The sequence below is a fragment of the Anser brachyrhynchus genome (assembly GCF_964034855.1).
Source record: "Anser brachyrhynchus genome assembly, chromosome: 3".
Classification (NCBI taxonomy): Eukaryota; Metazoa; Chordata; class Aves; order Anseriformes; family Anatidae; genus Anser; species Anser brachyrhynchus.
The window spans coordinates 47647080-47789492 of record NC_137696.1 but is presented as its reverse complement, the minus strand read 5'-3'; the positions used below and the strand labels follow the sequence as shown (position 1 = coordinate 47789492).

General features: G+C 47.8%; 2 protein-coding genes across 10 annotated transcripts; one reads left to right on the top strand and one right to left on the bottom strand.

Moving 5' to 3' along the window:
- Positions 1-45767: 45767 nt before the first annotated feature.
- EGLN1 (egl-9 family hypoxia inducible factor 1) lies at positions 45768-79968 on the bottom strand. Its single transcript, XM_080586431.1, has 5 exons — positions 78855-79968; positions 53853-53972; positions 52017-52153; positions 50472-50539; positions 45768-48484 (listed from the first exon to the last, which is right to left on the bottom strand). Exons 1-5 carry the CDS (start codon positions 79785-79787, stop codon positions 48420-48422), a joined length of 1323 nt encoding a protein of 440 aa, XP_080442557.1. The 5' UTR covers positions 79788-79968; the 3' UTR covers positions 45768-48419.
- Positions 79969-80326: 358 nt separating this feature from the next.
- TSNAX (translin associated factor X) lies at positions 80327-129909 on the top strand. Of its 9 annotated transcripts, none has more exons than XM_080586437.1 (8): positions 81584-81647; positions 100050-100115; positions 101000-101155; positions 109102-109209; positions 111814-111928; positions 113515-113645; positions 126803-126930; positions 128092-129909. In XM_080586437.1, the coding sequence occupies exons 3-8, from the start codon at positions 101029-101031 to the stop codon at positions 128464-128466; spliced, it is 984 nt and encodes a 327-aa protein (XP_080442563.1). In that variant the 5' UTR covers positions 81584-81647; positions 100050-100115; positions 101000-101028; the 3' UTR covers positions 128467-129909. The 9 variants fall into 9 exon arrangements, with proteins under 9 accessions (XP_080442561.1, XP_080442560.1, XP_080442563.1 ...); XM_080586433.1 differs by lacking the exon at positions 81584-81647 and adding an exon at positions 99426-99499; XM_080586434.1 differs by lacking the exon at positions 100050-100115 and having other exon boundaries at positions 80328-81647.
- Positions 129910-142413: the final 12504 nt, after the last annotated feature.

The window sequence follows — 142413 nt, the reverse complement described above, 5'->3', positions numbered from 1 at the left end:
GAGCGGCTGAGGGAACTGGGGTTGTTTAGTCTGGAGAAGAGGAGGCTCAGGGGAGACCTTATTGCTCTCTACGACTACCTGAAAGGAAGGTGTGAGGAGCTAGGGTTCAGCCTCTTCTCACAGATAACTAGTGATAGGACTAGAGGGAATGGCCTCAAGTTGCGCCAGGGGAGGTTCAGGTTGGAAATGAGGAGACATTTCTTCTCAGAAAGAGCAGTCAGGCATTGGAACGGGTTGCCTAGGGAGGTGGTGGCGTCACCGTCCCTCTGGGGGCTTTTAAGGAAAGGCTGGACATGGTGCTTAGGGACGTGATTTAGTGGGTGATATCGGTCATGTGGGGGTGGTTGGAGCAGATCATCGTGGAGGTGTTTTCCAACCTTCATGATTCCATGATTTTATCCAACCAGCAGCCATTTTGGGGCTTTCCTCTTGATGGGGGCTTCCACTTTGCCCCCAAGAGGGGTTTTGAGGAGAACCATGCCACGGCTGCCTAGCTTGGATGTGGCTCTGGCCACGGCTCCTTCTCACTGAGAAATCCAGGGCACAGTCCCAAACAAACATGGGGGGGGCTCAAGCCCACCTCAGTGCCAGGGAAGCTCATGGAGCAGATTGTCTTGAGTGTCATCACACGGCACTTGCAGGGCCACCAGGTGATCAGGCCCAGTCAGCATGGTTTTATGAAAGGCAGGTACTGCTTGACTAACCTGATCTCCTTCTATGACAGTGACACGCTTGGTGGACAAGGGACAGGCTGTGGATGTGGTCTACCTTGACTTCAGTAAGGCTTTTGACACAGTTTCCCACAGCATTCTCCTCAAGAAACTGGCTGCTCTTGGCTTGGACTGGCATACGCTTCGTTGGGTTAGAAACTGGCTGGATGGCCGGGCCCAAAGAGTTGTGGTGAATGGAGTTAAATCCAGTTGGAGGCCAGTCACTAGTGGAGTCCCCCAGGGCTCAGTACTGGGGCCAGTTCTCTTTAATATCTTTATTGACGACCTGGATGAGGGGATCGAGCGCACCCTCAGTAAGTTTGCAGACGACACCAAGTTAGGTGCGTGTGTCGGTCTGCTTGAGGGTAGGAAGGCTCTGCAGGATGATCTGGACAGGCTGGACCGATGGGCTGAGGCCAAATGGATGAGGTTCAACAAGGCCAAGTGCTGGGTCCTGCACCTGGGGCGCAACAACCCCAAGCAGAGCTACAGGCTGGGAGATGAGTGGTTAGAAAGCTGCCCGGCAGAGAAGGACCTGGGAGTATTGGTGGATAGTCGGCTGAATATGAGCCAGCGGTGTGCTCAGGTGGCCAAGAAGGCCAACAGCATCCTGGCTTGCATAAGAAACAGTGTGGCCAGCAGGTCTAGGAAAGTGATTGTCCCCCTGTACTTGGCTCTGGTGAGGCCGCACCTCGAGTACTGTGTTCAGTTTTGGGCCCCTCGCTACAAGGACATCGAGGTACTCGAGCGGGTCCAGAGAAGGGCAACGAAGCTGGTGAGGGGTCTGGAGAACAAGTCTTACGAGGAGCGGCTGAGGGAGCTGGGATTGTTCAGTCCGGAAAAGAGGAGGCTCAGGGGCGACCTTATCGCACTCTACAGGTACCTTTAAGGAGGCTGTAGCGTCGTGGGGGCTGGTCTATTCTCCCACGTGCCTGGTGACAGGACGAGGGGGAATGGGCTAAAGTTGCGCCAAGGGAGGTTTAGGTTGGATATTAGGAAGAACTTTACTGAGAGGGTTGTTAGGCATTGGAATAGGCTGCCCAGGGAAGTGGTGGAGTCACCATCCCTGAAGGTCTTTAAAAGACGTTTAGATGTAGAGCTTAGGGATATGGTTTAGTGGAGGACTTGTTAGTGTTAGGTCAGAGGTTGGACTCGGTGATCTTGGAGGTCTCTCCCAGCCTAGGTGATTCTGTGATTCTGTAATTCCAGACTAACTCCGCTCCTACTTCACAACACTTTGCATTTGAAGGCATTTGCATTTGAAGGCGAGCGGACCACAAGGACCTTGGCCACGAAGGCTTCCCAGGAAAGAACAAAACCCAGCAGGCATAAAGAAGCCTTAGCAGGCCCCGAGAGGCCCTCTGCCTCTTCCCCAGCCGCACGGCTGACAGCCGCTGGGAGCCCCAAGCATGGGCCAGGGCCTGCCGGTGCTGTTGTGAGGCCCCGTGACTGCCCGGAGCAGTGCTATGAGGCTGGACGCTCCAGAGGAAGCCGAGCCCAGCAGGACAATTCTCCACCCCGCGAGCCCTCAGCCATGCCCTTCACTGTGCTGCTTCTCTTTTTGCTTCCAGGGAACGGTCCGGTGGGCCTCAGCTTCCGTGGGGACAGACCACCGGGGAAAGGACGCTCTGGGTGATTGTGCCTCGCTCTGCCGGATGGAGGCCAATGCTGCTGTCGTGGTGGGGTGCCTGAAGCGCCTCTACCAGCTCCGCCTGCAAGAGCTTGGGCTCCCACTGCCCAGGAAGAAGGCACAAAACAAGCGCAAGAAAAGAACGGTCCCCTTGCATACCCTCCGCAAATTCATCTAGAGCGTGCATGCCGTGTACCGGTGACAGGAAAGGCAGTGCGGCGAGTGAGTGCTGCTGTCCATGGGTTTGGGGAGGCTGATGCTCCAGGAGAAGGGGGGAGAGGAGCTAGGAACCCATGGCTGTGGGTTGCCCCGCAGGAGCCCATGACCCAGGAGAAGGGGCCCATGTCCCTGTGAGGTGGCAGTGGCCAGGGAATGCCCATGACCTGTTGGGTTAGCCCTTGGACTTAGGAGCTCCAAGGCCCGTGCGAGGGTAGGCATCGCACCGGGAAAAGGGGCAGGTGGAAGGAAGTGCCTGGCTAATAATTCTGGCACAGCATTTTCACCCATCTGACAGTCAATTCTCTTCAGATTGACAGCGAGCCAGTGAGGCAGGACACACCTCAGCCCTCCGAAGGCTCCTGCGGTGAAGGCACCTCCCCTGACAACTGGATGCCAACATCGCCCTGAACACCGCCTCCCTGCACGGGCACCACCGACAATGCCAGCTGTCCCCTGGTGGGCTGCCCGTGCTCTGCCAGCACAACAGCCAGCGGGGACTCGGCATTCATCTCATGAGGACCTCCGAGGAGAAGTTCCCTTTTCCATCCTCCCAGAGGCACCGCTGGGACTGCTGGCATCCCAAAGGACATGGCTCTGCTTTGTTGCTCCAGAGAGGACAGCAGGAGCATGCGTGTGCAGCAGAGCTGGCTGGGGGACTCCTGAACATTTCTGTTGGTAGCAGACCACATCTCCCAGCTGAATAAAGATCATCCATACAGGAACTTGTGTCCTTTTGGTACCAAGGGGCTTGGGGCAGCAGCCACACGGGAGGCAGTGGGGCAGGTGAGGGCTGCTGCGTGTGGGTTTTAGAGAACACACCTGCAGAGGAGTGAGGGAGCTGGGCTGGGAGAGGAGAGCTGTGAGGTGCCGCCCAGGCGCCTATGCCCCAGGAGGAGAGACCACATCCTGGCAGGGTGCCCGTGTCCCACTGAGGTTTCCTTGGGGGTGCCCATGGCCCTGGGAGGTGGCAGTGGCTGGTGAGTGCCCAGGACCCTGTGAGTCATGTGCCTGGGGGACTAATTCCAGACTAACTCCGCTCCTACTTCACAACACTTTGCATTTGAAGGCTCTGCATAGGGACCTGCAAAGTTTGGATCAATGGCAGAGGCCAAGGGGATGAGGTTCAACATGGCCAAGGGCCGGGTCCTGCGCTTTGGCCACAACAACCCCATGCAGCGCTACAGGCTTGGGACAGAGCGACTCGAAAGCTGTGCAGAGGAAAAGGATCGGGGGGGTCGATGCTCACCTGAACGTGAGCTGGCAGTGTGCCTAGGTGGCCAGAAAGACCACCAGCGTGCCTGGCTTGTATCAGGAATAGCGTAGCCAGCAGGACCAGGGAGGTGGTCGTTCCTTGCATTCATCTGTGGTGAGGCCGCACCTCGAGTGCTGTGTTCAGCTGTGGGCCCCTCACTACAAGAAGGACATGGAGGCCCTGGAGCGTGTCCAGAGAAGGGCTAAGAAGCTGGTGAAGGGCCTGGGACACAAGTCCTGTGAGGAGCGGCTGAGGGAACTGGGGTTGTTTAGTCTGGAGAAGAGGAGGCTCAGGGGAGACCTTATTGCTCTCTACGACTACCTGAAAGGAAGGTGTGAGGAGCTAGGGTTCAGCCTCTTCTCACAGATAACTAGTGATAGGACTAGAGGGAATGGCCTCAAGTTGCGCCAGGGGAGGTTCAGGTTGGAAATGAGGAGACATTTCTTCTCAGAAAGAGCAGTCAGGCATTGGAACGGGTTGCCTAGGGAGGTGGTGGCGTCACCGTCCCTCTGGGGGCTTTTAAGGAAAGGCTGGACATGGTGCTTAGGGACGTGATTTAGTGGGTGATATCGGTCATGTGGGGGTGGTTGGAGCAGATCATCGTGGAGGTGTTTTCCAACCTTCATGATTCCATGATTTTATCCAACCAGCAGCCATTTTGGGGCTTTCCTCTTGATGGGGGCTTCCACTTTGCCCCCAAGAGGGGTTTTGAGGAGAACCATGCCACGGCTGCCTAGCTTGGATGTGGCTCTGGCCACGGCTCCTTCTCACTGAGAAATCCAGGGCACAGTCCCAAACAAACATGGGGGGGGGGCTCAAGCCCACCGCTCTGCTGGTCAGACAGTTCCCCCGTGTGGACTGCAGCGGCAGCAGCAGGCTTCGAAGACCGCCTGCCCGCGTCCTCCCCAGCCTCGCCGCGGCCTTTGTCGCCTGCCGATCTCCCGGCGACAGGCCCTGTGAGCTCACACAGGGCCGGGCATAAGAGCAGGCTGCGGCTGGGCACCGCTGCTAGTGCTGGTGGTCACTGCTGCGAGAGCTGTTGGTCACTGCCGCTAGTGCTGGTGGTCACTGCCGGAGCTCTGCTCAGCGTGACAGCCGTCTCCAGTGTTCTTTTGTGTTCATCAGGAGAGAGCAGGATGAAGTTTGACCTGGCTCTCCTCCTGGCCATGGCTCTGGCCGTGGCTGTGTTCCGCGCCTGTGGCCTCGGCCTCTGCGGCCACCGCCGCTAGGAAAGGGTCAGGGTCAGCAGGAGCCTTGGCATCAAGCACCAGGTCTCCAACTGGCCCTGCAGCCTCGGCCTTTCGAGCTGCCCCAGCCGGATCCGGCTCAGGCTGAACACCATGGTCCCTTCAGAGGGCCCAAAGCAACGTCCCGTCGGCACCGAGCGCCAGCCCTCCGAGCTGCCCTACCCCCTGGGCCACTACTGGGAATACCTTGCCCAGGGCAGGAGCGTCTGGCTGCTGTGCAATAACCGGGACGCCATCTGCCTCCTCGGCGTGGGGCTGCTTGCCTCAGCCTCTGGAGAAGTGCGAAGAGATACAGCAGACAGGTGAGTGGTGGAGACGCAGTGTGCAGGAAAGGGCCAGCCTGTGGCGAGCGGACCACAAGGACCTTGGCCACGAAGGCTTCCCAGGAAAGAACAAAACCCAGCAGGCATAAAGAAGCCTTAGCAGGCCCCGAGAGGCCCTCTGCCTCTTCCCCAGCCGCACGGCTGACAGCCGCTGGGAGCCCCAAGCATGGGCCAGGGCCTGCCGGTGCTGTTGTGAGGCCCCGTGACTGCCCGGAGCAGTGCTATGAGGCTGGACGCTCCAGAGGAAGCCGAGCCCAGCAGGACAATTCTCCACCCCGCGAGCCCTCAGCCATGCCCTTCACTGTGCTGCTTCTCTTTTTGCTTCCAGGGAACGGTCCGGTGGGCCTCAGCTTCCGTGGGGACAGACCACCGGGGAAAGGACGCTCTGGGTGATTGTGCCTTGCTCTGCCGGATGGAGGCCAATGCTGCTGTCGTGGTGAGGTGCCTGAAGCGCCTCTACCAGCTCCGCCTGCAAGAGCTTGGGCTCCCACTGCCCAGGAAGAAGGCACAAAACAAGCGCAAGAAAAGAACGGTCCCCTTGCATACCCTCCGCAAATTCATCTAGAGCGTGCATGCCGTGTACCGGTGACAGGAAAGGCAGTGCGGCGAGTGAGTGCTGCTGTCCATGGGTTTGGGGAGGCTGATGCTCCAGGAGAAGGCGGGAGAGGAGCTAGGAACCCATGGCTGTGGGTTGCCCCGCAGGAGCCCATGACCCAGGAGAAGGGGCCCATGTCCCTGTGAGGTGGCAGTGGCCAGGGAATGCCCATGACCTGTTGGGTTAGCCCTTGGACTTAGGAGCTCCAAGGCCCGTGCGAGGGTAGGCATCGCACCGGGAAAAGGGGCAGGTGGAAGGAAGTGCCTGGCTAATAATTCTGGCACAGCATTTTCACCCATCTGACAGTCAATTCTCTTCAGATTGACAGCGAGCCAGTGAGGCAGGACACACCTCAGCCCTCCGAAGGCTCCTGCGGTGAAGGCACCTCCCCTGACAACTGGATGCCAACATCGCCCTGAACACCGCCTCCCTGCACGGGCACCACCGACAATGCCAGCTGTCCCCTGGTGGGCTGCCCGTGCTCTGCCAGCACAACAGCCAGCGGGGACTCGGCATTCATCTCATGAGGACCTCCGAGGAGAAGTTCCCTTTTCCATCCTCCCAGAGGCACCGCTGGGACTGCTGGCATCCCAAAGGACATGGCTCTGCTTTGTTGCTCCACAGAGGACAGCAGGAGCATGCGTGTGCAGCAGAGCTGGCTGGGGGACTCCTGAACATTTCTGTTGGTAGCAGACCACATCTCCCAGCTGAATAAAGATCATCCATACAGGAACTTGTGTCCTTTTGGTACCAAGGGGCTTGGGGCAGCAGCCACACGGGAGGCAGTGGGGCAGGTGAGGGCTGCTGCGTGTGGGTTTTAGAGAACACACCTGCAGAGGAATGAGGGAGCTGGGCTGGGAGAGGAGAGCTGTGAGGTGCCGCCCAGGCGCCCATGCCCCAGGAGGAGAGACCACATCCTGGCAGGGTGCCCGTGTCCCACTGAGGTTTCCTTGGGGGTGCCCATGGCCCTGGGAGGTGGCAGTGGCTGGTGAGTGCCCAGGACCCTGTGAGTCATGTGCCTGGGGGACTAATTCCAGACTAACTCCGCTCCTACTTCACAACACTTTGCATTTGAAGGCTCTGCATAGGGACCTGCAAAGTTTGGATCAATGGCAGAGGCCAAGGGGATGAGGTTCAACATGGCCAAGGGCCGGGTCCTGCGCTTTGGCCACAACAACCCCATGCAGCGCTACAGGCTTGGGACAGAGCGACTCGAAAGCTGTGCAGAGGAAAAGGATCGGGGGGGTCGATGCTCACCTGAACGTGAGCTGGCAGTGTGCCTAGGTGGCCAGAAAGACCACCAGCGTGCCTGGCTTGTATCAGGAATAGCGTAGCCAGCAGGACCAGGGAGGTGGTCGTTCCTTGCATTCATCTGTGGTGAGGCCGCACCTCGAGTGCTGTGTTCAGCTGTGGGCCCCTCACTACAAGAAGGACATGGAGGCCCTGGAGCGTGTCCAGAGAAGGGCTAAGAAGCTGGTGAAGGGCCTGGGACACAAGTCCTGTGAGGAGCGGCTGAGGGAACTGGGGTTGTTTAGTCTGGAGAAGAGGAGGCTCAGGGGAGACCTTATTGCTCTCTACGACTACCTGAAAGGAAGGTGTGAGGAGCTAGGGTTCAGCCTCTTCTCACAGATAACTAGTGATAGGACTAGAGGGAATGGCCTCAAGTTGCGCCAGGGGAGGTTCAGGTTGGAAATGAGGAGACATTTCTTCTCAGAAAGAGCAGTCAGGCATTGGAACGGGTTGCCTAGGGAGGTGGTGGCGTCACCGTCCCTCTGGGGGCTTTTAAGGAAAGGCTGGACATGGTGCTTAGGGACGTGATTTAGTGGGTGATATCGGTCATGTGGGGGTGGTTGGAGCAGATCATCGTGGAGGTGTTTTCCAACCTTCATGATTCCATGATTTTATCCAACCAGCAGCCATTTTGGGGCTTTCCTCTTGATGGGGGCTTCCACTTTGCCCCCAAGAGGGGTTTTGAGGAGAACCATGCCACGGCTGCCTAGCTTGGATGTGGCTCTGGCCACGGCTCCTTCTCACTGAGAAATCCAGGGCACAGTCCCAAACAAACATGGGGGGGGCTCAAGCCCACCGCCCTGCTGGTCAGACAGTTCCCCCGTGTGGACTGCAGCGGCAGCAGCAGGCTTCGAAGACCGCCTGCCCGCGTCCTCCCCAGCCTCGCCGCGGCCTTTGTCGCCTGCCGATCTCCCGGCGACAGGCCCTGTGAGCTCACACAGGGCCGGGCATAAGAGCAGGCTGCGGCTGGGCACCGCTGCTAGTGCTGGTGGTCACTGCTGCGAGAGCTGTTGGTCACTGCCGCTAGTGCTAATGGTCACTGCCGGAGCTCTGCTCAGCGTGACAGCCGTCTCCAGTGTTCTTTTGTGTTCATCAGGAGAGAGCAGGATGAAGTTCGACCTGGCTCTCCTCCTGGCCATGGCTCTGGCCGTGGCTGTGTTCCGCGCCTGTGGCCTCGGCCTCTGCGGCCACCGCCGCTAGGAAAGGGTCAGGGTCAGCAGGAGCCTTGGCATCAAGCACCAGGTCTCCAACTGGCCCTGCAGCCTCGGCCTTTCGAGCTGCCCCAGCCGGATCCGGCTCAGGCTGAACACCATGGTCCCTTCAGAGGGCCCAAAGCAACGTCCCGTCGGCACCGAGCGCCAGCCCTCCGAGCTGCCCTACCCCCTGGGCCACTACTGGGAATACCTTGCCCAGGGCAGGAGCGTCTGGCTGCTGTGCAATAACCGGGACGCCATCTGCCTCCTCGGCATGGGGCTGCTTGCCTCAGCCTCTGGAGAAGTGCGAAGAGATACAGCAGACAGGTGAGTGGTGGAGACGCAGTGTGCAGGAAAGGGCCAGCCTGTGGCGAGCGGACCACAAGGACCTTGGCCACGAAGGCTTCCCAGGAAAGAACAAAACCCAGCAGGCATAAAGAAGCCTTAGCAGGCCCCGAGAGGCCCTCTGCCTCTTCCCCAGCCGCACGGCTGACAGCCGCTGGGAGCCCCAAGCATGGGCCAGGGCCTGCCGGTGCTGTTGTGAGGCCCCGTGACTGCCCGGAGCAGTGCTATGAGGCTGGACGCTCCAGAGGAAGCCGAGCCCAGCAGGACAATTCTCCACCCCACGAGCCCTCAGCCATGCCCTTCACTGTGCTGCTTCTCTTTTTGCTTCCAGGGAACGGTCCGGTGGGCCTCAGCTTCCGTGGGGACAGACCACCGGGGAAAGGACGCTCTGGGTGATTGTGCCTTGCTCTGCCGGATGGAGGCCAATGCTGCTGTCGTGGTGAGGTGCCTGAAGCGCCTCTACCAGCTCCGCCTGCAAGAGCTTGGGCTCCCACTGCCCAGGAAGAAGGCACAAAACAAGCGCAAGAAAAGAACGGTCCCCTTGCATACCCTCCGCAAATTCATCTAGAGCGTGCATGCCGTGTACCGGTGACAGGAAAGGCAGTGCGGCGAGTGAGTGCTGCTGTCCATGGGTTTGGGGAGGCTGATGCTCCAGGAGAAGGCGGGAGAGGAGCTAGGAACCCATGGCTGTGGGTTGCCCCGCAGGAGCCCATGACCCAGGAGAAGGGGCCCATGTCCCTGTGAGGTGGCAGTGGCCAGGGAATGCCCATGACCTGTTGGGTTAGCCCTTGGACTTAGGAGCTCCAAGGCCCGTGCGAGGGTAGGCATCGCACCGGGAAAAGGGGCAGGTGGAAGGAAGTGCCTGGCTAATAATTCTGGCACAGCATTTTCACCCATCTGACAGTCAATTCTCTTCAGATTGACAGCGAGCCAGTGAGGCAGGACACACCTCAGCCCTCCGAAGGCTCCTGCGGTGAAGGCACCTCCCCTGACAACTGGATGCCAACATCGCCCTGAACACCGCCTCCCTGCACGGGCACCACCGACAATGCCAGCTGTCCCCTGGTGGGCTGCCCGTGCTCTGCCAGCACAACAGCCAGCGGGGACTCGGCATTCATCTCATGAGGACCTCCGAGGAGAAGTTCCCTTTTCCATCCTCCCAGAGGCACCGCTGGGACTGCTGGCATCCCAAAGGACATGGCTCTGCTTTGTTGCTCCACAGAGGACAGCAGGAGCATGCGTGTGCAGCAGAGCTGGCTGGGGGACTCCTGAACATTTCTGTTGGTAGCAGACCACATCTCCCAGCTGAATAAAGATCATCCGTACAGGAACTTGAGTCCTTTTGGTACCAAGGGGCTTGGGGCAGCAGCCACACGGGAGGCAGTGGGGCAGGTGAGGGCTGCTGCGTGTGGGTTTTAGAGAACACACCTGCAGAGGAGTGAGGGAGCTGGGCTGGGAGAGGAGAGCTGTGAGGTGCCGCCCAGGCGCCTATGCCCCAGGAGGAGAGACCACATCCTGGCAGGGTGCCCGTGTCCCACTGAGGTTTCCTTGGGGGTGCCCATGGCCCTGGGAGGTGGCAGTGGCTGGTGAGTGCCCAGGACCCTGTGAGTCATGTGCCTGGGGGACTAATTCCAGACTAACTCCGCTCCTACTTCACAACACTTTGCATTTGAAGGCTCTGCATAGGGACCTGCAAAGTTTGGATCAATGGCAGAGGCCAAGGGGATGAGGTTCAACATGGCCAAGGGCCGGGTCCTGCGCTTTGGCCACAACAACCCCATGCAGCGCTACAGGCTTGGGACAGAGCGACTCGAAAGCTGTGCAGAGGAAAAGGATCGGGGGGGTCGATGCTCACCTGAACGTGAGCTGGCAGTGTGCCTAGGTGGCCAGAAAGACCACCAGCGTGCCTGGCTTGTATCAGGAATAGCGTAGCCAGCAGGACCAGGGAGGTGGTCGTTCCTTGCATTCATCTGTGGTGAGGCCGCACCTCGAGTGCTGTGTTCAGCTGTGGGCCCCTCACTACAAGAAGGACATGGAGGCCCTGGAGCGTGTCCAGAGAAGGGCTAAGAAGCTGGTGAAGGGCCTGGGACACAAGTCCTGTGAGGAGCGGCTGAGGGAACTGGGGTTGTTTAGTCTGGAGAAGAGGAGGCTCAGGGGAGACCTTATTGCTCTCTACGACTACCTGAAAGGAAGGTGTGAGGAGCTAGGGTTCAGCCTCTTCTCACAGATAACTAGTGATAGGACTAGAGGGAATGGCCTCAAGTTGCGCCAGGGGAGGTTCAGGTTGGAAATGAGGAGACATTTCTTCTCAGAAAGAGCAGTCAGGCATTGGAACGGGTTGCCTAGGGAGGTGGTGGCGTCACCGTCCCTCTGGGGGCTTTTAAGGAAAGGCTGGACATGGTGCTTAGGGACGTGATTTAGTGGGTGATATCGGTCATGTGGGGGTGGTTGGAGCAGATCATCGTGGAGGTGTTTTCCAACCTTCATGATTCCATGATTTTATCCAACCAGCAGCCATTTTGGGGCTTTCCTCTTGATGGGGGCTTCCACTTTGCCCCCAAGAGGGGTTTTGAGGAGAACCATGCCACGGCTGCCTAGCTTGGATGTGGCTCTGGCCACGGCTCCTTCTCACTGAGAAATCCAGGGCACAGTCCCAAACAAACATGGGGGGGGGCTCAAGCCCACCGCTCTGCTGGTCAGACAGTTCCCCCGTGTGGACTGCAGCGGCAGCAGCAGGCTTCGAAGACCGCCTGCCCGCGTCCTCCCCAGCCTCGCCGCGGCCTTTGTCGCCTGCCGATCTCCCGGCGACAGGCCCTGTGAGCTCACACAGGGCCGGGCATAAGAGCAGGCTGCGGCTGGGCACCGCTGCTAGTGCTGGTGGTCACTGCTGCGAGAGCTGTTGGTCACTGCCGCTAGTGCTGGTGGTCACTGCCGGAGCTCTGCTCAGCGTGACAGCCATCTCCAGTGTTCTTTTGTGTTCATCAGGAGAGAGCAGGATGAAGTTCGACCTGGCTCTCCTCCTGGCCATGGCTCTGGCCGTGGCTGTGTTCCGCGCCTGTGGCCTCGGCCTCTGCGGCCACCGCCGCTAGGAAAGGGTCAGGGTCAGCAGGAGCCTTGGCATCAAGCACCAGGTCTCCAACTGGCCCTGCAGCCTCGGCCTTTCGAGCTGCCCCAGCCGGATCCGGCTCAGGCTGAACACCATGGTCCCTTCAGAGGGCCCAAAGCAACGTCCCGTCGGCACCGAGCGCCAGCCCTCCGAGCTGCCCTACCCCCTGGGCCACTACTGGGAATACCTTGCCCAGGGCAGGAGCGTCTGGCTGCTGTGCAATAACCGGGACGCCATCTGCCTCCTCGGCGTGGGGCTGCTTGCCTCAGCCTCTGGAGAAGTGCGAAGAGATACAGCAGACAGGTGAGTGGTGGAGACGCAGTGTGCAGGAAAGGGCCAGCCTGTGGCGAGCGGACCACAAGGACCTTGGCCACGAAGGCTTCCCAGGAAAGAACAAAACCCAGCAGGCATAAAGAAGCCTTAGCAGGCCCCGAGAGGCCCTCTGCCTCTTCCCCAGCCGCACGGCTGACAGCCGCTGGGAGCCCCAAGCATGGGCCAGGGCCTGCCGGTGCTGTTGTGAGGCCCCGTGACTGCCCGGAGCAGTGCTATGAGGCTGGACGCTCCAGAGGAAGCCGAGCCCAGCAGGACAATTCTCCACCCCGCGAGCCCTCAGCCATGCCCTTCACTGTGCTGCTTCTCTTTTTGCTTCCAGGGAACGGTCCGGTGGGCCTCAGCTTCCGTGGGGACAGACCACCGGGGAAAGGACGCTCTGGGTGATTGTGCCTTGCTCTGCCGGATGGAGGCCAATGCTGCTGTCGTGGTGGGGTGCCTGAAGCGCCTCTACCAGCTCCGCCTGCAAGAGCTTGGGCTCCCACTGCCCAGGAAGAAGGCACAAAACAAGCGCAAGAAAAGAACGGTCCCCTTGCATACCCTCCGCAAATTCATCTAGAGCGTGCATGCCGTGTACCGGTGACAGGAAAGGCAGTGCGGCGAGTGAGTGCTGCTGTCCATGGGTTTGGGGAGGCTGATGCTCCAGGAGAAGGGGGGAGAGGAGCTAGGAACCCATGGCTGTGGGTTGCCCCGCAGGAGCCCATGACCCAGGAGAAGGGGCCCATGTCCCTGTGAGGTGGCAGTGGCCAGGGAATGCCCATGACCTGTTGGGTTAGCCCTTGGACTTAGGAGCTCCAAGGCCCGTGCGAGGGTAGGCATCGCACCGGGAAAAGGGGCAGGTGGAAGGAAGTGCCTGGCTAATAATTCTGGCACAGCATTTTCACCCATCTGACAGTCAATTCTCTTCAGATTGACAGCGAGCCGGTGAGGCAGGACACACCTCAGCCCTCCGAAGGCTCCTGCGGTGAAGGCACCTCCCCTGACAACTGGATGCCAACATCGCCCTGAACACCGCCTCCCTGCACGGGCACCACCGACAATGCCAGCTGTCCCCTGGTGGGCTGCCCGTGCTCTGCCAGCACAACAGCCAGCGGGGACTCGGCATTCATCTCATGAGGACCTCCGAGGAGAAGTTCCCTTTTCCATCCTCCCAGAGGCACCGCTGGGACTGCTGGCATCCCAAAGGACATGGCTCTGCTTTGTTGCTCCACAGAGGACAGCAGGAGCATGCGTGTGCAGCAGAGCTGGCTGGGGGACTCCTGAACATTTCTGTTGGTAGCAGACCACATCTCCCAGCTGAATAAAGATCATCCGTACAGGAACTTGAGTCCTTTTGGTACCAAGGGGCTTGGGGCAGCAGCCACACGGGAGGCAGTGGGGCAGGTGAGGGCTGCTGCGTGTGGGTTTTAGAGAACACACCTGCAGAGGAGTGAGGGAGCTGGGCTGGGAGAGGAGAGCTGTGAGGTGCCGCCCAGGCGCCTATGCCCCAGGAGGAGAGACCACATCCTGGCAGGGTGCCCGTGTCCCACTGAGGTTTCCTTGGGGGTGCCCATGGCCCTGGGAGGTGGCAGTGGCTGGTGAGTGCCCAGGACCCTGTGAGTCATGTGCCTGGGGGACTAATTCCAGACTAACTCCGCTCCTACTTCACAACACTTTGCATTTGAAGGCTCTGCATAGGGACCTGCAAAGTTTGGATCAATGGCAGAGGCCAAGGGGATGAGGTTCAACATGGCCAAGGGCCGGGTCCTGCGCTTTGGCCACAACAACCCCATGCAGCGCTACAGGCTTGGGACAGAGCGACTCGAAAGCTGTGCAGAGGAAAAGGATCGGGGGGGTCGATGCTCACCTGAACGTGAGCTGGCAGTGTGCCTAGGTGGCCAGAAAGACCACCAGCGTGCCTGGCTTGTATCAGGAATAGCGTAGCCAGCAGGACCAGGGAGGTGGTCGTTCCTTGCATTCATCTGTGGTGAGGCCGCACCTCGAGTGCTGTGTTCAGCTGTGGGCCCCTCACTACAAGAAGGACATGGAGGCCCTGGAGCGTGTCCAGAGAAGGGCTAAGAAGCTGGTGAAGGGCCTGGGACACAAGTCCTGTGAGGAGCGGCTGAGGGAACTGGGGTTGTTTAGTCTGGAGAAGAGGAGGCTCAGGGGAGACCTTATTGCTCTCTACGACTACCTGAAAGGAAGGTGTGAGGAGCTAGGGTTCAGCCTCTTCTCACAGATAACTAGTGATAGGACTAGAGGGAATGGCCTCAAGTTGCGCCAGGGGAGGTTCAGGTTGGAAATGAGGAGACATTTCTTCTCAGAAAGAGCAGTCAGGCATTGGAACGGGTTGCCTAGGGAGGTGGTGGCGTCACCGTCCCTCTGGGGGCTTTTAAGGAAAGGCTGGACATGGTGCTTAGGGACGTGATTTAGTGGGTGATATCGGTCATGTGGGGGTGGTTGGAGCAGATCATCGTGGAGGTGTTTTCCAACCTTCATGATTCCATGATTTTATCCAACCAGCAGCCATTTTGGGGCTTTCCTCTTGATGGGGGCTTCCACTTTGCCCCCAAGAGGGGTTTTGAGGAGAACCATGCCACGGCTGCCTAGCTTGGATGTGGCTCTGGCCACGGCTCCTTCTCACTGAGAAATCCAGGGCACAGTCCCAAACAAACATGGGGGGGGCTCAAGCCCACCTCAGTGCCAGGGAAGCTCATGGAGCAGATTGTCTTGAGTGTCATCACACGGCACTTGCAGGGCCACCAGGTGATCAGGCCCAGTCAGCATGGTTTTATGAAAGGCAGGTACTGCTTGACTAACCTGATCTCCTTCTATGACAGTGACACGCTTGGTGGACAAGGGACAGGCTGTGGATGTGGTCTACCTTGACTTCAGTAAGGCTTTTGACACAGTTTCCCACAGCATTCTCCTCAAGAAACTGGCTGCTCTTGGCTTGGACTGGCATACGCTTCGTTGGGTTAGAAACTGGCTGGATGGCCAGGCCCAAAGAGTTGTGGTGAATGGAGTTAAATCCAGTTGGAGGCCAGTCACTAGTGGAGTCCCCCAGGGCTCAGTACTGGGGCCAGTTCTCTTTAATATCTTTATTGACGACCTGGATGAGGGGATCGAGCGCACCCTCAGTAAGTTTGCAGACGACACCAAGTTAGGTGCGTGTGTCGGTCTGCTTGAGGGTAGGAAGGCTCTGCAGGATGATCTGGACAGGCTGGACCGATGGGCTGAGGCCAAATGGATGAGGTTCAACAAGGCCAAGTGCTGGGTCCTGCACCTGGGGCGCAACAACCCCAAGCAGAGCTACAGGCTGGGAGATGAGTGGTTAGAAAGCTGCCCGGCAGAGAAGGACCTGGGAGTATTGGTGGATAGTCGGCTGAATATGAGCCAGCGGTGTGCTCAGGTGGCCAAGAAGGCCAACAGCATCCTGGCTTGCATAAGAAACAGTGTGGCCAGCAGGTCTAGGAAAGTGATTGTCCCCCTGTACTTGGCTCTGGTGAGGCCGCACCTCGAGTACTGTGTTCAGTTTTGGGCCCCTCGCTACAAGGACATCGAGGTACTCGAGCGGGTCCAGAGAAGGGCAACGAAGCTGGTGAGGGGTCTGGAGAACAAGTCTTACGAGGAGCGGCTGAGGGAGCTGGGATTGTTCAGTCCGGAAAAGAGGAGGCTCAGGGGCGACCTTATCGCACTCTACAGGTACCTTAAAGGAGGCTGTAGTGTCGTGGGGGCTGGTCTATTCTCCCACGTGCCTGGTGACAGGACGAGGGGGAATGGGCTAAAGTTGCGCCAAGGGAGGTTTAGGTTGGATATTAGGAAGAACTTTACTGAGAGGGTTGTTAGGCATTGGAATAGGCTGCCCAGGGAAGTGGTGGAGTCACCATCCCTGAAGGTCTTTAAAAGACGTTTAGATGTAGAGCTTAGGGATATGGTTTAGTGGAGGACTTGTTAGTGTTAGGTCAGAGGTTGGACTCGGTGATCTTGGAGGTCTCTCCCAGCCTAGGTGATTCTGTGATTCTGTAATTCCAGACTAACTCCGCTCCTACTTCACAACACTTTGCATTTGAAGGCATTTGCATTTGAAGGCGAGCGGACCACAAGGACCTTGGCCACGAAGGCTTCCCAGGAAAGAACAAAACCCAGCAGGCATAAAGAAGCCTTAGCAGGCCCCGAGAGGCCCTCTGCCTCTTCCCCAGCTGCACGGCTGACAGCCGCTGGGAGCCCCAAGCATGGGCCAGGGCCTGCCGGTGCTGTTGTGAGGCCCCGTGACTGCCCGGAGCAGTGCTATGAGGCTGGACGCTCCAGAGGAAGCCGAGCCCAGCAGGACAATTCTCCACCCCGCGAGCCCTCAGCCATGCCCTTCACTGTGCTGCTTCTCTTTTTGCTTCCAGGGAACGGTCCGGTGGGCCTCAGCTTCCGTGGGGACAGACCACCGGGGAAAGGACGCTCTGGGTGATTGTGCCTTGCTCTGCCGGATGGAGGCCAATGCTGCTGTCGTGGTGAGGTGCCTGAAGCGCCTCTACCAGCTCCGCCTGCAAGAGCTTGGGCTCCCAGTGCCCAGGAAGAAGGCACAAAACAAGCGCAAGAAAAGAACGGTCCCCTTGCATACCCTCCGCAAATTCATCTAGAGCGTGCATGCCGTGTACCGGTGACAGGAAAGGCAGTGCGGCGAGTGAGTGCTGCTGTCCATGGGTTTGGGGAGGCTGATGCTCCAGGAGAAGGGGGGAGAGGAGCTAGGAACCCATGGCTGTGGGTTGCCCCGCAGGAGCCCATGACCCAGGAGAAGGGGCCCATGTCCCTGTGAGGTGGCAGTGGCCAGGGAATGCCCATGACCTGTTGGGTTAGCCCTTGGACTTAGGAGCTCCAAGGCCCGTGCGAGGGTAGGCATCGCACCGGGAAAAGGGGCAGGTGGAAGGAAGTGCCTGGCTAATAATTCTGGCACAGCATTTTCACCCATCTGACAGTCAATTCTCTTCAGATTGACAGCGAGCCGGTGAGGCAGGACACACCTCAGCCCTCCGAAGGCTCCTGCGGTGAAGGCACCTCCCCTGACAACTGGATGCCAACATCGCCCTGAACACCGCCTCCCTGCACGGGCACCACCGACAATGCCAGCTGTCCCCTGGTGGGCTGCCCGTGCTCTGCCAGCACAACAGCCAGCGGGGACTCGGCATTCATCTCATGAGGACCTCCGAGGAGAAGTTCCCTTTTCCATCCTCCCAGAGGCACCGCTGGGACTGCTGGCATCCCAAAGGACATGGCTCTGCTTTGTTGCTCCACAGAGGACAGCAGGAGCATGCGTGTGCAGCAGAGCTGGCTGGGGGACTCCTGAACATTTCTGTTGGTAGCAGACCACATCTCCCAGCTGAATAAAGATCATCCATACAGGAACTTGTGTCCTTTTGGTACCAAGGGGCTTGGGGCAGCAGCCACACGGGAGGCAGTGGGGCAGGTGAGGGCTGCTGCGTGTGGGTTTTAGAGAACACACCTGCAGAGGAGTGAGGGAGCTGGGCTGGGAGAGGAGAGCTGTGAGGTGCCGCCCAGGCGCCTATGCCCCAGGAGGAGAGACCACATCCTGGCAGGGTGCCCGTGTCCCACTGAGGTTTCCTTGGGGGTGCCCATGGCCCTGGGAGGTGGCAGTGGCTGGTGAGTGCCCAGGACCCTGTGAGTCATGTGCCTGGGGGACTAATTCCAGACTAACTCCGCTCCTACTTCACAACACTTTGCATTTGAAGGCTCTGCATAGGGACCTGCAAAGTTTGGATCAATGGCAGAGGCCAAGGGGATGAGGTTCAACATGGCCAAGGGCCGGGTCCTGCGCTTTGGCCACAACAACCCCATGCAGCGCTACAGGCTTGGGACAGAGCGACTCGAAAGCTGTGCAGAGGAAAAGGATCGGGGGGGTCGATGCTCACCTGAACGTGAGCTGGCAGTGTGCCTAGGTGGCCAGAAAGACCACCAGCGTGCCTGGCTTGTATCAGGAATAGCGTAGCCAGCAGGACCAGGGAGGTGGTCGTTCCTTGCATTCATCTGTGGTGAGGCCGCACCTCGAGTGCTGTGTTCAGCTGTGGGCCCCTCACTACAAGAAGGACATGGAGGCCCTGGAGCGTGTCCAGAGAAGGGCTAAGAAGCTGGTGAAGGGCCTGGGACACAAGTCCTGTGAGGAACGGCTGAAGGAACTGGGGTTGTTTAGTCTGGAGAAGAGGAGGCTCAGGGGAGACCTTATTGCTCTCTACGACTACCTGAAAGGAAGGTGTGAGGAGCTAGGGTTCAGCCTCTTCTCACACATAACTAGTGATAGGACTAGAGGGAATGGCCTCAAGTTGCGCCAGGGGAGGTTCAGGTTGGAAATGAGGAGACATTTCTTCTCAGAAAGAGCAGTCAGGCATTGGAACGGGTTGCCTAGGGAGGTGGTGGCGTCACCGTCCCTCTGGGGGCTTTTAAGGAAAGGCTGGACATGGTGCTTAGGGACGTGATTTAGTGGGTGATATCGGTCATGTGGGGGTGGTTGGAGCAGATCATCGTGGAGGTGTTTTCCAACCTTCATGATTCCATGATTTTATCCAACCAGCAGCCATTTTGGGGCTTTCCTCTTGATGGGGGCTTCCACTTTGCCCCCAAGAGGGGTTTTGAGGAGAACCATGCCACGGCTGCCTAGCTTGGATGTGGCTCTGGCCACGGCTCCTTCTCACTGAGAAATCCAGGGCACAGTCCCAAACAAACATGGGGGGGGCTCAAGCCCACCGCTCTGCTGGTCAGACAGTTCCCCCGTGTGGACTGCAGCGGCAGCAGCAGGCTTCGAAGACCGCCTGCCCGCGTCCTCCCCAGCCTCGCCGCGGCCTTTGTCGCCTGCCGATCTCCCGGCGACAGGCCCTGTGAGCTCACACAGGGCCGGGCATAAGAGCAGGCTGCGGCTGGGCACCGCTGCTAGTGCTGGTGGTCACTGCTGCGAGAGCTGTTGGTCACTGCCGCTAGTGCTGGTGGTCACTGCTGCGAGAGCTGTTGGTCACTGCCGCTAGTGCTGGTGGTCACTGCCGGAGCTCTGCTCAGCGTGACAGCCGTCTCCAGTGTTCTTTTGTGTTCATCAGGAGAGAGCAGGATGAAGTTCGACCTGGCTCTCCTCCTGGCCATGGCTCTGGCCGTGGCTGTGTTCCGCGCCTGTGGCCTCGGCCTCTGCGGCCACCGCCGCTAGGAAAGGGTCAGGGTCAGCAGGAGCCTTGGCATCAAGCACCAGGTCTCCAACTGGCCCTGCAGCCTCGGCCTTTCGAGCTGCCCCAGCCGGATCCAGCTCAGGCTGAACACCATGGTCCCTTCAGAGGGCCCAAAGCAACGTCCCGTCGGCACCGAGCGCCAGCCCTCCGAGCTGCCCTACCCCCTGGGCCACTACTGGGAATACCTTGCCCAGGGCAGGAGCGTCTGGCTGCTGTGCAATAACCGGGACGCCATCTGCCTCCTCGGCGTGGGGCTGCTTGCCTCAGCCTCTGGAGAAGTGCGAAGAGATACAGCAGACAGGTGAGTGGTGGAGACGCAGTGTGCAGGAAAGGGCCAGCCTGTGGCGAGCGGACCACAAGGACCTTGGCCACGAAGGCTTCCCAGGAAAGAACAAAACCCAGCAGGCATAAAGAAGCCTTAGCAGGCCCCGAGAGGCCCTCTGCCTCTTCCCCAGCCGCACGGCTGACAGCCGCTGGGAGCCCCAAGCATGGGCCAGGGCCTGCCGGTGCTGTTGTGAGGCCCCGTGACTGCCCGGAGCAGTGCTATGAGGCTGGACGCTCCAGAGGAAGCCGAGCCCAGCAGGACAATTCTCCACCCCGCGAGCCCTCAGCCATGCCCTTCACTGTGCTGCTTCTCTTTTTGCTTCCAGGGAACGGTCCGGTGGGCCTCAGCTTCCGTGGGGACAGACCACCGGGGAAAGGACGCTCTGGGTGATTGTGCCTTGCTCTGCCGGATGGAGGCCAATGCTGCTGTCGTGGTGAGGTGCCTGAAGCGCCTCTACCAGCTCCGCCTGCAAGAGCTTGGGCTCCCACTGCCCAGGAAGAAGGCACAAAACAAGCGCAAGAAAAGAACGGTCCCCTTGCATACCCTCCGCAAATTCATCTAGAGCGTGCATGCCGTGTACCGGTGACAGGAAAGGCAGTGCGGCGAGTGAGTGCTGCTGTCCATGGGTTTGGGGAGGCTGATGCTCCAGGAGAAGGGGGCAGAGGAGCTAGGAACCCATGGCTGTGGGTTGCCCCGCAGGAGCCCATGACCCAGGAGAAGGGGCCCATGTCCCTGTGAGGTGGCAGTGGCCAGGGAATGCCCATGACCTGTTGGGTTAGCCCTTGGACTTAGGAGCTCCAAGGCCCGTGCGAGGGTAGGCATCGCACCGGGAAAAGGGGCAGGTGGAAGGAAGTGCCTGGCTAATAATTCTGGCACAGCATTTTCACCCATCTGACAGTCAATTCTCTTCAGATTGACAGCGAGCCGGTGAGGCAGGACACACCTCAGCCCTCCGAAGGCTCCTGCGGTGAAGGCACCTCCCCTGACAACTGGATGCCAACATCGCCCTGAACACCGCCTCCCTGCACGGGCACCACCGACAATGCCAGCTGTCCCCTGGTGGGCTGCCCGTGCTCTGCCAGCACAACAGCCAGCGGGGACTCGGCATTCATCTCATGAGGACCTCCGAGGAGAAGTTCCCTTTTCCATCCTCCCAGAGGCACCGCTGGGACTGCTGGCATCCCAAAGGACATGGCTCTGCTTTGTTGCTCCACAGAGGACAGCAGGAGCATGCGTGTGCAGCAGAGCTGGCTGGGGGACTCCTGAACATTTCTGTTGGTAGCAGACCACATCTCCCAGCTGAATAAAGATCATCCATACAGGAACTTGTGTCCTTTTGGTACCAAGGGGCTTGGGGCAGCAGCCACACGGGAGGCAGTGGGGCAGGTGAGGGCTGCTGCGTGTGGGTTTTAGAGAACACACCTGCAGAGGAGTGAGGGAGCTGGGCTGGGAGAGGAGAGCTGTGAGGTGCCGCCCAGGCGCCTATGCCCCAGGAGGAGAGACCACATCCTGGCAGGGTGCCCGTGTCCCACTGAGGTTTCCTTGGGGGTGCCCATGGCCCTGGGAGGTGGCAGTGGCTGGTGAGTGCCCAGGACCCTGTGAGTCATGTGCCTGGGGGACTAATTCCAGACTAACTCCGCTCCTACTTCACAACACTTTGCATTTGAAGGCTCTGCATAGGGACCTGCAAAGTTTGGATCAATGGCAGAGGCCAAGGGGATGAGGTTCAACATGGCCAAGGGCCGGGTCCTGCGCTTTGGCCACAACAACCCCATGCAGCGCTACAGGCTTGGGACAGAGCGACTCGAAAGCTGTGCAGAGGAAAAGGATCGGGGGGGTCGATGCTCACCTGAACGTGAGCTGGCAGTGTGCCTAGGTGGCCAGAAAGACCACCAGCGTGCCTGGCTTGTATCAGGAATAGCGTAGCCAGCAGGACCAGGGAGGTGGTCGTTCCTTGCATTCATCTGTGGTGAGGCCGCACCTCGAGTGCTGTGTTCAGCTGTGGGCCCCTCACTACAAGAAGGACATGGAGGCCCTGGAGCGTGTCCAGAGAAGGGCTAAGAAGCTGGTGAAGGGCCTGGGACACAAGTCCTGTGAGGAGCGGCTGAAGGAACTGGGGTTGTTTAGTCTGGAGAAGAGGAGGCTCAGGGGAGACCTTATTGCTCTCTACGACTACCTGAAAGGAAGGTGTGAGGAGCTAGGGTTCAGCCTCTTCTCACAGATAACTAGTGATAGGACTAGAGGGAATGGCCTCAAGTTGCGCCAGGGGAGGTTCAGGTTGGAAATGAGGAGACATTTCTTCTCAGAAAGAGCAGTCAGGCATTGGAACGGGTTGCCTAGGGAGGTGGTGGCGTCACCGTCCCTCTGGGGGCTTTTAAGGAAAGGCTGGACATGGTGCTTAGGGACGTGATTTAGTGGGTGATATCGGTCATGTGGGGGTGGTTGGAGCAGATCATCGTGGAGGTGTTTTCCAACCTTCATGATTCCATGATTTTATCCAACCAGCAGCCATTTTGGGGCTTTCCTCTTGATGGGGGCTTCCACTTTGCCCCCAAGAGGGGTTTTGAGGAGAACCATGCCACGGCTGCCTAGCTTGGATGTGGCTCTGGCCACGGCTCCTTCTCACTGAGAAATCCAGGGCACAGTCCCAAACAAACATGGGGGGGGCTCAAGCCCACCTCAGTGCCAGGGAAGCTCATGGAGCAGATTGTCTTGAGTGTCATCACACGGCACTTGCAGGGCCACCAGGTGATCAGGCCCAGTCAGCATGGTTTTATGAAAGGCAGGTACTGCTTGACTAACCTGATCTCCTTCTATGACAGTGACACGCTTGGTGGACAAGGGACAGGCTGTGGATGTGGTCTACCTTGACTTCAGTAAGGCTTTTGACACAGTTTCCCACAGCATTCTCCTCAAGAAACTGGCTGCTCTTGGCTTGGACTGGCATACGCTTCGTTGGGTTAGAAACTGGCTGGATGGCCGGGCCCAAAGAGTTGTGGTGAATGGAGTTAAATCCAGTTGGAGGCCAGTCACTAGTGGAGTCCCCCAGGGCTCAGTACTGGGGCCAGTTCTCTTTAATATCTTTATTGACGACCTGGATGAGGGGATCGAGCGCACCCTCAGTAAGTTTGCAGACGACACCAAGTTAGGTGCGTGTGTCGGTCTGCTTGAGGGTAGGAAGGCTCTGCAGGATGATCTGGACAGGCTGGACCGATGGGCTGAGGCCAAATGGATGAGGTTCAACAAGGCCAAGTGCTGGGTCCTGCACCTGGGGCGCAACAACCCCAAGCAGAGCTACAGGCTGGGAGATGAGTGGTTAGAAAGCTGCCCGGCAGAGAAGGACCTGGGAGTATTGGTGGATAGTCGGCTGAATATGAGCCAGCGGTGTGCTCAGGTGGCCAAGAAGGCCAACAGCATCCTGGCTTGCATAAGAAACAGTGTGGCCAGCAGGTCTAGGAAAGTGATTGTCCCCCTGTACTTGGCTCTGGTGAGGCCGCACCTCGAGTACTGTGTTCAGTTTTGGGCCCCTCGCTACAAGGACATCGAGGTACTCGAGCGGGTCCAGAGAAGGGCAACGAAGCTGGTGAGGGGTCTGGAGAACAAGTCTTACGAGGAGCGGCTGAGGGAGCTGGGATTGTTCAGTCCGGAAAAGAGGAGGCTCAGGGGCGACCTTATCGCACTCTACAGGTACCTTTAAGGAGGCTGTAGCGTCGTGGGGGCTGGTCTATTCTCCCACGTGCCTGGTGACAGGACGAGGGGGAATGGGCTAAAGTTGCGCCAAGGGAGGTTTAGGTTGGATATTAGGAAGAACTTTACTGAGAGGGTTGTTAGGCATTGGAATAGGCTGCCCAGGGAAGTGGTGGAGTCACCATCCCTGAAGGTCTTTAAAAGACGTTTAGATGTAGAGCTTAGGGATATGGTTTAGTGGAGGACTTGTTAGTGTTAGGTCAGAGGTTGGACTCGGTGATCTTGGAGGTCTCTCCCAGCCTAGGTGATTCTGTGATTCTGTAATTCCAGACTAACTCCGCTCCTACTTCACAACACTTTGCATTTGAAGGCATTTGCATTTGAAGGCGAGCGGACCACAAGGACCTTGGCCACGAAGGCTTCCCAGGAAAGAACAAAACCCAGCAGGCATAAAGAAGCCTTAGCAGGCCCCGAGAGGCCCTCTGCCTCTTCCCCAGCCGCACGGCTGACAGCCGCTGGGAGCCCCAAGCATGGGCCAGGGCCTGCCGGTGCTGTTGTGAGGCCCCGTGACTGCCCGGAGCAGTGCTATGAGGCTGGACGCTCCAGAGGAAGCCGAGCCCAGCAGGACAATTCTCCACCCCGCGAGCCCTCAGCCATGCCCTTCACTGTGCTGCTTCTCTTTTTGCTTCCAGGGAACGGTCCGGTGGGCCTCAGCTTCCGTGGGGACAGACCACCGGGGAAAGGACGCTCTGGGTGATTGTGCCTCGCTCTGCCGGATGGAGGCCAATGCTGCTGTCGTGGTGGGGTGCCTGAAGCGCCTCTACCAGCTCCGCCTGCAAGAGCTTGGGCTCCCACTGCCCAGGAAGAAGGCACAAAACAAGCGCAAGAAAAGAACGGTCCCCTTGCATACCCTCCGCAAATTCATCTAGAGCGTGCATGCCGTGTACCGGTGACAGGAAAGGCAGTGCGGCGAGTGAGTGCTGCTGTCCATGGGTTTGGGGAGGCTGATGCTCCAGGAGAAGGGGGGAGAGGAGCTAGGAACCCATGGCTGTGGGTTGCCCCGCAGGAGCCCATGACCCAGGAGAAGGGGCCCATGTCCCTGTGAGGTGGCAGTGGCCAGGGAATGCCCATGACCTGTTGGGTTAGCCCTTGGACTTAGGAGCTCCAAGGCCCGTGCGAGGGTAGGCATCGCACCGGGAAAAGGGGCAGGTGGAAGGAAGTGCCTGGCTAATAATTCTGGCACAGCATTTTCACCCATCTGACAGTCAATTCTCTTCAGATTGACAGCGAGCCAGTGAGGCAGGACACACCTCAGCCCTCCGAAGGCTCCTGCGGTGAAGGCACCTCCCCTGACAACTGGATGCCAACATCGCCCTGAACACCGCCTCCCTGCACGGGCACCACCGACAATGCCAGCTGTCCCCTGGTGGGCTGCCCGTGCTCTGCCAGCACAACAGCCAGCGGGGACTCGGCATTCATCTCATGAGGACCTCCGAGGAGAAGTTCCCTTTTCCATCCTCCCAGAGGCACCGCTGGGACTGCTGGCATCCCAAAGGACATGGCTCTGCTTTGTTGCTCCAGAGAGGACAGCAGGAGCATGCGTGTGCAGCAGAGCTGGCTGGGGGACTCCTGAACATTTCTGTTGGTAGCAGACCACATCTCCCAGCTGAATAAAGATCATCCATACAGGAACTTGTGTCCTTTTGGTACCAAGGGGCTTGGGGCAGCAGCCACACGGGAGGCAGTGGGGCAGGTGAGGGCTGCTGCGTGTGGGTTTTAGAGAACACACCTGCAGAGGAGTGAGGGAGCTGGGCTGGGAGAGGAGAGCTGTGAGGTGCCGCCCAGGCGCCTATGCCCCAGGAGGAGAGACCACATCCTGGCAGGGTGCCCGTGTCCCACTGAGGTTTCCTTGGGGGTGCCCATGGCCCTGGGAGGTGGCAGTGGCTGGTGAGTGCCCAGGACCCTGTGAGTCATGTGCCTGGGGGACTAATTCCAGACTAACTCCGCTCCTACTTCACAACACTTTGCATTTGAAGGCTCTGCATAGGGACCTGCAAAGTTTGGATCAATGGCAGAGGCCAAGGGGATGAGGTTCAACATGGCCAAGGGCCGGGTCCTGCGCTTTGGCCACAACAACCCCATGCAGCGCTACAGGCTTGGGACAGAGCGACTCGAAAGCTGTGCAGAGGAAAAGGATCGGGGGGGTCGATGCTCACCTGAACGTGAGCTGGCAGTGTGCCTAGGTGGCCAGAAAGACCACCAGCGTGCCTGGCTTGTATCAGGAATAGCGTAGCCAGCAGGACCAGGGAGGTGGTCGTTCCTTGCATTCATCTGTGGTGAGGCCGCACCTCGAGTGCTGTGTTCAGCTGTGGGCCCCTCACTACAAGAAGGACATGGAGGCCCTGGAGCGTGTCCAGAGAAGGGCTAAGAAGCTGGTGAAGGGCCTGGGACACAAGTCCTGTGAGGAGCGGCTGAGGGAACTGGGGTTGTTTAGTCTGGAGAAGAGGAGGCTCAGGGGAGACCTTATTGCTCTCTACGACTACCTGAAAGGAAGGTGTGAGGAGCTAGGGTTCAGCCTCTTCTCACAGATAACTAGTGATAGGACTAGAGGGAATGGCCTCAAGTTGCGCCAGGGGAGGTTCAGGTTGGAAATGAGGAGACATTTCTTCTCAGAAAGAGCAGTCAGGCATTGGAACGGGTTGCCTAGGGAGGTGGTGGCGTCACCGTCCCTCTGGGGGCTTTTAAGGAAAGGCTGGACATGGTGCTTAGGGACGTGATTTAGTGGGTGATATCGGTCATGTGGGGGTGGTTGGAGCAGATCATCGTGGAGGTGTTTTCCAACCTTCATGATTCCATGATTTTATCCAACCAGCAGCCATTTTGGGGCTTTCCTCTTGATGGGGGCTTCCACTTTGCCCCCAAGAGGGGTTTTGAGGAGAACCATGCCACGGCTGCCTAGCTTGGATGTGGCTCTGGCCACGGCTCCTTCTCACTGAGAAATCCAGGGCACAGTCCCAAACAAACATGGGGGGGGGGCTCAAGCCCACCGCTCTGCTGGTCAGACAGTTCCCCCGTGTGGACTGCAGCGGCAGCAGCAGGCTTCGAAGACCGCCTGCCCGCGTCCTCCCCAGCCTCGCCGCGGCCTTTGTCGCCTGCCGATCTCCCGGCGACAGGCCCTGTGAGCTCACACAGGGCCGGGCATAAGAGCAGGCTGCGGCTGGGCACCGCTGCTAGTGCTGGTGGTCACTGCTGCGAGAGCTGTTGGTCACTGCCGCTAGTGCTGGTGGTCACTGCCGGAGCTCTGCTCAGCGTGACAGCCGTCTCCAGTGTTCTTTTGTGTTCATCAGGAGAGAGCAGGATGAAGTTTGACCTGGCTCTCCTCCTGGCCATGGCTCTGGCCGTGGCTGTGTTCCGCGCCTGTGGCCTCGGCCTCTGCGGCCACCGCCGCTAGGAAAGGGTCAGGGTCAGCAGGAGCCTTGGCATCAAGCACCAGGTCTCCAACTGGCCCTGCAGCCTCGGCCTTTCCAGCTGCCCCAGCCGGATCCGGCTCAGGCTGAACACCATGGTCCCTTCAGAGGGCCCAAAGCAACGTCCCGTCGGCACCGAGCGCCAGCCCTCCGAGCTGCCCTACCCCCTGGGCCACTACTGGGAATACCTTGCCCAGGGCAGGAGCGTCTGGCTGCTGTGCAATAACCGGGACGCCATCTGCCTCCTCGGCGTGGGGCTGCTTGCCTCAGCCTCTGGAGAAGTGCGAAGAGATACAGCAGACAGGTGAGTGGTGGAGACGCAGTGTGCAGGAAAGGGCCAGCCTGTGGCGAGCGGACCACAAGGACCTTGGCCACGAAGGCTTCCCAGGAAAGAACAAAACCCAGCAGGCATAAAGAAGCCTTAGCAGGCCCCGAGAGGCCCTCTGCCTCTTCCCCAGCCGCACGGCTGACAGCCGCTGGGAGCCCCAAGCATGGGCCAGGGCCTGCCGGTGCTGTTGTGAGGCCCCGTGACTGCCCGGAGCAGTGCTATGAGGCTGGACGCTCCAGAGGAAGCCGAGCCCAGCAGGACAATTCTCCACCCCGCGAGCCCTCAGCCATGCCCTTCACTGTGCTGCTTCTCTTTTTGCTTCCAGGGAACGGTCCGGTGGGCCTCAGCTTCCGTGGGGACAGACCACCGGGGAAAGGACGCTCTGGGTGATTGTGCCTTGCTCTGCCGGATGGAGGCCAATGCTGCTGTCGTGGTGAGGTGCCTGAAGCGCCTCTACCAGCTCCGCCTGCAAGAGCTTGGGCTCCCACTGCCCAGGAAGAAGGCACAAAACAAGCGCAAGAAAAGAACGGTCCCCTTGCATACCCTCCGCAAATTCATCTAGAGCGTGCATGCCGTGTACCGGTGACAGGAAAGGCAGTGCGGCGAGTGAGTGCTGCTGTCCATGGGTTTGGGGAGGCTGATGCTCCAGGAGAAGGCGGGAGAGGAGCTAGGAACCCATGGCTGTGGGTTGCCCCGCAGGAGCCCATGACCCAGGAGAAGGGGCCCATGTCCCTGTGAGGTGGCAGTGGCCAGGGAATGCCCATGACCTGTTGGGTTAGCCCTTGGACTTAGGAGCTCCAAGGCCCGTGCGAGGGTAGGCATCGCACCGGGAAAAGGGGCAGGTGGAAGGAAGTGCCTGGCTAATAATTCTGGCACAGCATTTTCACCCATCTGACAGTCAATTCTCTTCAGATTGACAGCGAGCCAGTGAGGCAGGACACACCTCAGCCCTCCGAAGGCTCCTGCGGTGAAGGCACCTCCCCTGACAACTGGATGCCAACATCGCCCTGAACACCGCCTCCCTGCACGGGCACCACCGACAATGCCAGCTGTCCCCTGGTGGGCTGCCCGTGCTCTGCCAGCACAACAGCCAGCGGGGACTCGGCATTCATCTCATGAGGACCTCCGAGGAGAAGTTCCCTTTTCCATCCTCCCAGAGGCACCGCTGGGACTGCTGGCATCCCAAAGGACATGGCTCTGCTTTGTTGCTCCACAGAGGACAGCAGGAGCATGCGTGTGCAGCAGAGCTGGCTGGGGGACTCCTGAACATTTCTGTTGGTAGCAGACCACATCTCCCAGCTGAATAAAGATCATCCATACAGGAACTTGTGTCCTTTTGGTACCAAGGGGCTTGGGGCAGCAGCCACACGGGAGGCAGTGGGGCAGGTGAGGGCTGCTGCGTGTGGGTTTTAGAGAACACACCTGCAGAGGAATGAGGGAGCTGGGCTGGGAGAGGAGAGCTGTGAGGTGCCGCCCAGGCGCCCATGCCCCAGGAGGAGAGACCACATCCTGGCAGGGTGCCCGTGTCCCACTGAGGTTTCCTTGGGGGTGCCCATGGCCCTGGGAGGTGGCAGTGGCTGGTGAGTGCCCAGGACCCTGTGAGTCATGTGCCTGGGGGACTAATTCCAGACTAACTCCGCTCCTACTTCACAACACTTTGCATTTGAAGGCTCTGCATAGGGACCTGCAAAGTTTGGATCAATGGCAGAGGCCAAGGGGATGAGGTTCAACATGGCCAAGGGCCGGGTCCTGCGCTTTGGCCACAACAACCCCATGCAGCGCTACAGGCTTGGGACAGAGCGACTCGAAAGCTGTGCAGAGGAAAAGGATCGGGGGGGTCGATGCTCACCTGAACGTGAGCTGGCAGTGTGCCTAGGTGGCCAGAAAGACCACCAGCGTGCCTGGCTTGTATCAGGAATAGCGTAGCCAGCAGGACCAGGGAGGTGGTCGTTCCTTGCATTCATCTGTGGTGAGGCCGCACCTCGAGTGCTGTGTTCAGCTGTGGGCCCCTCACTACAAGAAGGACATGGAGGCCCTGGAGCGTGTCCAGAGAAGGGCTAAGAAGCTGGTGAAGGGCCTGGGACACAAGTCCTGTGAGGAGCGGCTGAGGGAACTGGGGTTGTTTAGTCTGGAGAAGAGGAGGCTCAGGGGAGACCTTATTGCTCTCTACGACTACCTGAAAGGAAGGTGTGAGGAGCTAGGGTTCAGCCTCTTCTCACAGATAACTAGTGATAGGACTAGAGGGAATGGCCTCAAGTTGCGCCAGGGGAGGTTCAGGTTGGAAATGAGGAGACATTTCTTCTCAGAAAGAGCAGTCAGGCATTGGAACGGGTTGCCTAGGGAGGTGGTGGCGTCACCGTCCCTCTGGGGGCTTTTAAGGAAAGGCTGGACATGGTGCTTAGGGACGTGATTTAGTGGGTGATATCGGTCATGTGGGGGTGGTTGGAGCAGATCATCGTGGAGGTGTTTTCCAACCTTCATGATTCCATGATTTTATCCAACCAGCAGCCATTTTGGGGCTTTCCTCTTGATGGGGGCTTCCACTTTGCCCCCAAGAGGGGTTTTGAGGAGAACCATGCCACGGCTGCCTAGCTTGGATGTGGCTCTGGCCACGGCTCCTTCTCACTGAGAAATCCAGGGCACAGTCCCAAACAAACATGGGGGGGGCTCAAGCCCACCGCCCTGCTGGTCAGACAGTTCCCCCGTGTGGACTGCAGCGGCAGCAGCAGGCTTCGAAGACCGCCTGCCCGCGTCCTCCCCAGCCTCGCCGCGGCCTTTGTCGCCTGCCGATCTCCCGGCGACAGGCCCTGTGAGCTCACACAGGGCCGGGCATAAGAGCAGGCTGCGGCTGGGCACCGCTGCTAGTGCTGGTGGTCACTGCTGCGAGAGCTGTTGGTCACTGCCGCTAGTGCTAATGGTCACTGCCGGAGCTCTGCTCAGCGTGACAGCCGTCTCCAGTGTTCTTTTGTGTTCATCAGGAGAGAGCAGGATGAAGTTCGACCTGGCTCTCCTCCTGGCCATGGCTCTGGCCGTGGCTGTGTTCCGCGCCTGTGGCCTCGGCCTCTGCGGCCACCGCCGCTAGGAAAGGGTCAGGGTCAGCAGGAGCCTTGGCATCAAGCACCAGGTCTCCAACTGGCCCTGCAGCCTCGGCCTTTCGAGCTGCCCCAGCCGGATCCGGCTCAGGCTGAACACCATGGTCCCTTCAGAGGGCCCAAAGCAACGTCCCGTCGGCACCGAGCGCCAGCCCTCCGAGCTGCCCTACCCCCTGGGCCACTACTGGGAATACCTTGCCCAGGGCAGGAGCGTCTGGCTGCTGTGCAATAACCGGGACGCCATCTGCCTCCTCGGCATGGGGCTGCTTGCCTCAGCCTCTGGAGAAGTGCGAAGAGATACAGCAGACAGGTGAGTGGTGGAGACGCAGTGTGCAGGAAAGGGCCAGCCTGTGGCGAGCGGACCACAAGGACCTTGGCCACGAAGGCTTCCCAGGAAAGAACAAAACCCAGCAGGCATAAAGAAGCCTTAGCAGGCCCCGAGAGGCCCTCTGCCTCTTCCCCAGCCGCACGGCTGACAGCCGCTGGGAGCCCCAAGCATGGGCCAGGGCCTGCCGGTGCTGTTGTGAGGCCCCGTGACTGCCCGGAGCAGTGCTATGAGGCTGGACGCTCCAGAGGAAGCCGAGCCCAGCAGGACAATTCTCCACCCCACGAGCCCTCAGCCATGCCCTTCACTGTGCTGCTTCTCTTTTTGCTTCCAGGGAACGGTCCGGTGGGCCTCAGCTTCCGTGGGGACAGACCACCGGGGAAAGGACGCTCTGGGTGATTGTGCCTTGCTCTGCCGGATGGAGGCCAATGCTGCTGTCGTGGTGAGGTGCCTGAAGCGCCTCTACCAGCTCCGCCTGCAAGAGCTTGGGCTCCCACTGCCCAGGAAGAAGGCACAAAACAAGCGCAAGAAAAGAACGGTCCCCTTGCATACCCTCCGCAAATTCATCTAGAGCGTGCATGCCGTGTACCGGTGACAGGAAAGGCAGTGCGGCGAGTGAGTGCTGCTGTCCATGGGTTTGGGGAGGCTGATGCTCCAGGAGAAGGCGGGAGAGGAGCTAGGAACCCATGGCTGTGGGTTGCCCCGCAGGAGCCCATGACCCAGGAGAAGGGGCCCATGTCCCTGTGAGGTGGCAGTGGCCAGGGAATGCCCATGACCTGTTGGGTTAGCCCTTGGACTTAGGAGCTCCAAGGCCCGTGCGAGGGTAGGCATCGCACCGGGAAAAGGGGCAGGTGGAAGGAAGTGCCTGGCTAATAATTCTGGCACAGCATTTTCACCCATCTGACAGTCAATTCTCTTCAGATTGACAGCGAGCCAGTGAGGCAGGACACACCTCAGCCCTCCGAAGGCTCCTGCGGTGAAGGCACCTCCCCTGACAACTGGATGCCAACATCGCCCTGAACACCGCCTCCCTGCACGGGCACCACCGACAATGCCAGCTGTCCCCTGGTGGGCTGCCCGTGCTCTGCCAGCACAACAGCCAGCGGGGACTCGGCATTCATCTCATGAGGACCTCCGAGGAGAAGTTCCCTTTTCCATCCTCCCAGAGGCACCGCTGGGACTGCTGGCATCCCAAAGGACATGGCTCTGCTTTGTTGCTCCACAGAGGACAGCAGGAGCATGCGTGTGCAGCAGAGCTGGCTGGGGGACTCCTGAACATTTCTGTTGGTAGCAGACCACATCTCCCAGCTGAATAAAGATCATCCGTACAGGAACTTGAGTCCTTTTGGTACCAAGGGGCTTGGGGCAGCAGCCACACGGGAGGCAGTGGGGCAGGTGAGGGCTGCTGCGTGTGGGTTTTAGAGAACACACCTGCAGAGGAGTGAGGGAGCTGGGCTGGGAGAGGAGAGCTGTGAGGTGCCGCCCAGGCGCCTATGCCCCAGGAGGAGAGACCACATCCTGGCAGGGTGCCCGTGTCCCACTGAGGTTTCCTTGGGGGTGCCCATGGCCCTGGGAGGTGGCAGTGGCTGGTGAGTGCCCAGGACCCTGTGAGTCATGTGCCTGGGGGACTAATTCCAGACTAACTCCGCTCCTACTTCACAACACTTTGCATTTGAAGGCTCTGCATAGGGACCTGCAAAGTTTGGATCAATGGCAGAGGCCAAGGGGATGAGGTTCAACATGGCCAAGGGCCGGGTCCTGCGCTTTGGCCACAACAACCCCATGCAGCGCTACAGGCTTGGGACAGAGCGACTCGAAAGCTGTGCAGAGGAAAAGGATCGGGGGGGTCGATGCTCACCTGAACGTGAGCTGGCAGTGTGCCTAGGTGGCCAGAAAGACCACCAGCGTGCCTGGCTTGTATCAGGAATAGCGTAGCCAGCAGGACCAGGGAGGTGGTCGTTCCTTGCATTCATCTGTGGTGAGGCCGCACCTCGAGTGCTGTGTTCAGCTGTGGGCCCCTCACTACAAGAAGGACATGGAGGCCCTGGAGCGTGTCCAGAGAAGGGCTAAGAAGCTGGTGAAGGGCCTGGGACACAAGTCCTGTGAGGAGCGGCTGAGGGAACTGGGGTTGTTTAGTCTGGAGAAGAGGAGGCTCAGGGGAGACCTTATTGCTCTCTACGACTACCTGAAAGGAAGGTGTGAGGAGCTAGGGTTCAGCCTCTTCTCACAGATAACTAGTGATAGGACTAGAGGGAATGGCCTCAAGTTGCGCCAGGGGAGGTTCAGGTTGGAAATGAGGAGACATTTCTTCTCAGAAAGAGCAGTCAGGCATTGGAACGGGTTGCCTAGGGAGGTGGTGGCGTCACCGTCCCTCTGGGGGCTTTTAAGGAAAGGCTGGACATGGTGCTTAGGGACGTGATTTAGTGGGTGATATCGGTCATGTGGGGGTGGTTGGAGCAGATCATCGTGGAGGTGTTTTCCAACCTTCATGATTCCATGATTTTATCCAACCAGCAGCCATTTTGGGGCTTTCCTCTTGATGGGGGCTTCCACTTTGCCCCCAAGAGGGGTTTTGAGGAGAACCATGCCACGGCTGCCTAGCTTGGATGTGGCTCTGGCCACGGCTCCTTCTCACTGAGAAATCCAGGGCACAGTCCCAAACAAACATGGGGGGGGGCTCAAGCCCACCGCTCTGCTGGTCAGACAGTTCCCCCGTGTGGACTGCAGCGGCAGCAGCAGGCTTCGAAGACCGCCTGCCCGCGTCCTCCCCAGCCTCGCCGCGGCCTTTGTCGCCTGCCGATCTCCCGGCGACAGGCCCTGTGAGCTCACACAGGGCCGGGCATAAGAGCAGGCTGCGGCTGGGCACCGCTGCTAGTGCTGGTGGTCACTGCTGCGAGAGCTGTTGGTCACTGCCGCTAGTGCTGGTGGTCACTGCCGGAGCTCTGCTCAGCGTGACAGCCATCTCCAGTGTTCTTTTGTGTTCATCAGGAGAGAGCAGGATGAAGTTCGACCTGGCTCTCCTCCTGGCCATGGCTCTGGCCGTGGCTGTGTTCCGCGCCTGTGGCCTCGGCCTCTGCGGCCACCGCCGCTAGGAAAGGGTCAGGGTCAGCAGGAGCCTTGGCATCAAGCACCAGGTCTCCAACTGGCCCTGCAGCCTCGGCCTTTCGAGCTGCCCCAGCCGGATCCGGCTCAGGCTGAACACCATGGTCCCTTCAGAGGGCCCAAAGCAACGTCCCGTCGGCACCGAGCGCCAGCCCTCCGAGCTGCCCTACCCCCTGGGCCACTACTGGGAATACCTTGCCCAGGGCAGGAGCGTCTGGCTGCTGTGCAATAACCGGGACGCCATCTGCCTCCTCGGCGTGGGGCTGCTTGCCTCAGCCTCTGGAGAAGTGCGAAGAGATACAGCAGACAGGTGAGTGGTGGAGACGCAGTGTGCAGGAAAGGGCCAGCCTGTGGCGAGCGGACCACAAGGACCTTGGCCACGAAGGCTTCCCAGGAAAGAACAAAACCCAGCAGGCATAAAGAAGCCTTAGCAGGCCCCGAGAGGCCCTCTGCCTCTTCCCCAGCCGCACGGCTGACAGCCGCTGGGAGCCCCAAGCATGGGCCAGGGCCTGCCGGTGCTGTTGTGAGGCCCCGTGACTGCCCGGAGCAGTGCTATGAGGCTGGACGCTCCAGAGGAAGCCGAGCCCAGCAGGACAATTCTCCACCCCGCGAGCCCTCAGCCATGCCCTTCACTGTGCTGCTTCTCTTTTTGCTTCCAGGGAACGGTCCGGTGGGCCTCAGCTTCCGTGGGGACAGACCACCGGGGAAAGGACGCTCTGGGTGATTGTGCCTTGCTCTGCCGGATGGAGGCCAATGCTGCTGTCGTGGTGGGGTGCCTGAAGCGCCTCTACCAGCTCCGCCTGCAAGAGCTTGGGCTCCCACTGCCCAGGAAGAAGGCACAAAACAAGCGCAAGAAAAGAACGGTCCCCTTGCATACCCTCCGCAAATTCATCTAGAGCGTGCATGCCGTGTACCGGTGACAGGAAAGGCAGTGCGGCGAGTGAGTGCTGCTGTCCATGGGTTTGGGGAGGCTGATGCTCCAGGAGAAGGGGGGAGAGGAGCTAGGAACCCATGGCTGTGGGTTGCCCCGCAGGAGCCCATGACCCAGGAGAAGGGGCCCATGTCCCTGTGAGGTGGCAGTGGCCAGGGAATGCCCATGACCTGTTGGGTTAGCCCTTGGACTTAGGAGCTCCAAGGCCCGTGCGAGGGTAGGCATCGCACCGGGAAAAGGGGCAGGTGGAAGGAAGTGCCTGGCTAATAATTCTGGCACAGCATTTTCACCCATCTGACAGTCAATTCTCTTCAGATTGACAGCGAGCCGGTGAGGCAGGACACACCTCAGCCCTCCGAAGGCTCCTGCGGTGAAGGCACCTCCCCTGACAACTGGATGCCAACATCGCCCTGAACACCGCCTCCCTGCACGGGCACCACCGACAATGCCAGCTGTCCCCTGGTGGGCTGCCCGTGCTCTGCCAGCACAACAGCCAGCGGGGACTCGGCATTCATCTCATGAGGACCTCCGAGGAGAAGTTCCCTTTTCCATCCTCCCAGAGGCACCGCTGGGACTGCTGGCATCCCAAAGGACATGGCTCTGCTTTGTTGCTCCACAGAGGACAGCAGGAGCATGCGTGTGCAGCAGAGCTGGCTGGGGGACTCCTGAACATTTCTGTTGGTAGCAGACCACATCTCCCAGCTGAATAAAGATCATCCGTACAGGAACTTGAGTCCTTTTGGTACCAAGGGGCTTGGGGCAGCAGCCACACGGGAGGCAGTGGGGCAGGTGAGGGCTGCTGCGTGTGGGTTTTAGAGAACACACCTGCAGAGGAGTGAGGGAGCTGGGCTGGGAGAGGAGAGCTGTGAGGTGCCGCCCAGGCGCCTATGCCCCAGGAGGAGAGACCACATCCTGGCAGGGTGCCCGTGTCCCACTGAGGTTTCCTTGGGGGTGCCCATGGCCCTGGGAGGTGGCAGTGGCTGGTGAGTGCCCAGGACCCTGTGAGTCATGTGCCTGGGGGACTAATTCCAGACTAACTCCGCTCCTACTTCACAACACTTTGCATTTGAAGGCTCTGCATAGGGACCTGCAAAGTTTGGATCAATGGCAGAGGCCAAGGGGATGAGGTTCAACATGGCCAAGGGCCGGGTCCTGCGCTTTGGCCACAACAACCCCATGCAGCGCTACAGGCTTGGGACAGAGCGACTCGAAAGCTGTGCAGAGGAAAAGGATCGGGGGGGTCGATGCTCACCTGAACGTGAGCTGGCAGTGTGCCTAGGTGGCCAGAAAGACCACCAGCGTGCCTGGCTTGTATCAGGAATAGCGTAGCCAGCAGGACCAGGGAGGTGGTCGTTCCTTGCATTCATCTGTGGTGAGGCCGCACCTCGAGTGCTGTGTTCAGCTGTGGGCCCCTCACTACAAGAAGGACATGGAGGCCCTGGAGCGTGTCCAGAGAAGGGCTAAGAAGCTGGTGAAGGGCCTGGGACACAAGTCCTGTGAGGAGCGGCTGAGGGAACTGGGGTTGTTTAGTCTGGAGAAGAGGAGGCTCAGGGGAGACCTTATTGCTCTCTACGACTACCTGAAAGGAAGGTGTGAGGAGCTAGGGTTCAGCCTCTTCTCACAGATAACTAGTGATAGGACTAGAGGGAATGGCCTCAAGTTGCGCCAGGGGAGGTTCAGGTTGGAAATGAGGAGACATTTCTTCTCAGAAAGAGCAGTCAGGCATTGGAACGGGTTGCCTAGGGAGGTGGTGGCGTCACCGTCCCTCTGGGGGCTTTTAAGGAAAGGCTGGACATGGTGCTTAGGGACGTGATTTAGTGGGTGATATCGGTCATGTGGGGGTGGTTGGAGCAGATCATCGTGGAGGTGTTTTCCAACCTTCATGATTCCATGATTTTATCCAACCAGCAGCCATTTTGGGGCTTTCCTCTTGATGGGGGCTTCCACTTTGCCCCCAAGAGGGGTTTTGAGGAGAACCATGCCACGGCTGCCTAGCTTGGATGTGGCTCTGGCCACGGCTCCTTCTCACTGAGAAATCCAGGGCACAGTCCCAAACAAACATGGGGGGGGGCTCAAGCCCACCGCTCTGCTGGTCAGACAGTTCCCCCGTGTGGACTGCAGCGGCAGCAGCAGGCTTCGAAGACCGCCTGCCCGCGTCCTCCCCAGCCTCGCCGCGGCCTTTGTCGCCTGCCGATCTCCCGGCGACAGGCCCTGTGAGCTCACACAGGGCCGGGCATAAGAGCAGGCTGCGGCTGGGCACCGCTGCTAGTGCTGGTGGTCACTGCTGCGAGAGCTGTTGGTCACTGCCGCTAGTGCTGGTGGTCACTGCCGGAGCTCTGCTCAGCGTGACAGCCGTCTCCAGTGTTCTTTTGTGTTCATCAGGAGAGAGCAGGATGAAGTTCGACCTGGCTCTCCTCCTGGCCATGGCTCTGGCCGTGGCTGTGTTCCGCGCCTGTGGCCTCGGCCTCTGCGGCCACCGCCGCTAGGAAAGGGTCAGGGTCAGCAGGAGCCTTGGCATCAAGCACCAGGTCTCCAACTGGCCCTGCAGCCTCGGCCTTTCCAGCTGCCCCAGCCGGATCCGGCTCAGGCTGAACACCATGGTCCCTTCAGAGGGCCCAAAGCAACGTCCCGTCGGCACCGAGCGCCAGCCCTCCGAGCTGCCCTACCCCCTGGGCCACTACTGGGAATACCTTGCCCAGGGCAGGAGCGTCTGGCTGCTGTGCAATAACCGGGACGCCATCTGCCTCCTCGGCGTGGGGCTGCTTGCCTCAGCCTCTGGAGAAGTGCGAAGAGATACAGCAGACAGGTGAGTGGTGGAGACGCAGTGTGCAGGAAAGGGCCAGCCTGTGGCGAGCGGACCACAAGGACCTTGGCCACGAAGGCTTCCCAGGAAAGAACAAAACCCAGCAGGCATAAAGAAGCCTTAGCAGGCCCCGAGAGGCCCTCTGCCTCTTCCCCAGCCGCACGGCTGACAGCCGCTGGGAGCCCCAAGCATGGGCCAGGGCCTGCCGGTGCTGTTGTGAGGCCCCGTGACTGCCCGGAGCAGTGCTATGAGGCTGGACGCTCCAGAGGAAGCCGAGCCCAGCAGGACAATTCTCCACCCCGCGAGCCCTCAGCCATGCCCTTCACTGTGCTGCTTCTCTTTTTGCTTCCAGGGAACGGTCCGGTGGGCCTCAGCTTCCGTGGGGACAGACCACCGGGGAAAGGACGCTCTGGGTGATTGTGCCTCGCTCTGCCGGATGGAGGCCAATGCTGCTGTCGTGGTGGGGTGCCTGAAGCGCCTCTACCAGCTCCGCCTGCAAGAGCTTGGGCTCCCACTGCCCAGGAAGAAGGCACAAAACAAGCGCAAGAAAAGAACGGTCCCCTTGCATACCCTCCGCAAATTCATCTAGAGCGTGCATGCCGTGTACCGGTGACAGGAAAGGCAGTGCGGCGAGTGAGTGCTGCTGTCCATGGGTTTGGGGAGGCTGATGCTCCAGGAGAAGGGGGGAGAGGAGCTAGGAACCCATGGCTGTGGGTTGCCCCGCAGGAGCCCATGACCCAGGAGAAGGGGCCCATGTCCCTGTGAGGTGGCAGTGGCCAGGGAATGCCCATGACCTGTTGGGTTAGCCCTTGGACTTAGGAGCTCCAAGGCCCGTGCGAGGGTAGGCATCGCACCGGGAAAAGGGGCAGGTGGAAGGAAGTGCCTGGCTAATAATTCTGGCACAGCATTTTCACCCATCTGACAGTCAATTCTCTTCAGATTGACAGCGAGCCGGTGAGGCAGGACACACCTCAGCCCTCCGAAGGCTCCTGCGGTGAAGGCACCTCCCCTGACAACTGGATGCCAACATCGCCCTGAACACCGCCTCCCTGCACGGGCACCACCGACAATGCCAGCTGTCCCCTGGTGGGCTGCCCGTGCTCTGCCAGCACAACAGCCAGCGGGGACTCGGCATTCATCTCATGAGGACCTCCGAGGAGAAGTTCCCTTTTCCATCCTCCCAGAGGCACCGCTGGGACTGCTGGCATCCCAAAGGACATGGCTCTGCTTTGTTGCTCCACAGAGGACAGCAGGAGCATGCGTGTGCAGCAGAGCTGGCTGGGGGACTCCTGAACATTTCTGTTGGTAGCAGACCACATCTCCCAGCTGAATAAAGATCATCCATACAGGAACTTGTGTCCTTTTGGTACCAAGGGGCTTGGGGCAGCAGCCACATGGGAGGCAGTGGGGCAGGTGAGGGCTGCTGCGTGTGGGTTTTAGAGAACACACCTGCAGAGGAGTGAGGGAGCTGGGCTGGGAGGGGAGAGCTGTGAGGTGCCGCCCAGGCGCCTATGCCCCAGGAGGAGAGACCACATCCTGGCAGGGTGCCCGTGTCCCACTGAGGTTTCCTTGGGGGTGCCCATGGCCCTGGGAGGTGGCAGTGGCTGGTGAGTGCCCAGGACCCTGTGAGTCATGTGCCTGGGGGACTAATTCCAGACTAACTCCGCTCCTACTTCACAACACTTTGCATTTGAAGGCTCTGCATGGGGACCTGCAAAGTTTGGATCAATGGCAGAGGCCAAGGGGATGAGGTTCAACATGGCCAAGGGCCGGGTCCTGCGCTTTGGCCACAACAACCCCATGCAGCGCTACAGGCTTGGGACAGAGCGACTCGAAAGCTGTGCAGAGGAAAAGGATCGGGGGGGTCGATGCTCACCTGAACGTGAGCTGGCAGTGTGCCTAGGTGGCCAGAAAGACCACCAGCGTGCCTGGCTTGTATCAGGAATAGCGTAGCCAGCAGGACCAGGGAGGTGGTCGTTCCTTGCATTCATCTGTGGTGAGGCCGCACCTCGAGTGCTGTGTTCAGCTGTGGGCCCCTCACTACAAGAAGGACATGGAGGCCCTGGAGCGTGTCCAGAGAAGGGCTAAGAAGCTGGTGAAGGGCCTGGGACACAAGTCCTGTGAGGAGCGGCTGAGGGAACTGGGGTTATTTAGTCTGGAGAAGAGGAGGCTCGGGGAGACCTTATTGCTCTCTACGACTACCTGAAAGGAAGGTGTGAGGAGCTAGGGTTCAGCCTCTTCTCACAGATAACTAGTGATAGGACTAGAGGGAATGGCCTCAAGTTGCGCCAGGGGAGGTTCAGGTTGGAAATGAGGAGACATTTCTTCTCAGAAAGAGCAGTCAGGCATTGGAACGGGTTGCCTAGGGAGGTGGTGGCGTCACCGTCCCTCTGGGGGTTTTTAAGGAAAGGTTGGACATGGTGCTTAGGGACGTGATTTAGTGGGTGATATTGGTGGTAGGTAGGTGGTTGGGCCAGGTGATTTTGGAGGGCTTTTCCAACCTTAATGATTCTGATTCTGATTTTGCCCAGAGAGGTGTTGGAGTCTCCCTCTATTCAAACCCTGACTGAGCAGCTGGGTCAGGGTGACTGCTCAAGGGTAGGGACCTGCACCAGACCTTCTCCAGGAGCCACTTCCTACCTCCACAGCCCTGAAATTCTGCCTTACTACCCCACAAGCACTTCAGGATGGACCGAAATTACAGCTGAAGGCAGTTAAGATCCATCTTGCCCTCGCAGTGGAATAGCCTAGCAGTGCGCACACCATCTCCAGCCATCGGTCTGTTTCCAGCTGCTGCTTTTGTTTTGCTGCTTTTTGTTTTGTTCTCTCCCTGCAAGGTTGAGCACAGGCAGCTCTCCTCACTGCCCCCACCCAGGCCACAACCAGGAGGGACAAAGCCCCAGCCCGAGCATCAGAGACGCCAGGCGGAGCCGGGCACGTGGCATGAGAGGCAGGAAAAAAAGGTGAAAGGAAGCTCTGCCCTGCCAAGCCTGGCAGAGGAGTGGGCAGCTGTGTCACCACTCCTCACTGCCTGGCTGGAAAGGCGATTTTTTAATTGTTGCTTCTTCAATAAGCCGTGAAGGGGGAGCCAGGATTATCAGTGCTTCAGATGATGCGAATTAAAGCTTAGATGTAACCAACTTGGAATGTACCTGTAAGAGACTTAGGAGGCAGGAAAAGCATCTGATGGCAGGAAGTGGGAGGGATTTCAGGCACTGCAAAACCCCAAAAGACTATTCAAGCTATCTGGCAACATTTCCCTGGCAATTTCACAGAGTTAAGGGGACACCACCCAAGAGGTTTTACTGCTAACATTTGTGCAGGCACTTGCTTCTTGAAATGCAGTTTTGTCAAAGCAGACACATGTCCTTAGTGGTAAGTAATGGCTTTGGAGCTTTTTGCAAGGCATTTTGGATGCCAGCATTCTCCAGAAAAAACGAGGACACCTGAGGTTGGAGCAGGATGCATAAAATTGCCTTAATCCAGGCTTCCTCCCAATTCCTTTACATGCTCTAGAAATGTTGAATTCCCTCAGGACTCTCCTGTAGCTGAGCTCTCCCAGACTAAATGTAAGGCTTTGTACCGCTAGCAGTGCATGTGCTGAACCACTTGTAGGGTTGTGGACAGTCTGTGCCCACCCTGGAGCAGATACCTAGAGAAATGGGCCTTAACTTCTTCAGAAAGGGCAGGGGCAGCAGAAATCTCTGCTGTTGAGCAAGCATCCCCAGCACTGGGTTGTTGTATGATTTGTTGATCCCAGCCCATGCTGGGACATGTGCGCACAGGCACTTATTTTTGTGTTGAAGTGTTGTCATTTTCAGGAGATTTACAGCTAGATGCTCTGTTTGTGGATCCTGCACCAGTTTCCAGTCTCCTGGAGTCGGTCCCTACCCAAACTTCATGTGAAATGGCTCCTGGGTGTCCAACAGCAGGGACGTGGGGCTCGCAGCAGCAGCCGGGGGCAACACTCCTGGCTGGGACTTGGCACAGGCTCTTCTGTAGGCATTTTTTTTTTCTCTCCTCGTTCAAGGGCTTAGCTACCACTTGACCTCCTGGAATCGCCCAGCAACCCCAAATATTTCCCTCAGCCAAGTATTTTATGATTTAATCCACTGCCCACATGAAAGTAGAGTGGAAACTCCTGGAGATCAGCTGAAAGTGCTTGGGACAATGCTTCAGGACTCAGCGCCGCCTGGAAACCAGGGCTCTCGTTGGACAAAGGCGAGGATGCAAAAGCGTGCAGGGCCCCCCAGGCAGGTGCATTGGCAGGAATGGCACGGGGCACGCTGGGCAGAGCTGCTGTTCTCCATACACTCTTGCCCAAGGATGCTGGAACAAACTTTCAAGCTTCCTATTAGCACTGGAGGTGCCTCCTCTGCTCCCAGCTCCTTCATTCCCAGCCCCAGTGGATGTAAGGTTGCAGGTGACATCAAGGTGAAGCAGCCTCACAAGGACCTAAAGAAGAGTTTGCATCGACAAAAGCCTCCCAGCCCAAATGCCCCCCCTGTGGCTGCTGCAAGCTAAAGCAGCTCGGGCCCCCTCTTGCCGGTGGCAGCACTAGGGGGACCCAGCTGCTCGCTGTTGCTTCGCTCTGGCTCGCTCCGCTGTTCCCGACGTGTTTCTGCAGTCCTGCTACGTGCCCTACAGATAACAGCTAATGCGGGCAGGTTTGCTGAGTCATAAGTGAAAATGATCACGCAAAAAAAAAAAAAAAAAAAAAAAAGCAGAAAAAAAATGAACTCTATGTGCTCTCCTGGTTCTGTAGAAGCCTAATTTTTACTGTAAATACGTTCCCTTACAGATTATTTCATACAAAATTGTGGCTCTAGCTACGTAAAGTTGCTTTCTACTTGTGCTATTTTAAATTAAGCTTTAAAAAGAAAAAAAATATATATTCTCATAGTGCACACATTAGGAAAAAAAGCTAACCTAAGAAGTTTAGAAAGTGTTACTTACTTCCCTTTAGAGTTCTACATAGAACAAAACTTTAGGTCCAAAGAGAGTTAAGCTACTACTACAGTTCTTGCTTGTTCTTTAAAATATGACTGTGCAGAACATGCACCCATTATTAGGTTGCGGCTGGGGAAGGGGAAGTGAAGGGAAAATAAATATGCCCACTCCAGCAGCTGGAACTTTTTGCGTTTTTCTGTTGGCACACCATCTTTGCTGAAAGGAGCAGTGTCAGCTGGGTTCTCATCTCAGAAAACAAATCCAGTTATTACACGTGGCCTTGCGTCCCTTTACCAAATGTTAGTGGTTTCCAGAACCACATTTTCCTTGGAGAAATGGTTACTCCTTGATGTCCAAAGATGCTGCCAAGTGCTCAAATAAAAACAGTTCTGAAATATCTTTCAGCTCCAGGAACTCAAGGTACTGCAGTCACCAACAGTTGAGATCGTATTTGTCAGGTTTGGGGCTGGTCATGTTTAGTTTGTTCTAAAACTAGGTGGTTTTTTTTGCCCTTTTTTTTTTTTTTTTAATGCATTCATTCCCATTCTCACTGTATGAAAAACCTTCTCTGGATTGCAACAGCAATTAAGCAAAGCCCCAAATTCTAGTTTTCTTACATTTTTAGCCTTATGTTTCAACATGTCATCTACTACAATGTAATCCTTATTACTTTTAAAACTTTATTATTTTTAAAGCTTGCTTACATGTCCTAATGCAAGCAAGATATATTTATAACACACGATTTATGCTAGTTCTGATTTTTTTTCTTTTTTTTTTTCCTCCTTGGACCTTTGTTTGACCCTTGCTTTCTTTAGGCAGTGAAATACCAACTCACAACCCAATTCAATATGCAGGTATTAGGCTTTCCATTTGTGAGTAAGAATCAAATTTCTGCATTTCAGTTAATGCTAAGTTTCTTTTTAAAAGCAAAAAGAAAGCTGAACCACGTCATCTCTTGAAAAGAGCATAGGCAAGGAAGTGGTTCCATCCTAACAAACCACCCCAACACCCAGACAGCCCCCCCAATTCACACGGAATATTCTGAGATGAAATTTTGTTTCCCACGTCCAACCAAATTTGAAGACAAAAATGGGGTTCCAGTTTGGGCACTGCCCCAGAGCAGCCCACCTGTGTATTTTACAACCCTCAGCTCCCAGGTGTGAGCCGTGCCCTGCAAACCTTCAGCCACATGAAGATGCTGGTATTGGGGCTTATAAGCTAAACTACCTGGTCACTTTTTCCAGCATTTATTGCCATGTTGTACACAAGATAGTTATAATAATCTTTCCCAAAGAATGCATGAACTATAACCAGTACAAATATAACATTTGTGCTTGGTTATATTCCCTATTCCTCTCACCCACTCCACGTGCCTTTTATTTTGGGCTCAGGCATCATTCTCTTCCTGTCCTACTTTACTATTTCTATTAAACTCTTCCTTCCTCCCTGTCACGCTAAGGACTTCAGTTTATCCCCAGTGGGTTGGTGATTTACATCTCATGTGCTCCTTCCACTTTTTTACTTCCACTTCTATGCGGGGGGGGAGCTATGGGCTTTTTTTTTTCTTTCTTGTCTTTTTTTAGGAAATGGATAAATGTGCTTACACTCAGTCATCTTCAAAGCTATGGGGAAAAGCTCAATGGAACGGAGTAAGTGGTTGCAAAAGTCAACAGAGCAAGTTCTCTGGAACTGGTTTTGTCTGGTAGGGCAGAGGACCTCGAACCCACTTCTCTCAGCTGCTGTCCGCTCCCACCTGGCAGGGTCAGGCAACTCTGATGCAGCAGGCACCTCGCAGAGCTCCTTCAGCAGTGTAATAGCTCAAACAAGCTTCAGTGCATTTGCAGCAATCGTTCACATTTACTTCACATTCCCCCAAAAAAGGCTAAATTGTTATTTTATATGAAAGCCGATTGTCAGAGCCCCAAGGTTTCTGCAGATCCATACCCACCTCCCAAAAATGCAGATGAGATCCAAATCCAAGCAAGTCCCATGAATGTCTTCAAAGTCTTTGCTGCTGAGTACTCATAAATTCCCACTACGCATTTGCAAGTCCATGCAGCTATCTGCAAGCCTACAGGCAAAGTACATGCGCTAGACTTCCGGATTTTTCAGATTGAGTTTGCTTTTGTCATTTAGCAATCTCCCCTCTTCTTCAAAGGATTCAGCAGGCACAAAAGCGGTACTTTCCAGGCTGATTATACTTATCAGCATGACTTAGAGATGTGGTCTTTCCACTCCTGACCTTAGAGTGGCCAGCACAGCCAGATGTTTTACATAAGATACTTGCCTCCCGTGCTCGGGCTGTCAGCTAGCTTCCTGTCAGATTTGCAAGTGGTTTTCTTTAGAGCAACAGCCAAAAGACTTACTTCATCGTTCCCTGGTGCGGCGTTCGACTTTGCAATGCAAACTGATCCCCCTGCATACTGTGCGCAACGATGTGATAATTAAAAATCGCGTCTGCACAAGATGGTTGTGAGTGCTATTAGACTTGTAACTTGTTCAACAGAAAAGAAAGACGGGGAAGAGAGTATTTCAAGAGAACCTAAGCTATATGTCACTGAAGCATGGAAAAGCCTCAATCCACACTGGACCAGCTGAGTGCTGCTGCACTTAGGTGTGAGCCTAGCACGCTGACAAAAGCCACCACCTTAGAGCAGAGCTGAGCCCAGCAGGTATCGATAGGTGTGCCAGAAGGTGCACTACGGCTGGCAGACTCAGCCAGAGATCCAGGCAACTCTTCCTGGGCCTGCAAGGACAAACAAGGGCACGTAGGAGTGCTTCACAGGAGCTGGAGCAACGGCTCCACTCAGATGCTTCCTTGATTACTGGATAGCCCTTTAAGACTCAATTGAAAACTGTAGGAAAATGGTGTGGCATCTTGTATAGGCTGCCTTCTGTCGACCCTACTGCTCTCCGGCCATCTTCAGAGGGCTCACTATTCCCTAGGAGCCACGTAAAACTGAAGAGCTCCCATTAAACCTTACTAAAGCCTATCTGAAGGGGGCTTTCATTTCCTACCTCTTGCACATATCAGAAAGTGGTGAAAACCAAGAGCTGTCTCTGTGTAGGTCATTACTCCAACCGGTCAAAACCTGATGCTGTTTTTGATGGAGAAAGTCCAACACATGAAAACTGATCACCACACCCACGTAATTAGGACAGTTCAAAAAGAAACAGGCCCTCCTCTAGATTAAAACCAGCTCTGATTTAAAGCACAAAAATCCATATGCCCCTTTACCAGGGGCATTTATAAATTAGTTACTATGGAGTAGTTTTTAAAAGTCACATAGATCACAAATAACCACATTGTTTTCAAGAACCTTTATACATCATCTTTTTTTAATTAGATTAGCTTTACAAGCAACTTGAGAGCTCTTTCATAATGAACACTGCTTTTCAAATTACACAACTTTATAGGCAACCTGTAAATGAATCCTGAATTTCTTTGCCTGCTATAGATAAAGGTCTCATATTTTACAGCTGGCTAACATCATGAATAAAAATAGCATTATGAAGCTTTATCTTTAACCAGGACTAGACACATACAGATCATAAGACAGTTTAAAAAATATTTTTAAAACAAGGACCTGCTTGGTGATGCTCAAGACTGAATATTCAACCGACATGAAATGAACAGTTTCTAAAGGACATTGAAGAAATGGCTGACCTGATTTGTTGACCCTATTGCAATGACTTACATGGAGTGAAAAGTTAAGCACTTTTTAAACCTGTCTGGCAAGCACAAACCTACAGTGTGATTAGAATTTGATACGTTGTGTAACTGCAAAAGTTTGAATTACAGAGGGACTGAAAAGAGTTTAAAGGCTTATGCTGTACATTTCTAAATCAAAACCAACCAAACCTCCATTAAAGTAGTATTAAAGAAGATGAAGTAGAAGAGGTGGCTTTTTTGCTTGTCTCATTGATAGCCTAAATGCACGGCAGACAAGACAGTAATGAAGATTTGCACTCCTTGGCCAGGTTGGCAGAGGCACTTACAGTAAAGGAATCCTGTCTTTTTTTTTTCCTTTTTTCTTTTTTTTTTCTCTCTCTGGGAAGAAATGAGGAAAGAGGAAGAGTACTGTAAAGGGCAAGAACTTATTAAAGAAAAGGAAAAGCAAAATCAAAACAAAACTGGGATTTCTGTTGGTTCTCCTAAATGATATACCAATACTGAATTTTTCCCCTTTCTGTCAGTTTGTTATTAAACAATTAGCTTTTTCATGTTTTACATGAACAATAGTAATCTTTTTAATAAAAAATTACTGAGCTTTCCATAGAAAAGGTCTCTAATTGAATACAAACTATACAGATGCTAAAATTGTCACAAGTTGTAATATATACAGAAATATTTCTGTACACTCACATTGTTTTGGCTAAGTAAGGAAATAAGGGACAGATAGAAAACTGCAGTGGGTAAGTTGATGAACCCCCAAACTCCTGTAAATATGAATGCTGTCTTTTATAGGTTTGCTTTTGTTTTCTGAAGCTTTTAAAGCTCAGGAAAAAGAAGAAAAAAAACAGTGTCCAAAACATCTATTTCTTAAAATTAAGAGTATCAAAGTTTCTCACGTCATTTTTATTCTGTGATGTCCCCTTCTCCTTCAAAAAAATGAAAACAATGTAAAAGAAAGTAAAGGTTTTCTTACTAAATATATATCTCAGTATTGATCAAAGGCCAGCGCCTTTTTGGGGAAATCCTTCAGCACAGTGAAAATCTAAAGGTGTATTGCACAAGGAGCCTACAGTGATGCACTTCAGCTTCAGTGTGCCGACCATTTCCTTGATACTATATAATAGATCAAGGTGTCAACTTAAAGACTGCATGGGACACCAACATTTGGAAAGGAAATTTTGTAAAAAGTGAATTTTAGATATTCTATTAACTTATATACAAAGGAAAAGGGGATGGCAAGTATTCTTTAGAAAAGGGAGAAAGCTCAAAGTTTTCTGTCAAGTACATAAGGAGGTTCTGGGTACCTCTGATAGCCTAGGAAAGCCCTTGTATGTTCTTGTAACTTGATGGTATTTACCAGGTCCCCAAAGCCAATGACAGCAACCGATAGTGTCAAGTTCACTTAGTGCCAGTCACTTAAAAACAAAACAAAACCAAAAAACCCCAACCCAACAACAACAAAACAAAACCAAAAAAACAGAGACTGAAACTTCCCCTCCGTGGATTCAACATACAAAACCACAAACTGAATGTTACTAATAGCAAGATACTGATTTGCTTCTGTTAATAAGGTTCAAGAGAACATAGTCAAAAAACAATACAGCAGCAATTTTTAAAAGTTAAGATTAGTGTGAGATATGATATAAAACAATCAGGTTTTTAGCTGGTAATTAAAGTGCTCCTTTTCTGACTTAAGCTGTAAAGAAAATTAAAGTGATTATCAGTTACTGGCAACCCTTATATTAAATTAGGTCTTTCATGGCAGAGGAGAACAGTATGAACAGTTTTACAAAAATAGATTCATGTTATTTTGGAGAATACTGTAATTTTTTTTCCCCCATTTTTCTTTTTTTTCTTTTTTTTTTTTTTTTTTTTAAGACTCAATTTTGATAAACTGTACCTGGTCATACAAAAATTACCCAAAATTCAAACTTTTACCATATAAAAAAAGGGAGAGATGAATTGGATTCAGCTGGATGACAGGTCTGGCAAAATATAAGGATGAACAAATTCTATGTAGGGCACTTGTTTATGTCCAGATGCATATGCTGTTTCATACTGATTGCTTATCTTCTTCACATAAGCAGTCACAGGCCTGGAGTCACAATCACATAGTACAATGCTTCAGCAGTCAAAAAATCTTCTATTTGATGCAACATTGAAACACTGTTTGCTTCTTTATTAAAATGTTGGTTTGTTGTTGATTTTCCTTTATCTTGTTATTCACATTCAAAAGTTAATAGATAGCATCAAGATTTATCAGGGAAAATAGCAAGGGGAGTTGCTAAATCATAGGCTTATAAAACGTCTTTCCCAACCGAGTCAGAAGGTTTATTAAGTTCAACCCTCACACCTTTTTCACCTGCAGAAACATGAAAAGGAAATCAGTATTACTTTTCAGCATTTATCAAAGTATAGTTTACAGAATTGCTACACCACTTTCCAGATTAGTTCTACAAAATTATCTTCCAGGATTATCTAGCACACATGATCTATCATTTTTGCACATATGCTCTGTATGCTCAATGAGCTGTGGTTATTCATCACCTCTGAAAATAGGCAATTATTTGGCTGCCCAAATAGAAAATGGAATACTTCACATCATATGTGCAGCTTGAAATTCACCATCTCAACGAAGGTGAACTTTAAGAACAGCTGTGTGAGAATCTGAGGATTTGGTCTATTGTTCTTGATCACCATATCCATAGTTTCTGGGTATTTATCCTTTTAAAGAAACTCTGAGGGATTTTTAAATCGCAATGTTGCATTTGACTTGCTCCTAAAGAAAAAATACACCTCTTCTGTCCATTTTTTCCTAACAATTAACCTTAATAACTTTAGGTACACACAAAAAAGTTCAGCTATCAAAACATTAACAGACAATATTCCATATCCATGAAAATTCACATGTATTATGCATGGCTTTGGTAAGACTGACACTAAGCCAAAAAATTAATAGCTTTCAATTTTTTATTTTATAACTTTATACTTTCCTATCAGTACAAAATAAAAAGATTCTTGTACAATTCTTGCTATGGACACAGAATAAAGAATGCAATTTTAATTGCCAATGAAACCAAAATCACAACAATGTGATTAACAGGAATAAGTTATAGAGCAAACCAGTACCAAAACTTAAATTTCTTCCTTCCTTCCTGAAGTGCCTGCAGTGCAGGGGGACACTGGAGAGGGAGGGCAGCAGCAGATACAAGCTCACCTGAGCCATTTCTGTGCATTTCTCCAACAGTAGCAGCTGAAGCTACGTGGAGATGACCAGAACGGCTCCGGCTGTGCTCCAGCTGGCTCAGAAAGCTGCAGGGTCACACGCGGGTGACACGAAGCCTGACTTACAAACGCCAACACACTTCCCGCGGGGCCAGGCAGGCGTCACCTGGCATTCTCGATGGCCTGCAAAGTGCCACTGCCACCCCAAACGCACGCAGGCCTCGGGGCCAGAGACTCGCTAACAAAGCGCTTCAGGCACCAAAAAGACACGAACAGGAATCTGATTTGGAAGCGACTGGCCTAACGTGTTCAAAATCATCATTTTCAGAACATCTGATGAAACCGTCGAGAAACTGGCCGTGTGTGTATGTGCACCTGCAGTTCACCTGATTGTGGTTTATTTTTAAACTATCGCAGCAAATGCAAAATCATGATGCATTTACAAGTATGACAGAAGTCCGAGACCATTTCTACTTATAATGCTAATTTGAACAGGAAAATTAGATCAACTTCCTCTTGAGGGAGAAGCCAGAAAAGGAAAACAGATGCTAGATATGTGGAATTGGAAATAGAGGAAGTCACTCCATTCTTTGATTCCAGACTTTAATTTTAGGCTTTTGTTTTTCCAGTACAGAAATTCTAGTCAAGTTAAGTTGCATTCACCTGTCAGATCACTGTATCCTACCAAAAGTATTTACACGGCTCTCAGTTCTGCAGTGCCTCACAAACTCTGGTGTATTTGTTGTGTTCCACACCTACTAGAGAGACACGAGTAAGGAGAAGCTGTATCCCCCATATGAAAAGCCTGACCAGCCTCAGGTCCCACAGGAAGTGTGTGCAGAACAAGGGGTTGACCTGGATTTCCCAAGTCACAGGCTAGCAGCTTAACCACTGGATCACCTTCCCTGTAAAGCCTATATGAGTTAAGTCTTGCTTTTTCCTCCTGCTTTTTTTGCATAAGGGAGATGAGGTTGGAGTGTTATTATTCCAGGGAAAAAAAAAGGGAAAAAAAAAAAAGAAAAAAAAGAAAAAAAAGAAAAAAAAGGAAAAAAAAAAGAAAAAAAAGGAAAAAAAAAAGAAAAAAAGGGAAAAAAAAAGAAGAGGAGATATTAATGAGAGATTACCTGTTAGATATTTTACTTTAGCTCGTGCTCTTTCATCTGCATCAAAATACCACACTGTTATTGCGTACCTAGGGAGAGGGATGAAAAAAGAACTCCTGAACTGTGAAGGAAAACAGACATACTACAGTGAAGCACTTGACATACAATTCAGACTAAATGAGACAAGATTTCTGCAGTTCAACAGATACAACAGATGAAAGCTTTCATAAAGCAAGCAATTTCTAATTTTTTTCCTGCTAGTAGGCATTGTCTGACCAGTCATTGAAAGAGTGACACTGATGCTTTAAGTGTACACCTTTTTTTTTCCCCCAAGTGAGTTGTTATTATGGTTCTTGCCCAGGAACTGTAATAGTCTCTGCCTTGTGACCTCATCTTTGACTTTACGCAACTATTGCTTTACCTCAGCTTTTATTTTACTTTGTCAAGTCCATCTCTGAGTCACACAAATCTTTTTTGGACGTTTGCCATAAGGGAAAGTTAACTACCCCCTTCTTACACAGTTCCTTTGGTTTTCCACGGCCCACAGAGGATTTAAATATGAAATGCCAGCTATTGAGAAAAGACTTTAAGGAGCTTTAGTAAATGGCATTTCACCCTCTGCCTCTGCCCAGAGCGTGGAAGGGGGAAGGGAGAGTGGGGCAGCCTTGGGAAAGGCTCTGAGTGCTGACTGCAGTTTCAAATTACTTCTTGCAAAGGTACTTGTGTTATCTCACAGCCCCAGTTAATGTTCAGTGCTCTGACCATCAAAACGTGTTGCAACATGTGCAACAGGAAGTTTGGATTAACGACTCCAATGATTTACCTATTAACACCATCTGGTAGCATTACTTAAAATGTCAGGCAGTGAATGAATTCACATTTAGCATCATCCTCTCCCCAAAAAAGGGACAAAAGAGGTTTCAAGTTCCATCCGTGACTCAGACTGGAACGAACTCTTGCAATACTCCAAAGAAAAAGAAGAGTTTTGTGTATCAATGGTTATTACCGCCCCACAGCCCTCTCCCAGTTCCCAAACTAAGTCACCTGTCGAGTAAAGAAAAGGGAGAGTGAACGTACCTATTTGCTAACAACTACCTCCTTCCCAATGAAAGCAAGCATAAAACTGAAGCTCCTGGTCAATCTTTAAAAAACACAGAACTGTGCTAATGACAGTGGGAAGGGACCACAGTATAAAGCCATTACACAGAAACAATGCAGACGATCAATACCTCTTGGCTGTGCACGGTGTCATCCAGCTCTGTGAATTACACGCTCAGAAATTTCTGAGGATTCAAGTACCTCCCCCTATCCACCTTGGCTAAGAGAATGTTCTCTCCAAAATGAGAGATCAGACATCGGTACCAACTCAGCAGCACAGCAGAAGTCTATCCAACCATTAGGAAAACAAAACCAAACCAAACCCTTTGCCATAGCGTAACTGGAATTTGGGATGGAAAAAACTAGGATCGGGTTCATAATTCACAGTTTAATACATTTCTTGTTAGGAATCCCTCACCTTTTGATAAAAGAAGCATCGTGCAATGTATCTGAGTCCATGAGCCCTACCTTGTAGCAAATGCTGGCTGTACTTCATGAGGGTTGCGGCGATCAGACCAGAAGAATAGCAGTCTATCAAATTTGGGTTCAATATCTGCGAATTGGGCTTTACCTTCTGGAAATATCCGGAGGATGCCTCCACTTACCTACAAATTAAGTATTTAAAAGCAGTGCATTAAATATAATGAAATATTATTTTCAAAGTACTGAGTATCATATTTAAAAATATTTCAGATGTATTGAGCTGAAATAAAAGTCTTTATCTTTATACATGCTACAGAAATAATGATCCTATGGCTTTCCTGTAAATGCACTCCATGTAGCAAGTTTTACATATTTTTCACCAAGTAATTCCAAAATACTTGCAAATATTAAACCTCCATTCATGTTTCAATAAAAGGCATGGTTTTAGATTGGTTGGATTTTAGTTGTATCACCTACTTGCAAAAAATAAATGAACAAAACTGAATGATATGATGCAGGTGGCTAAAAATATGCCCATACAGTACAGAAACATTGTATTTCACATCTGAGTATCACCCCTTCCCATTAACGGGATCAATTCATTTAACAGCAGCAGAAGCAATAGTTTGATGTCGTATTTCTATAATTAAGATGAGGAAAGACTAGGGAACTACAATTTAAAGCTAAAACCTGTATTACTCCAATTTAGATCCCTTACAGGCTTTGAAAAACAGTTGGAGCTACCTATACACACCTAGAAAGTATCACCAGATCAGACTGTTTTTAAGTCACGTTAACTTCTTCCTACTGACAGTATTGATGTTGTTAAATGCAAAAGAGGTTTTGCAGGAAATCACATACCTTTGTTCATAAACTAAATAACCAGCTAGTAAATTTTTAAAGTTATTGGGAAAATGCAATCTGTTTTAATTCTAGAGTTTGAAATGCATCCAATTGTTCCAGGAGAGAAACTGTAATCCATGCACGTTAAGATGTTCTGTCCAGCCAGTACACTTGTGAAGTGTACAGGGGAAGTACACGTCAAGATGCTGTCATAGCAAAGAAGGTTAACAACTTATTTCCTAATTGAAGGATGAAATTTGACATTTCCAAGAGCAGTCAAAAAGATTCAAGTGCACCCATTTCTCACTCAGCTTTCTGATCTGCAAGTTTTATGTGAGCATGTTCTTGGTCTCATTTTCTCATCCAGCTCTTGTAAGAAATGGATTGCACCCATAAGGAAAAAAAGAAAACCTCCTAGCTGCAACTTGTTATCTATATTTGGTGCCTCCGATTCACACAGAAACTGAATGCTCAAGTACTCTTCCACTTTTTATTTCCTAGGTATTATGACAGAAATATCACTTGTTTTATTTTTTTTCCCCATATACAATGAGAATGAACTTCTGTACAGCTGACTGCACAGCAGTCACAGAACAAACAAAGCTATCTTTGCATTACTCTCTCATGCTATCAACACACACAGTTAATTATATCCTTTCTCCAAACCTACCTAAACCACTGGATTGCAAGGATAATCCTTATTAAAAAGTTAGTCATCACATCTATGGAGAGTTTTAAACCGATGGCAGTAAATTCTTAGACCACTCTAACTGTTATAAATGCTCATCTATTCTACACCTTGCACCCACAGTAACATTAAGACTTAGGCTGATTTGAATTATACTGATACCTTGAAAATAAATGCCTCATCTATAAAGCACCTCACTAACTGCTCGATCAACAAGGCAAAGGACATCCACAAATAACAAAATGTAAGAACAGTACTAAGCACAGACGTTAGGAAGGACACGAACAAAAACCTACAGCAAAGATGCATTAGCAAGTACATGTAAAAAATTATAGAAAGAAGTTGCATACCTTGGCATCCCAGTCTTTATTAAGATAATATATACATGTAACACATCTTCCATCTCCGTTTGGGTTATCGACATGGCGCACATATCCTGTTCCATTGCCTGGATAACAAGCCACCATAGCCTAGAGTCAAGGAAGCAGAAGTGATAATTACTTTTTCTGTGTTGGGGGAAAAGTCTGTATTTTATCTGTATTGGCTCCTACATAATCCATACATAAGCAACACAAAATTTAGATAAAAATTCTTTTACCGCTATTTCTAATGAAGTTTTCTTTGTAGTTAAGAATAGCTTTTGAACACGAGCAGATGTCTACAACAAAGGCGTGAAACACATTGCGAGGAACACTGTTAAGGTATTGGAGGTGAGGTTGCTCCCATGTTGCTCAGACTTCCCTCCCTTGACTGAGATATAGGAGAGGAAAAACATCTTGTTTATAATTTAGTAGCACACACTTCTTCTTGTGATAGAGGTACTAGTTCTCCAGACTCAAGTTCACAGCTATCCTTTTCACGTTTTTTTCTTTTTCTTCTCTGTTTCCAATGTAAAGAGTTCCTCCCCAAAAAGTAGTGCCAAACTTTATCGTAGGAGACTTGTTAGACAACACAATTAGCCCATCTTAATCACTCCAAGTGCATTCTTTGGCTTGTCTTTTGTCCTGTACATAGGAGGTCTTTGAACCTTTGTTGGAACAAGTCTACATGTACAACAAAAACATATTTTTCAGTCAAGTGAGAAATTGAAAATAGACACTGAACAGTAATATCCAATAACCTTAGAACATCAAACTATTTTCAGTGCAGTAGTATATATAACTTCCTATGCCGCACTTATCCAAGGCGACTGAAAGACCCCTGGAAGGTGGTTTAGCTCGTTAGGACTTGGACGTGCGGATGTGCATGTGCAACAAACTGGCCGTCTTGCTCACTCACGGTCTGATTAGCTTGATTAGCTGCCACTTCATGAGCATGGCCGGTTGTGACCAGCACATCTGCACATCTTTATAAATTTCCTGGAAAAAGTAATCATTTCAGGCCTTTGTAGGAGATCAGAACAAAGTTTTCCAAGCCAAGTTATTTCATGTATTATTATTCATGTTATTTCACTGCCACAATACCCAAATGTCTACAGAGACAATGCAACTTCTGCAAAAAGTCATAACATGAATTTCAGAGAAACGCAAAAAAAAAGTGGCTTTCTACCAACAATCCAGTATATTACGAACCTCAACGAAGGTCTGCTGCCAAAAAAAAAAAAGTTTTAGCACAATCATTAGAGTACAAATTTAGCCTGGTTTCCTTAGAATTTGAAGTCAGACCCCCAGATGTTCAAAATTCAGCCACACTACTCTTATGTAAAATATCAAAAATAATTTTCCCATTAGAATGTTAACTGTGAAAATGTAACACACCAGATTAAAATAATTTTAAATAAACTGTTTCAGTGCATTTTTTGCTTCTTTATACTGATTTACTTTTTTTCCCTTTTTAAAAAATTGTAATAAAGTGAAGCTTTCCACAGTTTCCAATACTTGCAAGAAAATTCTTTGAGCAGGCTGAGAAATAAAGTACTTGTGTTTCAATCAGGAAAATATCTGTATATGATATGCAAGTAGAATGTATTTTGCTATAGCAGTAAACTTTTATAAACTTTATTTCCAGATACACTCTAGTAAGGGAAGAAACAATTTTTTACTAAATCTTTGTAGGATCTATGAGAACATGTTTTTTCTAAAGAACAGCGTAGTGGTTATAAATAACAGTTAAAAAAAAATAAGCCAAACTATTCACATGAAATGGAACTAACTACCCTGATTGGGCCTTGCACAAAAATTACTCAAAAGTATAAAATTGAAATGTACTTGTAATTTTGAGATTAGGCATTTCAGCTTCCAAGTCCCTTTACTGTAATCATAGCACAGTCATCATTACAGGTCTCCCATTATGTAAACATATTACATATATCAAATAATGTGACCTAATATTTGGCAAAGCTATTACTTATCAGTTTTGCAGGAAGATAAACCCACAAAAATCAAAACACTGAGTTAAAGATACCAAATAATGTAATAAGCGTTCTGTAATTTCCTTTCTTAGGGAGAAAAAGGGAAGAAAACAAAAGCGAAGCTGGCCTGGAAGAGGAAGATATTTGGTTTCCACTGTAAGCCAAACCTCTTGAAGAAAGGCCTATGTACCACAGAGCCCGTGCCGGGCTCCCATGGCACGTATGCAGTGCTGAACACAGATCCTGAGTTTTCCTGGATCCAAGCCTGTACCAGCATTCCTAATAACGTGAAAACTTAAATTTAAAAGTTCTGCTGTGAAGTATCATGAAAGTTAAACACTGTCATTCACTGCTCCTCAGCACCCATGTGAAACAGCTGCTAAATCTCCTTCAGAACGAGGAAAAGATTGAGGCCAAGCAGCCACAGCAACTTCAGCTTTCACTGAAATCATGAGCTGGACTCAGATATGAAAACGTCTCCAGGCATGTAAGCGACCTCAATATCTGTCCGCGCGTTAAAAGACCCTACAGTTACAAGTTTAGGAAGCACTGTTCCCAGCTCACCCTACTCGACACCATATTTTTTCCAAAGGGCACGATTGCCTGCCTTCTGTTTCTCAATAAAGTTAATTTTGCAGCTAGTTGAGCATAAATTTGCATCCTGTTTTTCTCATCTCCTTCCAAGGAAGGCACTGTTTTCTTCACTTAAGGGAAGTCCCCACCTGCATCCCCCAAAGCTGAGCTCTGCCCAGGAAAGCAAAAGAGGATCTTTTAACCTCAAACCTGCTGAAGGCAGAGGACTAGCAGCTCTTGTCAGAAAGTCTGGGGCAACATCAGCTGCTGCTATCAGCTTAACATCAAGATCAGCCACAGAGATCAGTGTTAAAAACGTTTCGTACCATTTGAGTCTAAAATACAGTCACTGGAAGGAAAAAAAAAAAAAAGCACTTGTTTTTGACTTTGGAGCCTGAAACTTCTGCTATCGTTAACTGCAAGAGAGGAGAAGCAGTGTTGCAGCGATAAGTTAACTATATGTGTTTGTTATAACAGTAACAATGACTCAGCCTTTAGCCAGAAATTGGAAAGCAAACAAATTTGCACATCAGCCAGCGCAGCACAATATACATGGCGTTGTTCTCCAGCTAGTGCGGCAACTGCCTTTCCCCAGCTGAACTGTGATAAGAGAAGCTACAAACTTAACAATTTGCAGGACGTGAGAAGCACATTGCTTTGTGAAACAATGCAAACTGAGCTCGTGTCAAACTGTCATGGACTGCAAGATTAGTCACGTTTCTGTTCTGTGGGAAAGGACAGAAAAGTTACCCATGTAAATAATGATATATTTTTTAAACCATTTTACAATACACATAAGCGTGCAAATATGTATGTCAGGCAGGGAGAAAATTTTGGTTTTGTGGCTTTTTTTTTTTAAACATTGTTAATGGCAGCCAAAAGAAACAGGCATCTGAGACCAGAATGTCCAAAATTCCTTAACATTTTAGACTATGAACAATACGGCTGTTAGCTCTCCGAAACAAAGCTACCTGTCTCATTCGTTCTCCCATAAAAATAATTAGCAAATTTAACTTAAGACATTACTTCCATTTTTATAATTGACAAGGTCTCCCCTTTTGTGCTTCTCAGGCATTACAGCTTTTAATCGTTCAGCAACCTTAACTTCTGCACAGAGTGTATTTAAGTCACACACAGGATTTGTCCACCCTCTGCAAAACACTTCCAGTGTTAACCTTCTTTAATCCAGCAGCAGCATTCCCTCTGCCCGAGCACTCATGCCTAGCACATGAGCGCTGTCCTAAGATACCCTCTGGAATTCATGAGTAATTGAAAAAGTATGAAAGCGCCCTAGCAGCTCTGCGATCAGCACAACTTGGGTCTGTCAAACGAAATTAATCACACACTTAAGCAGCTGCTGATCGCTCATTCACACACGTTCTGCTTCCAACTGTTCAGCTCTGGAAAATTAACTTTAGGCTTTTACCCCAAACAAGCAACACTAAGTTGTTACCAGAAGAATTAATTGAAACCACATTTTTTTTTTTTTGCAAAGCATCTTCATCCTTAGTGTGTCAACCCCTACTGTAATTAGGGATTAAATGAAGGTAACAGAGGGAATAACCCATAGTCCACAAAGTTTTTGTTCACTACATAAAGAGGCATCAGCTAAGACACCCAACCCTGGCAGGCACAGCACATCAATTCAGCAGAGTTGTGATGAAAAAAATGAAAGAAATGTGAAGTTGAGTTCAAGGGGAAGCAGTCTCAACCACCTTCACAGAGAAGAATGAGAGCCTAACCCATATATAAAGAAGGAAGAGTTGCAGGTAAACAGACTGAAGCTTTTTCTCTCTCCTCTCCCATTCCTCTCACAGCTGGATACTGACACGTTTAGATACTTGCTATTCCTTCCTTCTTTTAAGGAACAATATCAAATTCTTAGGAAAGGGAGGAAAATACCAGTTACGTGACAACATTAAATTCTTCCAGGAAAACAAACAAACAACAACAACAACAAAATAACCCACAATAAAATGGAGAGAGGATGTGTGTTATGTCACATTAATTTATTAATATAAAATAACTTTATTGTTTAGCTCAGATTAAAGAAAGCTGCATCAGTCAAGGAGATGTCACTTTTGCTGTTTGCTGGAGGAACTGCAAATCCCAGTGAGCAAAACAAGATGTCTAAATGCAAGACCGATGACTTCCTAGCAAAATTTATCAGACACTCTCACAAAGACTTCACTGGAAATCCTTGGCGTGGGTAATTTGACAGATTATTCGAAGAAAAAAAAATACACCACGGGAATGAAGAACCAAAGTAAAGAATAAAACATCTGACTTGTCTCTTTGTGGTCGATCTAATGCATCTCTAGTTCAAGCATTTATTTGTTCATCCTGGACAAACAGCAGTCCCAAAGAAAGACATTTCAGTTTGAGCACTTGTCAGTCTGAGATTTTTCACAAGGTGTACAAAATAACAACTGATTGAAAGAAAAAAGACTGCATTGGTACCACCTGGTGTGAGCACAGTCAAGATTACTGTTTCAGCATGCTAGTGTGGTACAAACTGGCTTGAATTCATAGCTCTTCTACTGCAGGTTCTTCAGAACCTGAGACGGAAGCTTTCAACAAAGACAATATCAACTGGAGAGAAACTCCTACCAGTTCTACCCAAAACAGAGGAAGTTGAAAGTGGCAAAATAAACTCTTTGGGTCACAGCTAATCCAGTATTTCAATACTGACTTTCATCCGAGTAAGACTTTATGCTGATATACTCCATGTATTGCAAGTACTCCTGGCAAGTAAGGCCAGGGCACCAGGTGTTTACAGAAGTCAGAACTGTGAAACCAGAAAAGCCGGAGAGAAATATCAACTTTGGCAAAGATTCCCTCAGTAAAGATCTACACCTTTTAATCACTGTCAACCGAAGAACCTAAAAGAAGAAAGCAATCTTACTTGTTACGGGTTTAAAAATTAAATAATGGCGGTTCACATATCCACAAGTGAGAATAGGAATCTCTAGATTTGAGTTAGAAACTAAGAAAAACACGAGATTCACCCACTGCAGCAGCTTTGAAGCCCTCACTGCCTAAACCACCAGCTATCTGGATCCTATTCTGGCAAGCACAGAGCAAGCTGCTCTTCTAGGAAAAACCAACTGAGGGTAAGGATGAGAAGCAGGGGTCACCCCAGGCCACAGGGACAGCTCTTGGGTGGCCGCAGAAGGTGGCGGCAGCAGCAGTTTTATCAGGAAAGCAGGCTTGGCAAAGCTGCCAGCCCTTCAGCTGGCACACTGTAGGCAAACTGAACGGAGAACAAAGTTGAAAAACAAACTCAGATAGGTGGGGAGAGAAGGAAAACAAGAGCTGAAATAGCTTCTTGCTCTATAAATAGAGTCAAGCACACAGCTATGTGGGAGGTTTATATTTTCCGTGAACTTCCAGGCAGTCCAGAAAGTAATGGCAGGCTGACCTGTCTCACCCTTCCCCAGGCCTCTTTCGGTGCAACGCCCATTGCAAGCTTTCTAGCTGCTCTGACAGAAGCATACTTGTAAGTAACTATGGCACAACAGCTAAATGATTTTACCACTTCACTTATTTCTCGCTTTCTAGTCATATTACAAAGACACATGAGGAATCATATGATTTCTCAGCTCAGAGAAAGCTTTGCCCAGTTAGCAGTATGTCTCTTTAGCAGCAGACTCCTCAGTTTCTCCTCAAGTTAACTCATTGCTTTACTCATTAAAATTGCCATCAGTTTTAAGTGACAATTATGGACTTAAAACATCCACTTCACCCATCCTAATAAACTGACACAAATCAGCAAGTAGAAATGTTCATGCTGCTTAACTGGCCATGTTCAACTCCCCCACACCTACTCTGAATTTACACCAAATGCCTTCAATGTAAGCAAGATGCTGCTTAGCAAATGAGCTCAGGCATCTTTTGGGGTACTTTCATGAAGGTCAGTGGTACCCCCTCTTCACCGTTCAATTCAAATCACATAAAGCTCATTTCCAAATATCATCCCTTTCATTCATGCATGTATATAGGCTCTAAGAAACTTTCATAGGCTCTTAAATTGATGAATAAATTTCCATATAAATTTGTATAGCTCAGCACTTTTTCCAAACGGCACTGGAAGAACTGACGTTGCTCAAGTCTGATATTCAGGAGTCGACTGTGAACACAGGATGAGCTCACACTTTAACGAATAAATCTAAAATAAATTTTTAAAAAAGCATACCTAGGAAAGAGAAGCTCCCTTAAAACAATCAAACAGGAGCCATTAACCTTGGGGAGATCTTGAAGGTTCTTGGAAGCTTTGACAGAGAGCACTTGGACGGAGCCCTGAGGAAACCAGGGCAATCAGAGAAACATATCTCCAAAGGCGAACCGATAAGCAACTGAAACCCACATTATAGACAGAAATAACAGGAAGACCTAAAATACGCTTCCTACCTCCCAGACAAGAATTGTAATGTTTTACAGCCGCCAACTAGTCTACTACTTAACTGAGATAACAGCACTGAAACATTAACAAGGTTCTCTCTGCCCTCGCACACCTGAGCTTGTAAAGTTACTAGTCTCAGATCTCCAAATGCAAAGAGAAGAGATCGCCAAGCCAGCTTACAAGCTTCAGGGGAAAAAATACAGATGGTATCTTCCTTAATAGTTAACGCACTGGCATTTTCCAGGCTGCTAGCCAAGTTAGGTAAGTCTTGCCTTTTCTCAAAATTATGCCAGTTTAACCAAAAGACATTGCTTTAAAACCAAGTCAGTGAAATGAGTGCAAATACCCTTGCAGTCCTTCAATCTGATTAAGATCTGGCTTCCATCAGCTTAATCTAACTCCGTATTAGAAAAATAAAACTGGTTTCAAATCTAATTAAGAAAGTCTACAAATAATTGTGCATTGACTTAAACAGGATTTAAAAAAAATAAAATAAAAATGTTTATCTAATGCAACTCTGAACATAAACAATGTCTTCAAGCTTCAAATGCCCGTGTCCCCTTAAAAAAAATTACATCTGAGTTGTTATTTACTGATGTGCTTCAAAACACTAGTAGTTTCCTTGATGTTCAACATACACATTCTGAGTTTTAATACTGGCCTACTACAAACTTAAAATTCAACAATCAACAGACACAGAAAAACTAATTGAAGCTTCCCAAAGAAGGTAGACGAAAATTGCTGTCACCAAGGGCAGAATGTTCTCTTTAAAATCCTAGGCTCAAACACAAAATTCTACTTTGCAGCTGAGAAAGGTGTTTAAAGCATACTCTGAATGGTAGTAGCCTAAATCTCTCTACAATATGGTTAAATAAATTGACCAACAGACTTCAGATTCAAACAGCTGGTGAAAAATGTAAAATGTGTTTCTTCAATTGGCTGGCCTCCATGGATAACTCCCCATTCACTCCAAGAGAAGCAGACTAGTGAGTCAGTGTTTTGGCGCTATGTAAAAATTTGACAGAGAAGTAAGTCAATCAACACAAATGTTAAGAGTCTGCTTTTAATTTAACATCATAATTGCTTTGAAAAGAATAATACCATCCAAAAAAAAAAAAAAAGACGAAACTTTTGAAACCACTTTTTTCCAAGAAGAGGCAGAGCGTTCTGCTCTTGCATGACTCCAGTCAACTTAATTCATCACTAACCATACAGAAGAAGTGCAGGAAAGCAGCATCTTTATGAACTGAAAATAATACAACACTAAAACCAATTATGATAGTGCACTAAAATAGTAAGAGGTTGTCTCATTCAACTACATCACTTAAAATATATTCTTGCAGTGTTTTGTGCAGACCAGATTTTCAGATCTAACCACATGACACCAGCAGACACACTGATGACTTCATGTCTTACTTGAAACTATCAATTTGTTTCCACTTTAAGGAGCAAAATAACCATGAAACAAAAACTCAGCTTGTATGAAAGATTTACTTATATATGTAGATGAATAATGATTTAAAAAATCTTTTTCAGCGACACTTGCAAGGGGCCATACGGTATTCAGCAACACCCACAGTATCCCAACTTCACAAAGTACACTAAAGCATTCACTTCTACGTTTAAGAGTTCAGACTTATAAACTATTTATTAAAAACAAACAAACAAAATAGCTATGCAGTGAAATGCTAATAGACAAAGTGCTGCTTTAATTCGTATTAACCTTCAGTAGAAGCCTTACTGAGGTTTACAGCCAAATAACAACAAACAGCCCGTAACATGCTCTCAAACCACCTACAACTGAAACCCAAGAAATGCTGACTCTGTCCATACTGGTTTTTATGGGCTTTCACACACAAACTGTCTTTACCCAAGCTCTTCTTTACAGTCCCAGCATCACAGCGTAACAGGGCCTCTCTCACAACTGGTATAAACGATACTTAGGGTTTTTTTGGTTTTAACCAGATGACCCAGTGTATGCAGCTCAAACATAGGCAGGCATCATACAGATCCATCTGTGCTCAACTCCCAGTAGTGCCGGTGGAGAGTCTTGAGAAATAGCTATGGCCACACAGAATTAAAGGCTGATCACAAATGCCACGAGCAGGACTTCTGATGTTAACGCACAAGTCATTATTTCAGCTTCAAGAAGCGCTCTGCGGTAGTGAATCCAGCCCTGACTACCTGAGAGATGATTTCCACATGAGAAATCAAAACAAAAGGTAGAAACACACCGGCCACAGACACCAAGACACGCAACTTGTTTTTCATTACCAGTTTCAGACATGGAGCCAAATGCCACAAGCCACACCTGAGCACGCAGCGCTAGGCCCACCAGGCCTCATATTCATTCACGGCGTTTGCTTGCTGCCCTACCACCAAGCCCACACAAGCGTGTGTTGTGACGGGAAAGTTAGGCAGGCACAATGCAACTCCCGGACAAGACTGTCTCAGGAATGTGATTTATTTGCTTGACGAGTACATGTCCGTGTGCACATGAGAAAGATCTGAATGTACCAAGCACTGACTCCAGGCAGCCAGAAAAACTTGAGAGAATTGCCTGCCCTGGCCTGGTTGATACAAAAGCCCCACCATTTCCTTACACTCCAATTCAGCTGACTCTACAGTAAATTTAAGTTCACAGCAACAATAACATCTCTACTTTAGGAACTGGTGCTGCTCGAACAGGATTTCCCAGTCCTCCTGAAAGTCACCTCCCCAGCCGCGGCAACCACTTCTGCCCCAAGAGAGCAAACAAGCAGCGCGGTGGAAAAACACATCACCCTCGTGCCTTGGGAGAAACAAAATGTGTTGTATTGCCCACTATCCGTTGATTAAATGGAACCCATCTGGCTTGTTCTTTGTCCATTTATAGATAGCATTATGAAACTGCTAGAAAAAAAAAACAATCCATGAAAAAAAAAAGACGACTTTCCTCCTTCCCACTATAATGATAATGAAAATAATATTTTATATCATTATCAAATTGAAGTATTTGCCCTTCCTAAAAGGCAAGCAGACTCCTCCACAGATCTGTCTTTCTCTGTAAACAACAACTAAAAAAACCCCTGCTGATTCTGTCAAGATTCCCATCAAGCACCATTGCTCTGACTGGATCTCCACAAGCACCGTGGGCAGAAGCAGGGTGCTATAACCTCAAACTCAAACTGCATTTTCCACTCTAATACTCAGAAGGTAGCCGAACTGAAACTCTGCATGAATGACAATGTAATAAGTAAAGCTATGGTGTACAAAACACAAACCCAAAACAAAAAACCTCCCTAAAACAAGTTATCACTGAGATTTTTTCCCCTTTCTCAAGGCATTCAGAAGAACCCAGAACCAGAACCCCTCTCCCTTTCTGCCCCGTATTACCATAGAAAAGCTAACACCTGGCTGAGTTAGCAAGTAGCCACTGCTTACTTTACACTTCTTAAAAGCACTGCATTTACTAAAAAAAGGGAAATACATTGTTCCAGGTTGCACCCAGAAACGATGGATTTCAAGACAGAACACACACCTCTATCCTTTCAAAATGTGTGCTTCTGCAGAAAGGTTTTTGTGTGTGTCCCAGAAATCCAACGAGTAATATCTTTTTTGGTAAACCAAGTGACAGTTACTGTTTTACAATATCCTGCACTTGCTGGGGAAAGATTGCAGGAACTAGCAGTAACAGCCAGAGGTATCACGTCAGCCCACCAGAACTGATCCGTACGATGTATTTATGCAACCTACATGCAAGATCTGCAAAGCACAAGGTTTATTTTTCAAAGCCTGTTCCCAACTTTAAGCTGTAACTAAGAAAAGAAATCAAAACTGTATTTAAGAATATAAATCTGGAAACATCCTGAAATAACTCACAAACTCCCCATCATCTTAAGAAACAGCAGTGGAAATTAGTGCTGTAAAGATGTACAGTGAAGCAAAAAGAGCTACCAGAAGTAACAGCAGCACTGCCACAAGCAGTTACCAGAAGGGTGAAAATAATGCTGAGCACCACAAGAGCCAAGGAACAAGTGAAACAACGACCAGTTCTTTAGAATGCTAGATTCCAGATTTCTATACAAGAAACAAATTTCCTGTCCAAGTCAGCAGGCAACCAACACAGAATTCAGGGTTGGCAGAAGTGAACCTTTCAGCCACAGACCATATTTTACAAGGAAATTTCTCCATCATTGCTGAAAACGAGCAACAGCTCTTTTAAAACGTGCACCTATTATTTTACACCACTGGTGATCAATAGTTTCTGAGTAGGAGAAAACATTTCAGGAAATTTCCTGCTGACAGCCAGGTGATTTACTAACTTTGGTAACATGTAGTGATGGACACCTATTTTCATAACAATGGTAATACAGCTCCCAAAACTTTGCATCCTCTCCAGGTCTTCCTTTGATCCAGGGTACACAACCAAAGAAGAGCAAAAGCAATTTCAAAACTAGAGCATGACTGAAGGGAAAGACAGGGAGAAGGAGGAGCGGGGCAAGAACTCGTGGAACGCGGTGGCGCTTGCCAAACATGCGCTGCGATAACGAAGGGGAGCAACTTCCAAAGCACGGGGTGTAATTGTGACTGCCCTGTTACTAACCCCATGAAATCGAGTCGCAAGCACTAACAACTGAGATACCCCAGAAAGCCTCAGCTGTAATTGCTTCTCTGCGTCCTCCAGCCCCTTAATCAACTGCACTACAACGCATCTTGGATATTGGAGGTTACTATTAGCACACAGAAATGCGATTGAAAAAAAGAAAAAAAAAAGCCACCACACGCCTAGCACACTACTGTCATGCTCATACCCACCCACTGTATGCAGAAGGCCGTCCACGTAATCTGTCTCCCAGATAAAATGTTCTGGCCTTGCAGAAAGCTAACTAGAAACAAAAAAAAAATCAATTCAAGTGGCAGGTGCTGTAACAGCAGATAAATGCAGTGTTCCTAACAAAACTCTTCCATTAGTTTTAGCTGAAGCTGACTTAGTTAGTGTTCTAAATAATTAATTAGCTTTTGCTGGAGGCTGGGTAATCACAGAACTGCTGTATGTAAAGACTGAACTAACACTGAATTACAAATTCTCCAGGGAAGCTGTTGCTTTTGTATGGCAAAATAAGCAAAATGGGATTCAGGCCTATGGGCAGTAACACATAGCAATGCTAACTAGTTACTAAAAAACATTTTAAAACTAAATTCTCCAATAGGAAAACAGAGCTCAGGATGCCGTGTGAAAATGACACAGCCCAGGATGCTGACCAGGAGCCAACAGCAGCCATGGCAGCGGGGAAGGACAGCATTGTATTTCGTTCCCAGAATCAGCGAGCAATGCTATGCAGTTACCAGAAAGACTGCTAAAAGTTGCTCCAGAAAACAAGAATTTTCGTCCTCTGTAAAGACAACCTCAATTTAGGGTTCCAAAGCCAAGATAACCCTTTCCTGGAAATCAAGGAGACTAGAGGGTGGGGAAGGAAGTATAAGATTTTTTCAAGGGGGAAAATCTCACAGGGACTGCATCTTCCTATCACCGGCCAATTCTGTTCCCCGCCGAGTCCCTGAAGAATTCCATCACTTCCTCTGGAAAGCTGTCCCCAAACGGAGAAAAAATGTGCTTCGGATTTTTCACTCCCTCAAAGGCTATTTTTTCTCTGGCGTTTCTACCATGCAGCTATTACTAACTGAGCTGTAGGAGCTGAAGCCTTAATGCTGAGGAAGGGCTATGTGTTACTAGCATTGTCTTTCCATGGGTGTATCTTCAAAGTAGCAGGATGTGTGTTTACAAAAAGACGCAGTAAAAAGTAAAACTCAGAAACAGCACATCTGCAACATTTCTCTTGAGATGGGATAAGATTAAACTGAAAATAAAGCTAGTAGATAGTATCTTCATCTACACTTGACCTGCAGAAGTGTATTTATTTCCCAGGTTTGCAAGGCTCCTTATAAAATTAAGGGTCTAGATGGGTAAAAAACCAAAACCATCTTAACTCATTAATACTAACATAACTTACAATACAATTTTGGCCTAGCCTTTGGCTCATGAGAAATTACCGCTCCTGTTTTCTATTTTCTCTGAGGAAAATGACAAAGTCAGGACTCCAGTCTAGGAACTCCTGTGTTGTTCTTGAGTCTGTGCCAAGTGTTAGGAGGCCTCAGGGAGTCACTACTTGTCATTTTCTCCAAGCTATAATGGAGATTTACTCAAGGCATTAGCTTTAATGCAAGAATTAGAAAATTTTAGGTATAAAGCACTTTAAATACGGCCCTTATTCCCAAGGCGTTCCAAAATACTGGAACAGGTAAACGCAAATAGCAATAAAACAGTAAATTGCAGTAGCAATTTCATCAGAGCAAACTAACCTCTGCTCAGTGAAAAAATGACAGCTGCCATCAGGATCCCTAAGGGGTCTGTACTTTTCGCATGACCTGGGAAGAGGGGGGCGAGTGGTGGGCTGACAGTGTTCACATGCAATACAGAAATACATTGCAGAATCCTTTCTAACACCGACTGCAGAAAGGTGCACAGAATAGAATGATACCAAGCACCAGGACGACAAAATGGCAGGTAAAATTCAGTAAAGAGTTAAGTGCAAAGGAATGCCCCCAGGAGGGGGGAAAAAAAAAAAAAAAAAAAAAAGGCCTTATACACAGTGCTATCTTGTAAGCTGGATACCATCACTTTAGAAAAAACTGTAGTAAATACAGGCAGAATATAACCTCAGCACAGCGGCAGAGGCAACTAGTGTCACAAAACAGAATACAACATTATGCCACTATGCAAATTCATGATTTATTTGTACATAAACAATGCAATCCTGGTTGCCTTACCTTAAAGAGGGGTTAGCAGAACCAGAAGAGCTGCATAAAAGGGCAATAGGAACATTCAAACTGCACGAAGCAGTACCCAACTGAAACAATACTAAAAAGACTATGATTCTTCAGTTTAGGAGGGAAAAAGTGTCAGCTGAAAAATGTATGAAAGCAAGTGTCAGACTTCTTAAAACCGTGAAAGATAAAACTACTGGGAAATGAGTTCTCACAATAAAGAATCTCTAGGACATTGAAATCATCAGGCTGTAGGCTTTAAACAAAAGGAAGTTCCTTCCCCATCTAATCAAACGGTGGGACTCATTGTTACAGGATGTCGCAGAGGCCAAAAGTACAAATGGCTCTTACAACAAGATTACATAAATTTAGAGCAAGTATGTCCATCCATCTGTGGGCACTGAGAGCAGTGGTCCAGATGCAACCTCTGGCTCAGAAAGTTCCTGAATTGCTGGAAACTGGACATACATAGGAGCATCGTTTTGTCAGTATTATGAAGCTTTATCTACACGCTGATTATTGATTAATTACAACAAATGCATAATGGCACAACGAGTTCACATACTTATGTGAAAAGGAGACATCTGATAAGGAAGAACACGAGAAGTTAAGTCACTAGAACTTGAAACGAGATCACTCAGCCCGCGAGATGGGGTAAGATCTGAGCAGAAGGGATTGCCAGCATTTGAACACTAACAACGGCTGTTTTTAACCTCTTCACAGGAAATTTTGTAGCTTCAGCCTACAGCTCAGGGATGGTCTAGCATCGACTGTATATAAACAGTTCCTTCAGATGAGCACAACTCCATCTGGCTTCAATTTACGGATAGAGATAGGACACGGATGGTCAAGTGGCACCTCACGAGAGGCACGCAGCTCTTATCTTCCCAACGCAGTCCTTGCGGAGGACAGCTGGCAGGGTGTCTGCAACTGCTGAACACCCAGCAGAGCCCAGGAACTGAGCACAGCCTCGTCCTCTGCACCCGGGCCGGGCAGCCCTGCTTGCGGCGCCTGCTCCTTCTCCACCCATTCACCAGGCAGGGGCTCCATCCTGGCTGCCCTGGGCCTCGAGGGGATCACGGGCAGCAGCAGCATGTGTGGGGAATATAGGAGGACAAAAAAATGGCTAGAAATTACAAGCGGGAAGGGTGGAGGACCGCAGCTTACAGCAACATGGCAAAACACATGAGCCTGACTCCTGTCAGTGCAGGGGCTCCCTACGCACGCTTCTGCAAAACTGCTTTTTATGTGAAGTGGGTGCCATTTTTCTTAGGATAACTAAAACAGAGTGAAAAAAACCTTTGTCTAGATGTTTGTTACAAGTTTACCGCACAAAATAAAGGTAAGTAAAAATATGGGAAATAGAGTTAGTAGAGTAGAGTTGATAGTGGCCATGAAGCAGTGTTAACACAGAAAATCACGAAGAAGCAGCAGTAGAGACTACAGCACAAGTGACCACCTCCATAACTAAAAGGATCCAAGTCAGGAACATTTCAGACTGTTACATTACTTAGACATCCAACAACATTTCTTTAAGAAGCAAATGACAGCAGGAAGACAGACTTGTGGACACTTCACTCCAGCAGAGATGCAGTAGGCAGGACTTCCAACTGGCTGTATCTTGCTGGAAGAAAACTACCCTGACAGACTAAAATTTGGCTTGCTGAGGCCGGCAGGCACCTCCGGAGATGTCCTGGTTCAGCCCCTGCTCGGAGCAGGGTCACTGGGGCAGGTCGTCCTGGGTTTTGAAGACCTCCAAGGAGGGAGACTCCTAAACCTCTCTGGCAGCCCATCTCTCCGTTGCATCACCCTTCCATCGAATAAGATTCTTATACATAACTTTAATTTCTTGCATGCCAATGTGCGCCCTTTTCCTCTTGCCCTGTCACTGGGTGCAACTGAGAAGAGCCTGGCACCATCTTCTGTACTGTCCGCCTCAGGTACCTACACACACTGATTTGGTCCCCCCGAGACTTCTCTTCACCCCAGCTCTCCCAGCCTCTCTCCGTGTGACCTGAAAAAGTGACTCCACTATTACAAAGAAAACTATTTTTGACTGGATGATGCCCTCTAAAGGAGTCAATAACAACATTAAGCCCAAAAGAGGCACAATTAGCCAACATCGATTTCATAGGGCATCATATCATATCATATGCCTGCTGAAGCTGAACCAGTTTGAGACGCCCTTATCAACTGGCCACAGTTTCCTTTCTCACAGTGGCAAGGCTGCGTGCCAGCTGCTCAAACAACAATGCAGCAACCAACAGCAACTAGGAGGGCCGGACGCCTTCAGCTGAGCGCCGACCGAGCGCTCCTCACACACGGCAGAAGCTGTTCACACAGGCTGGTGTCCACGGCAAAAGTTCGCTGAGCAGATGTCTGAACAGGACAGAAAGCAGCGACAGGAAAAGTACGTTATTAGTCAACTGAAAACTGTTCTGGAATTCTTTCGTGTGCTACATCACTTTGTCTTTCCCACAGTGCACAGCTGCAGAGAACTTTAATATATGAGGATTTCTGCCTCAAACTGAGTAGAGACCAAGTTTTTGATCTACAGCAATTTAAAGTCCACATTATCATATCAGTCAGGTTATTCTATTACAAGTTTTTAGTTCAATTTCACTAGTAACTTCAGGCCAGTTCTAGATACCTATCTGCTGCTTTCTGAACGATGGAAGCACACAGATAACAGACCCTGGCACACCAAAAGGTCAGCAAGTCACAGGAAGAGTATGCCCAACAGAGAAGCCTCCATCCTCTGACACTTCACCAAGAATTTTGGGCTACCAACAAAGTGATGTGAATTGACAATACAAGCTCTTCCTGTAAATAGATTTTAAATATATTTATATAAAAAGAAAAACAACCATCAAGAACAACAACAACAAAAAGTAAATATATTAAAAAAAAAAATCAAACCTTCAGCTGGTCCATTGCATCTTAAAACCTCATACAGTCATCTGACAATCATATCACCAGTTCCTCCACCCTATTACATCCAAAACAGAGAAAGGCTTCCTGAACTCCCTCAGTGCATTTACCTTTGTATTCTTTTCAACATGACGCCTGGTTTTGCTGCAACAAGGCAAGGCAGTTTCACACACAGTGCACTGGGGCCTCACAGCACCATCTCCTCAAAATACTAAGTAATCTGTAGAGTTCAGAAGGTCTTCATTCATGGTCAAACCATGTGCTCCAAGCTGGTCTAACACTAAATTAACGCGTAAAATTAATCCTTGGGTGGAAAATTGTCTTTTTTTTTGTAAGGCCTCATTAATTACCCTACAGGTATGGCGTTTGCGTATGCGTTAGGGCTCTGTGCATACAACACATATATCCCTGCCCTACATTCACACACAATGACCATATAGACAGGCAGGCACTCACATTCCTACCCAATTCCTATTTATAACATTATGCACGAACAAAAATACTCTTGAGTAATTTCAAGTTAAATACCAAAGAACAAGAAAGTCTTCAAGTGCAAGCAGCTGTTACGTGCATGAAAGCATTGCTCTATTTTTGACAGACGCTGTTCTGGAACAGCGAGTGAATTAGCTTTCAACCTGACGCTTATGACTGCAACTTACCAACCAGCTCTGGCACAAGCCTGCACTGAAAATGTGCTTGATCAGCTTTGGCTAACCAATAATCTCTGGAAACAGTTTACAAGGACTTAAAGAGCACCAAATGACTTTTGAAAAAGGCCACAAAGATCAGCACTTGTACTTCTTATACCCTTCAGAAGGAGGAAGCCGTGAGGGTGAAAGACAAAAAGGATATCATAAATAATGCTTACTGCATTTAGTAGTGGCTGGGAAGTCAAACAACCCCACTGCTCTGTTCACTAAAAATACTGCTTTCGTTCTTCGATTTCATTACTGCAGCATGAAAAAAACATGCCAATGACTAAAAAACTTAGATTGATATATTCAAAGTAAATTTATTCAAAAAAAAATTACTTGCAGAGTCCTTAGATTGTCCACAGTCATTCTCTTACTGTACAACAATAAAATACAATGGCACAACAGAAAGGGACCCACCAGCATCCCACTGAAGAACTAACTAACCAACCCAGTCAGACAATCCAAAAATCAGTTTTGAATCAAAAAATAAAATCTGACTTTGTAGTAGAGCTCTCCAAGTGGCCTAAGGAAAATTGATTTATCTAGTTTCTGGGTGAACAAGAAGCTGATTGCTCTATACAGCTTATCTATTTCCCCTTATTAAACAAGTTCCTTTCTAATGCAGCAGAAAAGCCTTCCTCTAAGCTGTAAGGTTAACTGTAGCTTAATTGGCAGACACAAGTACGAACATACATACATACTGACACTCAGCAGAGGGCAACAAGTAGCAAATTCCAATAGCAACTAGCCTGTTTAAACCAAAAGCTGTCAGAGATTAACTGCAAAACACCGCAATTTAATCACAAACCTCATGAATGCAGGTAACCACCACGAAAGAGAATAATATGCTGTTGATTTATTTGCAGGAAACAGCTGCCAAACTATTCAGAAATTAAGCGTGAGCTAGAAAATGGAAAAACATCTCCCAGACACGCAGTCAAGGTCACAGACGCAACTGACCAAGAAGTTTGAGGAGAGCTGCACTCGGACGGCCCCGCGACTTGGCAGGACACCGCTTTCAAAGAATTCCAGCCCCAGAGGCCGCTGGCAAGGGAAGGGAGCTCTTCCTCTCAAGCTGCAGAGCTGCGATGCAGAGCACTACATTTTGGGGTGGAACTGCTGCACTGAGCCCCTCGTGGCTAGGACGGGCAGCTTGGTACATGAAAGCAGCAACACCGTCAGAAAACCAGTGATGCCACTGAGAGGAACAAATGCCGTGCACAGAAAGCACTGATGTGCACAAACCTCAAGGCTACAGGTGCTCTGAAACAGCAACACCTCGAAATCTAACTGCAGCCGCACGGCCCCAGGCAGCTGCTGATGGGAGCAAAGTGCTCACAGCACAGGGGATGCCAGCCCAGCTCCGTCCCGAAACAGGGAAACCAGGACCTTCCTTGGTGCTAATAAAACTCCGGGATAAAGGAGAGGGGCAAACGCTGAGCACAAGGAACCTAACTAGCAGGCTGGCTGGCTTTGGAGCTTTGTGAGTGTGTTTGTGTGTGGCAGAGATGCGGGGGGATCACGTGGAGAAAATACTTTCCCTTGTGCAGGTTCCATGGGGTAGTCCAGCAAAGCTTCTGCATAAAACTGTCACAGGGAAGATGCCCGGAGGACAGAACAACACGTTTCTGCTGGCAAAAACAGCCTCACACTGACCATGGGAGAACAAAGAGAAGAAAGCTTAAGAAAGAAAAAAAATTACACAGCAAGCAAAGATTTCTTAACTGTTATTCAAATTTTCACAGGCGAATTTTGGGATAATCAGTCCCTAAGTGTTAAACTAAGGCTGTAGTTTGGCAAATCCTTTAAGCTGGCATAAATTTTGCATTGCTGCTGAAAGAAAGTCTCACCATCTGCCAGTCCCCTGTGCCAGCACAAACATCCGAACAGTGAACCAGGAGCACTTCTTTTGCCAGTTTACTTTTTCAGATGGATCGGTTCCCCAAACCAGTTCACGGGATGGCCATGTAAATACTTGTACTGGCAAAGAAGTGTGCCTACTTCTCCGGCAGCACCAGCCTGAAGTATTCACTGGGCTACAGCCTAAGTCACGTCGGTACTGAAACGCTGGTAGGAGTCACAGGCAGCGCTCCCCACCCTCAGACACATTATATTTGTGCCACACTTTACAGTTATAATCACCGAAGAGAAGGGTGGGAACTTCCCAGAACCTCAGAAATGCCCATCTTTTAGTTTTCACTGGCCATAAACAAGCATCTTTTCTGGATACTCTGCTTCTCAATCAGAAGGTCATTGGTATTTAGAAATAACAGGCTTCTTCTGATCGTTTGCTCATTTCGGGCCCCAAAACACTCGTACATGACTGGAAAATGAAACCGTACTCAGCTCAGAGCTCTACCCCAACAGGAATGTAAAATCTGTGGGCTGCCCTGAGTATCCATGAGTCACCGCACAATCCTTTGCTGAAGAGCACACACGTCTAGAAGAAAATGCCATTGCCAACAAAAACACCACCAGGAAAAATCCTTAAGCGTAACTATCTGTAATACTCTATCTGGTTCGAGCAATTCAAGCAAATACTGAGAGACTGAGAGAGATCTAGCCGCTCTTTCCTGCAACTCAGGGACAAATTCTAGCCCAGGCAAGCACGCACGATGAACTAGTTAGATCAGCAAGTTGTATTGCTCTTGCATTGAATTTATTTCTGGGTACAGAGCGATCTCTACAAATGGACATGCCACAGGCAAACGGAGGGGAAGCTCCTCTGCTTCACAGCTGCTCCTCAGGCTTAACCCCAGCTGCAGCTCTGGGCTTCCTCGGGGCTCATGCAGGCAGCATCCGAGCCCCGTGCCCATCTCTGTCCTCGCTCCACGCTGTCAGCACTTTTTGGTACCAGCATGGTTGCCGAGTCCTCAGTCTCCACTTCTTCGTCCATCGCCTTACTACTCCACAGACACCCACTGGGATATTCTGCAGAACAAGATCGAGTGGAAAGAACATCCAGAAGTCTTGCTCGGGTTTCCTGTACACTGTTCTAAACAGCACCTGCAAAACTCAGAGCTGTGTCTCCTTGTGCCTGCCCCTGTTCAGTGCTTCACCAGCTGCTGGCAGCTTCAGCCGTACCAGCTGATTACCTCTTCCCAGTTAAACTTCAACATCCTTGGCAACATTAAGCCAGCATGTCTGTAGGAAAGCTGCTACACAAGTGTCCAGAGCAGAGAACCTCTTCTCTACGGTTTCTAGAAGAGCTAACTGCTGGATGCGAGAAATCCGCTCACTGTTACAGGATTATTTTCTAAAGGAGCATTACTAACTCTGAAAGAAGCTAATTTAACAGGACACAGTCAGACTAGTCCAAATCCACACACTCTGGGTCTTCAGGAAACTCCAGGACATACTAGTATGCAGCATCACGTTGAGAATTGATCAGTACCCAGGAAATAACAAGCAGCAGTTGAAGTAGTTACAATTGGGTGAGTTTATTTTGAGATCAGAGGTAGGGAGAGAATAAGAGAGAAGCACTTGGGTAATTCAATAATTTCAAGTAAAAGCACGGGTGCAGGTCTGCACCACGTGCAGCCTATACAGCAACTTTTTAAGCCACCGGTGGTCGAGAAGCAGTGGCTGCCACTGGCCTACTGGTAGAGACAGGAGAACATTAAAATCAAGCCGTCTGAGTTGCAGGTCTGAGTTGCAGCTCTTCTGCTTGGTTACAAAGGGGTGGGAATGACACAAAGCCTCAAGGAATGTAACAGGGACTGTCAAACCATCTGTGTGCTCTCCTCTCAATAAAAGGCACAGGGTAGGGTTAGGAGACGTGGTGCTGGGGGGAGCTGAAGCACAGACAGTTGATGGATCAGATGCCTGTTTATGTGGTGATTATTGGGTCCCTGTCTGTGGCTACGATCTCCCAATATTACTGCAGCACCAGTAAAGGAAGCAAGCTTCTGATTTATAAAAGGCTTGAAGTTTTAGATAATCAGCAGAGTTCACATGAGAGGAGGCAAACACGTAACAAAAAAACATACAATCATGAAGCTTCGCCCCTCCGCAGCCTCTGCTTGGGACGGAGGAAAAACCTCACCTGGGAGGGATTCAGGAGTAGTTCACTCCCAGACTTTGGTGAGCAGGTTTATACCTCCAGTGGCTATCTAGGACAGGACAGGCAGGAAACAGAAATATGCGCACGTATGAGTGTGATAACTGATAAGAGAAAGGAAAGAGAGAGTTAACATTTTGGGAGAGGATGGAAGAAGTAAAACCAGTAATAACAGGAAGCGGGAGAAAGACAGTACAGCTCACGTATGCTGCTTCGTGCCATGTGCTGCTAGGAGAAAAAAAAAAAAGCCACACAATCTGGAAAGAAAGAGAATAGCAGAACAAAAGCAAGGAATGTAGTAAATCAGGCCTTCTGAGCTGAGTAAATAGTTAGCCATTGTGTTATACCTGCAACTGCACTGTATACTCATGCCAAAAGTAGTTTATACCTATTGCTATGCAGATACCTTTCAGCCTGGAGAGTAATCTGCTGATGGTCCGGTCTAGGCTGAACCACATCCATCGAAGCAGACCAATTTCAGGTAGCCTAGTTAAGTCTAGAGAAAATCCCTAACAAGATGTTTTTAAATGTAAAATCTCAGATTTCTCACACTTAATCTTTCTTGGTGTCCTTTACCTTAAAGAATACCACTGGAGAACGTGGATCAGTTTAAAATAAAATAAATTTCATTGAAACAAGTAGCTTTTCCCCACACAGATGGTTTTACAGGCTAAGAGTGGAGGGTGTGTACTAAGACCCACTTCTTTTCCCCTTTCATAAACAACATATCTAGAAACAGTATAAGCAATGGCAAGTTCAAGGCCCTAACGCTCACAGGTACCGAAGTCGAGCTATAGCTAAAGGTGAAATTATAACCTACGTATCATCTCTTCCATTTTATCCACAGATATTTTTCCACCACTGTCAAAAACAACCCATGATCAACAGCGTCATTAAGGCCTTTGGCCAGCAATCCATCCATTCCCGTGAAAGTACCCAGCTGCCAGTTGAGGCTCGGAGAACAGAACTCTTTACAGGTTTATTTCGTTAACAAAAATGCTTTTGGATGCTCAGTCCAGAAAGAGGTTGGGAATTTCAGCGCACTGTGGAGTGGATGTATTTATGATCCATTCCTTCTGATAGGATATGCTTGTTTACAGAGCTTGAACTAGACCTGGTAAAGGCTGAAGATTCACTCCTGTGACTCCTAGGACATAATGTCAACCCTTGCACAACATCCAAAAACAAAGCTAGTTTTCCAAGACACTGCAGTGAACACAACAAAAGTATTTCAAAAAGCAGGCTGCAAGTGGTCTTTTTTTTTTTGATTGTTTTTGCTTGTTTTACATACAAAGGCCTAATAAAATAATAACAAAAAAAATAATTTACACTTAACAAACAGCACACCCCCAATCGCATGAGGCACCCAACCGCAGAGGGCTTGCACAGTGCTGCCCCCAAGCCCCTTCTGCCCTAACCCCCCACCTTCGGAGACAGCGGGGGGGCCCCAGGGGCTGGATTTCTTCTGCTGGTTCGGGTGCTCGTGAATTACCAGTCTCACCAGTGACACTGCCAACTGGCTTATTTAGTGCCCTCAGTGAAACTGTACGCTAAGCTCTCCACGCACCAGCTAAGCGAACTACAGGGTTATTGCAACATATGCTTGCAGGAGTAGTAAATTATTTGGTAGAGCTTACTCAGTGCGTGCGACGTTTCTATCTGGTTTGGTCCTATCACTTGAAGTAACACCAGTAAGAATGAAGATTACACGTGGAGCATTCCTTTAAAAAAAATGTTGCTGTGAGTGGCAAAATCCGACATACCCATAAAGATTTAGAAAAGGGCTGTACTTGACTAAATGAACTGAGCGGCTCACCACGCAAAGTGCACCAACAGAAAAGGTCCAGAGTAACCTGTTGTGGCTATTACAGCATCTCCACTGCATACTCCTCTGTACTGCTAAGAATAACACCAACGTACGCTGCAACTCCTGGAGGAATGCGATCAAACCAAGATCCAGAAAAAGCAGGAGCAAGAAGCGAAGACAAAAAATGACTTCAGGTAACCCACAGGTGTCTCCACGTTCACTCCTCTTCCTCCAGCCCCCTACAGAGGGCCAGGAGCTCTGAAAGGACACGTGGAAGAAGTTTGGGCTGACAGACTGCTGCCCCCTGCCACAGCCCTTGGCCTAAACGTACAGTGACAGCAAGGGCAGAGGGAAGGTACAGCAAAAGGAGAGAAGGTGAAGGCTATCACATTGCTGTTGTCGCTGCAGACCTGATGAACCAACACTGACAAACCCAGTAGTATGCTACAAGCTCCGACTTTGCTGGGAGAAGATCAAGGGAACACGAGAAGACAAAGTGATGCATTTCTGTACCACTGAGCAAAGGACTGCACCTGTTCTGATCCCTGAAATACATGGGAATTTCAGCAGTGACCGAAAGCCAAGCAGCGCTAAACAACCTTTGTTACTTTACCGTTGCTCCAGAAAAACGTAGAGCTATCTGTACGAAGGGACTCATCCCCATCCACAGGCATTCTCTGACAATTAGCAAAAGTATCAGTCACCACTTAGAAAGGCAAGATGCAGCAGCTCAGGAATCACGCGCGTGATCCGGCATTACAATGCCAAAAGTCCTTTTCTAAAGCCCTGGCACGTATCACTTACAGAAGCATACCGCTGCAGATAGAAACACAAGCAGTATTCCTCTTTCCTGCATAAAACTGAAACCCAGTAAAGCCACAGGTATTTTTAGAGCCCAAGTTTCAAGCGCCGGGGCCTTAAAGAGATTTAGAGCTGTCTGTAAGATAAGTTGGCTTAAAAAAAAATCCAACCTAACGGGGATATGGGGGAAATCCAGACCACGTCCCTGCTGAGAGTTATAGCATGGTACCGGTTCAACCAGAGGTACACAAAGACCTCATTTCAAAAAAAAAAAACAAACAAAAAACACCAAGAAAAAGGAAATTCCCACCCACTTTTCCGTATCGGAGGAGCTGGGATTTAGCGCACCCAACACAAACCCAGGGCTGTTCCTTCTCTCCTCCCTGCCAGGCTCCCCAGCAGCTGAGGTCCTGCAGCTGCAGCAACAACAGCCTGTCTGTGGCCGGGCGGCCCCGGCGCTGCGATGGTGCCCAGCAGCTCACTGCCTCCCTTATACTGCACCGGGGGTAGCAGCGAACTGTGCAGGGCTACCCCCCCCCCCCCAGCCCTTCTTTAAAAGTGAAAAGCTACTGATGAATATTCATTGCTGGGCCTTTACCAAGGGGTGTGAATTTCATTTTCAGGGCTCGGGGAGAATTGCAAATTAGCCTGACACAATGGGCGAGCTTGACTGGCTTCTCCGGCCTCAAGACACGGCTACAGAGAGGAAAAAAAAAAATCAGATTTTGGCAGGAAAAAATAAAATGAAATGAAAAGCGTGCTAAGACCTTTCAGAAACCCAGCCCAGCTCCAGCACCGGCTGGGCCCCGTGCTCGGGACCCAATGCGTGCGCTGCTTTCGATTTTGTTTTCTTTTTCCCTTTTACACCCCCCTGTTTTAGGGGGAAGGCCCGGCGGGCCCCCCGGGCCCCCCCGCGCCCCACTCACTTTCGTCCTGCCGTTGATGCGGTAGTTGCCCAGCTTGCCGCTGCAGTGGCGGATCAGATCGTCCATGCTGTTCATCAGCAGGCGGATGGTCTGGCAGCCCGGCTCCTTGCCCTCCACCCAGGTGATCTTGTCGCCGCGGATGTCCTTGGACGAGTCGCTCTTCTGGCTGACGAGCTGCCCGTCGGTGAAGCGGCCGGTGTGGTGCAGGGCCCGCACCTCCTGGGCCACCAGCCCGCCCAGCTCCTTGCCCAGGAAGTCGTCCACCACGCAGATGCCGTGCTTGTTCATGCAGGGCACGATGTACTCCAGCGCCAGCCGCTGCGGCACCAGCGACTTGGTCTGCCCGTTGGGGCGCAGCGCGGCCCCGCCGGGCCCCGCCTGCACGCCGCCCGGGTACAGGTTCGACTTGTCCCGGTACAGCAGCACCGCCTCCCCGGACGGCACCGGCGACGGGGCCGCCGCCTCCGTCTCCCCGCCGCCGGCAGCGGCAGCAGCAGCGGCAGCGGCGACGCGGTTGTGGCTCAGCGGGGCGGCCTCGCCGGGGGCCTCCGGGGCCGCCGCCACCGCCCCCCCCGGGCGGCCGCCGCCCCCCGCCGCCGCCGCCCCGGCGCTGTGTGCTCGGTGCGGCGGGGGGAGCCCTGCGCGGGCCTCGGCAGCGCCCCCTGCTGCGGCCGCCGCCGCCGCCGCCGTGCCTCCGCCGCGGCAGATGAGCTTGTGCTTCTTCCAGTCCTGGCGCTGGTGCTCCTTGCTGCAGTAGAAGGAGCTGCGGCAGCGCCCGCAGCGCAGCAGGTTCTCCATCTTCCCGCACAGCTCGCAGTACTGCCGGTCCCGCTCGCTGCTGCTGCTGCTGCTGCTGCTGCTCCCGCTGCTCCCGCTGCTGCTGCTCCCACCGCCGCCGCCCTGCCCGGCCCCGCCGCCGCTGTCATTCGCCATGGCGCTGCTCGGCCGCCGAGGGGTTATGTAAGGAGGCGGGCCCCCGGCCGGCCGCGCTGGGAGGCAGCGCTCACTGCATCATGGCCGCCCGGCGCCGCCGCGGCCCCCGCCGGCCCGCGGCCTCCTCCGGGGCGGCCGAGGCGCGGGGCTGCCGCGGGGGCCCCCCGCCGCCCTGCCTCCTCCTCCTCCTCCTCCTCCTCCTCCTCCCTCCCGTGCGCCGCGATCGCCGCTAGCGCCGCCTCATCGCCGGCCGGGCGGGTGCCGCGCTGCGGTGCGGGGGGCGCCGCTCGCTGCCCGCCGCCCGCTCGCTGCCCGCTGCGGCCGCCGCCGCCGCCGCCTCCTCCTCCGCCCGCCGCGCCTCCGCCGCTGTGTCGGGGCGAGGAGGAGGCGCCACACTCGCGGCCCGCTCCGCACGTACGCCACTTCCAGCCCCACAGCGCCGCCGGCGCGTCAGGCGGGCGGGGCCGCAGCGACCGGGCGGGCGGAGCCGAGCCGAGCCGCGCCGGGCCGGGCAGGGCCGCGTAGGCCGCCCCGAGCCGCTCCGGGGGGCGCCCGGCTCGGCCGTGCCCCGGGCGGCCCCCCGAGGAGGGGCAGCGGGGCCGGGCTGACGGGGGACGGTGCGGGTTTTGTCGCTCCTCTGTGCCCCGGAATACCCCTGCCGGGTAAATAACGTGACTTCTGTTCGACCTGGCCAGGCCGGGGGCAGGCGGCTTAAATAAACGCCGAGAGCAGGAAGAAGGAGCTGGCGATGTGGCCGCTGAAACCTCAGGGAGTGGGGAGCTAGGGCCACGATGAACGCGACAAAGCCCCTGACGGGAAAAAGGAAATGGGTTTGGCAGAGCAGCCAGGAACCTCCAGAGGGTGAATGGGGAGAATGGCGAGTGCAGAAGCCACCAAATGAAAGGTCTTAATGCAGTCACATCAGTTATCAGAAGCCACGAAAGGACCTCTAAGATGACATAGAGGCTCTGATCGATCCAGCTGAACCATAGTTGGTAGTAGGCATCAAGTAAATGCAGCATATTCTGTAATTTCCTGCCCAGCCCGGGGTGACTGTTTCACCCAGCACCTCACAGTCTCCCACAACGATTCCTCCTGGGCAGCCGGGGTTCCCGTGGCCACCCCTCCGAGAGCCAGTTCGCGAGCAGGCCAGAATTGTTCCTTCCGTGGGTTTGCCTGGGCTGGGCTGGCTGGTGAGAGGCAGCAGCCCTCAGCTGGTACGCACCGCCTTTCTGGTCAGAAATCCATCCTAAAATCCAAAACGTGTCAAAGAAATGAGTCAATATCTAGATTTGGAGGGAGAAAGGTGAAATTAGTCCTCCGGTTGGTAACCCAAGATGAGTAGCTTGGGCTTTCTACCTCTATGTTGCCACAGGCTTTGATGTGATTTTGGACAATTCAGTTTTTCTTCACCTCTAGAACAGAAATACCAACACTTTCACTCCTCACAGGCTGTTGTGAGGCCTAAGACTGTAATATAGTCTAGTAAGATGGCTACACTAATGCTATCGAAATGGATCATTCTCCCCATCTGTCTATAGAGAACTAGATTTAAAATTAACTGACATATTAGTAGGACTTAGAGGAATGTTAGGCACTGCATGTGCTATGTGAAGGATGTCAAAGGAGAAACAAAGTGTGCCAAGGCTACAAATGCCTGTGGTACATACACAGAAAAAGGGAAGGAAAAACAGGGTGAATTATGAGGAAGGCAAAAGGAGGGACTGAGAGGACAAGGTCATGTCATGTCCATGAAATCTCCTGAATGTGATCAGCAAGTGCCAAGGCTGATTTTTTTTTTTTTTTTAAATGAAGAGCTGAAAGAACTGGAAAAGCTGGGAACTGAAAACAGAGTCACAGGTTAGTAATTTCTTTGTTCATGGCTCTTAAAGGAAGGAAAGTATAATGGTAGAGGCAGAAGGAAATGATTTAAAAAGATGTTTTAAGTCCAGAGCATAAAGGGGACAGATTTTTAATCTAGGCTTAATGGGAGTTGTTCTTTGACTATAGCAATATGAGGTACGTCAGAAATACTAGGCATTCCTCTAGCGTGCTTTAAGCTGAGATTAATACAGCTAAATTCTTTGGACTTAGAGCATTGTTAAACCAGGCTAAACGAGAAAAGAGTCGAGCCTGTTATTTTCAAAAACTTCAGAAATGCAAACAATGCCAGGGGGAAACCGAAGAGTTAAAGACCTTTTGCATTTGTTGTGTACTCCTTCGGCAAACATAATGGAGATGAAAGTCACAGGCTCAGAACTCAGTAGTCCAACCATGAAACAAATAAGGACCAAGGCACGAATATGGTGTCTGGCTAAAACCAAATGATAGTTATTAATTCGTGGGCTAATTTGGCTTCAAAACTCCTTTGTTCTTTCCCTCTTTCCCACATGTCTTTTGGGATGCAATTAAAGGTTTTGGTCTTAATTTTTACGGTTACTAACGTGCTGAACTACTTCGAGTTGTCTTGATGTACTACTGTGTTCCCAGCGTGGTCAACAGAAAAAAACAAGATCAACAAAATCCATCTTCAAATACACAAAACATTTGCCATATTTTATGCTTATAGCGCATCACCAGGGGCACAAAACAATTCCATAGAGGTTGTGTTCCAGTGACAAAACTGAAGAAAAGAGCGGTGGTAGGGAAATTCTGAAAACAATGACTATTTATACCACAATTGTGTCTACAACGTGCTAGAAATGTTTTCCAAGCATATAAAGACTCTATTCATTGCCAGAGAGCTTGTTCCTTAAAAGACAGCATAAGGGCAAAGCATGACAGAAAGGAACATACAGTATACAAAGCAAAATGACCAACACGAAGGTTGCCAAAACGGAGGGGGAGGGTACTGCCTCCTCTCTTGCCTGTGAGTTACTCTCCACTGGCTCCCTAGCTTGGCATTTCCAAGAGAGCTAATTTCTTCTGTGTGCCAGTGGAGGCTGGAAAAGAGCTTGAAGGGTGACTAGGCAGTGATGAGACATAATCGATTCGCAGAGAATGCAGATAAAAAGTTTCTAAAGTTGTACCAGTCATGAGGCGGAGGATGTGGGATAAACTTAATGCAAGGTCAGAGGGTTTTGTTTTTTTTTTATCACCACTTAGATACAGATCTGATGTGTTTATTAGAAATACCTAAAAAAAAAATAGGTTGGTCAATGAATAACTTTCCTGTTTTCGTTAAGTAGTAATAATAGCTGCATTTATCTATCCTTACATGTGCTTTATAGAGTTCAAGTGCAGCAGTTGTATGGTTGTACAAGCAACCAAAAAGAATCTTTGAAGCCCAGGGGAAGGGAAGAATGCAGGACAGCAAGACTACAGGTGTTGAATTCACAGAACAAAATCAGCTTAGAAATAAAGTTAAATACATCCCATTTCCAGCTAGTTTTGCCGTGACAGTGTCACAGTTTGTATTTAGGACTGGTGGGCCTGTAGCATTTGCTCTGTCCCCCCCAGACCACTCCACTGTGTTCTTCAGCCTGGCTGCCCTTGTTCCACGTAAGCCATTATTCATTGATCTCGACAGTGGCATTTTTCAAGCTAGCCTTTATACCAGCAAGTGAACTGTAGCAGGTTTGCAGCTTTTCCAAATAAAACCAGAGAACTGTTTGTCTCAGTTGGATTCTCTGTTAAGCTCACTTCCTTTCTAATCAGGACAAACTGTACAAAGTACATCCACGAGGCTATGCAGGTGCTCCTCTGCTGAATGCACACTCTTTTTCCGAGGCCCTCAAAGGGTTAGCGTGGTTTATTCACCTCTCAAATATTGCCCCCGCTTCTGCAGAGCCGGGAAGGGTTCATGCAGTCGTGTTGGTGCGGAGCACATAGGGTGCTGCCTGGCTCTGACCCCTGCAGAAGAGCACACCTGGTTTCCTTCTGTGACAGCTGGGACACTTCAAGGCGCTCTGTGGCCAGCCCACGCTCTGATACACCGAGGGCTCGATGCTATGCTCTTGCAGGTACCGTCCCCTACACGCAGAGTACCAGGTGCTCCTGCACTGTCCTGCACCAAACGCACGCTGCTCAGCACCGTGTAAGGTGGCACACGGCCCTTCGGGCAACGCAGGGTCGGGCTCGCAGCCCTGGGAATAATCCCCAGTCCTCTGGGCCACGTTGCACCCTGCCTTTTGCTTGTTGACACCATCGCAGAGTCTCCCTAAAAGTTTTTGCTGAAATTAACGAAATAATTTGGTTGTTTATCACTGAATATCATAATGTTGTAATGTTGAAAGGAAAAAAAACCTTTCATTATAATCTGAGATTATAAGGGTTGGGCTAAATTATAAGGAGAAGTATTCTCAATTACTTTGTGTAAACTTGAAGTGTTTAATACTGCGGGATTCCTCCAGGCTCTTCAACCGAAATTGTTTTTGCTGTCCCTGAATCTGTCTGAAATGATATGCATTTGCTTCTCAGGGAATGTAGCCTGTTTTATTACACCAAAAATACAGTTGGGGTTGATCAAGAGAGATTTATGCAGATTAAAATGTTAGACTGCTTTAATAATTGTATTCATATTTAAAGAAAAGCGAGTTACAGTAGTGAGTTACAGTATAAGACAATGTTCTTTTCTTTCTTTTTTTTTTCTTCCGAAGATGCTGCTACGAGACATCTATTTCTGTAAAGCTACGGCAATGCAGCAGGGCTTAGAAAAAGCTCAAGACTGACTTATTCCAGTCTTATCTTCATTTTAAAATTTGTACCATGAGAAGTTCAAAAGCTTTTTCCACATTGTTTGTGAGGTTTCTCCAGAGGGAGTATTTCTGGCTCTGGTTAGAAAAGAACTCCCTGTCTCCCTAAAGATTGACAATTATGTACATTTTTGGCCTCTAACTTAAGCAAGCCAGCAGGCCCTCGGGGTGCTTAAAGCCCTGTTATGGACAGAAAGTTACTTTTAAAGAACATTTTTTAAACGCTATTTGAAATCTAGGCTCTGATACAGCGATAAGCAGTTTTGAAAACAGAATTCTTGTAGGTCATGTTTATCTTAACTGCTCCACAAGTTGTTCTCAATTTTGACACAGGCACATCTAGCTTCGGAACAAGGGACTCGGAGGTAAAGAAAGTCTCTTTGGTGTTTCAGAGGGCCACAGCCATTACATGACCTTTTTACTGTGCATCTGATATGTGCTTCCTGGCCCTGTGTCATCACGGCTCAGCATCGTGACATGCTGAAAGATCATCACGGTGGAAACAATGCAGAGCAGCATTCGGATGGTGTGGCGGCCTGCCCTGGTTATTTTGTGTGTGTACCTGATTTATTGCACATCATATTTTCTCTTTCCTCCTCTTCCAGCTGCCAGGCACGTAGTTCTCTCTTCTGCCAGTGCCTTGCCTTGTACTTGGAAAAGGGAACAGGGACGCCCTGGGGCGTGGGCAAGAAGGGCAGTTCGCTTTGTGCACCTGGGGAGACCCAGAGAGCCTCAGCTCATGGGTTACAATATAACCTGCTATTACAGTCTCCATGTTTTTCTCCAGATTGCCTAGAAACTATTATCCAGAGCACAACAGAGGAGCTCAAGAACTGTCCCTGGAGCCACAAAGATGTGTTTTATTAAAGGACTGGACATTTTATCTCTGGGTGGAGATGCAGTTTCTTTTCCCTTTCTCCAGCCGGCCAGCACAATTTTTGATATCCTCCAAGTCTTTTTCTTGTGAAGGCAGTTGTACTAGCGAGAGAGATTCCAAGAAAAAGCTTAGGACACTTGCTGCTGTGAGAGGAGAAACCTGCCTCGGCAATTTAAGAGAGGAAGGAAAAGACAATAGTGAGGGAGTTTTTGAACTGATAACACCGACTATTGAGGTGTTATTCCTCAACAGACTTTGGGTTCTGATTTTTTTTTTTTGGATGAGGCAATTTCTTGAGAAGAATGGGGGTAAGCTTCATTTTTGTTTTCTAAGTGAACAATGGTGTCCTCCCTCCCCCTTTTCTTGAACAATGGGAATATGATATAACAGTTGATGTTTTGTTAGAACTATCAAGCTTGCACATCTGTCCTGAAGAGCTCACCTTTGCCAGGGCTGCCTACATACGTGTTCACGTGCATAAGCATTGTGAGCCTGAACCCGAAAGAGTCATCCCAATTTAGGTGAATTCAGCACAGCTCAGGACTTTGTTCTCCTGCACTCCCTGTTTCCCCTTGTCCCAGGACTGCCTGGGACCTCTCTGATGCATTGTCAGGATGTCCTATTGCTCTCCTACATTGCCCTCCTCGCTGTCCCCCCTATCCCAAGGGCTTTCTGATGCCTTTTCTTGCTTTCCACCCTTTCTAAAGACACAGGCTTTTATTCCTTGCCATTCTGTTTTCTGTCAGTGCTCCTCCTGTGCCCTCCTGCAACATTTTCTTTAGTCTGGGCAAGTTTAAGTTATGGTATTGAGTTGCTGCCCACCAAAAGAGGCTGCTTCCAGCAGCATCTTCCTTCACCCTGCCTTACTTTAGCACCACGCTCGTCTAGCCCTTTGGTGAGTCAGTTGAAAGAGAATAGTTTTCTGTTGGATTAACAAGTTGGATCGGCTTACCGTGTGGTTTGATGTGGTGCAAGAGAGGGTGTGGACCAGCAGGGCCAGGAGTCAGGGAGGGAAAAGCAGGACCACCCAAGTCAGAACAGTAAGCTGACTCAGTCGTGTCATGAAACTTCACCCTTATTTACTTCGTATTATATAACTTGACCCATTTCTACTCCGTCCGTAACAGAGGGAAGTCTTCCCAAGTGACCTGTTAAAATTGTATGGAGAGAATCAGCAGGTCCAAAGTGCGGGATATCGTGATATACCAGGACACGGTAATGGCTGCCATCAGCCAATTCGTCTGTCTGAGAATGTGGGGAGAGGTGCTTTGTGCTTTTGGCTCAGTGAACAGCATGCCAAGGACTTTTACAGGTTAATTTACAGGTTATTTTTCAGATTTTAGCAGTTGAAAGGTTCTGTCAATTAAAATAGTTCTTAAGATTTTAGAACTGAGCAAATGCGGTATTAAAAATTGTGATCCTGATAAATACTCAGTATGTTGGTGCTTCTACAACTCCTTGTCTCCTGTGCTAACAAGCACGACCCTCTGTGCAAATACTCCAAGTCCAATATCAAAGTAGGAAATTTCAACTTGTTTTAAAGTACTTCCTGAGCAACTTAACTTATACCAAGAACAGATATTTACTAAAATAGGAGTGCAATAGATGTGTAGTAATTTAAATTCATATATTACTATGAAAATTTGTTGCTTTCCCCCTGCACGATCTAAATTGACACTATTCATTTCATCTCTGTCAATGGCCATGGTGCTGTTAGTGACTAGTAAAACATAACGTTGATTTCGTGTGCATTTATACAAAGTGGTACCTAAATACCAGGTCCCGGAACATTAAACTTAACAGGAGTTCCTGCAAACACACAGCTGAATATGAATTATTAACATCTTTGGTTTTCTCTTGGAGCAGTAGTATGTGTTACAGAGCTGTAATTAGGGCTGGGTTGCGTCTGAGTCTTCCTATCAGGCTGCATTGTTTTGTCACTGCTAGAAGTATTACCCCTGAACCTGTTCCTTGCTCACCCAGCTAGCTAATTAGTGACCTGGAGATAAGGTGGCAGTTATTGGTAGTAGAAGAAATGGCCTTTCGTTTTTATGCAGAAGCAAAAAGCAGGTCAGCAAGCGATTTGCACATTCTTCATCCACCCACAGCGCAATGGAAGACGATAATGCTTATCTTTCCGGGGGGCAGGTTTCACTTTTTTCCTTACTGTTTTATTAGGCCTACGTTTTCTCCCCGGCATTATTCTTTCTTTTGGTTGTTGTTGGGTTGGTTGATGTTTTATATGTTTGTTTTGCTTTGTTTTTAATTTCAAGCTATGTCCAGTGCTAGGGCCTCGTTTAGAAGTTTTCGTTAAAACAGATTCCTGGGAGAGTTCCTCAGATTACAGTTTCCTCACTCTGGGATATAGATGGAGATTCGATTGGAGGGAATAGGCAGAGAATAGATAGCGACTGTCCTCACCTATTTACCAAATTGTAAGCATTGTCAAAATTTGGGTGGGAGGCAAAGCTCCTCCCTTGTGCAAACAGAGCCTCCAATAAAAGCCATGTGCTGTGGGCAGGAGTAGTTAAGGGCTTTCATTTTAGTTGTTTTTTTTTTTTTTCTAAACAAACAGCAACTTATCAATGTGGGAGGCCAAACGTGGCCAGCTCATATACACACAAAGGCTCATGTGTCTGCGGATATGCCTGCTCTGCACATCCAGCCTGCTCCTTACCTTATTTTAGTTAGGGTGACCATTTCTCCCCTATTTTAAGAAATATTCTTCATTTCATATGTCACGAGTAAAAGAAACGCTGAATCATATCTCTGTAGAGCAACATTTTGCACTGCATTTTCTTTTTAATTGAACATTATATTTGATTTAAAAATATTGGCCTCGAGAGACTGAATCTTTTTCAGAAAAAGCTACAGCATGAAGCTAAAAATTCTCGCTCTATATTATCTTAAGACAGCACTGAATCACAGACCTAGAATAAAAATTAATTGCGAATGTGGGCTCGTGTTAGAGGGTCTGATTTTGCATTTGTGATCCAGATATGGAAGAGGCACGTAAGGAAGAAAACGTCTTTGAAGGTTCATAAATGCCAATGCATAACGCTGAATGCTTGCCTCATGCACCGAATATTTCGCTGCAGAGGTCTAGTGAACGCTCCATGCAGGGCAAAGCTGTGAAGCAAGGTAGCAAACTAGTTTCCCTTGGTCAGCTGTCAGCACAGCCAGACGGGAGCCCTTCCAGAACGACCTCTGGAAACACTCATCTAGCCTCATCAGCGGTCTATAAATAGAGGACGTTTTCATCCCCAAGGAGGTTCTGCAACGCCGTGCCGCGGCTCAGCGCTGCGCTCCCATGGAGGCAGCAGAAGGGGTGTTACAGAGCCATGTGGTGGAACCGGCGCCGGGCCCTCTTCGTGTCAAAGATGAGGTCTGCTGGCAGGTGGGGAGGAGAATTGGGATAGAAGGCTCTTCCCAAAAGCCTCCCAAAAAGGGAGAAATTCACTTAGGTCCTACACAGAAACTGCTGCCTGCAGAGTGACAAATCCAGCCACCGTGACCTTCAGGGGAAGTGACAAAGACACCTGAGAAAGGGAACTAGAAGTAGCTTCCCTTTCTGAAATGTTTCATTTCTCGTGAAACAATACTTTATGTTAGAGCATTTAAGGCAGAAGGAGCAACTTGGAAAGATGAAAAGGTGGGAGCTGGAAATACATTTCCAGAGCAGCAACTTAAAATAGCTGCACCCCTATGTGAGCCTTCCTGGTACTGAAGGCAATTTTACACCATGGGCATAGGTAGGGCAAGACTGGCTTGCCCCATGCAGGGGGAGTTCAGAACCAGCAGTTCCTCTCCTCCCGTACGGATCCAGCGGTCAAGAAGCGCTCCTGAAGAGGAGAAGACATCTTTCCCTATCCAGAATGAACAGAGAAGTGCTTTCACTGGGATGAATGAAAATAGCAATAAATGCTGTAAGAATTATGTAGCATTCCCTACTGTGTTAATTACCACATAGATTTTTTTTAATTGCTCATGGACTGTCACGTGTGAGATAATACACCAACAGGGTAACCACAAATGTAACTCTAGAGTAAGTTCTAAGAGCAAAACACTTAGAGCTTTGTGTCTAAAACATATGTAAATATCAAAAGCTACCGGCTGACTGCTACAGAACCAAGGGGAAAAAAAAAAAAAAAGGTCCTACCCATTTTCATCAACATAGGTCTCTTTACTGAGACTGCAGATTAAAAAGTGTTGTCTTACAAAAGTTAGTTACACTATGTCTTACAAAATTTATCTACAGTTTCAATGGGGACAAAAATTTGTTGGGGTCAAGCTTCATGTAGTATTTGCAAAAGAAGTAACTTTAAAATTGTGATTGAAAAATAAAATTTGAGTCCGACTTCTGATACCTCAGCATCACCGAAATATCAGTATCTCCGTTATGCATCTGAAAGAGGAATACTCTATTATCTGTTAGATTATTTGGAGGGAAAATCTGAAAATATAGGACAAAATGCCATATTTTGGAACCAACATAGCTAATTTGGGAGACAATGTTCTGGCTACAGAAGAATGAAAAATGAAAAATCATTTGCCTGCTCACAGACTGCATATTGAGCAAAGTGGGCTGTAGGTAAGTTAGTATTTGAGCCCAAAAACCTTTGATCTACAATCTTTAAACCTTTTTTCTTCCTGCCAGCAGAGTTTCAGCATTAAAAGAGATCTTTATTTTGTTGTTATGAAATGGTAATGTAGGAGCACTGAGCCATTGCCCTGCAAGATTGTCATCCTTCTGCCTTCCTCAAAGTTTCATCCAGGTACAGTTTCTGTACAGGCACGGGAGATGTGCTGTCTGTGTCAGAACTGTACTTCTCTCAGTGTGCTAAGGTTTGATGGTAGAGTTTTGAGATCAGAACAATCTGATCTTACATGTGCTGGAGTGTATGATATGTACTAATTAAATGGTAAATTGCAAAGGAAAAAAAAAAAACAACTGATCACAGAAAACTTGGTCATGTTTGTGGCTTTTAAATACGCCATGACAAAACATAAAAAGCGGAAAGGGATTTCATGCAGCAGTGTGCATGAGCTCCAAACCCATTCCCTATGCTTTCTGATTCCAGCGAGCAAAATGACCCTATCCTGGTTACCTGAAACTAGGCTGATTTTTCTGGGAACACATGGCAGGCCTACACCTTAACAAAAGTCTGGATTATGCGTACTGAGGGATTTGGGAGAGCCCACGCTCTTGTGGGAGGAGGTGTCTAGGACACAGCCTTAGAGTCCTGGTTTTCTGCCTTTCTCAAGATGTGTGGTTCCTTGTCTGCTGTGATCTCAGATGCCAGAGTGGGAAGAGTTTATGTAAACAAACCTGCTTACATGCACAGAAGAGTAGTCACCCTGAAGCTGGTGTAATCCATCCGAGCAGCTTCACAGAAACCTTAAGGCTGTACTTTTTAAGTGGTGCACACGTAGCTGCGATGTGTACCGTGCGTGGTTTTCAGACTATTTTGTTACCCTTTTGCTGAGTGCTGCAACGCGCTGCTCAGAAGTTTGTCTGGCTGCACACTCTGTCGTCGGGAGAGTGCCTGAGAAGGAAGGGAGCGGCCAGGACTTGCTTCCAAGTGGTTTATTGACTATTAAACTCTTATAGCCAGATAAAAGCAACAGCAAATAACCTGATACGTGTGTTACAGCAGTGCACCGTCTCACCGTCTCCCTCCCTGCATCGTATTTCCTATCTAGGTCACCACGCAGCATGAGGCTGTTGGTTCACCAGATAATGTTTCCTCACGGCGACCCAGACGCAGCCACGACAGGCACATTTTCGGTCTGTTTATGCAAACCGCCAGTGTCCTGAGCCTGTTCCTGGCACGTATTTCACCTTCTTCCTTGCTGGTTCAGTGCCTGGTACAGCTTGCCCAGCCTTATGGATGGAGTTGGCTACACTGACATCTAAACAGCTCTGGAGATCAAGCCATCTTTGCCTGTCAAACAGAAATTCCATCACTGTCCTGCAACTGCCGTGTAATTAAATCTTCTCCTGCTAAGCATACTCTGGTTTAACGAGTTTAATGAGTCATGGTGGCAAAGGGAAAGGAGAGTCCCCAAAAACAAGAATGGGCACAAACACCCCCTTGATAATCATCTTATTTAGAGAGAATAAGGTTCTTGCCTTTCCAAAGAAGCGAACACCAGATTCCCTCAGATCCCTCATCAGAGTGCCTCACACTGCTGTGCACCAGGGTACCTGGAGAAAGTGATTCTGCACGTCTGAATTTCATAAGCTGTTGTAGCGTAGATGCTCGCAAGGAAGCGGTTTGGTTTGAGCGTGTGGCATACTGGTTTGCGAGTGCTTAAGAAGGAAGGAAGAGGTGAGAACTTGCCAATTCAGATGTTTGCTCTCATTAACTCAAACCCAAACCAGTCTGTACCACAGGACACTACTACGTGAGTGAGGAGAGGATTTCTCCTTTCCATTGCCAATGCCCAGCAGTCAACATCCCAGCATTTAAAGCAGCATCGAAACGACTCCTTCCTAGCTGCCAGAAACCAGGTGCATGAAAATGGCTGATGCGAGGATGTCGCTCAGGAGCACCACTCTCTCGCCCTTGCTGAGGCAGAAGAGTGCACACTGTGCATCGCTAGGACCACCTGCACCCTGCCCTGCCAAATTTTGTTCCAGCAGGGAGGGACCGTGCCCCTGGCAGTGTGCAGTGGGCGGTGTGGCATTGCCCCCAGCAATGGAGGCAATGAGCACGGGTGTGCTCTGGCATTCACCCCTCCAACTTCAGCTGGAAGAAGAGGGGTCTCCGGCCTGGCCATGGCCATGCGGCCAGGTGCAGGCTATGGCAGCCCAAGCAGGGCTTTCCGTAGGGCTGTTCCCCCTCTTCCTTTGCGATGCTGCCCCAGGAGGTGCTGCAGCTGCCCCAGCAGCCAGCCTGCTCCTCCTGCGGCTGCCCTGTGTCTCTGAGGCATCTCCAAGGGCCAAGCACTGCGTCCTCCTTGCTGAGCCAGCTGGTGTCCTGTGCTTGTATTGATGCTCAGCACCAATACAGGGCTCTGCCATCCCCCAGAAGGGACGAGGACCGGCCTCTGCTGCAGCTCCTCTGCTTACCTTGTCCTTTCACCTTAAGCTCTTCACCTCTCTGGGTCCCGTTGCAAATGACGAATTAAACCCTTAATACCCCTGAGCAGGGATGCAGGGTTAAATCAGATGAAAGATTGGAGCACCTGAGCAGGATTTATGCTGAATTATGGGTCCTGAGTCTACAGCGGGGGTCCCAAATGCCCCCCAGCAGGTAGCCACACCACTGGTGGTGCCAAGCCATACATGGCACCAAGTCAGCACAAACTGCTCACATCTCGTTCGAGAACCAGCCGTTCTCTCGCTGCACACCTCACTTGGTGGGCATCCAAACCCATCGCCAGGAGAAAGTGGCACATGAAGTGCTTTGCAGAGCCCTGCAAACCTGTGACCTGCAGAAAGCAGTGGGATTCATACACAGCCTGCTCCTCCGGACACAGCTGGCTGCTTGCTTCTCCCCTTTTCAGTCCTATGGGTGTTTTTTTGAGGTAGTCATGAAATCAGGTGCTCGAGGTGCTGGCTGAAAAGAGGGGCCTGTGCGAGCAGGAAGCACGGTTCGTACATGAGAAGGTCTGGTGTACAGCGCCTTCAGTTTGCACATCCCAGGAAAAATGAAAAAACAGTAAATAAAACTGTGCTTGTTTTGGCTCGGGTGCCTGGAGATTGTGATGAGCTAGTAGGATTTAGTGTAATTCACTTATTTCTCTTTTATGAGCTGTGAAGTTCAGGCTGATTTTCTCTAACTCATGACTTTCTCATTCTTCAGAGGCCTGATCCCTGATCCCTTTTTAAGCCTTGACATCCACGCTATTTTTAGTCTCGCAGACTATTTTCGGACAGCATCTACAAGACTTGGTCTTTTTTCTGGCTAGCTCCACAAGCCAAACTGTGTTAAGCTCTCCTCGTCTCATACCTTGGTTGCTGCAGCATCCTTCCTCTGGCTGTGAGAGGCACGCACGTGCCTCTTCCTTGACATTTTCTCACCGGGCTGCTCTTTCCCCCGACACCCTTATCTCAGGAGGAGAAGCTCTCAGCCCGCGTATGTTGTGATGAACGTATGCAAGCAGGTTGACTTTTAGCACGCCCAGAGCAGGCCGGGTGGTTTTGCTGCCCTGCAGGTCGCTGCAGGAAGGAGCACGGCCCTCGGGGCTCCGTGTGAAGGAGCCGTGGGCTATTGAATTGCTGACAGGGGGGGGCTGTTTGTCACCAGCACCACCTTTCCCTGTCCCGTGTCCCGTGGCTGTCCCGGGGAGGATGCGCACCACTCCCACGAGGGAGCAAGGAGCCCTGGGGAAAGGCGGCCGCAGGGTGCCAGAAGAGCCTGCCAGCCCTCATTAAACTCCTCCAGCCTGCAGCCTAATTGCTGTGAGCTCCAAGTCGCCTCAGGAAGCAGGTCGTCCGGGGGAGGCTCGGGGCCAAATGACCTGATTCTCACTGGTGTAATCCATGACTGGCTGCGCAGAAGCAATCTGCATGTTCAGGTAGCTCCGAGCCCTTCTTCCCTGACAGCGGCTGCCTGGAGCCTGCAGAGACCCCTTCTTCTCCGGCGCTCCTGTATCTGCTGTGATGCTGTGCGACTTACCTTGGGGCTTATTTTAAGCAACAGTACAGCACCGGTCTGTAGTTTTTATAAAGTACATCTTGTATGTATAGAAATACCATAAAGCTGCTCTCAGCAAGCACAGATTGAGTTTCCCCTAATCTCAAGCCATCAAACACAACTAACTGCTTGCCTTTGCTTCCCCAAACCTTCAGAGCCCATCTCCATTCTCTCACTGGCAAAACACAAGGTGAAGTCTCACCTTTGAGGAGACATTGACACGAATCCCTGTGCCACCTTTGATTTTATCCCTGCAACATCATGCTCTCTGGCACACTGACTTCTCAGGAGATGCTCACAGTGAGCATCCTCTTCCAAAACTTCTTTAGGCTGTCCGCAGCCAAATTGATGTTGGCATTGCCCCTTGGGCTGGCCAGGCAGTGACAACAGTGACAGTGCTATAACAATACGTACCACAGTGGTGATGTATTGCTAAATGGGTGTGATACCAAGCAGTATCACATACAGAATATCACTCAATTTCTCTGCATGCTGTTAACAGGATTAGCTCAGATCTTAGAAATTAAAATAGAAATACATGGGCTCTGGCTTCATGCAGCTGGCTATACACGGAGCTTATGAAACAGAGATTCCAAGCCTGGTAGAAATAGTGAAAAAATATATAAGACTTTTTGTGCCTAATGTTTTATTGACATCACACAGAATTTGCCTTGCAGACTAACCTAGGGTGTCAATCTACTATATTTTTTTTAAGATAGTAGTTTATTTCTTCCCCAGAACATGTTCTAATGTGTTGTCTAGTGTTGTACAAAATATAGCAATCGCTCAGATGTTTTATCTTGCTTGTGGTAGAAAATGGTACTGTTGTGACAATGCAGAAGTGGTCATCCCCACCTATTATGCAGACAGCATAAAGACATTTTATAATAGAACAGCAACTCCCAAATAAGAACTGAAAGAAATTTAACAGCGTAAGTCACCTCTATCATCCAAAGCAGGGCTTTTGCCAGTATAAACTAGTTTGGTTACAAAACATCACAGTTCTTACTGCAATTATTATACTAGGAAAACTAGTAGATCCAGACTGCCTACAAAAACATGACTGCAGCAGCCACCGATATCCTGAGGACTTGTTGTGCCAAAGCCAGTGCAGTTGTAACTCCTGATTTCATTGAAAGTTATTCCAAGAATGAGTTTGTCCCACAAGACTGGAATCCCTTTCAAAACGAGAGCGTAAAATGCGCTGCAAGTAAAATCGCACATTCTGGGAAATATGTAAAAAGTAGAACTTTTTTTTTTTCTTGTACAGTTGGGGGAGGGGTTGCAGGATGAAAATGAGTCATTTATGAACTGTAGGAATTCTGCCACTCTACCCAGTACCTAGCCTCCCACGAGCGTGCTACCCTCAGTATTATTTTGCAGCTCCAGGTGGCCTCTTTTTTCCTCCGAGATAGTGCAGCCGGGCCTTCCAGCCAATAAAACAGCTAAACAGAACTTTTTTTAGCTTGATAAATATATCTGCTGTGAAGGTATTGCGCAGTGTATGTGGATCCAAATGGGGCTGAGGTGTGGGCTAGGCACTGAGCAGCTCAGGACTTAGACAGTCACATGCTCGGCAGGAGGAACTCGCTCCCTCCGAGCACGTAAGCAGTGGAAACTTACAGCACGTAGGGCACAGCAGCTCTAATCCCTCTCAGCTACACAAGTTCCCAGCCCCGTGCTTTGGTTTCCACAAGTGCTCAGGTGGCCTCGCGAGGGGCGTGCAAGGTGACCTGCCAGTGGACAGGCTGGTGGCATGCTGGGCGCCCAGCCCTGTGCTCAGCCCCACCAGTGCCCTCTTTGTGGGTCTTAGCTATGGGTGGATCTGCTCTGCTGTGGGTCTGCTCTGCTGTGCTGTGGGTTTGCTAAGCCTAGTAGAAAAGTGAAAACGCTGTCTTCATTTCACAAGGAAGAATGGAGCTTCTTCTGGGCACTGAGATGCCAAGGCACAGGGATTGTTACCACGAGTCAAGTTTGGCTCTCACTGTCGGTGAAGGAAGCAGCTGAAAAACGATGATGGCTTTGCTGCAGATTGTAGCTACACCAGAGCTTGGGAAGCAGGCTGGGTAGCAATGCTGCAAGAGAGATGCTGGGATGGGAGGGTAGCAGCTACTGTCCCTGCTCCCACCCCTCCTCCGATCGGGGACAGCATCCCCGATGTGCCAAGGTCTTCTTCCAGCTCCCTGCTTCCCCTCAGCCATTTGTGTTTTCCCATGAGTGGCGTGAGCCAGCCCCAGCCCTGACCTTTTATCCTTGGAGTGCCAAAAGTCAGCCAGAGTAGGAAGTGAAGCGCAGAGCCCCCGCTGCGGCAGGACTCGACCTGTGTGCATGGGTTAAGCTCCTTTGCCTGCTTTTCTACAACACCGCAAGGGTTATGCGTTTCGGAATCTGCCCTATGCACACATTAGTCATTTGTCAAAAGCCTGCCAGATACTCATTTTCCTTCTTTATCTGTTGCACCAAACTGCTGTTTAGCTTAACTTGGCATTTGGAAAAATCTTGTCACCCAAATCACATTAGCAGAAGGTGAAAGTAAGCACAGAGGAAACAAGGACAACTGCATTTATTCCATGTGGGCAGATTACTTGTTCTTTTCCGGTGGAACAACTGTGAATGTTTTTCTTAGTAAAAACAAAAGAAAAGAAAACCCAAAACCCTCTGGCTAACTACCAGCTTCAGCTGTACCAGCTCTGCCCAGCTGTGTGCGTGCAGCTGAATGATGCCCCACAGAGAGGACGTTCCTATTACTTGGCTCTTTGGGATTAACTGTCCCTTTCATCAAGTTGGCTTGGACTAAAGTTGCTGCTGATCAGGTAATGCAAATCTTCCTGAGAAAGACTCTTAGGCTATTGATTACAAAAGATAGCCATTTCAACAGCCATTACACAACACAATTCAACCCCTAGATGTTGCAGGCAGTTGCTCTAATAGTTAGGAACTGTTTATTGATCACAGCCAGATATGAAAACGTGCATCCTTTACCCTAAGTGATGCTGAATATCTAGTGCAGCGAGATGAAAGTCGTTGTTTATGCCAGTTGGGGATGGAGCTCTGCCAGAACGTGGGAGGACGTACATTATCTAACATCCTACCTAGCACGTAACAGCCAAGAACGACAGGCAGGAGGAGAACATGCAGTGCTTCTGCTTGTGAAATGCAGTGCCCGAGAAGCAGAAGGGCATGGACTTGCTCCCATCTCATGTCGGGTGTCTAAATGAAGCACCAGCGTCAGGAGCACAGGCATCCTGGGTGCTCTCTGAGAGAGCGCTGCAGTTCAGACATGAGGAGGGATAAGTTGCTTTCTACAGGCACCCCCCTCCCTCTCTATCGCAGCAGAAGAGCAGCCTCCAGGGACAAGTCCAGCTGCAGAGAGGGAGGCAGAGGGAAGATACAGAGGGGACGAGGGACACCCTGAATGCTGAGCTCAGGATTCCTCTGGGGTAGAGCCGCAGCCAGCAGAAGTCAGCATGCAGAGGAGATCCTGTTGTCTCCAGCCCAGAGGTGCATTCGGGAGGAAGGTTGCGCTGGGACAGTCCCCGTGAGATAAGAACCTCCCGTGATGCCAACCCCGAAGCTATGTTGATTAACACTGGGACGAAAATAGCCCTCGGAGATTTTACGCTAGCGAAAGGTCAGCCAGACTAGGACATCAGGACTAACATCTAAAGGAGTGTGATAGATAGCACCTTTTCTCCCTGCGTGCTGGACTTCTGCTCTAAAAATAGACTTCTGAACTATTTATTGGCACAATTGTGTGTCCCCTCTGCCCAGAAACAGGTTTACCTCTGAGTGCCGTCACCATATATATGGGTATCAGAATGTTTTGAGGAGGCCCAGGCTCAGGCCAGGATTGTACTCTGCTGACAGAGAATTTAAAATACAGCCCTGCCCTACATCCCCTTGCTCTCGGTCTGTCCCTTGTGAATGCTCCCTGTGAAGACCCACCAGGTCTCAAAGCCCACTGAGGGCCCCAGGCCCAGGGCCTCCTCCACACCAACAAAGCTTACATCCAAGCAAGCCGCAGACAAACAAATTCAGCACAACTCCTTGAAGCAAAGGTGTGCTTTTACTTTCCCGGCAGTGGCTGCTCTCAGCGGGGCGGGGGAATGCCCTGCAGCTGCCCACTCCTTCCACTGACCGCAGAAAGCGGCAGCCAAGGAGCAGGGAGAGCGAAGGGGGTGGCTTCAGAGAGGCTTTGGAGATGCTCCAGCTGCTGCAAGGCCAGAACTGTGCTGAAGGAAAACAGCGGGCGGTTCAGTAACCTGGTGTGGCTGTCAGTGCCAAGGTGACAAGGGGCGTTTTGCTGTGGTTGTCCTCAAGCCTGAGGGGAGCCAGCTCCATGTTGAAGCGGTGGAGGTGGAAGAGCACACCTCTGCTAGCACAGGGACAAAGCCAGCCCTCAGGAGGTGACCGATGCCTTCGGAGGTCTGAGGTCCTCCGGCTGTGTGGGCACAATTGGCAGCGCTCACAGTCCTGTGACAGGAGCCATGCTCCCCCCTGCCCCTTCTTCCAAGCACAGGCTTTGGGGTTCGTAAATATGGAAGAGTGCTCTGTGATGTGTATTAGCACCTGGCTGCCCACCATGGCCAATGTATTATTTTTAAAGTATCCAGGTGTGGAAAAGACTGTACATTAAACTGATCAAAATACACGTTCCTTTCTCATGGTGGTGACTGGCCCACCACGAATGTGTAGCCACAGCACCTATAACCTGTAGTAGTTGTACTCCTCCCCCTCTTCCTCTCCCTGTGTGTCTGCCTGCATTTTCCTGGCAAAAGCACTAGGTGTGGTTCAGCCAGACCTGCTGCTTGCTGTGTCCCCAAAACCCTTGTGCCACTGCAGCTGGGGGCGAGGCGTGCTGCGGCCCGGTTGTTCCCTCCTGCTTGGCAGAGGACGCACCTGGGCTGGAGAAATGAGCCATTTAACTACCGCTGAAGATCAAAATGAAGAGCGGCTTTGGAAAACTGGCAAGTGTTAAGCAATGCCCGGGGCAGCAGGAGAAACAGAGGAGAGTTTTGTGTTTTGCACGGCATTGTGAGAAAAGGGAGCGACCTTCCTCGAGGGCTGGGAGACAGCGGTTCAAAGATTTGCCTCATCGTCTGTGCAACCAGTGAGGCACCTGCTTGTGTAAGATCAAAGTCCAGGAACGCCTCACCTCACTGGGACACCATCTGTGGCCGCTCTGAGGACAGGAGCAGGAGACAGAGGTGGGAGTGGAGCCCTCCAGCCTCTGAGCCCGGTGGCCCTCAGTCACTTCAGGCAACCATGAGGTACAGGTGCCTCAGGAACTAGCTGCGCCTCATACTGAGGATCGGTAACATTTTTGTGCTGCTGTCTTCCTGTGTGCGAAACCTGTTTCTTCATGCCTCGGATAACTAGGAACTTTCCTCACATTTCAGGACTCTGTCTGTTGATGGCCAGTTTGTACTCAGGTGTTTTGTGTCAGACCGTCCTTCAAGTTGAATAGTCTGTCATTTCCCTCCCTGCCTCCCCAAGGTATTTATGAAGAGAAATCATAAGCTCTCTCTTCCTTTGCTTTCCTGAAATTCTTCCAGCTTCTCACAAGTATCTCACTGGAAGTATCTCCAGTGCCTGTTTTTTTTTAAATGGCAGTCTTACTCTGCAAGCTCACAGTCATCATGCTATCATCAGGTTATCTTCTGGATTCGAATTCAGCTCTTCAGTCATTTCAAGTCCTGTTTGTTGCACAAATTCTTGTTCTTAGTTCTCTCACATATGAGTTTTACTACAGCATTTCATTCTATTTGCATAACTTCAGCACTCAGGGATCTCTCCCTGTGATAGCCATAACTTCTTGAGTACTGGCAACACCCTCCAACTTTCTGCTGTTGACAGATTTCATCACACATCAGTCAGGTTTCACAAGACTCCTAGTTGATTTAGTTATTTATTTTTATTTATTTATTTTTATTTTGTTGTATCTAAATCATGAGTAAAAATATTAAAATCCCTAAGACTGGTCTTAGTGGAACCCCCTGATTCCAGCACGGGACCTTTCCAACATTACTTATCTTTTTCCCTTCAGGCAGTTCCTCACCACTTCATGATTTGCCTACTAACCTCCAGCTTCTCCAGTTTGCCTTTTAATTAGGTAAGTAGTGGCACTGAATCAAATGCTTTACTGAATCCCAATAGGTGAGATCTACTATGCTTCCTTTGCCAAAGAGATTGGCTTATCACATCTAAGAAAGATTGCTTAGTTTGGCATCATCTGGTTTTGAAAGACCCATCTTGCATCTTATCCTGTTTCCCAGCTACTCGTAACATGCAATTTGTAATTACTCATTCCTCTGAATTTGTTGTAAAGGTCTCAATATGCAGTTGGCAGGTATCTTGTGAGGACGTGTTCCGTACGTTCATAAATCAGATACAGAATTTTTGTGTGACAGATCTAAATAATATGCTGTGCCTTCTTGTGCTTTCATTAGCTTTTAACATGGTCTATTTTTAATGCTTTATTTATCAGTTAGGTGAGTTCTTGCCCCTGAAGGTGTAAGTGGTTTCACTGACCTTATTCAGGACCTTCTGTACAGGCTTTATATGTCCTTTATGTGCGTATTTTATACTTTAGTTCCCAGGTTGTGCACTGTGTGAATGCCTTATGCCCTCAGGCTCTGGGAAGAACAGGTTGTAAAATTTGCAAAGAGTTTCTTGGCTGACTGTCGAGTATAAAAGTAGTGTTTGAAGGAGGGGAGCAAAATGGCCAGGGTAGAAACAATATTTTTCCTTCAAGTCACGCAGGTTCTTTGAGAGCTGCGGTGCTGCAGTGTCAGGGGAACATAAGAGTTAGTTTTCCTCAGAGGGATGCTCTCCCTGCGAAGCCAGCAGTAGCTGTTTGGGTGAAGCTTCAACAGGGAAGCACTTTTATAGTCCCTATGCTGGATGGGGAATCCCCCACCAGTGACTAAGACAGAATAGTGACCTTCATCTCCTGATTCATTTCCCTTCTCATTCTGCCATCTTTTTCTTTTTTAGGGAACTCTTCTTATTTCTGAACTACAGTGATGTTCTTCACAGAGATCTTCACAATCTTCCAAACATCTCTCCTTTATTCCCCAGCAAGCAACATGCTACATGGCAGTGAACCTGTATCCCTGAGGATTTGCACATTGCAAGGGCAGAATTTATCAGGTGAGAAGAACAATTATTGTGTAATGTTCAGTTTTCCAGCTTAGCAAAGATAAGGTTTTCTTCAGTCCTCACGCTGTCTCCCACTAGTATTTTTAGGATCGTCTCCACAGCCAGCTCCGCGTTACGGGAGGTTCTGCAGTAAGCTTATTTCTAGCTTTCATCCTGCATCAGGCCTCTGCGGTTCATGGGTCTAACATCCAGTGGTCTCTCTACCAGGCAGCTGATAAACAGTATTTCATCCAGCATGGGGGGAGAGATTCCCTGCGGTTAAGAATCTAACTTAACAGCCCTAGTGGGGCTCAACCCAAGATAAGAGAAGGGATGCGGATGAGGCCATCCTAGTGATTGTGTTTGCACTTTTGCAAGTGATCCTGGTGTTGGAGGGTGTGTGCCCCAGTCATGTGAGCAAACAGCAAAGGAAACATCTATTTGCAAGGGTGAAGGGGAGGTCAGAGACATGAGCATTGCAGTTATTTGCTAAACGGGGCCTCGCAGTGTTCTCTCCACACTAGGACAGAGGCACAAATCTGGAAAGCTGGGAAAGGACATCTGTGGCCCTGTGGATTTAGAAATAAACTAAAACAATCTCTGCCTGTTAAATGCTGTCTCAAACTTCCTGAAAACAGGCTAAATTTTCACTGCCGTGGCTATTTATGGGACTGTTAAAGCATAATAATTTGTGCTTTGAAGGATGCTTGTACCTAAGATATTGCAGTCATATACCCAGTCTAATCCACCTCTTGCACTGCCAGGTACACAAGGCAGATGTGTGTCATCACCAACCAGTTCTATCCCAGACCAGTCCTTCAAAGGTGTTCACGTTGCTGACTTGCAGTTTTGCTGCTTTAGTCATTACCGTGTTTCCTGGCCTTCCTCAGGGTCACTGTCTTTTCTTTCCTCTTCATGTTGCAACAGGGCTTGTTTAAGGACCTGGCTATCTGGCACTCTCAAAACATGGCCAAGGTCAATCTGTTTTCTCCACTGTACTGTTTGTACAGCTGTGGGTAATCATACAGGCTCTGAAATCTCTGCATTCCTTAAGCTCTCTGGCTGCTTTATGATCACTGTCCCCCGCAGGCATCCCCACGGCAAGCACTTTGGTTTCTGGGGTCTTCCAAGACTTCAACTCGTACAGGTGTATATGTAATGTATTTTTAATGACAGTGGCTCAAAAGTGCTTACAGGGAAGCTTTGCATTGGTGCTGATGACTTCCATATGGGCTTGTGACAGAAACCCTGCTCCTGATGCCTGGTAATATGGGAAGCATAACCAATGCTATTTTATAAAGCAAAAAGCAATTATCTACATATGGTCTGATCACATATCGCCTGCCTTCCTTCCCTCTTTTCAGCACCGTGAAAAGCACATTTGCCCACCAGTGCCATGAAAGCTCCTGGCGCAGAGTGACCAGGATGGTCTAACCCCCATCATGAAGTATGGAAGAGAAACAGCACATGAGATATTGCCCGTAAAATCAAAGTGTCTGCAAGTCCCAAGCAGGACTTGGATGAGAACTGCAGTTGGATGGCAAAGCCTGTGATCCCCCCGTGGTCAGAGGGACCTCTGCTGTTGCCTGCTTTCTTGGGGGACTGAGTGAGTGACCTGTGTGCTTTTATGTGCATTCTGAGTCTAGATCATAATTATTGCTTCACGTGCTGATTATTAAGAATTCAACCTGATCTGCAGAGGGTCCAGGTGATGAAAAAAAACTAGGTAAAAATAAAGCTACACTGAGTGCTAAAAATTCTAGGTAACAATAAGCTACGCTGATCGCTAAAAATTCCATGTGATACTAAAGCTCTAATTATAGCCATAACTCGGTGGTGTCCTCATTCTACCCAGGATCCCTAAAGAACCTGCCTGTCCCCATAGTGTCGGGTGACAGGGAAGTGTTATTTTTATGGAAACAGAGGAAAGATTCCACACGTTTCAATCTCATACCCTTAGAGCAGTGAACAGAGATATGTATGTCGTGTATACGTATCCTGAAAAGCCCCCTGCTCCAAGATCACTCAGTGTTGTGTATTACCCTTACACAGCTCACGGTGAAGTTAGAAACTATTAACGAAGGCATTTAGCATTAGAAAGATGTTAGGATTCTTGTTTCACTTATTGCAGTTTTCTAAAGAAATGCTGATTCTCCAGGATTTGTTGATATAAATAGATTTTCCTGGAGGACAGGAAAATGAAAACTTCATGCTGTCATTTTGGAGATGAGGCTGTAAATGCACATATCATACCTTTGTTAGTTTCCTGTTTGTGGCCTTTGCACTGTGACAGAACAACAAGGTGTTCAGTCTTGTAATGAACACAATTTCATTATAATTCCAGTTATCCGGTTGGAGCTGACCACATGGCACAGTGGCCAGGGAAAACAGGGAGAAATTTTGGAGATGTGGTCAAGAAACAGGCTGTGACCAGGTCACAGCATTGGCGTGTGTACGGTAGCTTCAGTAAGGAGGTTTTCTGCCTTACCATCCTCAGGATTTTCAGGGTCATCACCCATGACATGAAGTTACATTCTGAGACTAATACTTCTTGACCAAGTCCTCTCCAGCTCATTTTCAATTGAGTGCTACTGTACTTCATCTGTTTGCCTTTAATTTTTTGTCTCGATGCAGCTCTGTATGGAAAGAGAAGGCACTGAGGCCCAACATAAAGATTCTAGTTTCTGCACCTGGACCAACACATCCCTCAGAGTATGAGAAGGCTCATAAGCCCTCTATGGCACAGAGGCTGCAGATAAAGTCTGCTAGTGTGATACCAAGACATTGTTCCTAGAGCATCTGGGTACAAAAAGGCAGAGCTCTGTATTACCATTTGAACGATGAGGTGAAACCTGGCCAGCACTGGTCACCATGACCCTATGGAGCAGAAGAGACTTAGATGAAAGTAGTGGCTAGGTGCAGGAAGAAATAAGGTTGTATGGGAAGATAGATGGAAGACCACCAGCACACTGAGGAACAAAGGTGTGCACACAAGACTTCTTCAGTGCAAACTCCATTAGCATAAAAATTCTCTGGCCCCAGCTGCGAATAAATCATCCAGAAGAAGTCCAATACACATAGCTGGTGCAGATGTAGCTACTTTTTTGCTGCAAGGCAACCAGATTTACTTCAGTGTAAACATATCAAGTATCTCATCATCTAACCTAATAAAAAGCAACAGATGATTCTTCATCTCTGCCTTGGGGAACAGGTCTACTAAGTGGAGTGGTGAATCAGATATGGAGAAAAGAGCCTGACAATGTCCATGAAGGCCCCTGAGACCAGCAGTACCAGCAGAGTGCATGCTCAGGGGGTACTTGTTAATACCCAGTTTTCTCCCAAAATTGCCATAGCCACTACAAATGCACCAGCCACTAATGTGAGTGCTGCAGAAGCCGGAGGGTTTTGCACTGCATGTGTAGGAGGGATGGGTATTTCGTTTGTTTCTTTATCCCGCAGAACAAGGGAAGCTTCTTGTTGGGGTTTGGAGTCTGTCACTGGGAGTGGTTAATACAAGGCGTGCACAGTAACTTATGGGAAGAAGGTTCCCCTAACCTGTCATTTCTTGTGTGGGTGTGTTTTGCCCTGCAGCAACCTTAACTGCTTTTTAACAGAATATTTTGGTGGGAATTGTTAGGAAAGCATTTCTCTAACTACCTGAGCCTCGCTGTGCTTTTTAGCCCTACCTATACCGCAGCATAAAATAGAGCATAAAATATTCTGTACATTGGGAATTCTCAAGACCTGATAGTCATCTCAGTGGTACCCAATTTAGACGGAATTATTTCTGATTTACATTGGCGTGAAAGAGGGTTTTCCATATGTAATGTAATATTTTGCCTCTCTCAGATGTAGACACAAACACCATTCTCAGTCTCCTTCATATGGAGGGTTAACTGCAGATGGACTAGATTAGCTCTTTTGCTAAGAACCATTACCTCAAACCTCCAGCACTGGAGAGAACCAAGAGAATGAAGGAGAATATGCATTTGGCACTGCTTATCTGAGGGGTACTGAGGATATTGAAAAGCATCTGAAGCTCCTCAAGATGGGTAAGGCTCAGATCAGAGACTGTCGCATGATGCTGTGGGGACAGACAGGTTCTTTTAGGGTTGCTGGTTAGAATGGGGACTGGCCACAGGGCTATGGCTATAATTAGAGCTCTATTATCACAGAAAAAAATTAGCAAACAGCATAGCTTATTGTTATTGAGAACCTTTAGCAGGCAGGGTAATTTCTTATTACACAGAATTTTTAGTAAATTAGCATAGTTTCCTTATCTAGAATGGTTAGTCACCTAGGCTTTTCAATCACTGGGGCCCTCTGCAGTTTGGGTCAAATTCTTAATAATCAACACATGATACAATAATCATGATCTAGACTTGGCATACACCTAAAAGCACATCAGTCACTCAGTCCTCAGAGGAAGGCGATGACGGTGCAGGCATCCCCAGCCAGCAGGGGAAGACGGGTTTTGTCAGCCAGCAGCAGTTCTGGTCCAAGTCCCACACTGGACTTTCAGCTGCTTGATTTTTTGGGCAGTATCTGGTGTGCTGTTAGGCTTCCCTGTCCCTTAACGTCTGTATCACATCCTGCTGACCTAGCGCCTGGGCTTTCACAAGGCTGGTGGGCAACCTTCCTTGTCACAATGCTGACAGGAGGCTTTCCTGTTCTACAACGCGTGTCTCCACATCCTGGTGACAACACGGGTGGGCAAATGTTCTTGTCACAATTCCAAAAAGGCAGGGAAAGAAGGGGAGTGGTCTATGTGATCACCATGCTAACAGATAACAGCCAGTCACCTCATAAAATCCTGTTGGTTATGCTAGCCATATTACTGAGTGTGAGGAACATGGGGTACCTAGGTCATAGAGACCTATGTATATGCCAAATAGCATGCAGATTCTGCTGTGATGTGATTGGATTTGCTGTTTTTGATGAGGACTGTACCTTCAGACTTTCTTGCTTAGGTGACCTCCATTTTGTGACTCCCAGAGCTGAAGGCAACTGTTTTGTTTTTCTTTTGTTTGCACTCCTACTCCATCAGCATCTTCTCCTAGACTACAACAAACCTGTGCTTTAGCCCACACATTTTTTGTGTCCTGTCACTGTGGTAGAAAAGCCCAGAGTCTCAATGAGTTGTCAATTCCCCTGCCTAACTGAAGCAGCTAGAGATGTGAAGGATCGTATCGCTTCAGTTGTAATTTGCAGGGAGCTCATGCACAGAAAGGGGAACGGGAGAGATGGGGGAGAAAGGTTAGTCTCTGCGCTTCACTTTTACTGCATTAAGGGTGTTGGTGTTGATGTAGATGCAGGATAAAGATAGTCTCACCTCGAATTCCTCCAAAGCAATTCTTTCATGTGGCTGCCTCAGTAGAATGAAATCTTTATGAAATCGCCAGCACACCCACCCAGACATAAGCCAGGCACTAACTGTTCATGTTTAGAAACAAACTTTCCCCATAGGTACATTATTCATAGCCCGTCACTTGCCAGTTTTCCCTTGGAAGACATAAACTAAACATTAGGATGAAAGGCAATGCACAGTCGGGTCTCTCTCTCTGTTTACCAGCTGGATGGTGCAGCAGACCTGTAGGATCTCTCAGCCCTCTCTGTCACACACATCTACACGCCAGCTGCCTCTGCGGTGCATTCCCAAAATCTGCTGCTCCGCTCACAGGCTGCACGGTGCTCTATTAGCACTCGGCAGGGTCCTGCGGCTTCCAAGAGAATTCCCAAATCCAACCGAGTGAGAAGCATTTGCTGTTTTCAAACATTATTCCAGGAAAAGAGGAAATCATCCTCCCGATCCATCCTGCCAAAAGACTGTGGGCATCTCTGTTGCCTAAGAGACATAACAGGTTGTTGTTATAACAACTGCAGAGCAGCTGACCTCCCGCTTCCTTTCGTCAGCCAGCTGCAAACATCCTCGGTCATGTAACAGTCTCAGACCGAACATCTGACCCCAGTTTATGCAATTCCCCTGTGACAGTTTCGTAAGCTTTTTGTCACTTCACTCGATTGTTTGTCAAAAGCGCTCACGGTTGGATCGCCCAATGTGAATGTTTCAGTATGACAGAGAGCGTTATGGCTAAGCCCTCCATCTCCAAGGCAACCCCACAGCCTTGCTCTAAGGGTACACCATGTCACGAGCTAAAAACAAAAGGATATGTGGAGATAATTCCAGCTTGGACTGTCCGTAGTGTTACTGCTTTAGCAGTGACTTAAAGAGACATCCTCTGGCTGGTTATTTAATTGGGGGGGTGGGGGGGGCATCACGAGGACAGCATTTCTCTCTAAAGCTATGCAGACCCTCAGCTGGCTGTGTTTGCCCTGGACAGCGTCCAGCTGAGCTGGTATCAGGTTCGGGCTTTCCTAGAGGAGGAGAGATTCATTCTCCTTCAGTTTGGGCATCATTTCCAGGTGGCCCCTGCTGACAGTACTGCGGCAGAGCAAGCGCCTCACTGCAGGATATCGGGTGGCAGTGGTGGTAATGCAGCTCCCTGCCCAGAGCAGCACACCTCAGGGGTAAAGGGAATGAAGAAGTTCCTGTTTTTTATTTTTTTATTTTATTTTTTCCCATATGAAATCTGTTATTGACCTTGGATGGGAGCACAGCCATATGCAGCCCTTGTGCAACCTCTCAGCGTAACCCTAAGTGTCTGGGAAAACCTTGTTGGTTTGTCCTGAGGTATTTCACTGCTTTTTTTTTTTTCTTTTCTTCTTCTTTTTTTTTTTTTTTTTCTTCCCTACCCTAACTCCTCACTCCTTTCTATCCTCTTATCATTTACTCCCCCAGCACGTCGCTCCGGGGCAGGCCTCGCTCCGCCGTGAGGGCACCCCGGGCACTGCTGCCTCAGGAGTTCCCCCCCCCCGGCACTACAACTCCCATCATGCCCCGGGAGCTTTTCGATCAGGCACTGGCGGGGACGCCTCTCCGCGGGGCCTTCGGGGCGGCGCGGCGGGGTCCTCGCGGGGCGTTAGGGCGGGCGGCCGGGGGACGCGGCCTGCGCGGCGGTGGCGGCGGGGCCGGGATGAGCGGCAAGGAGGGTAACGGGTTACTTTGTGTAACTGTCGAGTAGCTTCCTCTTGGTTTCCTTTCAAGGAAACGAGGAGAACTCCACGTATTCAAAACGGTGTGGTGGCATGCAGGAGTTGGCCAGATTTTGGCCTCTGCTGGGAGCACAGGTTACAGCTGTCACGGTTACAGCGAGGGAGGGAGGGTTAAAATGTGAAGGAGTGACCAAAGGAGGAAACAGCACAAAGCTCCTGTCAGTATTAACGGGCAGTCCCCTAGAGGCGGGTTGTTAGTGAGGGGTTGAAAGGGGACACTGAGGCAGGAGCATGTAAGGCCAGTCAAAGAGAACAGCTATAGCTGGGCGGAAAGAGAAGAAACTTCTAAATGGGCAGAGCGTAAGGACCTAAAATGCTACACCACAGGAGATAAGAGCCTGGATATCTGGATAATGGTAGTCTACTTCATATATTCCTTCAGTACCTTGCTGCTTACTGAGGACCATTAACATAAATTACAGTCAGTTATTGTACAATAAATTACTGCTACCTATAGTGATTTTAATGATTTTTGTTAAGTTCAGTATCTAAAATACCTTTTTTTTAAAAAAAAACAAAGGTGTGTAATCCTGTAGGCCCTTGTTCACGCAAGAATTTTCACGCAGCTGTTCCCTTACAGAAAGGAAACATAAAAGGCCATGAACACTATATGAAGAAAGGAGTTGGGATCCTAGTGTGCTCATCCATTGAAATTGGTAGGAGTTTTCCTAGTTTTCACTAGGAATGTGCTGGAACAAGTAGCATGATAATGTGAAGATGACATCGACTGTCAATAGGGGTTACCTCATTCTGTCTGTGAAATATGGATAGAATCATCGATGATCTGAGGTTATTTATGTTCTGCCAAAACTATTTTAATTCTTTTCTTTTTCTTCTGTTAATAGGATCGGGTGGGTTCAGAAAACGAAAGCATGACAATTTCCAACATGGTCAAAGAAAGGAGGAAAAAGAGAATGTTAATCCATCTTCACCTTTGATGGCATCTTTTAAATGTAAGTAAGAATTTGGAAAGCCAGTTAATAAAAATGTGTGTTGTGGAGTTTGCTAAGAATTGCCTATTTAGTGTTGGAATAAGCCAACTTTCTTGGTGTGGGGGGTGGAGATTTGAAACTAGTTGGACTCCTGCTTCATTCATTTAGAGCTTGGTCTTTTGGTTTCTGTGCAATTAAGTCTCAAGAGCAGGATCTGGCATGGCTGCACCTGACTCATGACTTGCTCCCTTTTTCATCTTACCTCCTGTTCCCGCTGCGCACCCTGCTTGTGCAGAACCTGATGCTAAGTAAACTGCAGAAGTGTTCAGGCAGACAAAAGGTGCCCAGGCACTTTGGCAGAGAAATGTAAGACCTGCACAGGTGTGAAATCTCAGCCATAGTGACAAGAGGATGTGGCTGCCTGTGGGGAGGCCAAGAAGGCTCTTAACTGTTGCCTCTAGCTCTGGTGAAGAGGTGGCTAAGCTGTCAAATGTAAATCTGGATGCGTTGTTCTGTGAGTTGTGAGCTGTTTATACATGCACTTTTGAAGAATGTTAGTTCAACAAAATCAGGTAGATCTTTATGTAGACACTTATTTCACTTTGAGTGCCTTTTTAAAACTAGCTTATATTTCAGTTTCTTTAAATAAGCAAGTGTAAACTTCCCTCAAACCAAATTGTTTTCAGAGGATTTAAATCAGATTTAATTTTCTGTAAATTTAGTTTAACTTTCTCATTAAACAAGCCCTGGCAAGGGAAAGGTGGTCTTTAGAAATGAGAAGCCTCAACAGATGAAGGAAGGAGATGTAACACAGGGAACAGATTAAATCTCAGTGCAGAATTTTCCTTGTCTCCCCTATTTTCTTTTATGATGCTAGGGAGTGTGAAGAAGTAAGAGCTGGGTGACTGTTATAGATGGTCCCTTCAACACCATGTAATTTCCTTGCTGTCTCTAAACAGATGTTTCTTATTTTTTGTCCCTGTATAAGTCAGCGTGGTGGATGATAAACTTTGACTGAATTTTTATCTTGAATAACATACATACATTTGCACTCTAAATTGAGTACAGTGCTTTCAACTTTAATTTTTCACCCTCACATGTATCAGTTTTTCTTGAAGTTGCTATTAATTTGAATTCAAAACAACCCTGATTTTCCTCCTCTCCCATGAGATCCTGTCAGTGGTGATTGGTTTTATTTCACAATAGAGTAAGGGACGCAGTCTATCCTGACTTTTCAAAGATCTGCTTTTTTCTTCTAGTGCTTATAAGCCCTGTAGTGATGGAGTATTTCTTCTTGATGATAATTCAGTGGTGGACTTAACTCTCAGAATTTGGTGGAGACACACCAATCAGGCATGTGAAAGATTTAAAGATCGGTAGGAACATTTATGGCTTCTCCTAGTGTTCCAGAGGAAGATGGGGGAGAGAAACAACAACAAAAAAAGAGAATCCAGTTTTTTGTCAAGGCAATGAGAAGTACAGGTTTTCAGCTTCATCTAAACTTGCTTGTCTGTGAACTGCTACATTTTTCTAAAGGATAGTCACTTATTAGACCCTTAAAAAAAAAAAAGTAACCTCAGTGTATTTTCTACCATCTTCTTGCACAGACACTTTAACACCTCAGACAGTTATGCAGGATACGTTTAAATTCTTTTAAGTATCTATTAACAGTTTATTTAGTGGAATAATAGCCTATAAAATGTTAATGTTATATGTGAAACATAATCATTCATAGTTTTCACTAAGAAAAGTAGATATGCATACTCTCTTTCCTCTTTGTCTTCATTCTAGTTAGGCAGAGAGAATTTACAGCAGTAAGTTAGAAATCTTATTTTAGATAATCTTGCTTTGCTACTTCTAGTTCTTAAAGATGTTAAAATACTTGGCTTTTGGCCAAGTCTAATTTTGAAATAAAACATAACCTTTTCTTTTTACTATTCTGTGCATTTTTTACAGTGTATGTGCTTTTGTGTGCGTGTTCTTGGTTTTTAGAAAATGAGTCTTGTTTACTAATGATTTTTTTTCTGAATTTTCTTCCTATATTTGAGTGAATATCTAAGTCAGTTTTCTCAACAGCACTATTGCAGAGTAGATGTTACTAGTTAAAACAAGCATTTTAACTTATAATGCTTTGGGCTACTTAAAGCATCATCACAGTTGGTGTGTATTTAAACCTGACTTATTAAACAGATGTAGTATTACTGTTGAATTTTGCTATTCAAAACTGAAGTTTGATAGCCATGTATTTGTCAAAAGATACAGGTCCATCCCTCAAAGAGACTTTGAAGAGCCAGAAATCAGAGCTAGGTTCCTGCATGCTTGTGAGCGTTCTGTTCGGCACATTCCTGCATGATGGGACTTGCTGTGTTTTGTTCAGAAATGATTTTGTGCCTTTGCTGTGTGGTGAGCCGCGCGAGACGTGCAGGCAGCTGTCGCACAGCAGCTCCGGCAGGCAGGGGGCAATGGTGGTCTCCACAGCACCACCCACGCTGGGAAAAGGCACCCCAGGGAAAAGGCTGGTGGGGCTGAGGCCCGCAGCAGTTACTGGGGCACAGGATCTCTGCTTTTGCCCTACACTGCATGCTGTGCTAACTGTGCTTGTTTTTGTAATCATTGACTCTGCAGCATTTCAGCTGGAGCTTGACACCAGGCATGATAAATACGAACGGCTTGTGAAGCTCAGTCGTGATATAACTATCGAAAGCAAAAGAACGATATTTCTGCTCCACAGGTTTACCAGGTGAGTCACGCTGAGAGCGAAGGTGTTCACAGAAACCTTGAAGCTGCCTTGTAGTGTTCTCTGTATTTGTGACGAATAGCTGCAGCGTTTCCTTGAGAAAGACTTAATTAATTTCCCATAAACATCCTTTAGGGTGGATATGAGGTAACGAACACACACTTCAGCTAGAGAATTAATAGATGCTGCTTCAGGTTTTGTAGTTGGTTTTACTGAAGTGTTAAACAGGATCAAAGTAGCAGAGTGTAGCAGCAGATGAGAGCTTTCCAGCTTCCAGCAAGCTGGGAGAAAAGAGCGTGCACCCTCCCTTCAGGTTAGTTGCCTCTGCTGCTACTTCCCTGTTTTGGTTTTTGCAACCCCGGCCTAGGTCATCAATGCAAAGAGGAGGCAGCCTGGGTTGTTTACTTCACTGCATCTGCAACCTAAGAGGCTCGTGTGTGAGGTTTTGAGCTTCTGTATATTTTGTGTCCTCGTGAACCTTCAAGCAATTGTTGAAAGCCACTGAGAAAATAGAAAACAGGAAAATGTGAAGCTTTGCATAGCCTGTTGTATAGAATGTTTACTTGTCCTACGTGTAACTGCTATCACAGATCTCCCTGTTCCTTCTCCCGGATTTTTTTTTCTTTCTTACCAGCACACTTCTGCTGTAGTAGCAGCTATTTATAGGTACTGTAGTAGTAACAGTTATAAATAGGGATTAGGAAGTTGCTCCCTTTTTAACTTGGTCTTCTGCGAAGAGTTGTTATGATAATTCTAGTAACTGCTACAGCCTTGATTGTAAATAGCCCCACTGCAGGGGCCAGGTATGCTGGGAACTGGTACAAAAAGAACAACAAAATTCCCCTTTACTCTGAATTTTAGATACCTGTTTAAGATGTTTGTGTTTTGAGGAGAGTGGAAGCTTCCCATGCTGTTATTTTTATTTCCCACTCCTTCGCTTTTAGCCATTAATGTGGCTTTACTTTCAGAAATCTGTTTGCTTTTAAACGTTTCCTTGAAACCAGTCTATATGTAGTCCCCAAATAGACTGCAAGGCTAATAAACCACATAGATTATTTGGGGTTTGGGGAGAGGTGATTTAAAAGGAAATCAGATAAACTAAACTTACATGCCAAGTATATACTGTTTGTAAATCAGATATTTCAGTTGTTTCATAATAACGTAGGTCATAATTACTTTCTAAAACTTCATATGTATGTCAGGTGTGCTCTGTAATATATTACAAAATGGTGATGTTTTTTAGAGAGGTTAATGAACTTCTGCAAATGCTGCTCATTTTCTGGAATACTTTTTTGAAGCCTTTGCAAGTGTTTCTTATTGTTCTCTCTTCAGCAAGTGTTACAGTTATTATCTGGAATAAATATTATGCTACCGGAACTAGGTTTGGCTGGTCAATTATTTTCACAGTAATGATCTGCAAAATCTTTCTTCTGGAATCTACAATAGGTGTTAAACTGTTTCTTATTCCACTTCATTTTTTTTCTTGAAGTCATTGAATAAGTATTAGTAAATGAAAATCTGTAACTTCTTTTTAACTGTTTGGTCATATTCTGAAAGCTGCTCTTTCAGTTTGTGCTTTATGATTGCAGTGCTCCCAACGGGGAAGAAATACTAAATGAATCTGAAGTCAAGTTAGATGCTGTCAGACGAAAGATTAAGCAGGTTGCACAAGAACTGATTGGAGAAGACATGTATCAGTTCCACAGAGCTATATCTCCAGGTAAATCATTTTAAAATAGGGAAAGTATTGTATTTTGTACTGAACTTAGATTTTTACCTAACAGTGGTTGCTCTTCATGCAGCAGGTTTGAATTTAGCATGTATCTGTAGTTACAAATCAGGACTCAGATTCATCTTTGCAGTTAGCTCTGGTACTGGGGAGGCTATTGTCCTACAGTCCTGTTAGTATTGTGGTTAAACAAGAATTCGTTCCAACTGGAAAACTTTGGACCTTGACCTAAACTAAAGCTGGGAGCAGTTCTAACAAATGTACTGGCTGCTCCTTGGTGAGGAGTATGTGCAACATGCTCATTTACCTGAGCTGAAAAGGTTATAACTTGGAGGGGGTGGGGTGTGCGTGTGTGTGACTAACCTGCGAAATTACTCCACTGTGAATTGATAAAGTTAATAACTTAAAATCCCTAACTAGCGTTTTTTCTTCTGAAGACTTGGAATGCACTTCTGTCAAGGTGCTACAAGCATTAAATCAGTTTATGCTGTCTTTACTAACATCCTTGAGATATTAAGTATCAGTGCTTTCATCACTTTTGCTGACAAATGACGTTTCTTTGCTACTGAATCTGATTCTCACCTAAAATTCTTTTGCCTTGTTTGTGGCAACATATGAGTAAAATCTGTAACTGCTTCTTTGATGTCTTGGTCACACTATAAAGCTGTCTTGCATTTACCTATCTTATTTTAGACATACTGGAATCCTGTATATCTTTTCCTGTTCAGGCAAGGCTTCTTCAGTTGAGGAGAACTGAAGATTTTCCCAGATTTAATTGTTTAAAAATAATTTACTTCTATAATCCAGAGGAAATACATCTATGGAGGGAAGTATTTTACAAGACAAATACTGCACAAGTTAACTTTTACTTATCTATGTGAACTTAAATTTGTGTAAGAGTGAGTCAGCTCTTAAGTGAACATTCAGTTTGGCACTTCTGAAACTGAACGAGTTTGCCGTGCTAGTTTTCTATGACTCTAATTCAATTCCACAGCCACTTGTGGTACAGTGGGTTGTTCGGACTAAATATGAGTAGTTACTCTTAAAAGAGCCACTTAAAACCTGTGTGAATCTTGCTGCTACTTATTGCTTAGTACTTTAATGAGGCAATGAAAACGAAGAGATGATTGAAAGCTCTGACAGTACAAGTGACCTCAAAGGGTTAATAATGCTAGTGCAAGTGCTTGGATTTTCATTTTAAGTTCTGTTTATAAAAGCAGAGAATCCTTTCATTCGGTTTTATGAACACAATTTTTTGAAATCTTTAAGACCTGTAAACTTTGTCTGAAAAACAAGTAAAGATCGCAGCCCCGTGACTCACGTAGTATTCTTGGCTATCTGTATAATGGCAGCATTTGAGGTGCGCTGCCTCACAAATCTGTGTGAGACCTCACAGTACGAGCTATCAGCCTTGCCATGTGGGCAGAATTATTACAGGGTAACCAGTTACCATGCTCAGTTGCTTCACGAGAGTTTTATTTTCTTAGGATGGGGCTTCCCATGGGTAAATTCAGAGATATACCCACCTCTATTTTTACTGAGGGGAATCTTTCCTGGAATTAGCTGGAATTAATCTCAGTGTAGTAGGGATGCCTAAAGAGCAGACATGGAAACTTTTCCTTTGTTAACTTATACGTATACCCATGTCCTATAATGTAAGGGAACAAACCTTACTTGAGGTTTCTACTTCCAGATTTCTCCTCTGATTGAAAACAAAATTGGTTTTAGTTATTAAAAAATACGTCCTTGCCAACTTGAAAAGTTAGTTTTATATGAAAGGTATGTAAACTTAAGCCAGAAATAACAACTTGGGAAAAAAAAAAAAAGAAGAAATTACCAAGAAATTTCTGTTCCAGTTTGCTTTGTTTAGTAAATACTCATTTACAGTTAGCTACACTAATTTTCCTTCATAATTGATTTCTGACTTACATAAAGATATCTGTTAATATCAAAATAGAATGGAATAAGCTCTTCACAAAACAACTGAAAATATTCTATCAGGCACAAATCAGCATTTCTAAAACTTTTCACCAATGTTTTAAATATGAGCTCTTAATATGTCTCTTAAAATGATAAAGATATATCTGACCACTGTAGAATGGGCCAAATTATGATAGATCTCTAGTAGAGGAAGTTAGCAGCCTGCTGCATGTGTATAATGTCTCAGTGCCTCCATGGCTGCAAAGCTTTCATATGTTCAGTACAACCCCAACACTTGCATACGCCTTGCAGAGGAGTGAGATTGTCATTGGAATAAAGAATTTTCTTTTTACAGTCTTGAGACATCTACAGATAATGAATCTGACTGAGTTCTCTAGGTTTAAAAAAAAAGGGGGGGGGGGGGAAAGAGGTGTTGGTATACTAAATAACAAGGTGGAGTAGAAGTAGGCTTTGCTGTCCATCTCTTCTTTTGATTAGGTGTGCAATCAAATGCCTGAACTTCACAATTTTGTGGTCTGATATAAAAATCGTAAATATGCAGCCCTGCATTGCATTTCTCCAGCCACTGTAGGTTGTTACTGATTGGAGTGAGATTGCTTGGAGTTAGAAATGGCAATAGCTGTACTTTCACCTTTCTCCTCTGTTTAGGTAACGTGAGTTAGTGGCCAGTCTGTGGAATCTCCTCAGATGTGTAATACTGCCTGGCTCAGAGGTCTCCCAGTTGTTTCTGCAATTAGGTGGATCTTGCCTCATTAAGACTATATAAAATCTGACTGAAATATAGTGGCCTTCATTCAATTTCTGTAAGTCATCCACAGTGTCGCCTTAATTTCTAGCTCTCCTACATGATGATCCAGTGTGAGGTATGATATGTTGGCTGGTGTCCATCATGCATGCTTTATAAGGGAACATGTTAAAATGTGTGTGTGCCACTGAGAAGACAGGGAATGCTTTTAGGCATCGTATAAATGAGCTCATGTGTATGACAGGTATGCAATGCAATCTTTTAGCCTGAGCTTTGCTCTCACCTTGTTTGTTGAATCCTCCAGTCTTCACTTAGTCGTATGGAAGGAAGAAAAAAGGGACGTGCAGGCTTAAAGACTTGTAGATCTTGACAGAGCTGATGCTAGGATCAAGGAGGTGACAGAGATGTGAAGATGCTTGCTGTCAGGATTATGAAGCTGAGATAGAAAACCTAGAGACATGATGAATGAAGGGACAGTTAGATAAAGAAAAACAGTGAGAGGGAATGCTTAATCCCCGTGCCCCCTGCTGTTTGTGAAGAACTGTAACTGGGAAGGCAAACAATGATAAGAATTAAGAATGCTGCTTTTGGTTTTGTTTTTAAGTCTAATGTTTTAATTGTTGCTTTGCTTTTTTCACAGTGGAAACAGTTTGCATGCCTTTCTGAATACAAAGCTAGGAAAGGTGCTAGATCTTTTGTCTTCATGCATTTCCTAGAGCTGTAAATCTTGGCTTTCACCTAGTTTTCTATTCTGATTTTGTGTTTTAAAGAAATTCTGGAGAACTAGTTAAAAGTTAAACTGTTTTTTCTTCAAAAAAGAATAAAGAAACGCCTACGTCCCATATCTCAAAAGCAGCATGTCCAATTAACCTCAAACTTCCTAAAAATATTCTCCTTTGTCTTGAAACCAAACATGAAACATCCTCCTGTTCCCCACCCTACATCTCTCAGAAAGAGTAAAAGGGATCAAAACTCGCTTATAATGAAAACTGCTGTAGCAGCCTTAACTGGGGAGTCATAACTGTCTGCATAATAAAGCTGCCTAATACATATTTTATTCAGTATAATAACTGTTAGCCTATAAATAGAACAGTACTATGAGTATAATGCTTGGGAATATTGTTTGCCACTTGTAATTGTTGAATGCTTTTTTTGGGGTTACTCCAAGCAGTTGTTCTTTTGACTTGAAGATAAAACAATTCTGGCAGAGCACTAAAGGAGTTCCATGCTTTCCCTCATTAAGAATAGTGCTAATGGCACGCAGGACGTTTCCCCAAAGGACACTTGCATGAGCTCAAACACTGAGTATAGCACTAATTGAACAACAACAAAAACTGATGACTGTTTTCTACACGTTTCTTAACAGTACAGATTGTCCCAGGGGATGATTAAACAAGCAAACAAAGAGATACTGAAATAATGAAGTCTTTTTTTAATGCGGAGCTCTTCATTTGTTCTGGTAGAAATGTTCGGCTTTGTTGATATTTTTAAAGCTTTACTATTTGTAATATAGAATTCCTGCTCCTTTGCCCCACTTTGCAGTGTATACCTTATATATCCTGTGAGGAAGCGTGTACTGTTGCTTTAAAATTCTTGTGAGGTGCTGTGCAAGAGAAGGGCTGAGAATGTTTTTTATGAATTCATGAAGCGAAGGGAGGAAACTTTTCAGGATTATATATATAAACTCTAAAATATTCACGTAAAATATCAGTCGTAGACAGGAAAAAAAAGTATAAGCCTTGAAGACAAGAAAGAGTATGCCCTCTGACATTTTAGGGTTTATGCAACTATTCTAAGTACGATCGAAATTTGTTCTGTACAAATGCAAAGCTTGCCTAAAGCAGAGGGGAGCCAAGAGTTGGTGTGTGGGGTCGAGTGGGGCATCTTTCTAATGTGGTTTGTTAAACAAAGGCTCTAGCTGAAGCTTTACTCATTTATTTGTCCCATAACAATATAGGACAGTGTGTGTGAGAATAATAAGGCTGTTGAGGTGTTAAACTGTTTTCTGTATGGCAGTTTGACTGAGAAAGCTCTTAGGAGTGATAGTTTAAGCTGCACGTTGCTGTTTATACAATGAGATCATTAGATTCTGCTAGGAGCAAGCATAGGTGTGGTGTTATCTTCACAGCTGGAAGCGATGCATAAAACCTGGTTTGGAATGAGGAACCCGTATTTCTTTTGGGCCTTCCTCACTAAGGCAGCGTAGGGTGGTGATAACGTGTAAGGAGAACGTTGCCGGCCGACCTTGCTGTTTGCTGTGTGTCTGTGCTAGCAGGAATGGTGAATGGGGTGGTTTGCACAGAGCAGCTCATTAGCTCTTTATCATGTCTGCACTTGCTCCGAATAGGATTAGATGATGAGGCTGTAAAATGTCAGCACCTTGTCAAAGCTATTGCTCCGTGACTGCTTCTGCCCATGATGGTGCGGGAAATTCTGTGTAAAAGTTCAGCATTGACGCAGTCTAGCTCATAATTTATCTTGTGCAGGCACTATTGGTGTTCTGAGAGAATGGTACAGTGTCACTTATTTTTGTCTCCTGTCTTGTCCCATCTAGAGTCACTTCAGGAGTCTAATCATACAGCGACAAATCGCGTTGTTGGATTGGACAAAGTCGGTTTAGTCTGCATGGATGAAAAGGAAATACTTTAGTTGTGCTAGAGGACCATATTTTAATTTCATTATGCAGTACTGCCAGACATGATGCTGTAAGAAATAATATGGAGATGGGCGAGGTCTGTCCAAGTAGGCCAGATTTAGATGTCCTAATCACTTGTTTAAGTACTATTGTTCTTTTGGTATTGTAAAAAGGATTATGGTTAGAGCACAAACTAAACGAACTATCCACATAATGATTTTTGTATTAACTGATCTTTTGTTCTTAACTTTTTTCACTCACAGGATAGAAAGAACATCTTGTACTTGAGCTATGCTAGCTACCTTTTTCTATATATGTATTTCTAAAATAAAACCAAGGTTAAGAACAATTCTGCATATCAGAAACAGTAGAAGACTTTTTTGCTCTTAAACTTTAAAAACTGTGGTAAAATGGGTGACGTACAAAGGAAAAGCTTTTTACTGCATGAAGAAGGGTGTCGTGGATTGGAAACGTCTCACCCAGGAAAAAAAATTAGATACACCTAAAACATGAAAGGAAAGCTATCCATGAAGGAAGCAATCAGCTTTCTGCAAGATGGTGGGAAAACATAATAACACAGGAACAGGATGTAGCTGAAGAATTAAAGTTCATCTCTTTGCTGTTGTGGGTGAGAGGTAAAATGCCAGAAATGGAAACAAAGTTTCCTGATTATACTGAAAAATTAACGGAATTTGCAGTGAAGAAGCCAATATTTATCACATAATTTTGTTAATTCCTCTGTTTGCTTTCTTTCTTTATCCATTTCTTTGATGTTCTTGAGCTGCCAAGTGTGCCAACAAACTGTCAAACTGATTTTCTTCACCCTGCAAGTTGCTTATTTGAAATATCTTCAGATTGTTGCGTTTTACTGCCCTTTGTTTATTTCTGTCTCATGCCTTCTTTCTAGGTTCTTCCAAGGAAAGTAAACACTCAGCAATTGCAGAGCCTCTCACTTTTTATGTTCTGCTGCAGGATTTGTATGTCTGTTCACAAGAACTTAAACCTGGGAAAATGAATGTGGGTTGAGACATGACCGAACACAGCATGCTCTGTGTGAGCACTGGTCCCTGAAGGAGCTGTTGGGTTCAGCATGATCCTTAAATTCAGCAGTGGTCATTGAGGGCAGCATAAGAGCAGCTATATACAATCTCCTAAAGTTGTGTGCTGTGGATTGGGTCGGGTTGTCATTTCCTAGTTCTAACATAAGATCTAACTGTCCTGAAGTTCTGCAGCACTATTACAGGAAATACTGCTGTTGTTTACATGACAGTCTGAAACCAGTGACATTGTCCTTTAATTTAGTTTCATAGTTAGCAAATGGAGGAGTCCTTGCGCTCTGACTCAGGAGTTTTTTTAGACCCTCCAGCTGTTAACATCAGTCATTCACAGACCAGAGCTCTTCAGCCTCTACAGGAACTGAGTGCTGGTGGAGAATTAGAGAAGATTAGAGAAAAATGTATGCTCCTTTTTATGCTTACAACCACCCAGGAGAATGTGTCATAGAGAAGCTCCATGACAGGAAACGGCTAGTAGAGCACATCATGATTAGGTTTTTGTTTTACAGTCACGTGGTGAGAAGTAGGGGTTGGTGGGTCATGATGTGCCTTTTTTGTCATCTCTGCTGATCTGTATTTATGACAATATGTGGCTACCATTAGTAATTCTGATCAGGTTAGGTTAGTCGGGACTTTCACACAGAAAAAGCCTCATCTTGAGGAGGACTTTTCACTGGCTTTGAACTGAGAAAGCTGTGTTGTGTTAGGTGCTCTTTGATCGTCCAGCATACTGGCTGACTCAGAGCTTCCTTTCTTTGGTACCTGAACAGTTGCCCTCAAGGCTGTTACTAGTGTAAAATTTGCCATCTAACTGAATGACTTGAAAACTGGATATCAGTTCTCAGAGGAACCGGAGGTAGTCAAAGATCAGGAAGACTACTTGTCACAGGAATTTATATATATTTAAGTACTCATGTACGGCATTGGCTCATCTCCAGAATTTTTCACTTTTTCTTTTTTTTGAAAAAAAAGAAACCAACCAAAAAAACCGTCAAGAACAAAACATTCTGTTAAAAAGTAACCATGGTACATCCCTTGGTTCTTCAAGTAGAATCAAAATAAAAGGTTGTGAACTTTTCATCCACAATGAGTCATCTACAAGAAAACTAGCATTTATCATATGTACACATGTTTCTAATAGCAATAACAAAAAAGACTCAAATTGTTCTCTGCAATGTGAGAATAAAATATTCTCTGCAGGGTATTTGTGCCTGTTTGAGAAATGATTTAACTCTCAGAGGCATCCGTGCCTGTTTAACAGTGAGCCTGTATTTGTTTATTCAGTTACTGGGAAAAAAGACGAATCTTGGTTTTTCCTTTTCCCTAACTTTGGTGTGTATTCAACTTTAAGCAAAGTACAAACAGCCCTAACACTGAAGCATCTGAAATGCAGCACTTCAATGCATGCGGATAGAAGGGAACAGAGCCTCGGGGTAGTTATGGATGTGTCAAGTAGCAACTGACTAATCAATAAAACATTGGGGTTAGTGAGAGAAATTTGCATCAATTTAGTTATTGATTTAAAAGTAAACCAGTTTAGACAGATCACTGCCAGATTTAATATACATTCTTATTTTAGTTACGTTCTATCAGTAATCAATTTAAGGTAATACAGAATATATTTCTCTGTCAAACTTTCCCATCTCTGTTTGCACTGATTGCCAAGGTGATTTCAAAACTGAATTGTTACAATGGAGCAGTTTGTTTTTGCCAATATGGTTTTAACTGTGTTTTTCTCTTTCCCAGATCCTTTTAAAATTCAAGGACTCTGCATAGGTCTACCTGTCATAGTGACTCAGGTTTTGAAGTATTACTCAGTGAATAGAAATAGCAGAGTTGTTATTTAAGTTTGTAACCTTTTATGGACATTTGCTCTTGTGCTTTTATTTGTATTTGCTAGTTATTCCCATTGTATAAAATCCGTTCCTGAGTGGAATTAAAATTCTTCTAAGCCTTTTTCACAACAGGATGTCTATGTTGTGAGTCTCTCAGAGGATAGCTGGCTTCATACTCTTTCTGTATGCTGTTATAAAATTAACCTTTGACTTCACACTCACGATCAACTAAGCAGCTGTTGGATTGTTTCACAGCCGCAGTTTTAGTTTAATTACTTCAGTTTTTACCACTTGTGTGTGGAAAGAGAACTGTGAATCTGGGAATTGTTGCTAAAGCTGCAGACAAATTAAAATGACTGAGGTGTTAATTGTCAGCTTCATCTTAATAGGGTGCTAACTTTAAAGCATAATGATTTAATTCATATATTAATACTTTAAAATTTATTGCTTGTACTTATTTCAGTTGATATACTTGGTTAATTAATTACTTATTTTACCAGTTCTCCTATTCATTGATCAACAGGCTTGTAGCAGTGGGTTCTTTAAATCTACCATCTTCCCCATGGTCTGCAGAGTTGAGTAATAAAGGCTTTCAGTTTAACTTTTTTTTCTCAGTTTGGAATTTCCACAAGAATGTGACTCCTTTTTTCCCTTTTTTTTCTTTCATTTTTAAGAGAGGGTAACCTAGCATCTTAAATGTGATAAGGTAGAGTTGTGACTGTTTTGATTTTGGAATGAATTTGCAATTGGTAATTTCATGTGACTCTCCTCGTAAATAATGTACCTCACCCATCATATTGTGATTGTGATTTTGTGCCAGAAGAAAATAGTTGTAACTAACTATATATTTTCCTACCGTCTTTCTGGTGGCTGCTTTTGGCCTGTGATTCGTGATTTGTGCATGGTTTAGTGGAGGAGCAGGGGAAGGTAACACAGGCTGTCATGTACTTGTTTCCTATCCCTCAACAGAGACTGCAAGTTTGGGTAAAAATAAGTAGAGAAAGAGGAAAGCAAAGGGTTGAAGGGAGAGAAGGAGAATAGCTTAAGAAATACAGAGATGAAGGTCATTCAGGAAGCTAACAGTGTTGACATTGTTGACATTGTTGACTTCAAGAACTGAGAGGCATGAAATCCATTTTAACCCACTTTTAACTGTTGAACTGATGTTTAAATGAGAATCACAGGATGGTTGAGGTTGGAAGGGACCTCCAGAGATCATCTAGTCCAACCCCCCTGCTCAAGCAGGGTCACCTAGAGCACGTTACACAGGATGGCATCCTAGTGGGTTTTGAATATCTCCAAAGAAGGAGACTCTGCAACCTCTCTGGGCAGCCTGTTCCAGTGTTCTGTCACCTGAACTCAAAAGAAGTTCTTCCTCATGTGGCGATGAAACCTCCTGTGGTTCAATTTATGCCCATTACCACTTGTCCTATTTCTGGCCACCACTGAGAAGAGTTTGGCCCCATCCACTTCACATTGTCCCCTCAGGTATTTTGATTAGTCTTTCCTCATAGGACAGATGCTCCAATCCCTTAATCATCTCGAGGAAGAAACGAGTAAATCAAATGTTAGGAGGAAACTCTCACCTCTTGTTTGATCTGTCATTCAAAGTTAAAATTTCAGTGCATACAGGCATATCTCAGGTAGAATTAGATTCCCTTACCTGACTCCTCCAGTTAAGGAATTCTTTACCCATTTTTAAAGTAGAGCTATCTTTTCCTACCCCTTACACATTAATTTGACTCTTGCATTGAGTGCTCCAATGACTTAGGTTTTTGAAAGAATCCTGATTTCTTGCTAGTACAATACTGAGTTTCTTAGAGAAACTGCTTAACTAATATTTCCCAGAGTTTGTATATGCAGAGAAGAGTAAATATCTTTGATATCAAATGATTCAGATGGAAAAAAAATTGCACAAATTTTCAGGCACAAAACCTCCTCCATTATAAATAGGTGCTCAGAGGATACCTCAATGTAACGTCCTAATTCTTACGTAGAAAATACATTTTGAAAATATATGGAAGAGATACTGTGTGTCTGTAGCTTATTACTAGTACAAGCTGTTTGTGTAAATGTAGTAAAATAATAAAATATTTAAGTGCTACCTTACATTTGTAATATTAAGAAATGCTAGTGAAAATAATACAACACTTTTAATTGAGATTTTTTGTGTGCATGCTAGAAAAAAATGCATAAAAGTAGCCTTACAAATTATTCTATTACTGGCAACTCAATCTGTAAAGAAGCCAACTTTGGAATAAATCCAAAATGAGCACAAGGGGAAGGTATTGTTGGATGGTGTAGTGAAATGGGATGGGGTTTTTCACCTTGGGGATTATTTGCTGAAATTAGCGGATGTCCTTCCGTTAAGCTAAAACATACCATGTTTAAACATCCTTCTACCTGCACATGAAAACACCTTATTTCAAGGTCTGGGGTCATTAGGAAGTTATGTTGTAGCTATGTCTGGAAGAAGGGCTTAAAATATTAATATTTTTTTCAGGGAAGTTGTTACCAGTCTGTTTGTAATGGTAACAATGTCAAATAAAGTTTTGTAAGGCTTGCTTGTAAATCCTGGGAGGGAGGTAGAGCTGCTAATTGTGAAAGGTGAAAGCAAATGACAAACCATAATGCGTGCGTAACTTCTGTGTGGTGGCCTTAAACAGGAGTGAGGAGAATAGTGGGTCAAAGCAGATTGGATGGGAAGAGAGAAGGCAGAAAATGCAGGTATATGTATGTCTACATAAATATATAAGAAATGAACTGAAAAGAAGGAGGCAAACACCCTGGGAAAAGACTAAATATGTGTGGAGGAGTTAAAGTGGAATGAGTGAAAGATGGGAGTTAACATTGCTCGAGAGCATATATCGAAAAGTTTGATTTGATCTCTTTGAGAACTTGGGTAAATGCAAAGTTGGTTCTTCATAGCTGATAATCATCTCCACGGATGGCAGAGAGATTCTCACAGATGTTGTCATGTTAAGTGCTGCAGTGTCTGGTGGCTTATAGTTTATCCACAGGAAAAGCCAAAATGTCATAATGAATTACTGGTCGTGTTATATCAGCAGGGTAAGTCAGGAGAAGAATGGGTGATGAATCTACCTCTCTGCAACTTCTGAAGTTATTAATCTTAGAATAATTGATACTGAATAGTTTTTCTCCAGTATTCTTCTATGAATTGTGCCCGGAGTGCCTTACTTGAATTCAGCTGCATTTATTTGCCCTTACAGCTCCATGTGTACAACAAATGGTTGTAGTAGGATGTTCTCATTTGGGAACAGCAGTGTTGAGTGTGGCTCTGGTTGGTTGTTCTGCTTTTCCCACTGCTGCTGTATAGAAGCATAAGGGGCGTATACTGAATTGCATCCACTCACCTTGCAAATACATATTTAAAAAGAGAAAATGCAGGTCATTCAACATACCTTTGTGATTGTAATGTGAAAGGCCTACAATCACATTTTCCCTGGAGGTCTCCTCCAGTTTTCCTGGGCATTTCCACTTTCCTCTTTTATTCAAATTGCTGTTCCCTTCTTTTTGATTTAGACTTTTACTTTAATCCCATTGAAGAACAAATTATCTGCTTTTTATTGTTATTCTAATGGAACCAGGATTCTACTTCTGGTACCCTTGCGTACCTCCAAATTTTCTCACTATACATACTGGCAAAGCTACTGTCTAAGCCTAGCCTTCTTGCAGCATGATACAGCAGTGTCACCTCTCTGCTTCTCTCAAAGTGAAACTATCCCCTTAAAATTGTTCAGAATTGTTCTTCTGCTAAGATCTGTCACGTTACAGTCTGTTCCTTTAACTTCCTCTTTTGGCTCTCTCTCTGTCCCTAGGTCAGATACACATGTATTGTTTTTGTCTTCAAAACTTTTTAGCTTCATCCTGCCATGGCTGTTTGCTCCAGGTTCATTTCTGCTTTTTTTTCCACCAACAGTGCCAACATCAATTTTCTGCCCATGAACTTTTCCCGCATGCTTCCCCCAAGTCTGCCCTGTGCACAGAAGGAAAAATTGACAGAACCTGTGAAATCACTGTCTGAACATTCAAGCTCTTTTATAGATCTCACCTGTGCTATAATGCATACTGAAAATCACCATCTGTCAAGTAGGTAGTGAGAGGCAGTTGTGACAGGTGGCTGCAGATGGCATATAAAGCTGGTACAAGCTATATTTGTTATCCTATCTTTTATTTCCTTGCCAGTACACCTTTTGTTCCTCCTGCATGCCTTATTTTTAGAGTGTAAGTTCTTTTGGACAGAGCTGTTACTCATCTTGCTGAACATCACAGCCTTGTCTGGTGGTGTTTTTTTTTTCTTTTTTTCGGTCTGGAGTTATTTGTAACAACATATGCTTTGTCCTGAACGTGAATTTCACCTATCATGCACGTTTTAAGGAGCTTATTCACTAATTCCTACAAAACAACTGGGAAATTAATTTTAAAACAAGTATTTACTGTTACTAATAACATGAATTAAAGGAAAATTTTATTTGTGTTTTTTTTGTAAATCAGCTGCCGTGCCTTTGACTTACTTGCAGTCTCTCTGCACTGTGTCCTGTGTCTGTGACCTTGTGAAACAGTAATTTGCACTCTCCATCATAAAAATGCTGTATTTTACAGGCTTCGCTATGGGGAGCTGCTGTTCAGTATGTTTCTGAGAGTAACATGATGCTTTGTACTGATATTACAGAAGGATCTGAATGAAAAGTTTGCTTGGAGTAAAAACTTGAAGATGTTTATCTGCTCTGTTTTTGGTCTGATGTTTGTACTTCAAAAGTGTGCTATGTTAAATAATGATTCAGTGTTATTTCTGGAGTGTGTTCTCTTTCTGCTAGTAACCTTTAAATAGTGTTACTTAAGATTTCTGAAAAAAATGAAGGATGGATCATTGCTGTAAAGTTTGAATTGTTAGCTTAATTATGCTGTTTTTGCAGGACTTCAAGAGTATGTTGAGGCAGCTTCATTTCAGTATTTTATTAAAACACGATCTTTAATTAGTGTTGAAGAGATCAATAAACAACTAATATTTACAGCAGAAGACAGGGAAGAAACAACAAACACGGTAAAAGTTTTTCTTTTCTCACGTGACAAATATCTTTCAGAAATGGTTAATGTGATGACTAGGCTCAGCCACATTTTTGGCATCTGATTAAATAAGGCCAGTGACTGGTACGGTGTTAGATACACGTGAGGGCTTTGACTCACGTATTCAAACCTTATTTAGTTTAGTAGTAAACTAAATCAGTGGGATACAAGTTTATTCATTTCACATCCCCTTCATTTAGGGCAAATTGAACACCTGGTAGGGAGAACCATCCAGGATAGCAAAATACTAGGAAACTAGTACAGAAGAGGGATTTTTAATGGCCAAACACAGGGCTTTTCCTTCTTCATTCTCTTAGTAAGATATTTGCAAATAGGACAGGCTTTTAGCTTATGTTCTCTTGTTCTTACCAGTAGTGGTACAGTTATTTTCACAAACTGTGAAGTTGTTAACTTCCGCGCACACCCTGCAGACCAGATGGCTGAATTTGAGTGGATGTTAAACAGTGGGAGCAAAGGAATAGAAACAGAAATAGAAATCTCCCATCCACCACTATTTTGGAAATAAAAAGTATTGGAAACTTGGAAAGCAAACTTGTCACTTTGTGATGACTTTTCATGAAATATTTATTTAGATACTTTAATGAATTTGGTTGATATGAAATAGATCTGAGAGAACTATACCTATCAGCTTCTTCTAGAAAATGTTTTGAAATTCAAGATGCTATTACAAAATGATATGACTTGTTTTTGTAACAGACTCTCTTCTTGATTCTTGATTGCTTTGGTAGCTTTGGACAGACTATTCAATGAAAATTTAAATCTATTAGGCTGAGATCTGATCAAAAAAAAAAGCAAATGCAAATAAACATGGGTACAAAGATGCATTTACTCTGCAAATAAAGGTGGTAGAAGCATGGTGTGTTTATCATGCTTGTCAGAATGGAAATCACATCTCAGATGGAAGGAATGCTTTCATACCTTACAGCATACTGGAGGGAGATTAGTAAATGATACTTCTAAAATCAGACTGTCAAGTGCCACGCAATTTCAGTCCCCAGAATGTTTGTAATTACCATTGCTTTACAGTTGCATTAGATAAACTAGTGTATATTTGAACCATTTTATGCTGCTTTTTGCCTACTTGTCTTTACTGGACTTTGTTCTGATCTCTCCTCAGACTTCCAATTCCCAGGATAAGCAACCACACACTTGGAGCCTGAAGGTAACACCCGTAGATTACCTGCTGGGAGTGGCTGATCTAACTGGAGAGCTGATGCGGCTGTGCATCAGCAGTGTTGGAAATGGTGACATTGACACGCCTTTTGAACTGAGCCAGTTCTTACGTCAGATCTATGATGGTTTTACTTTTATTGGCAACACTGGACCTTATGAAGTATCGAAGAAGCTGTATACCTTGAAACAGAGTCTGGCAAAGGTAGAGAATGCCTGCTACACGTTAAAAGTACGGGGATCTGAAATCCCAAAGCACATGCTGGCTGATGTGTTCTCCTCCAAAGCAGAATTGATTGACCAAGAGGAAGGTCTTTCTTAAAATAAGGAGACTGTCACAGCCCAGAAGGGGAGAGGACTTGCATAGAGAAAGCTTATTAGTTATGGTTTGCGGGGTTTTGACTCCCAAAGCTTTCTAGTTAGAGACATTTTAATTTTATCTATGAGAAGATTGTTTGCAATAGTAATTTGTAACCAAAAATACTTTTTATGATGTGCAAGAGAACAAATGTTTGACTTTGTCCTCTCAGCATGGAATTTCCTGTATTGCTCCATTGTATCTCCTCTCAGAATGACCAAATGTTCCACAGTGGTCTGCACCAGTGGCTGTCAGTTGTGTGAGTCACCTCGAACTGGTGTGGTCACTACAATAAGTTTCCAGCAACCACAGCAGTGAAGAAAAAATGGTTAGGTACTGTTTTTTCAGCATTATCCATAGGTTTCTGCTGAGCACTGTTTTCTGAGTATTTGGTTTCTTTCCCCAAATAATATCTAAAACAACACACCTATGTATGTGTAAGTTCATCCCTTGACTTGAAGCTGAGGTGGTGTCACAGGTGCCATGTAACGTAAGTTTTCTCTGATTAATGCTTTTAAGCATGAAACTGAAGCTAAGTCAACTTTTCACTAGTTGGTAGTGAAGCTAATTACACCAGGTAAATATTACCTTGCACTCATTATTCTGGGGCTCTGTTTAAATTGGGCTCTCTTTAGGTTACGCAGGTTCTTTAGATGTTTTGATATGAACTAGAAAATCCATTAAAAATTGTGGAATTTATTTATTTACATTTTCTGTAACACCTTCTAATGCAGAATCTGCCATCTCTGTAGACAAAAGCAGAATACCTGCCAAGTATGCTTAACGTGCATAATCTGGTGTTAGGGCAAGCACTTCTTGGTCAAAACAAGTGTGGTGTTGGAAGTCTGTTCTCCGTTGTTTGTGCTGCCCTGAGGACCTCCAGTGGGGTTGAACTGGTATAAATGAACAAGGGCTAGCCAAGCTGTAAATATCTGTTAGCAGGAACTATATCATGTGCATGTTCCTATGGAAAGGAAATTGCAAACAGAAATAAGGCAGACATTCTGACTTCCACATTTATCTTTGAGGTGGGTATGTCACTATTGGCAAAAAATCAGGGCTTTCTGCCGGTGTCTGAAGTTATGGAAGTCTGATAATGTACGTTATGCTAAAGGAAAGCAGATAAAACAACATGATCTTTAGACTCCAGGAAATAGGCCTCCCAACTGCAATTGAAAATACTGCATGTTTTTTATTTCCACTTCCATATGCTGTGATACTGCCAATATTTTTCCCATGAGCGTGTCCTGAGTAGTTTGGATCATCTGATATATGGACAGAAATGGGTAAATACATTTCTGTCACATTTTTCCATTGTTTCCATATAAAGCAATATGTGGTGGGTTTAAAAAGGAGAGTGTTTTTCCTATTGTTTATTACTTTTTTTACAATAAATTCTGAAAAGCAGTCACTGCCTGTGTGTTGGTTCTTTTGCCTGTCGGTCCTAGTAGTAAATAAATGTGCGAGTTTCCCACTGATGCGCTTTCTAATCACAAATAACTTTTCTCTTTTTCACTAATTTTATTCAGTGAAGTCTAAAAAGTAGCTAGGTTTGAAACTTTGTGTAATCGTCTTGCATTTTATTTAATTTTTCTTTTTCTCTTTTAAATTCAAGGGATTCAAATGACAGAAATTTATCACTGGAATAAATCTGCAGTGGTACCCACGTTCTTCCCCTTGTTTTTCCTCTTTTTTTTTTCCTGATGGGACGAGGGGAAAGAAAGGAGATGGTTACCTATTGATAAGGAATGCTTTTTTTTTTTTTTTAATGCATTAGTATTTGAGTTGACGCAGGTAAGAGAGAGAATAGTGCTGTCTTTTAGTGCAGCTAGATTTGCTTGAAGTAATTGCATATTAGGATGATGTGTGTGAAGTGAAAGCCTATAGTTATTAGAGGTATTGTGTGGTATTAAACAGTCCTAGCAGCTATCAGGTAAAAATTGAACATTTTCATGGCACAGTTTGAAAAGGGATGATGGGATGAGCGACATACTAGAGCCTCTGTAGCCATGAAATGAGCCACTGCTTTAGTCAAATAACTATTGCTTTTGTACAGTCATTCATTATTTTAAAAAGACAGATATGTGAAAAGTATTTTTTTTTCTAGCAGACTTTTAAGTAGGGGTTCCTTCAGAAATTACATTTTGATTCTAAAGATTCTGAAATCTAAATTTTCTGTATGCCCAGAACAAATTTTTTAATGGCAGACATGATTTCTAAACTTATTCAGGCTGCCTGTTTGTAATCAAAAGCTGTGAATAATTTCTAATAGGGAGCAAAGTGTATGTGTGGTGTATTAGAACACCAGCACAGATGGGAAATAGGTAATGGCCTGCAAATCTCCTGCTCAAGGAAATATTTTCCCCCCAAAACAATTACACTGTAGCTATTTGAAAAATGACAGACATTTATCAGCAAAACAAGCTGCTAAACAAGCAATGGCAGTTTTCCCATTTCTTATCCCATTACTCTGTGGAGCTATTGATATGCTTGGTCTAGGGCCAGAACAAGGCTACGTCATAGCAGATGTTTCACGAGGGCAGCTCTGCGTGCTAAAAATCATCTGCTTTTTTAAAGCCTCCTTTCTCAGAAGTGATTTTTCTTTGTGGGTTGACTTTTGTCCTGGCTATTAATTTGCAGTGAGGAAAATCAGCCCAACCACATTTAGCTTTCCAGAACTGCCAGTGAAGTTATGTAAGAGAAACTTCCTGTTGACAGGACACGTGTGTCTATGTAGTCCTACTTGCTTGGGTTTTCAGTGAGTTTATCCAAAATCAAAAAAATTAGACTAGACCCTCTGTAATATATAACATGTTAGGTGCCTTATGGATTTCTCTGGACCAGATTCTGGCACTGCCCTCAAAGAGTTTCTAATTTAAGAGCAGACAAAGGAGTAGCCAAGACAAACAAAAGGCAGATGGTAGAGGGAGATGAAGAGAAATGGGGAGGATGGGATTTTTACCAGAAGACTGTGTGGGATAGCAGTTTGGTTTACCACTTCCCATTCTGGAAAGGGAACTTTTCAAAGCTTCGCAAAGTCTCAAGTGTGACAGTAAAGGGTTAGTTGTGAAGGGCGAAGGCAGTACAGCAGCAAAATGGAAGGAAGTGAGGTAGAGACAAAGGGGGGAAGAGTGGCAAGGAGTGGGAGAGCGTGGAGGAAGAGCAGGATGAGCTGTGGGACAGAGGGTACACATGCAAGTAGGGTGGGACTTGGGGAGGACATGGGACAGGAAGAGAGCCCTGCAAGAATTTAGAAACAACGCTTTGAAACTGAGTGACTCGACTATAAAAGAGACTTGGAGTAGGCTGTAGGAACTGAATTTTAAATGACCACAAGGTCCCCAAAGCATCTATCTTCTTGGGTAATAAATAAGGGGAACTTGGTTTTCAGAGCTGCTGAGAGCCAACAGGTCCTGCATTGAGCAGGGGTTGCAGGCTCTCAGCTGTGCTGCCACAAGTCAACCACAAGCTCTTTGTTCCCATACCACCCCATTTCCCACACATGTTACCTTCACTCCTGTATCAGTAGGCACAATCCTTGATGTGTGAACTGCCAGCATTTGCAACTGTTGGAATCAAGGTTAGGTATATCCTGTGACATAAAGGAATGTTTACGGTGACCACTGTATCCCCTTTGTATGCTGTTTGCATGTCCATTTTGCTGTCATTGCTTCATTCAACCCCATCTGTTTCTTTCCTATGTTTACTTATCCTTTCTTAGGCTGTACAGTTATGTTGAGCCATTGCTCACGTCCATCGCATGGTTTGGTCCTTTCCGCATCTAGCTGGCATCGTGAGGTAAACCATCTCAGTGCAGGAAGAGGAGTCTGTTGGTTTCTTAGGTAGGTTGGTCTACTTGCACCTCCAAATTTGAAAACGGCGCTCTGCCTGGGAGGGGAGAGAGGTCTGGTACTCCTGCAGTCTGAAGGCCCGGAGTGCATGTCCTACAGCAGCCATGGCACCGTGTGTCAGGATGGATGGGCGGGCAGATCTCATGGTGATCTTTGCAGGTGAGCAAACCTTAGTTATTTTGAGGTTTGTGATCGTCACAAGCCAAGGCAAATTGTCTACAAACATGAAAGAAGCTTCTTTTCCAGTTCTGAGGAAGGTTGTCTTTGAGGAATATAATTTCCTACCAATTCTACCTCCCTTTACCTGACTCATTATCCCTTGGAAAGGCCTGTTGGCAGGGTGTAGCAGAAGAGGCTTGCCTATGACTTCTTCAGGAGCCAGTCAGTGCCTCCCTGAGCGCAGGCCAGAGGCGCGGTGATGGCTCCTCTCATGGCTCCTCCCTCGGGCCTGCAGCTGGCTCTGGTGTTCCTCCTGCTGCCTCCTGAGCTCCCAGCCCCCCCGCTGGATTTTGCAGGCCAGTGACAAGTGGGTTCATCCACGTTTATCCTACTGTTGTTTTCATTCAGATGTTTACTCCTCCCAAAGAAAGGGGCTGTTGTTGTGTAGGCTCTGCTCCTCCGCTGCCACATCAGGCCAGATGACCTCCTGAGTCCATCATCAGATCCTGCTCCAGAAGGGTCCTACCGCTTCCATTTAGTTCTTTCTCAAGGTCCTCTCCTGTCATGGCTTTAGGAAAAAATAGCTGACAAAACTAACCTGTGCATAAGTGGATCTGGAAATAGCCCAGGTTTTGTTGAAATGAACTTCTGCATGCTTGGGGACAGGAACCAGATAGGTGAAGGATGCCCTTGCATAGACAGCCCTTGGTGTTTCAACGTCATGGGAATGCTGTTAAGCACTGACAGATTTAGAAGTGTTGAGGGGTGTGAGGGGTTCTCTCCTCAAAGCTGGTGGTAGGTAGGTCTTCCTTTGCATACCTCACGCCTAAAGGGGAATATGACAGACAGGAGATGCCAAAACTGTGAGGACAAATGAGTAAGATGAGGCAGTGTAAGGCCGTACAGCAAATTGGTCAGGAGCCTGGAATTAGGTTCAGCTCTTTCAGCTTCCATTCCATCTCTCACCGCTGCTAATCTGAGCTCTTGCTGCACTCCAGAGCCAGCCAGCACAAGGAGCAGCTCTTTTTTTAGTCCCCTTTTATGGGACTGAAATGCAAAGGTTGCTTACGTGCGGTTCTGTCATGTGCAAAGCACGCACAACGTCCCACAGGCAGACAACTGCGTCACAAGCACTCACGCCGAACTTCCAGCCAGCTTTAATAAACTCCTCTCGTGTGTTATTTTCTTGGTGGAACCTCTTTTCCTAGCAGTTTCCTTGCTTATCAAGCTGCCCCTGCACCTCCAGGCCCCAGGCCTGGCACTTTGCCTCCTGCTCCCTGCAGCACAAAGGCAAAGCCATGGCTGGGGCCCGGCTCCGGGCCTTGGGTGCCTGCTGACATCTCGTGGTGCAAAGCATTCCCGCTTCGTTGTTCCAGACCTTTTTTCCAGCATTTTCACCTCAGCATTTACCCACAGTGACTCTTAGTTTATTAGCTATTTGGACAGGTATACTCTTCCTCTGGAAGAAATGTGGCTTTGCAGGAACAAAGAAATGATGAGCGAACAATTTACAATCTCATTTCTTAATTGTATCTACCCGTGCAGCTCATTCTACCGATTAGCAGTTACACCGATGTTCCTAAATCACCTGGGCACATTTGAGGTCCGTATCTGCATATAAAACTTCTGTCATCCATTAAATTATGAGGTAGAGTTTTCCTGAATCCTACTTTAAAACTGTGTTGTATAGGAAAGGGGGAGCTGTGGGCATTTGTGCAGAGAGACACGAGTTTGTGCCTAAATCACTAAATTGAAAGTAATGCTCATGGTAAATAACATAAAAGGTTTAAATCCAGTCTTAGCAGGGCCTGTGCTCTACAGGAACTGGTCAGGAAAAGTAGACCAGCTGCAAGATTTCAGATTATTTTAAATATATACTTAATTTTAGTTTATCTGGTCCTGCCCTGTTACTAGAAGGATGTGTTTGTGAATTATTAGAGAACGTATATTTGTTCTGCCACCTAGTGTCTAACTCTAGAAATAACTGAAACAGGCTTTTTTTTTTTTTTTGAGTTACAAATTATTTTTTGTTTTCTCTTTAAGTTCTTATAAACACAATTAGTGGTGCAGTGCAAGATTCATTTTTAGGCTTAGGTAGGTCTCGGATCGTGATAAATTATACTCGGCTCCTTCTGCTATGTGGAAAACATGCTATTCTCTGGTATTCCCAAAATTATTTTGTATCCCCTCATGTGTGCATGGTGTTTTGAAGACAAGTAAATAAAAATCCATGAGAAAGTTTGACTAGACATGTACTTGCAGACTTGTGAATTATACAAATACTTTTATTTGAAGTAGTACATTAAGGAGTACTGGTGCTAATAAGGACTCATAATCTTGAGTCCTAATTCCTTAATATGTATTATAATCATGCTACCCATATAAGAAAATGCAAGTCTCTTTTAGCTGCTGAACTTCTGGTATAAAATCAAACGCCTCTGCATGTGTGAATGCAGCTGTTTACTCGCCTACGGTGACCGTGTTTGCCACAGAAACCCCTCAGGTAGACAGCACAAGTGGCTTCACAACCGTGAGACTGTCTGTAGCATGGAAGCAGGGGCTGTGCTGCACCCTGTGGATGAGCGGGGCTGGGGCTGGTTGTTCCAGCCCTGGGACACTGCTCGTTGATGTTACAGGTGAGTGGGACCTCCTCAATGTCCTGGCATGGCCCAGCAGCTCTCTCTTGCCCCGTTCTCCTCCACAAGGAGAGACCCGGCACACACCATAGCGGGGGGCATCATGAGACGACACAGCAAGCTTTGAAGCAGGATAACACAACCCAAGTCATTATTTGCACTGGGCAAGACTGGTGCGCCTGGGCACGTGGCTGCAGACAGCTATTGCTGTCCAGGCACTCTCTGCAATGCAAAATTGTCCCTGTTTTATGTTATATTGTCACAGTCATATCTGAGCATCTTTGGCTAAGCTTAGCTGGGGGCCAGATACCCCATTCATGTAAACTGCTTTCTGGATTACAGCCACAGGAGGAAGGAGATGCTAGTTTGTTTTAGAGCAGTTCCTTTGCCTTTGGAAGATCACAGGTTTCAGAGGGATTTCCGTCTTTTTCCACCGCAGCTTAACAAAGGCTGAGATCTTGTACGAGCCTCTGAATTTATAGGATGAAACTCACACCATGTGTAAAGGAAGGAGAGAGCTGGAGTCCTCTGAGTCTTTTGGATAAAGTCAAGTGAAATTCCAGCTGGTGTCCTCTATAAAAACATTTTGAAATCCCTGGCTCTGGTGGGAAACTCAGCAGCTACATCCCGTAGCTCTGCTTCAGGTCAAAGCTCTCCCCGAAGTCATCAGGATCTGTGCTCTGAACCTGATGCTGCCACTGGGCACGAGGAAAACCCCGCGACAGGCAGCTATGAGGGGTGTCCGCACCTCGGCAGCCTGTCCCTGGCTCATGGGAGGCCCTGCCTCATTGCTGATGCTGGCCTCCTCTGCTTTTGGGAATTGTGTTTTGCTGTAAAGTGTGACCACCAGGGTTTGCTGATGCAGCACCTGAAAACAGAACAGCCGGGGCACGGGGACGTTTTTGTGTTTTGGGTTTATTTCCTGGGCACTTCCCCCTGCTAGGTGCACTCACACTGAGCCTGTCCGTAGAGGTGTGGGACAGGAGGTGAGCGGTGAGGTGAGTGAGTTTGTTAATGACAGGGTACCCACCGCAGTAAAGACAACAGACGACTGAAAAAATGGAGAAGTGGATTATGAGACTGCAGGCAGGAGAGGAACCAGGCTGAGCATAGGTAGATGTGATGTGGTACTCGTGGGGAAAAATAGCCTCGGTGTCCCCGCTTCACCACCAACATGCTGGGATTGCTTTCATGGAAATATCAACTCAGTGCTTGTCAGCAAGCAAAAAAGACAGCCAAATGTTAGGAATTAAAAGGAAAACACAGTGATAGCAAACGGGATCATGCCCAGGGGCACCTCAACACAAAGCGATTTAGGCACAGCTCTATGGCACGAGTGGAACCATCCCAGCAACTCCCAGGCTTTACCCAAGATTTTCTCTCCCCACAAAACTTGGACCGCTTGAGTCAACGCAGATTTTGATGTCAATGTCCTTAAATTGTTTGTCTCTGTTTGCAACAGGCTTGTATTGATTTAGGTTAATTTGGTTACCAAAAAAGGGTTGCGCTGATTGCTCTAAATGGATTAAATTGTGATTTCTGTTAAACTGATGGCAGGCTGGTGTGTAGACAGGGCCTGGAGCTTTGTAAGCTAATGACTTGGCAGTAATACAACAAGGCTTTTTTAGACAGCTGAGACCAAGCTGTTGTTTTAAATCTAAGACCGTAAGTGTTACTCTTCTGGTAAATTGTCCCCGAACAGGAAAGTTTTCCACCAAGTTGGGCTCCTGGCAAATCTCTTTACTGACTCTTACTTTTCTGACAAGAATTTGACAAGTACTCTTAATATAAATGGATTTTGGATTGAATCCAAATGTAAAACATGGGAAATTTCCATTCTTTGTCAAGGTTCTCTAATTTTTGTTCACCTTCCCAGCCTGCTAATATTTTCACATTTCTGCAAATGGAAAAAAAAAGAGTTTGTTTTCATTTTTTATAACAATTCAGATGGTTTGAAAAAAAATGTAACTGATGTCACTTCCTGCCAACACCAGAGAACCTTTTTCCCAGATGAGACCTGTGAGGAGAACAGGTTCAGGAGCAGCCACTGTTTTCTTCATTCAAGAAGGGACAAGGGTGAGGTTAGTCCTTGGTCATTAAATCTTTCATGCCCCGTACCATCTCAATGGGAAGAAAACCCCATCTCTGCATAAAATGTCTCCTATCTGCCTCTGAACCAGCTGCCTGAGCTTCTGCCAAGTAAATCTGCCTTCACAGGTCTTTTCTGTACCAAAGTGCAAATCCCATTTGGCATTAGTGATTCATCTGCTTTCTTTGTTGATGTTTCTGACTCCAGGTTGGGGCTGAAATGTGAACAGCACAGGACTCCAGTCCATTGATAACTGCACCTTGGCTATCCTTGATTTGCAGGGAAGCCTACTGAGATATAGAATAAGCCTTTGCTCAGAAAATCCCAGCGCAGCATGTCAGCTGTGACCTTTTTCTGTTTTAGGCAGAGAATATTATGAAACCTCAAGAAGAAAGCCAGTGGCAAGAATGAGGGGAGACTCCATGCCTCAGAGGAAAGTTGAGGGCTGCCTTTAGGATACCAATTGCAGGCCAGGAATCTGCATTAGGAGTAAGCCTATTTATCCTCCTGGTTTGCCATCAGGTGGTATCTGAGCTCCTTCCAGACCACTTCAAAGTTGTTCTAGGCTCACACCATAAAACCCTGTCCATGAGGGATGCCATACCCTAGAACAGAGAATCATGAGATCACAGAACAGTTTGGGCTGGAAGGGACCTTAAGGATCACCTGGTTCTGCTCTGTGCCATGGGCAGGGACACCTCCTGCCAGACCAGGCTGCCCAAAGCCCCATCCAGCCTGGCCTTGAGCACCTCCAGGGATGGGGCATCCACAGCTTCTCTGGGCAGCCTGTGCCAGGGCCTCACCACCCTCACATGCGCCTCCCTGCGCTATGAATCATAAAATAAACTCCCAGATCAGAATAGCCAGCTTTGCCATAAGGGGATACAAAGCTCACAATGAGCAAAAGAATATCCCACAAAATCCTCCTTTATACTTCTCTGAGCCTCTTCCATGGAACAATTAGTGGATGCTCTTGTTTTGAACTCCATGACTCACTCCTGTAATTCAGCTGTGGTTTGTGATCACCCAATCGCTTAACGCAGCGCAGGGAAATAGGCAATTGTGAGAATTTCCTCTGATTCTGTGGCATGTTACACTGCAGCGCCATGCGCTCGCAGGGTGGATGTTCGCATCTCACATGTGCCGGCTCACCCTTCAGGCAGTGCTTCTTCATGGCATTAGTGATCAGGAAGGTCTGTCAGAGAGAAAAAGCATTTCACTGTGTCTACAGGACTTTGCAATCAGGCTTGCACGTACACTACTTTTGTCAATGGTCTGTAGCAGTTACGCTGTGGCTTGGCTCTGGTAGACTCTTATTTCCACCCGTATATCTTCTTTGTGTGCACATCTGTGTGCGTGTGCATACTTGCAAAAGCCCCATTAAAGGTAATAGGCTCTATTAAAGTGATTATACCTGCTAATGTCTCCCACACTCCTTTCTGTTAACCATATTCAGCTCTGCCAGTTAACAGCATATTTACTGTTACGAAGTAGTAAGTGATTTTTAATCGCTTCCCATAACATACACACTTGTGTAACTTTCCAAGTACATGGTAGATACGAAGGACTCTTCAGCACTTAAAGTAAAAGTGTTTCCAGAGATTCCCAGCACCCACAGAGTGTGTTTGGAGGCTTCCCTGTGCTTACCTTGCCTTGGTCACGCTGTGATAATTTTGGCAGCAGAGCAAGGAAAACGCCCTCAATAATTTGCCAACTTTTTCATATCTTAAAGAGAACGAAACCATAAAACCGTGGTGTACCACTGGTACCGCACGTCAGAAACCTTGCCCTGTGTCCATCAAAAGATGCTGTAATGGTGGAGAGGTTATTTCACTGTCTCCCAGGGGCTAAGCTGATGCTGTGAACAGGAGCAGCAGAAGGGGCCATTGCAGGAGTTGCCTGGACGGGGTGAGCTGCTGCCTCCTTCACAGAGAGCTCCCTCCAGCCCCAGGATGGACGAGGCAGGGGCTCCTGTGGCCACAGGCAGCCGCTGCTCCTCTGGGAGAGTTTTGTGGTGAGGGCTTCTCCATGTGATGCCCAGGTTTCTTACTTGTCTGCTTTTGACTTCCCCTTGCTTGACCTTCTCTCTCAGACACTTTCTCTCGCAGTCTCTTTGCTCTTTCCCTTCTGCAGTTGCTTTTGCTCTTACCACTCTTCTTCATTTCGTTCCATTTCTCCCCTTTTTTCTCTTTTGACTTCCCTGTTTCTCTTGCTTTTCCCTCTTGCTGCCCAACCACTCACCACATTTTCCCTTGCAGATCATTTTCCAAGGGCTGAACCACAGCAGCTCTGTTTGCATGGACATTTGCATGGCCCAGAGTCATCTCCTACAGCATGGGGTGCTTGGCTGAGGAACATGATCTTCCCTGGCTCCATCTGTGGTCCTTGGGGATGGACAGGAGCCTCCAGAAGGTGCCTCAGCCCCTAAGGGTGTTGAAGGAACTCGCGAAGTCTCTGCTCTCCTGACACAGTCTGACAGTAACACAGACAAATTAGGAGTTTGCACCTGTAGAAGAGCAGCAGACTTGCTGGCAGCGCCTTGTAGCGACTTTCCCCCACCCCAAAGTCTTGTCTCTGTGCTACAGACGTGGCATTTCGCCCTACGTTCAGGACCAAATTCAGATGAGAATTTTCAGCCCTGTTCTGTTTTCGCTCTAAAAATAGGCCTAATGTAAGGAATGGGGAAATAAAAGTGAAAAGGGAAGCACAACTTTGATTCTTACTCAGCCGCTTTAAAAGCAGGCTTCTGCACAGCTTCAGTGGCTTGCACTTCACCAGAAGGTCTCCCAGGGGCTGGCTTCCACATTTTAAATGGAGCCATGTTTAGCCTTTTCCTTAGCAAATCACTCAGGCACTGAACTCCAAATACAGCCTTATCTCCATCCAAACATTCATTCCCAGAGAGACTTTTTCTGTTCACTGTGATCAGACCAAGAAAATACACGAGACACTATAACAACCCCCCCAGAGTGTCTGTGCAGGCACACTGCTGTAGCCCGAGGTTGCAGACAAGCTGTTCTGTGGTAAAGGTCCCTTCTGTAGGTAGGAATCTGGTCCCACCACCTGCCCGTGAGATGTTGCCAGTGGCTTTCCAAGGATTTCACCCTGAGTCTGGGTCACAGCTTTTGTTACCAGCTGGCCCAGCAACACAAAAATCTGTCAAAGTCACATCCCCCTTCCTTCCCTGTGCATCTCTGCCCTCCCATCCCATTTAAATACGAGAGGGACCACCTGGGGGCACAGGATGAGGTCCCTTGTCCGCAGGGCAGGCGCGGCTCGGTGGGACCCTTATCCCTTCTCTGCAGGTCACTGGTGGGGGGAAGTCTGGGTCCACATCCCCATGTTCCTTGGCGCAGATAGATAGCTCTTGGGAGTAATTTTGGTTAATTTTATTACTGACCGCAGGAAATGATGTGACACAGCCTCACGTCTGACCAAGGGGGCTGTTCTGGCATGGATGCACAGCTCTCCCTCTCTGCCCCCCGATTGCCATCCCGTGTGCAGCTGCCCTGGTGGCTTTGGTAATCAATTTTTTTATTAGCCTGTTAAGCAAAATGCTGGCACTGAGCCATTGGCAAGTTGTAAAGCTGGCCAAATAATTGGAATAATAATTCACTCCCATGGAAAGCGGTCCATTTAAAGGTGTTGTTTATTTCCTGAATGGAAATGAATCCCTTCTAAGGGTTTGGTTTAGATTAGTTCACTGCATGGTTTACTTGAGCCCTATTATTTTACCAGTGATACATAAATTAGGTTCATAAATACAGTGATAGAGCTGGACCTTGGCTATGCTAGGAGATAGTGCTGTGCATTAATGTATATTATAAATGCAGAGTTTGAAAACCTAACAAGCCCCACTGGCAGACTTCCATGTATTATCTCACAATAATTGCTTCCAGCCAGTGGACATTTTTTTGTACTGCAGAAGACAGGTTATTTATATTATATATTTAGCCTAAAACTGTAATAACATCCTCTGGCAAAGGTATTATCTGATGGCGTCTGAAATGGAACCAGCTTTCCTATTTCCAGGCATTAACAAATGACAATCTTTGTGTCATCTCACGGCATTTCCTGAATTTGTGAACAAAATGCAGAGGATTTTTTAATTCATATAGTTTATTTCTTAAAAAGTAAAGATCTGTTTTCAACAAGCAGGCTTCCCAGAATTGTTACATGTGGTTTGTACCACCGACCAGAGAAATATTTCCTTTACGATTCTAATCAGGCAGAAACAACAGCATTGCTAGCAGCACTGGCTCTTGGTTTAGCCCAGCCAGAAAAATACCTGTGACCAACAAGGCACATGGAGGTCACAGAAGAGAATGTGTTTTTTCCTGTTGCCTCAGAAATGTCTGGATGCCTGCTACACCGCCCACAGCACATTCTCAGGCAAGCGCTGGAGTAGTGAGGATGTGAAGTCAGCAGTCAGGGAGACTTAACGATATTGTTTTAGGGATTTTAGGCAGAGACGAGTCTTGGTGATGGGACGGGCTCATTTCTCGACGTAGCTCTTCCATCTGCCGGTGAGGACAAGGAATAAGAAAGTGGGAGGATGGTGTGTGGGCTTCATGAAGATATCTAAGGTGCTTTCTAGGCCTTTGGTAACTTAGGAAGAGACGTCATGAATATTAAGAAATTGGTTGGCCTGGGTTGCCTGCTCCAGGTGGGTCAGCTCAACCTCTGCCCTGGGCAAAGTCATTAAAAATCATTGAACTACTGGTAAGGAACCCAGCCAGCAGTGAACCGAACTTGCCGATGTAGCCACTGCTCGCTGGCATTAATGAAAACAAGCATCTTCAGAGCTGAGGTTCAGTACTCATCTTTGGTGAGAGCAGAAGTTTGGTGGGCATGGACCATTATTAACATAAGAGCTTTCTGTCAGGTATTTGAAGAAGTATCACACCACCGTCTGACTTTGTTGTTTTATAAAGAAAAGGTAGCACTACATAAAATCAATATATTCAGTGATATATTCAATCAATATATTTAGTGAGACCTAGTGAATTGAAAAAATGCAGATATCCAAGGAGAGCTATTAAAGAATGAGAGTTACTGAAGTCTGCACGGTGCAGTGTTAGACTTACTGCTATTCAACGTTTTTATCAATATCTGAGAGTAAACACAACATTTCTGCTGAGAAACTGGATGGTGAAAACACTTGCCAGGTAGCAAA

What these genes read in the sequence shown, in the direction of transcription:
- EGLN1 (XM_080586431.1), bottom strand. Translation starts at nt 79,787, where the DNA reads ATGGCGAATGACAGCGGCGGCGGGGCCGGGCAGGGCGGCGGCGGTGGG. An exon ending in GCATCAACGGCAGGACGAAA is followed by an intron (nt 53,973 to 78,854) that starts GTGAGTGGGGCG and finishes CCTTGACTCTAG; the next exon opens with GCTATGGTGGCTTGTTATCC. An exon ending in CAGCCAGCATTTGCTACAAG is followed by an intron (nt 50,540 to 52,016) that starts GTAGGGCTCATG and finishes CCCTCTCCCTAG; the next exon opens with GTACGCAATAACAGTGTGGT.
- TSNAX (XM_080586432.1), top strand. Translation starts at nt 108,037, where the DNA reads ATGCCCCGGGAGCTTTTCGATCAGGCACTGGCGGGGACGCCTCTCCGC. An exon ending in CTGCTCCACAGGTTTACCAG is followed by an intron (nt 111,929 to 113,514) that starts GTGAGTCACGCT and finishes TTATGATTGCAG; the next exon opens with TGCTCCCAACGGGGAAGAAA. An exon ending in CCACAGAGCTATATCTCCAG is followed by an intron (nt 113,646 to 126,802) that starts GTAAATCATTTT and finishes CTGTTTTTGCAG; the next exon opens with GACTTCAAGAGTATGTTGAG.